Source organism: Crinia signifera, chromosome 1, assembly GCF_055691185.1.
Source record: "Crinia signifera chromosome 1, ASM5569118v1, whole genome shotgun sequence".
Classification (NCBI taxonomy): Eukaryota; Metazoa; Chordata; class Amphibia; order Anura; family Myobatrachidae; genus Crinia; species Crinia signifera.
The window spans coordinates 323856856-324001034 of NC_139217.1; the positions used below are offsets into that span (position 1 = coordinate 323856856).

The 144179-nt window shown below is 45.0% G+C and overlaps 1 protein-coding gene across 2 annotated transcripts; it reads left to right on the forward strand.

Moving 5' to 3' along the window:
* Positions 1-27397: 27397 nt before the first annotated feature.
* RABGGTA (Rab geranylgeranyltransferase subunit alpha) lies at positions 27398-97329 on the forward strand. 2 transcript variants are annotated; one of them, XM_083187812.1, is made up of 18 exons: positions 27398-27573; positions 46267-46356; positions 49779-49809; positions 50704-50814; positions 53922-54046; positions 56280-56467; positions 56550-56747; positions 57961-58044; positions 58143-58225; positions 60678-60770; positions 60979-61081; positions 61172-61223; positions 61412-61500; positions 69155-69243; positions 72201-72317; positions 72398-72511; positions 90570-90657; positions 97127-97329. In XM_083187812.1, the coding sequence occupies exons 3-18, from the start codon at positions 49807-49809 to the stop codon at positions 97273-97275; spliced, it is 1686 nt and encodes a 561-aa protein (XP_083043938.1). In that variant the 5' UTR covers positions 27398-27573; positions 46267-46356; positions 49779-49806; the 3' UTR covers positions 97276-97329. The 2 variants fall into 2 exon arrangements, with proteins under 2 accessions (XP_083043938.1, XP_083043947.1); XM_083187821.1 differs by lacking the exons at positions 27398-27573; positions 46267-46356; positions 49779-49809; positions 50704-50814 and having other exon boundaries at positions 53923-54046; positions 56285-56467.
* The last annotated feature ends 46850 nt before the right edge of the window (positions 97330-144179 follow it).

The following is a 144179-nucleotide window of genomic DNA, read 5'->3' on the forward strand; positions in this document are numbered from 1 at the left end:
TCTCCCGAGTACGGCAATGCCTCACATGTGACCAAAAAATACCATTTGGGTGCATGGCAGGACTCAGAAGGGAAGGAGTGATTTTTGGATTTTGCAGCTCAGATTCTGGTGGAATTTTGGTGGGTGCTATGTCGCATTAGCAAGACCCCCCAAGCACCAATACAGTGGAACCCCCCCACAAGTGACCCCATTTTGCAAACTACACCCCTCAGGGAATTCATCTAGGGGTATAGTGTACATTTCAAACCCCCAGGGGTTTCACCAATTTTGATACAACTGGGCAGTGAAAATGAAAAATTACATTTTTTTACACAAAAATGCAGTTCTGGCTCAAAATTTTTCATTTTCAGAAGGTATGAAGGAGAAAAAGCACCCCAAAATCTGTGCCCCAATTTCTCCCGAATACGGCAATGCCTCATGTGTGACAAAAAAGTGGCAGGACTCAGAAGGGAAGGAGTGATATTTGGATTTTGCAGCACAAATTCTGGTGGAATGTTGGTGGGTGCTATGTCGCATTAGCAAGACCCCCAAAGCACCAATACAGTGGAACCACCCCACAAGTGACCCCATTTTGCAAACTACACCCCTCAGGGAATTCATCTAGGGGTATAGTGTACATTTCAAACCCCCAGGGGTTTCACCAATTTTGATACAACTGGGCAGTGAAAATGAAAAATTACATTTTTTTACACAAAAATGCAGTTCTGGCTCAAAATTTTTCATTTTCAGAAGGTATGAAGGAGAAAAAGCACCCCAAAATCTGTGCCCCAATTTCTCCCGAGTACGGCAATGCCTCATGTGTGACCAAAAAGTGGCAGGACTCAGAAGGGAAGGAGTGATATTTGGATTTTGCAGCACAAATTCTGGTGGAATGTTGGTGGGTGCTATGTCGCATTAGCAAGACCCCCAAAGCACCAATACAGTGGAACCCCCCCACAAGTGACCCCATTTTGCAAACTACACCCCTCAGGGAATTCATCTAGGGGTATAGTGTACATTTCAAACCCCCAGGGGTTTCACCAATTGTGGTACAACTGGGCAGTGAAAATGAAAAATTACATTTTTTTACACAAAAATGCAGTTCTGGCTCAAAATTTTTCATTTTCAGAAGGTATGAAGGAGAAAAAGCACCCCAAAATCTGTGCCCCAATTTCTCCCGAGTATGGCAATGCCTCATATGTGACCAAAAAATACCAGTTGGGTGCATGGCAGGACTCAGAAGGGAAGGAGTGATTTTTGGATTTTGCAGCTCAGATTCTGGTGGAATGTTGGTGGGTGCTATGTCGCATTAGCAAGACCCCCAAAGCACCAATACAGTGGAACCCCCCCACAAGTGACCCCATTTTGCAAACTACACCCCTCAGGGAATTCATCTAGGGGTATAGTGTACATTTCAAACCCCCAGGGGTTTCACCAATTTTGATACAACTGGGCAGTGAAAATGAAAAATTACATTTTTTTACACAAAAATGCAGTTCTGGCTCAAAATTTTTCATTTTCAGAAGGTATGAAGGAGAAAAAGCACCCCAAAATCTGTGCCCCAATTTCTCCCGAGTACGGCAATGCCTCACATGTGACCAAAAAATACCATTTGGGTGCATGGCAGGACTCAGAAGGGAAGGAGTGATTTTTGGATTTTGCAGCTCAGATTCTGGTGGAATTTTGGTGGGTGCTATGTCGCATTAGCAAGACCCCCCAAGCACCAATACAGTGGAACCCCCCCACAAGTGACCCCATTTTGCAAACTACACCCCTCAGGGAATTCATCTAGGGGTATAGTGTACATTTCAAACCCCCAGGGGTTTCACCAATTTTGATACAACTGGGCTGTGCAAATGCAAAATTACATTTTTTACACAAAAATGCAGTTCTGGCTCAAAATTTTTCATTTTCACAAGGAATGAAGGAGACAAAGCACCCCAAAATCTGTGCCCCAATTTCTCCCGAGTACGGCAATGCCTCACATGTGACCAAAAAATACCATTTGGGTGCATGGCAGGACTCAGAAGGGAAGGAGTGATTTTTGGATTTTGCAGCTCAGATTCTGGTGGAATTTTGGTGGGTGCTATGTCGCATTACCAAGACCCCCCAAGCACCAATACAGTGGAACCCCCCCACAAGTGACCCCATTTTGCAAACTACACCCCTCAGGGAATTCATCTAGGGGTATAGTGTACATTTCAAACCCCCAGGGGTTTCACCAATTTTGATACAACTGGGCAGTGAAAATGAAAAATTACATTTTTTTACACAAAAATGCAGTTCTGGCTCAAAAATTTTCATTTTCAGAAGGTATGAAGGAGAAAAAGCACCCCAAAATCTGTGCCCCAATTTCTCCCGAGTACGGCAATGCCTCACATGTGACCAAAAAATACCATTTGGGTGCATGGCAGGACTCAGAAGGGAAGGAGTGATTTTTGGATTTTGCAGCTCAGATTCTGGTGGAATTTTGGTGGGTGCTATGTCGCATTAGCAAGACCCCCCAAGCACCAATACAGTGGAACCCCCCCACAAGTGACCCCATTTTGCAAACTACACCCCTCAGGGAATTCATCTAGGGGTATAGTGTACATTTCAAACCCCCAGGGGTTTCACTAATTTTGATACAACTGGGCAGTGAAAATGAAAAATTACATTTTTTTACACAAAAATGCAGTTCTGGCTCAAAATTTTTCATTTTCAGAAGGTATGAAGGAGAAAAAGCACCCCAAAATCTGTGCCCCAATTTCTCCCGAATACGGCAATGCCTCATGTGTGACAAAAAAGTGGCAGGACTCAGAAGGGAAGGAGTGATATTTGGATTTTGCAGCACAAATTCTGGTGGAATGTTGGTGGGTGCTATGTCGCATTAGCAAGACCCCCAAAGCACCAATACAGTGGAACCACCCCACAAGTGACCCCATTTTGCAAACTACACCCCTCAGGGAATTCATCTAGGGGTATAGTGTACATTTCAAACCCCCAGGGGTTTCACCAATTTTGATACAACTGGGCAGTGAAAATGAAAAATTACATTTTTTTACACAAAAATGCAGTTCTGGCTCAAAATTTTTCATTTTCAGAAGGTATGAAGGAGAAAAAGCACCCCAAAATCTGTGCCCCAATTTCTCCCGAGTACGGCAATGCCTCATGTGTGACCAAAAAGTGGCAGGACTCAGAAGGGAAGGAGTGATATTTGGATTTTGCAGCACAAATTCTGGTGGAATGTTGGTGGGTGCTATGTCGCATTAGCAAGACCCCCAAAGCACCAATACAGTGGAACCCCCCCACAAGTGACCCCATTTTGCAAACTACACCCCTCAGGGAATTCATCTAGGGGTATAGTGTACATTTCAAACCCCCAGGGGTTTCACCAATTGTGGTACAACTGGGCAGTGAAAATGAAAAATTACATTTTTTTACACAAAAATGCAGTTCTGGCTCAAAATTTTTCATTTTCAGAAGGTATGAAGGAGAAAAAGCACCCCAAAATCTGTGCCCCAATTTCTCCCGAGTATGGCAATGCCTCATATGTGACCAAAAAATACCAGTTGGGTGCATGGCAGGACTCAGAAGGGAAGGAGTGATTTTTGGATTTTGCAGCTCAGATTCTGGTGGAATGTTGGTGGGTGCTATGTGGCATTAGCAAGACCCCCGAAGCACGGTGAAATGATGAACCTAATAATCCATAGATGTGTGGTATATTTTAAAACACTCCTTTATACATAGGCCGGGTTTGTCGGGGCAAGTTTCACAGTGGAAAATAGTTTCCTTTCTTATTCCCTTTTTATAGCAAACTTTGCACCTTTTTTGTGTCCTGCCCTTTCTTGCAGTGGAGGGGATTTCGTTCGGAAAATGCTGCCCTGGTACAATACGGGGGCCAGTACTAGAAGTACTGGGGCCCTCTGCCTGCTGGTTCCCAAATATTAGGCCCTTTATGACTTCCTCTTGAAAGTGCATAAATGTCCCCCTCTGGCCGGTAGAACGGAATAGCACGTAAGCGTTATACAGTGCCATCTGGATGATATACACGGCCAGCTTCTTGTACCAGATTTTTGTTTTTCGCAGGGCACTGTACGGCTTCAGTACCTGATCTGAAAGATCCACTCCGCCCATGTACCTATTGTAATCCAGGATACAATTAGGTTTTGAGGTGTGGGTACTGGTACCTCGTACAGGGACGGAGGTGGTACTGTCTCCGTGAATTGTTGTCAGTATAAGGACATCCCTCTTGTCCTTATATTTGACCAACAACATATTTTCGGTGCATATTCCCCTGCTTTCACCCCTTCTCATTACTTGGGCAATGTGCGTTTTTGGGAGGCCTCTTTGGTTCTTGCGCACAGTACCGCAAGCTGCTGTACCTCTTGAACCAAGGGCCTTAAACAGGGGGATGCTAGTGTAAAAGTTATCCACATAGAGGTGATAACCTTTATCCAGGAAGGGGTGCACTAAATCCCAGACAATTTTTCCACTAACACCTACGAGGGAGGGGGGGCATTCTGGCGGTTCAATTCTTGAATCCTTCCCTTCATATACCCTAAACCTGTGAGTGTACCCTGAGGTGCTTTCACACAGCTTATACATTTTTATGCCATACCTTGCCCTCTTACTGGGAAGGTACTGGCGGAATTTAACCCTTCCTTTAACCCCTTCCCGACATTTGACGTACATGTACGTCATGGTCGGGAAGTACTTCCCGACATTTGACGTACATGTACGTCATGGCTTCTAACTGTCACTGCGTCTATAGACGCGGTGACAGTTAGGAGATGTCTGCTGTCCCTGACAGCAGACATCCCCCCTCGCCGCCCAGGGGGGGCAGGGGTGCCCCCCCCGGTCGGCGATCGCTGTGATTGGCTGTTCAAATCTGAACAGCCATTCACAGCGTTTCCTGTGATTGGCTGTTCAAATCTGAACAGCCATTCCAGCGTTTCCTAAGCCGCTCGGTAACACAGGGATCGGTGGTGATCGGTGCTGTTAAGTACAGCACCGATCACCACCGATGAGCAGCACCCCCCTCCCACTCACCCGGCCCGGCAGCAGGCTCACCCGGCGGCGGCAGCGTCAGGAGCGCACGCAGCGGCAGGAGCGCACGCACCCCCCTCCCCCCCCCCTGCCAGCCTCAGCAGCAGCATGAGCTGCATAAAAAGTTAAAAAAAATAATGATAATGAACTGAATTATATATATATATATATTTATATATATATATATATATGTGTGTGTATATATATATATATATGTGTGTATATATATATATATACACACATATATATATATATATATATGTGTGTATATATATATATATATATATATATATATACATACACACATATATATATATATATATATAGAATATTTGTAAGGAGGGCACTCACCAATTCGCAGTTAAAACTTCATATTTATTCAAACCTTTAAAATATTGAACATCAAGGTGTTGTCAACGTTTCGGTCCGCATTTCAGACCTTCTTCAAGACAGAACATGCAGCAAGAGATCTTACTCCAATGGAGACCTAATTGATACTGGTTCCATGGTGAACTTATATACCCACCCACTCAGGAAATGCCATATATTGACCAATATGCAGTCCTTTAACCTAATTAAGCTAAAATCTTTAGAAATAAACCTTACTCAACACAGATACCCAATACATATCCATTAGTTACTTCTCCGAAATTCACATCATTATAGCTAAGCCTTTTAAGTCATAAACTGGCGTTGTTATATCAAATAGAATGTACTGGCGTGCGTTCCAAATCAATGGAACGCACCGCCATCTTGTTTCCTTTAATCACCACACATCACGTCTAAGTATATTAGTGTCTCCATTCAGCCCCCATCCAAATAGCAAGCGTTCAACTGTAGCTACTCACTAGATCTTTCTGTTGCACGCAGCGGGCGTGCAGCGGCGGTGACGGGGCGGCGGCATTCCACAGCCGCACGTCCTCCCCGTCACAACGCCAGGCGTCCAGGTTGCCTAGCAACCGCAGACGCTCTGGCGGCCGGGCGCAGGATTAATACAGCAGCACGGCGCCTAGCAACCCGGGACGCCGGGGAGCTCAGGCAGCCGGATACTGCAGCTCCGTTGCCTAGCAACGGTGGACGCCGCCGGGGACAGCGACGGAAGCCTCCGGATTAACAGATACAGGGGAGGAAGTCCTCCTGTGATTACAGCTGCCTCTCGTTCGGCTGGGCGGGCTGGGCTGTAGTTACTCCTTTATAAGGAGGCCAGCCCAGCATACCCCTGCCGGTTATAGCACCTGTCACAGTGGTTTCCGGTCTCCCTGCTGCTCAGCATTTACTAGTCCTGTCCTGTCAGTTCCCAGTCTGGGACCCCCCTCTGGTCCGCGTGAGTACCCCTTTTTGGGGCCCTGCTTTATTCTTTGGCATTCGCTTCCCAGCCCTGGGATTATCCTTAGTTTTGGGGGCATCCTCTGTAGTTCTTAAGAGGTGCCCTGGGCCTTCGTCCCAGTTCAGTTCTCCTTATAGGTGTCGTTCTATCGTCACCCCCATTGTATCTTCCGTGTGGTGTGCCTTTTTGTGTGGTGTATTTTTTGTGTATGCGACTCGGTCGCTGGTGGTTAGCGACTAGGTCGCTGGCGCTTAGCAGCGTAGCCAGGTTGGCAAGTTGCCTTTTTGTTAAAATACCAGTTAGGTCCCGTAGCTAGATCTCCTTTTGGCTGTACCCTTAGGAGGTCCCGGTTCCTTGTACCATCATAACTCCTGGCTGCACCGGAGCCAGGGCGGGCTTAACTCGCCCTTCCAAACGTGGCGGCTACAGGCGAAGCCTAGCTCCTGCAGGAACCGGTTACCTGGCTTTGGGGGTCAACAGAGGTAGAGTAGGGTGTCGCTGTGGCTGTCCTAAACAGCAGTCACGGCTGCGGGTTAACTCCCGAAACCATAACATTATAACCGGCCCTAAAAAACATAGTCAAAGAGGGAGGGTTTAGTATTAGGGGATTGATTCTGTTAGCATTGTCCGCCTTGTGCCTCTCTGCTTTAGCTCCTTATCATGAATCCTACTCCATCCAATCCAGCCCAGGCCTTCGCCAACCAGCTACAGAACCTTACCCAGATGGTGCAGGATCTGTCCTTACGGGTAAAGTCCCAAGAAGAGCTGGCTCAGGGTCCCTCAGTTCCGGCTCCCGAGCCTAAGATGAGCCTCCCGGACCGATTTTCCGGTAACCGGAAAGATTTCTTTAATTTTAAAGAAAGCTGTAAGCTTTATTTGCGTCTCAGGCCTAGGTCATCAGGTTCCGTGCAGCAACAGGTGGGATTGATCATATCATTGCTGCAGGGGGATCCACAAACCTGGGCCTTCGGGCTTAAACCCGACGATCCGGCCCTTCGATCAGTAGATGCCTTTTTCAAATCCTTAGGGTTACTATACGACGACCCTGATAGGGAGGCCTCAGCAGAAAGTCACCTGCGGGCCTTAAAACAAGGAAGGAATCCTGCGGAGGCATATTGCACGGAATTCCGCCGATGGTCCAACGACTGCGGTTGGAACGACCCGGCCTTGCGCAGTCAGTTCAGGCAGGGATTGTCAGAGGTAATCAAGGATAGCCTGATTCAATACCCCTCTCCCGACACTCTTGATAAGCTTATGGAGCTTTCCATAAAGATTGACCGTCGCCTTCGGGAACGGAAGTCAGAGAGAAGTTCTACTCTCCGACCCACCTCTCTCGGTTACGTGCCATCCGAAGAGGAAGAAGAGCCCATGCAGATAGGGGCCTTCCGAATTACTCCAGACGAGAGAGCCCGCAGGATGTCAGCAGGACTTTGTCTCTATTGCGGCAGCAAGGGACATGTTTTGCGTACTTGCCCGAACAAACCGGGAAACGCACGGACCAAGTGAATTGTGAGAGGGTTCATCTTGGTCTCCAGCTTATTTCCTCTCGTAATGCATTATTGGTACCAGCATGCCTTAAAGTAGATAACACTGAACACCCCGTATCCATTTTTATTGATAGCGGGGCGGCTGGAAATTTTTTGGATATTTCTTTTGCTTCTAGGCTGGGAATTCCCCAGTTAGACCTGGATAGAATGCTCATTATGCGGGGTCTAGATGGCGGCCCTCTTCCTAGTGGAACCATCACAAGCCAGACTCCACCATTGCTGCTTCGTGTGGGAATTTTGCATGAGGAGACTATCTCCTTTTTCCTAACCTCTTGTTCCCTGGTCCCGGTGGTTCTAGGATACCCCTGGCTCAAGAACCACAATCCACATATTGATTGGCAAACAGGAGAGATTATACGCTGGGGCGATCAGTGTTTTGGGTCCTGCGTTAACTGCCCCATTCGGGCGGCGGCCGTTACCTTGGAGGGGATTCCCCCCAGTTATTTAGATTTTGCCGACGTATTCTCCAAAGGACAGGCAGAGGTATTACCACCTCACCGTCCATACGACTGTGCCATCGAACTTTTGCCAGAAGTACAATACCCGAAAGCCAGACTCTATTCATTGTCGGGTCCCGAGACTCGTTCCATGAACGAGTACATTCAAGAGAATCTGGATAGAGGGTTCATCAGACCATCTAAATCCCCTCTAAGCGCGGGGTTCTTCTTTGTTTCTAAAAAAGATGGGTCTTTAAGGCCCTGTATTGATTACAGGGCCCTCAATAAAATCACCGTAAAAAACACTTATCCCTTACCATTGATCTCGGTTCTCTTTGACCAGTTGCGCTCCGCCAAGATATTTTCCAAGATTGATCTTCGGGGAGCGTACAACCTCATACGTATTAGAGCCGGGGACGAGTGGAAGACAGCCTTTAGTACCCAAACAGGGCACTACGAGTATCTAGTGATGCCCTTTGGGTTATCCAATGCACCTGCTGTCTTCCAGGACTTTATCAACGATGTCCTCAGGGACTTTTTAGGAAGGTTTGCGGTCGTCTACTTGGACGATATTATGATTTATTCTAGTACGCTAGAGGAACATCGTGCCCAGGTACGTCAAGTCCTGCAAAAACTCCGCGAAAATCATCTTTTCGCTAAACTGGAGAAATGTGAATTCGAAGTGCCTGAGATATCCTTTTTAGGGTATATTATTTCTTCAGACGGTTTTCGCATGGAACCCAAAAAATTGCAGGCAGTCTTGGAATGGGTTCGTCCCTCCAACTTGAAGGCCATCCAGCGATTCTTAGGATTCGCAAATTATTACAGACGATTTATCCGGTCTTTTTCCGATGTAGTCGCTCCCATCGTGGCCCTCACAAAGAAGGGAGCGGATCCTTCCAATTGGACCCCGCAAGCGGAGCGGGCGTTTGTAGCACTAAAAGATGCTTTTGTGACAGCTCCCATCCTCAGACACCCAGATCCAGAGCAACCCTTTATCATTGAGGTTGACGCCTCGGAGGTAGGAGCAGGTGCTGTGCTATCTCAGAAGGGCTCCAATTCCTCATTCCTCTTCCCATGTGCCTACATGTCCAGAAAATTCTCATCGGCAGAGGCCAACTACGATGTGGGTAATCGGGAGTTGCTGGCCATTAAGTGGGCCTTTGAGGAGTGGAGACACTGGTTGGAGGGAGCTAGCCACCAGACATTGGTCATTACTGACCATAAAAACCTGCAATATCTGGAGTCTGCCAAGCGTGTAAATGCCCGACAAGCCCGGTGGGCATTATTTTTTACACGCTTTAATTTTCTTATCTCTTATAGGCCGGGATCAAAGAACATTCGTACGGATGCCCTTTCCCGCAGCTTTATACCCAGACAGGAATCAAGGGTTTCCCCAGTGCCTATCCTTCCACCATCTGTTATACATTCTGGTCTTACCCAGACCTTGAAGGATTCACTTCTCGGGGTTCAAGATGGGGCGCCCAGTCAGAAACCCGATGGGTGTCTGTTTGTCCCGCAGGCCTTGAGAAGAGAAGTGTTGGCAGAATTTCATGAGAGTAGAATTGCAGGACATCAGGGAGTCAAAAAGACTTCGGAACTCCTCTCTCGCAGTGTCTGGTGGCCCGGCATGGCTAGTGACACGAGGGACTTTGTTTTGTCATGCCCGGTATGTGCGAGACATAAAATTCCCAGGATAACTCCGACGGGGCAATTGGTTCCTTTGGCCATTCCGTCCAGACCATGGTCACATATTGCCATGGATTTTGTGGTTGAATTGCCCATGTCTCACGGGTTCCAGGTTATCTGGGTAGTCATTGACCGCTTCAGTAAAATGGCTCACTTTGTCCCATTGCCACAATTACCAACAGCTAGTGGTCTGGCCAAATTGTTCCTTCTCCATATCTTTAGGCTCCATGGTTTGCCTTCTGACATCGTGTCGGATCGAGGCCCTCAGTTTATTGCACGTTTTTGGAAGCACTTTTGTGCGGCACTTAAGATTAAACTGAGTCTAACCTCAGCCTACCATCCCCAATCCAATGGGGTAACGGAACGACTTAATCAGTCCTTGAAGCAGTATCTGCGCATGTTTGTTTCTAAGACTCAGAATGATTGGGCAGACTTTCTTCCCGTCGCTGAGTTTTCCTATAACAACGCGTATCATTCCTCTTCAAAGATGTCTCCGTTCTTTACTGTCTATGGGTTTCATCCCAAGGCTAATGCACTGGGCCCAGAGGGTCGTATTGTCGTTTCTTCAACCACGGCCCGGCTCAGAGAGATATGGAGGCAAGTTCACGTAGCCCTCAAAGGAGCTGCCTTTCGGGAAAAAGTCTTTTCCGATCGTTCGAGACGCCCGTGCAATTTTAAGGTGGGTGATAGGGTGTGGTTATCGACCCGTAACATTAAACTTCGACAAGTGTCCACCAAGTTTGGCCCGAAGTTTATTGGTCCGTACACCATTATAAGGAGGGTCAACCCAGTAGCCTTTCGACTTCTTATCCCCAAATCTCTTAAAATTGCCAATACCTTTCATTCCTCGTTACTCAAACCAGCCATCTGCTCCAAGAAGTTTCCTCGGAGGTTGGTGCAGGGTAGATCACCAGTGGATGTCCATGGTCACTCTGAATTTTTGGTGGAAAAAGTCTTGGACTGCAAGGTGGTACGCGGGTCTCTCCGCTTTCTAGTCCATTGGAAAGGATATGGGCCGGAAGAAAGGTCTTGGGTCTCGAACAGAGATCTGCATGCCCCAAGACTCAAAGCAGAGTTCTTTCGGGAATTTCCCGATAAAGCTGTTTATAGGGGTTTGTTAACCCCTCCTCGAGGGGGGGGTACTGTTGCACGCAGCGGGCGTGCAGCGGCGGTGACGGGGCGGCGGCATTCCACAGCCGCACGTCCTCCCCGTCACAACGCCAGGCGTCCAGGTTGCCTAGCAACCGCAGACGCTCTGGCGGCCGGGCGCAGGATTAATACAGCAGCACGGCGCCTAGCAACCCGGGACGCCGGGGAGCTCAGGCAGCCGGATACTGCAGCTCCGTTGCCTAGCAACGGTGGACGCCGCCGGGGACAGCGACGGAAGCCTCCGGATTAACAGATACAGGGGAGGAAGTCCTCCTGTGATTACAGCTGCCTCTCGTTCGGCTGGGCGGGCTGGGCTGTAGTTACTCCTTTATAAGGAGGCCAGCCCAGCATACCCCTGCCGGTTATAGCACCTGTCACAGTGGTTTCCGGTCTCCCTGCTGCTCAGCATTTACTAGTCCTGTCCTGTCAGTTCCCAGTCTGGGACCCCCCTCTGGTCCGCGTGAGTACCCCTTTTTGGGGCCCTGCTTTATTCTTTGGCATTCGCTTCCCAGCCCTGGGATTATCCTTAGTTTTGGGGGCATCCTCTGTAGTTCTTAAGAGGTGCCCTGGGCCTTCGTCCCAGTTCAGTTCTCCTTATAGGTGTCGTTCTATCGTCACCCCCATTGTATCTTCCGTGTGGTGTGCCTTTTTGTGTGGTGTATTTTTTGTGTATGCGACTCGGTCGCTGGTGGTTAGCGACTAGGTCGCTGGCGCTTAGCAGCGTAGCCAGGTTGGCAAGTTGCCTTTTTGTTAAAATACCAGTTAGGTCCCGTAGCTAGATCTCCTTTTGGCTGTACCCTTAGGAGGTCCCGGTTCCTTGTACCATCATAACTCCTGGCTGCACCGGAGCCAGGGCGGGCTTAACTCGCCCTTCCAAACGTGGCGGCTACAGGCGAAGCCTAGCTCCTGCAGGAACCGGTTACCTGGCTTTGGGGGTCAACAGAGGTAGAGTAGGGTGTCGCTGTGGCTGTCCTAAACAGCAGTCACGGCTGCGGGTTAACTCCCGAAACCATAACACTTTCACCCGCACCGATCTCGGTGTGGCGGTATCCTCTCATGTAAACTCCGATACTCGCGTCACATACCAATGACGCAAGTATATTCAAAGCCGGAAGCCGCCTGTACTTTGTGTACAGCGGTCTCCCGGCAACACAGGTCCCGATAGGCGCGTCCCGTAGTGATGACGCGAATCTACTCAAAACCGGAAGCCGCCTGTACTGTGTGTACAGCGGTCTCCCGGTGGTCTAATGGATGGTCACTGTTGTTATTCGGTAACCAGGCAACGGGCTCGTCCAGCCCTATTATATTACGTCATCAAGGGGTGGCACCAGTTACGTATCAACAGCTGATACGCTACTAAGAGGGGCTGAATGAAAACAGTAACCCCCAGTGTTGTAATGCACCAAAAAACCATAAAGAACAATTATTTTATGTATATTAATCCTTCAGAAGTTTAAAACACTATATCTATGGTAATCTAAAGAGACATGATGCTAAACCGTAATAGATCTCATATGCTATTGGTAATTTTATTATCATAGCAGATTGGTGTTATTCTATGGAAAGGGTATACAGTTCACCATGGTCCCAGCTGCATATATACAGAACAGTTCAATAAAAACACACAATATACAAACATTACAAAAGACAAAAAGAGTCACCCCATGGGTATATTTACCCAGAGAATGAAAAAAATCTATTCGTTTAAGAGAGCAAAAAAACTATGTTATTCAGCTCTCCCTGCTCCATTGTGTCCACCTACAAAAAAAGGGGGATCAATCAAGAAAAGTTATATTTTTTTGAAAAACTTTATATATTTCTATGAAAAGTCCTTCAATGTCCACCATATACGGTATGTATGTCCCAAGCCACCAAATGTGGTGACTTCATTTTTGCACTTTTAGACGCCAACCCAGTTCACAGGAATACACTGTAAGGCAAATGTTCATTGAGTCCCTTCGGTGAACATGTGTCGAGTCGCTGTATCCATTTTAGCTCTCTTTGTTTCAGGAGCTTCTCCCTATCACCCCCACGTCCTGGGGCAGGAATGTGGTCGATAATCATACTTTTCAAACTTGCCACTGAGTGACCCTTTGCTAAAAAGTGGCGGGCCACTGGCTTGTCTGAACATTTCTTCTCGAATGCCTCCCTAATTGACCTTCTGTGGTTGGCCATTCTTTCACGAAATGTCCTCGTTGTAAGACCAACGTAATAGAACCCGCATGGGCATAATAGGAAATATATAATGTATGTAGACTGGCAGGATACTCGATGTTGTATCATTATCCTCTGGTTGGTATGCGGATGTGCAAACGAGGGACCAACCATCATAGATCTGCACGTTATACAATCTGCACAGCGGAAACACCCCTTCTTGCCAGATTGAATCCAATTTTTTGTTGTTATTTCTCGAGCCGGTATCATCGTGGGTCTCATCAACATCTGCTTGAGGTTTGGACCTCTTTTGTATGAGATCATGGGTGGTACTTTACTGATAGCACCCAAAGATGGATCCCTTGTGATGATGGGCCACGATTTCTGAATTGATTTCTTTAGCCTGTGTGAGGCTGTATTATAGGTAGTAGAATATATCATTCTCCTCTCATCAAAAGGAGCTTTCTTGGTGTTCTCATGGAATCTCTCTCTGGCTTTGTTCAAGCACCGATCTACTATCTCTTGTTTATAGCCACGGGCCAAAAATCTATTGGTCATCTCCATTACTTGATCTTCTGCTGTTTCTGGATCTGAATTGTTGCGGAGTACCCGAAGGTATTGCGAAATTGGCAGCCCCTCTTTAAATTTCTCAGAGTGATGGCTAGTGGCATATAGCAGTACATTGCGGTCTGTGTCCTTACGATAGAGCTTGTATCCTAGACCATCCATTTGCTTATATATTGTGACATCGAGAAAGTTTAATTCTTTCATATCAATATGTGACGTGAATCTGATTGGGGAGTCCAGTAGGTTGAGATACTGGATCATCTCGTTTAGCTCCACCAGAGTACCCACCCACACAATAAAAACGTCATCAATATATCTCATATAGCTAGCTATCTGAGTACGGTATCGAGACAGTATAAATTCATGCTCATATCGGTGCATATACAAATTTGCATATGCCGGCGCGAGATTGGACCCCATGGCCGTCCCACGGTTCTGATAGTAGTATCCTCCTCCATAACCAAAATGGTTCTTAGTCAACACCAGTGTAGCCAGTTCTAACAGAAACTCTACCGGGGGGCGGCCAGGGGGATCCTCACTCAACGCTTCTCTTAAGGATGATAAACCCCCTTCGTGGGGGATTACGGTGTACAAAGAGGACACATCCAATGACACCAAAATTGCTTCCTCAGGTACCGGGCCTAATGCTTTAATTTTTTGAAGAAAGTCAGGGGTATCCTGTATATAGCTCCCCATCTTCCTTACACAAGGCTGTAGAAAGGTGTCTACAAACACTGCCAAAGGTTGCAGAACTGAGCCAATGGCCGATATTATAGGACGCCCCGGAGGTGCACTTAAAGATTTGTGCACCTTCGGGAGCGTGTACAATATCGGACATATTGGTGCATCCACTGTGAGGTATTTATAGGTTTTCTCATCAATCCACCTGTTGTTTAGAGCGCTATTTAGTCTACTGTCAACCAGTTTTTTAACCTCATACATCGGGTTTGTCCCTACTTTGGTGTACGTGTCAAGATCAGATAGTTGAGACATCACCTCTTTATTGTAGGCGGTCCAGTCCTGCACTACGACTGAACCGCCCTTATCCGCTTGGCGGATAACTATTTGATCATTCTTTTTGAGGTTATTTAGGGCCTCCCTCTGTACTCTAGAGAGGTTATCAAATGTTTTTTTCTTTTTTTCTTTTTTGCCACCTCCATCCTCTCGCATGTCACATTCCATCTGTCTCAGAAAGGTCTTAATACTAGGATTTTGGGAGGGGGGATCGAATTTACTTGGTCTAGAAAGTACTGGCATAATTTCCTTACTGGTCTCAGAGTCACTAAAGAATTCTCTAAGTCTGAGCTTCCTGCCAAACTTAAAGTTGTCAACAGTCCAGTCAAAATAATCAAATTTAACCGTCGGCACAAATGAAAGGCCCAGGCCTAGGACTTCCAATTCAGCTGTACTTAATATGTGACTAGATAAATTGAATACAATTTCAGGTTCTAGTATCTCCCCTTTCTCCTTGCTCCGGTGCCTCCTCCCGCCCCTCCTCGTGCGACGGCACGCACTGGTCGTGGGGGACGGTCTGCGGTACGAGCTGTACCTGCTGCTAAAAAAGATGTTGAGGTAGCACCGCCCGTACCCTGTCTATTATCTGCCTCTGACTCAGAATTGGATTGTGATGAACTGTCTAAACCCCTGTTTTGTTTAAACCTATAGGAGGCTTGTTGACGTCTATTGTGGAAATTCCTATTGTCCCCCTTCAACCATCTATATACTTGATGATTGGTGTAGTCCGCCTCGACTGTGGCCAATTTTTTGCGTTTAAAAGCAATTAGCTCTCTTTGGTAGGTCGAGATCTGATCAGATAGTTTTCCCACCCAATTGTCAGTTTTCTCTTTAGCTAGTGAATCAAGATATTTGGTATTGAATTCACAAATAGATTGTCTGACCTTGCCCAGTTCAATCCCCACCTCCTCTATAACGAGGAGGAGGAGATCGAAGGAGCACTTATTCAAAACTCCACACCAACGTGTGCAGAAATTTAGATTACCTCTTCCCAGGGTGGGGACATTCGCCACTCTAAACCCCCGCGGTATCTTTTTATTTCTGTGATAGTCTGACAGGAATTGACCGTGGAGGACCAGGTCTACCTCCCTCCTTTTGAGTTTCAAAATTCTATGATAGAGATCGAGAGAGGATTCTACAGGCAATTTCCCAAACTCAACATGATCAAAATAGATTTTATCAGCATCCTCATCCGTGAGGGAAACCAACAAATCTTGTGCTCTCCCTAGAGTAGCGTCATCCAATATCTGCAGAGGCTCCTGCGACATTCCTGATAGTGAAAAATAGCCTGATTTTGAATACACACCTATAGATCTGTCAATGCTCTAGTCAGACAAATCCCATTTGTGAAACAAGAGAATAGAGGCAAAAAAAGATCGAACAAGTAATGATGTTTTTACAAAAAAATTGAATATAGTGAATATCTAAACACACACCATAGAACCATACTCAATCGTTCCTATATGATTCAACGGTGTATGACTAACATATATAGCAAGAAATATCTCATGTATGGAGACAAGACAAATAGAGACAAGGTCAGGCAAGTATCAATGTTTTCACAGAAGAAGAGATTTAGATGCGGTATATGTCTGGACACATGTCATACAGCAAAAGGCTAATATTTGAAGGAGACAATGCTAGAATCTATCAGAGTCAAAAAAATAGCCGTGTATTGGCCCACAATAGCATTACTGATCACGAATGTATCTTGTGTATAAATATAGCTGTGTTGCAAATACACAATTATAACAAATTCATTTTTAGTTTTAACTCTTTCAAGAGAAAATATAGGACACACATATGGCACATAGTAGTATAATCTCAACCACGGGCCTGAGTACTCTGGTGGGCCCCGTTTTTAGTGATCACAAAACAAGTATCTCACACAATGGAGCAGTTTTTTTTAGATACTAGAACAAGGTAGGTAAGACTCCTTTTAAAAAATTGAACCAATCAGTAAAGTACGAGGGTCCTAGGAACAGATTCCCAGTCCTCTAGTACATTATCACTTTAAAAAACAAAAAAACAGTATACATGAAAAAAGTCAGGAATCCATAGGAGAGGTCAAATCATCGATTTCCAACCGGTGTATTTGTAGCTATAGGTGCTGGATTAAGGAAACCAATCCAAATCATATACATAGAAATCCGCACTCCAGATAATAGTTCATCCAGGTAGTGCTCACTCCAAGGCACTCGACCATCACATAGAATATTTGTAAGGAGGGCACTCACCAATTCGCAGTTAAAACTTCATATTTATTCAAACCTTTAAAATATTGAACATCAAGGTGTTGTCAACGTTTCGGTCCGCATTTCAGACCTTCTTCAAGACAGAACATGCAGCAAGAGATCTTACTCCAATGGAGACCTAATTGATACTGGTTCCATGGTGAACTTATATACCCACCCACTCAGGAAATGCCATATATTGACCAATATGCAGTCCTTTAACCTAATTAAGCTAAAATCTTTAGAAATAAACCTTACTCAACACAGATACCCAATACATATCCATTAGTTACTTCTCCGAAATTCACATCATTATAGCTAAGCCTTTTAAGTCATAAACTGGCGTTGTTATATCAAATAGAATGTACTGGCGTGCGTTCCAAATCAATGGAACGCACCGCCATCTTGTTTCGGGACCTGTGTTGCCGGGAGACCGCTGTACACAAAGTACAGGCGGCTTCCGGCTTTGAATATACTTGCGTCATTGGTATGTGACGCGAGTATCGGAGTTTACATGAGAGGATACCGCCACACCGAGATCGGTGCGGGTGAAAGATCTAGTGAGTAGCTACAGTTGAACGCTTGCTATTTGGATGGGGGCTGAATGGAGACACTAATATACTTAGACGTGATGTGTGGTGATTAAAGGAAACAAGATGGCGGTGCGTTCCATTGATTTGGAACGCACGCCAGTACATTCTATTTGATATAACAACGCCAGTTTATGACTTAAAAGGCTTAGCTATAATGATGTGAATTTCGGAGAAGTAACTAATGGATATGTATTGGGTATCTGTGTTGAGTAAGGTTTATTTCTAAAGATTTTAGCTTAATTAGGTTAAAGGACTGCATATTGGTCAATATATGGCATTTCCTGAGTGGGTGGGTATATAAGTTCACCATGGAACCAGTATCAATTAGGTCTCCATTGGAGTAAGATCTCTTGCTGCATGTTCTGTCTTGAAGAAGGTCTGAAATGCGGACCGAAACGTTGACAACACCTTGATGTTCAATATTTTAAAGGTTTGAATAAATATGAAGTTTTAACTGCGAATTGGTGAGTGCCCTCCTTACAAATATTCTATGTGATGGTCGAGTGCCTTGGAGTGAGCACTACCTGGATGAACTATTATCTGGAGTGCGGATTTCTATGTATATATATATATATATATATACACACACACATACATACATATATATATATATATAAAGATATTCCCGACATATGACGTATATATACGTCATGGTCGGGAGGTACTTCCCGACCGAAGAAGTATATATACGTCATGGTTTTAAACTGTCACCGCGTCTATAGACGCGGTGACAGTTTGGAGATGTCTGCTGTCCCTGACAGCAGACATCCCCCCTCGCGGCGATCGCTGCGATTGGCTGTTCAAATGTGAACAGCCAATTGCAGCGTTTTCTGTGTTACCGGCGGCTAAGCCGCTCGGTAACACAGTGATCGGTGGTGATCGGTGCTGTTAAGTACAGCACCGATCACCACCCCCCCCCTCCCACCCGGCAGCCCCCCGAGCCTCCCACCCACCCGGCTGCCGCAGCGCCAGCACCCCTCCCACCCCCCCGCCAGCCGCAGCGCCAGCCCCCCTCCCAAAGCTGGTGACCAAAATGGGGTCACTTGTGGGGGGGTTCCACTGTATTGGTGCTTCGGGGGTCTTGCTAATGCGACATAGCACCCACCATTCATTCCACCACCAAATATCACTCCTTCCCTTCTGAGTCCTGCCATGCACCCAACTGGTATTTTTTGGTCACATGTGAGGCATTGCCGTACTCGGGAGAAATTGGGGCACAGATTTTGGGGTGCTTTGTCTCCTTCATTCCTTGTGAAAATGAAAAATTTTGAGCCAGAACTGCATTTTTCTGTAAAAAATTACATTTTTTTACACAAAAATGCAGATCTGGCTCAAAATTTTTCATTTTCACAAGGAATGAAGGAGGCAAAGCACCCCAAAATCTGTGCCCTAATTTCTCCCGAGTACGGCAATGCCTCACATGTGACCAAAAAATACCAGTTGGGTGCATGGCAGGACTCAGAAGGGAAGGAGTGATATTTGGATTTTGCAGCACAGATTCTGGTTGAATGACCCCCGAAACACCCATACAGTGGAACCCCCCCACAAGTGACCCCATTTTGCAAACTACACCCTTCAGGGAATTCATCAAGGGGTATAGTGTACATTTCAAACCCCCAGGGGTTTCACCAATTTTGATACAACTGGGCTGTGAAAATGAAAAATTAATTTTTTTCATTTTCACTGCCCAGTTGTACCACAATTGGTGAAACCCCTGGGGGTTTGAAATGTACACTATACCCCTAGATGAATTCCCTGAAGGGTGTAGTTTGCAAAATGGGGTCACTTGTGGGGGGGTTCCTAACTTTTAGCATCTTATGGTGCCTAGAAACCTACATGGTGCCTAAAAAATAATCTCATAAAAAGGAGGCTCCAAAATCAAGTAGGTGCTCCTTCTATTATGAAGCCTGTGGTTTGGTCACCGTGCACACTAGGGCCACATATAGGATATTTATGAAAACCAAAGAATTGGGGGAATCAATTTTTAGTCACATTTCTCTAGTAAAATCTGCTGTGTTCCTTAGAAAAATGTATTAAAATTGAAAATCTGCAAAAAAAATGAAATTTTGAAATTTCACCTACACTTTGTTTTAATTCCTGTGAAACACCTAAAGGGTTAACAAACTTCCAAAATGCTGTTTTGAATACTGTGAGGGGTGCAGTTTTTGAAATGGCATCATTTATGGGGGTGTCTCACATACAAGTCCCTCAAAGTCACATCAGAACTGAACTGGTCCCTAAAAAAATCAGTGTTTGAAATTTTCTTGAAAATTTGAGAATTTGCTATTCATATTTTAAGCCTCCTACTGTCCAAAAAAATGAAAATAAGGTTGAAATAATGATGGCAACATAAAGTATACATATGGTCTATGTTAGTTATTAACTATTTTGAATGGTAAGATTATTTGTCTCACAAGCAGAAAATTTAACATTTTGCAAATCGCAAAATTTTCCATTTTTTTACGACATTTTGGTATTTTTCACAAAAAAACACAGACTGTATCGACCAAAATTTACCACTAACTTGAAGTACAATGTGTCACGAGAAAACAATCTCAAAATCACTGGGATAAGTAAAAGCAAAAAAAAGTTATACCCACTTAAGTGATACATGTCAGATTTGAAAAAAAGGGCTCTGTCAGGAACGCAAAAACTGGCTCTGTCAGGAAGGGGTTAAAATGTATAAGGGACTCGTCTATGCAAATGAATTTATCTGGGATGTACATCTCTTCAAATTTGGCACTGAAATGATCAATGACCGGCCTGACTTTGAATAGCCGGTCAAAGGTGGGATCATCTCTGGGTGGGCACTGTGCATTATCGTTGTAATGCAAAAATTTAAGGATCGTCTCAAATCGAGCCCGGGGCATGGCCATACGGTAAAATGGGGTGCTGTACAGAACATCTGTACTCCAATATTGCCTAATTTCTGGCTTTTTTACTATGCCCATATGAAACACCAGACCCCAAAACGTCATCATCTCTACTGCATCTACAGGGGTCCACCTAGCAAATGATGATGTGGGGTTTTGAGCAATAAACTGCTGGGCATATAAATTAGTTTGGTCCACCATTAAATTTATAAAATCATCAGAGAAAAATAATTTGAAAAAGTCAATTTCTCTGAGACCTGTGGAATCAAATTGGATTCCTGGCATGGCCAAAAACTCAGGAACCTGGGGCTCAAAATTGTCTGGTGGTGGGGTCCATACGAGATCAATTATTGGGGGGGGGGTCTCAGCTGCTCTACGGGGGCGTCTTTGAGGGGGTCCCTCATCACCAGAGGAGGAAGAGGAGCTTAAGACGAATCCTTCAAATTCCCCGCTTGCATCACTGGCTGTGTCAGAGTCAGAGGCAAGCATGGCATATGCCTCCTCCGCTGAATACATTCTTCTGGATGACTGGGATGACATTTGGGATGACATTTGGGATGCCATTTTTATTTTTGTGTTACTGGTAGTGAAATGTTTCAACACGTGTATAGTGTAGGGGGGGGTACAAACTTTATTTCAACCCGGGGGGTATGCAGTGTGTAGTGTGTATGTAGTGCAGAAAAAAAAAATACTTTATACAAAAAAAAAAATTGAAGGGGTTAAAAAAAAAAAAAAAAAGGTCCTGCGCCAAAAATTGAGCACAGATGTTGGTCAGTAACGTCCGTCACTGAACAGCGCTCAAAGGCAACAGGAATTTGATCAAAAAAAAAAAAAAAATAGATCAACCCTGTGCCGAAAAAGCTGATCAGTGATGTACGTCACTGATCAGCGCACAGTGGCCACAGGACACCCACAAAATCACAGTGTGTGTAAAAAAAAAATTAAAAAAAGACCCCACAGCACCCACAAAAAAAAAAAAGGTGATCATAGATGCGACACTGATTACCAGTGAGGGGCAGCAGGTGCACAACATTTGGTGCAACTGACAGTGCAACTGGCAGCAACTGACAGGTATATATAAAAAAAAAAAACCTCTGCACCCCTAAAAAGTTGCTGATCACCTCAGATATAGTGATCAGCACAAAAGGCGGGGGCAGCAGACACAAAATTTAGCACTCTCTATCACTCTCTGTCACTATCTCTCTCTATCTCTCTATCTCTCACTATCTATCACTCTATGACACTGCAGCAGCAGCACTGACAGTTATATATATATGAAAAATAACCCCTGCACCCCCAAAAAGTTGCTGGGGGTGCACAAAAGGGGGGCAGCAGACACAAAATATAGCAGTCTCTATCACTCTCTGTCACTATCTCTCTCTATCTCTCTATCTCTCACTATCTATCACTCTATGACACTGCAGCAGCAGCAGCACTGACAGGTATATATATATATATAAAAAAAACCCTGCGCCCCCAAAAAGTTGCTGATCAGTTAATTTATACTGATCAGCACAAAAGGGGGGGCAGCAGTCAGTTATATAAAAAATATATAGCACAATCTGTCACTATCTCTCTATCTCTCTCTATCTCTCTCTCTCTCTATCTCTCTATCTATAACTCTATTACACTGCAGCAGCACAAAATATAGCACTCGCTGTCACTAGGCCTCTCTATCTCTCTCTCTCTATCTCTCTATCTAATAACTCGCAGCAGCACAACACAGCACAACACAGCACAGGATTTCACAAGAAGAAGCAAGATCCAGGCAGTGATCAGGTAAGTATTTAGCAAGGTTCTGGTCAATATATGGCGGCAGCTGGGCACGGTGACCGCACTGCACGCAATTCCAGACCGGAATGGCGTCTGCAGTGCAGTCACCGTTAGTTTAAACCCCCCTCCATGGCTGTGATTGGTCCGTCGGTCCGACGAACCAATCACGGCCTTTGGGGGCAGGCGGGGTGAGGTGGGGTGACACCAGTGTCACCCTTACACCCCGCGGTGATTGGTGCTGTACTTTAAAGCACCAATCACCTCCGATCCCGTGTCACCGGCGAACGTTATTCGCCGGTGACACAGAAAACGCTGTGAATGGCTGTTCACACTGAACAGCCAATCACAGCGATCGCCGACGGGGGGGCGGCATCGCAGCCCCCCCTGGGCATGCAGGGACATGTCTGCTGTCAGGGACAGCAGACATCGTCCCTCTGTCACTGCGTCTCTAGACGCAGTGACAGTTTGAAGTCATGACGTATATATACGTCATGTGTCGGGAAGTACTTCCCGGCCATGACGTATATATACGTCAAATGTCGGGAAGGGGTTAAAAAAATTTTTTTTTTTTTCACACAGCAGCCAGCAGGGGGCGCCGGAGCCGAACCGCTCATTAGATATTCATATAGTCACTGCACCCGATCTTTATCGGGTGTAGTGAATATACCCGGTCCCCTGCTGGCACCCCCGGGGGGCAGCCTGTGCTGCCTGGCACCCGGGGAGCCCACCTCCCCCCCACATACGCTCTGGGGCAGGCAGAGAGACTTCCATCTCCCTGCCTGCCACCGTCCTAAGGCTCCCTGCGGCATCGCCGCAGGAGCACAAATTCGCCAGTCAGGGGCAGTGAGCCCCTGACTCGTTGAATACCGGAGCCGTCGAGGCTCCGGAACGTGGCGGGCAGTGGCGAATGTGCAGCGAATCCTAAACAGGATTCGCTGCACGTCGCTGGTATTCACATTGAATACCGCCCATAGACAGATTGAAATATTACAGGAATAAACACAATATGAAATGCAAGGGTGTGTCATGCAAGACAAGAAAGAATACAAAGTTCACCAGGTGTCAGAGTCTTAAGCCCTCTGCTGGAGCTCTAGGAAATAGATATTATAACTAATATCTGCTGCCACTTAGTGGCAACAGAACAGAATGCTAAATCATGTTGAATTACTTTTACATTTTATGTTTTATCTTACAACACTTCTTTAAGAAAATATTCTATTTTGAAATATGTCTGCTAGAATCGAAAAAGAAAGACACAGACGCATTAGACTCAATTCTCCTAATTAGAGACGTTTTTTTTGGAGACCTTTCAGAAAGAGAGAGACAATATTGTTGCACTCCAGGAAAATCATTTTTCTTCTAACGCCCCTCCCACCCTCCATAATTCCCTTTAGCCTACTAGCTATTTTGCGAATGGCCCGTTTAAAAAACATGAAGAGGCTATTCTTTTCCATAATTTGGTCCGTTTTGACTTAACTTAAATTTCCGAGAAAGATGGTCATTATATATATATATATATATATATATATATATATATATATATATATATATATAACGATTGTCTCTTTGTATGCTCCCCACAACTAGTCTTCTTACTGAAAATATTTGAAATTATACATAAGGTCCGGAAGGGTAATTATTGGTGAATTTAATATAGTTCCAAATGTAAATTTAATAAAACATCATCACCCAAAGATGGTCCCAGAATATTTACGGTCTGTACCAGATGCAATAATCCCAATTCATGAAGCGTTGTCTTCATACTTGGTAACAAACTCCCCTGCTGACACTTCCATCCCGAACCACTGGTGTGCTTTAAAGTCTGTCCTACAAGGCACTGTTATACAAATAGGAGCTAGACTGCGCAGACAATCACTTAAATAGTTGTCAGAATTAGAAGAGAGGCTGATCCAAGTAGAATCCCTAAATACATCCCGCCCTTCGAGACTTCTTAAATGAGAATTAGTGTTTATTAAAAATCAACTCCATAAACTTTCTAAACTGAATGAAATATGCATACTTTAAATTGCAAAAAAAGATTGGTACTTGTGTAATATCTGGGCGCCTGATTTTTTCATTGGGTCCGGAAAATCGGGTCAATTGCATCGTATGCGACCAAATCGCATGCGATGCGAACGACACGATTTTTCCATTGGATCCAATCTTAAATGGTCCCTGACACCCGATTTTACATTGGGTCCAATGTTAAATGCCCCTAGACCCCATTTTTCATTGTATAAGCACCCTGATAGTTAATTATGTGAAATGCCCCAACATTGTTAACACCACGCTGCGATCAACGCCAACCCGAAGCGTGGGTTCTTGTGCCCACATATTACACAAGTACCAAAAGATTTAATTCCTTATAATATAAATCAGGCAAATTTCTTTACTAGTAGACTCTGATTACAACAAACTAGGGATAGGATTAAAGCCATAAAATCACCGGCAGTGAAATGACTACATAACCCAGCAGATATCGCTGAGGCCTTTGCCCAGTACTATGAAAAACTCTACAACCATTCAGTTTGAACCTCTACTTCAACCTAATTTCTCAATAAACTTCTCCTCTCCAAAAGATATACACCTCCCTAGCTTGTCATCTAGGGATTTAGTGTCATCTGAGGAGATAACAACTTATACACCAGGATAAAGTCGGCTTTGTCAGAGGTAGACAAGCCTCTGATCGTACGAGAATGTTTCTATTAGCGGACTATCTGGCAAAGGTGGGGACGGAGGCCATCTTTCTCTCCCTAGATGCTGAGAAGTCATTTGATCGCCTCCATTGGGGCTTTCTTAAGGAGGTGCTCCTGAAAGCCGGTTTACGAGGTGGAATCCTATCTTCGATACTAGCCTTGTAAATCTCACCGTCTGCTTCAGTGTTTAGCAATGGCTTTCAGTCCCCTCTGAATAGGATGGTTTCTATTCTCCCGCTGCTCTGCGTTCCCCACGGCGAGCGGGAGAATAGAAACCATCCTATTCAAAAGACTGGGTGGCCGCTGATTGGCTGAGTTCCCATCCAATCAGCGGCCGCCCAGTCTTTTGAATAGGATTTCTTTCTATTCTCCTGCCGTGCCCCCGGTCTCTCTGCTCTGCGCTGCGGTCCCCGCTCCCTGCCTGCAGCTACATCTCGCGCCACTCCCCCGGACCGGTCCACACTCCCAGCCAGCTCCTGCCCCCCTCGGACCGGTCCCCGCTCCCACGGACCGCCAGCTCCCCTGCTGCTCCCCGGATTTTTACATGTGATAAATCGCATCCGATTTATCACATGTAAAAAATGGCACATCAAGTGCCAAATCTTATCAAGCTCCCCCGGGGAAGCTCAGGGTAAATCGGGGCTGACTTGACCTTAGGACAAGTCGCCCTAGTGTATGGGGGCCTTTAATGCTGAAAATTGCACCTGATTTAGCCCGATCTCACACCCTTCATTGGGCCAAATTCGCTTAAAATTGCTCGCACCCCTATGAAGGTGCGATCGCATTTAAGCGAATTCAGCCTGCCGTAAAGTGCACCCGGAGCTATGATGATTCGCACTTGCGAATCACCCGCACCCAATCGGATTGATCCCTTTGCCTTTTAAAATATTTAAATTGTAAATAGAGCCCCCCAAATAGGTACTCCCCACTCTCCCCCAAAATCACATGGACTGTGTAATGGTTAGCATTACTGCCTCACAGCGCTGAAGTAATGGGTTCGATCCCCACCATGGCCCTAACAGTGCGGAGTTCGTATATTCTACCCATGCTTGCGTGGGTTTACTCCGGTTTCCTCCCACAATCCCAAAATATACAGGTAGGTTAATTGGCTTCCGACAAATATTAACCCTAGAATGTCTGTGTGCGCTTATACATGTGGTAGGGAATATAGATTGTAAGCTCCACTGGGGCAGGGACTGATGTGAATGTTCAAATATTCTCTGTAAAGCGCTGCGGAATATGTATGCGCTATATAAGAAACAGTTAATAATGATAATAATAATCCTACATATAAACAATACATAATATTAAAAAAATACAAGAATAAACTGAACAATACACAGTGAAATACAGGTACCAAGCAGCGAATTAAGACTATTGGGGCAGATGTATCATAGCAGCGCTTATCGCGCCGCTATGATACTTCCTGCTTCGCCTCAATAGCGAGGCGAAGCAGGAAGGGACATCGACAAGATGTATTAACATCTTGTCTGCCGAAGCGGGGGAGCGTTAACTCCCCCCTTCGGCGATGTCCCCTTCTGGAGATAGCGCATCAGTTAATACTGATGCGCTATCTCCTGTCCCCCGGCCGGCCGCACTGGGCATGCGCGGGATCTCGCAAAAACCGCGAGATCTCCAGCGCAGCCCAAGCCAGACGCAGGGCTAGCGTTGTCCCCATAGTGGGGGATAGGACAACGCTAGCCCTGAGCTGGCGAAGCGGCCGGGGCGAATTAACGCCTTGAAGGCTGTTAATACATCGCCCCAGCCGTTAATCCCTGGGGGGGATTGCAGGGACAGCCCCGCCGAGCGTAACTCGGCGGGCTGTCACTAGCGCACGTTAGGTGCACTAGTAATACATTAGGGACAGACGTAATCCCCCCGTTAACCAGCGTTAAGTTCATTTTTGCACTTAACGCTGGTTAATACATCTGCCCCATTGCTGGCTGAGCACAATTCTACGCTAAATAAATGTGCATTATGCACAAGTATAGCTCAATGTAATGCAACAAATAATACTATGCTTTAAAACGCGTCATTGCTGAATATATTTGCCCCTCATCTATGCAGCATGAGCTGCCTGCTCGCTATCAGGTAACACGGCAGCATGATAGTACACAACCGAACCGACCAACCCTCCCCTTGAGGGAATGCTTGCTGACTGACTGACTGTATATGTATATCCACCTCACTATCATTCCCCCCACCCATTTCTCCCCGGCTCCGTCAGCTACCGCCAGCACGTGACACTCACTAGCTACCGAGCCAGTCAGCTGCAGTGTCATCATCACTACGCCATATACTGTACACAGCTGTTCAATTACTCCCAGGCTCCTGGGAAATATCACCCCCTGACTCCCAATCACACAGCTCTTCTCACAGACCCCGCTGTAGCACACACAGCTAAGAGCTGCAATACCATTGGTAGGCTTGACCTCGTGAGAGGCGGTGTTGCTGCGCTGCTTCCGGTAAAACCAGGTCCTGGCTGAGGCTGCTGAGCCGGCAGTAAGTGGCAGGTACGCGGCTCACCCACTGTCCCTGTCTGTGTGTACCTGATGCTAAATTGCACTGCGCCCTGGTGTGTGCCAGCGGCATCGTCGCGGCTGCTATGCGTAAACCTTAATTCCTAACATGTCATTTGTGTAATGTGAGATGCTGTTCATGTGTAACCGTCACATGGGACAAATGAAACCTGAATGATGGGGTATGGGTAAAACCCGGACCAGGACAAAACCCCCGGACTGCCGGACCAGACGTCAAACTCTGCAGTATGGAGCTTGTAGCGTCCGGTCCGGGGGGTGTCGTGCCCGGGGGGGGCTGCCTGTCACACCTGTCACCAGGTAGAGGAGGACGGGTAGAATAAAGTCTCCCTGTATGGTTCGGGCATGTAGCAAAAACCGGACGGTCCGGACCACACGGGGAGGCTGTAATCTCCCCTCCCCCATGTCCCTGGTGATAGCTATCACAGGGACCCCTGGACAAGACACCCCCCGAACAGGACACCCCCCGACCAGACCCTACAAGCTCCGGACTGCAGATTTTGATGTCTTGTCCGGGTCCGGTTTTTACATAGTCCCTGAATGATGGGTTTACTATTTCCTTCCAGACGTGTATATGTGTGTGTGTGTGTGTGTATATGTATGTATGTATGTATGTATATATATATATATATATATATATATATATATATATATATATATGTGTGTAACGGGGCTTGTAACGATTACACAAATTCCTAGTGTTTCCAATAATGTTTCAGATTACCAATTTGAAGCCATTCAATAACCCACAGGTTCTCAAAGTTGGTCCTCGGGACCCCACGCAGTGCATGTTTTGCAGGTCACCTTATGGAATCAAGTGAAATAATTAGCTTCGTCTGTGGATCTTTTAAAATGTGTCAGTGGGTAATGAGTACACCTGTCGGGTGACCTGGAAAACGTGAACTGTGTTGGTTTCTGACGACCGACTTTGAGAACCACTGCAATAGACAAACATTATTGGATGCTCCATGTATAACAATCGTACTAGGGATGGCCATCGGTGCAGATGCCATCAATGGTTGCCATCGATGGCAATTCTGCACCCAGCAATCGATAGTGGTAAACTATTTGATGGTTAACCATTGATAGTCATACATTATATTTGAATGAATGGCCCATGGGCCAATCAGAACTTGGGTGCGGTACTTCTGGGTGCCAGGGGGCAGAGCTATGCTTCATCTCCCGGCACTTTGAAAAACAAAAAACCCATTGGTTCTTCTTTGCCATCAATGTGGGGAAACCATCTGGTTCTCCCACATCGATAGCAAAAGTATTCAGCCATAAACCATTGATGATTTCAAATAGTCGATGGCCATCACTAAATTGTACTGGGATACTCATAGTGCTTCAATTTTAGTGCTCATTAACAAAGACTTTAGTCATGTTATCCCTCCCTACTCTCTTTTGTGCAAACACTCCCGGGCTGTTGGGTGGCAGCTAAAATTTCTCCTTGTTGACCATTGTGAAATTGGGATGCAGTTAAAATCCCGGCATTCAGAATCCCGACGCCGGATTCCCGACCGCCGAAATCCCGACACATTCTTCCTCCGGGGGTGTCCACGACACCCCCGGAGGGAGAATAAATTAGTGTGCCGAGCGTAGCGAGGCACCGGGCCCGCTGCGTGGCGAGCGCAGCGATCCACGTCCCCCCCCCTTGTCGGGATTTTGGCTGTCGGGATTCTGAACGCCGGGATTCAGTACTGAATCCGTGAAATTGTCCCATGGAATAATACTGCAAACCCTCAGGAGAGTGTCTAGCATCCCTACACCAGCACCTTCTTCAACTTGAATTTAATGTAAGAATTTTAACTGTTCTATGTCATTGTGTGATATTATTGTGCTATAAAACTCCATAAGGGTACATGCTATGAGAGTTTCTGCCTTCTATCCACATGACCATTCTTAATGGGTGACCTGAGATGGCTTTGATCAGAGACCGCAGACGACATGCAAAGATTGACGTGACTGGGACCACTGATCTCCCAAGCAAATATGAGACCCCCTTTATGATGAGCCTGAATCTCCGAAGAAAGAGGACACTCACTATTTATCACGTAGCTTAAAATGTAGTCAATTTATTTGCCATCTTACATATTCTGTTGGTGTTTTGGTTTGAGTCCCAGGCTCAAGACATCAAGAGACCAGGTGGAGCTCTCTGATGGAGCAGGATCACTTTGAACTTCCCTTAATGTCTTGAAGTTCTGGGATTCAGACCAAAACAACTGAATATGTGGGATGCCAAATTTACTACCTTTCTAAGTTAGGTGAACAATGGTGAGTGCCCTCTTTCTTGTTGGTTTATCTATGGACGTCATGGTACCATTGAGTTGAGCACCGCCTGGATGTGTGTATGAACTCAGAGTGCGGATTCTCCCCCCCCCTTTTTTTTTTTAAATCCGACTAGGCTTAAAATTAAGTTACATCTTTAAGCTGCAATATCACCTAATAAAATATATTGCTAAGTTTCCCGTCCCACATAGGCATAGACCCAGAGGTTCTGGCCACTAGATCTACCAACTGTTTACTTTTTTCCAGACCACCTCCTAGCTCAGGGCTTGACAAATTTCTTTCAAATCTAGGAGCCAGGATGAAAATGTAGGAGCCAGATATACTAATAACAGGGACAGTGCGCACCGCAGCCCTGCACCAAAAATTTGCACATGCCATAATGTCCATTACATTATATGTACACATGCCATAATGGCCATTACATATACCACACGTCGTAATGTCTATTACACAATATGCCACACACTGCAATGCTTATTATGTATAATACCACATGCCGTAATTACATATTATGCCACATAAGTTCCGCTTACCTACATGGTCGTTGATATGGGTTTCATGCTTGATGTCAGGGGTTAACCTGCTCTGCCAGGGGTAAATTCTTGTTGCTATGGGTGCCACTGTAGGAGCTCTCCAGCCTTGCCATCCCCGGGGCAGGCCTCAGTAGTGTCAGATATAATGCCCCCAGTAATGCCATGCTGCCAGCAGTGATATAGACAAAATGCCCCCAGCAGTACCATGGATATAATGCCCCCAGCAGTGCCATGCATATAATGCCTAAATAATACTCATTGCCCTGGCAGGCCTCTTCTGCTACTGCCTCCTTACTTATCTGAGGGGAGAAGCAGAGATCAAGCTTCTTCCTCCAATGGATGACCCCGGCTGCCATTTCAAATATGGGGGCAGATTTATTAAGCTTGGAGAAGAGATAAACTGGAGATAAAGCGGAGAAAAGGTAAAAGGAGATAAAGCACCGGCCAATCAGCTGTGTTTGAAAAAGACAGTTAGGAGTTGATTGGCTGGTGCTTTATCTCCTTTTACCTTTTCTCCAGTTTATCTCTTCTCCAAGCTTAATAAATCTGCCCCATGGTGCCAACTCATCAAGCCAGCTGTGCGTCCCCCGCGCCCCAGACTGCTCGGACGGGGCACCCTATGGCCAGCCAGAGCCAATGCCTGTCCAGCCCCTATTAAGCCACTCTCAGCAGAGGTGATCAGAGGCATCAGGGGGCACCTTAAAAAGAGCTGACAGTCGCTGACACACCACTGTTCCCCCTCTCCCTCTGCTGAGAGTGGCTGTCAGCAATTCCTCAGTTGCACTGAAACATCAGTGACATCAGCAGCGTGTCAGCGGCCCAGGGAGGGCACATTAGTAACTTAAAAACTAGCAAACGTTTTATTTCAGCACTTTATTTTATTAGGGTCCTTGTACACTAACGTTACTTCTCTAGAGGAGAAGTCGCATACAATTTTCTTGAAGCACACAGCAGCTTTCCTGGTGGCAGGATCACACATGATCTAACATATGCGGTCTTTTTGCATATGATATGTCACATGCGATAACAGCAAGGGCTGCAGATCCTATAGTGCAGCTCTTGCGCGGTCTGAAGCACATGAGATCGCGCATCAGGTCGGAAACAGAGCTAAAACGCATTCAATGTGACACTTCGGATTTCTTTCAGAATTGGAGGAAAAGTGCACTAGTTTCTATAGATTTCTTGGAGTTGAAATCTACTTAGGGCTGGACAGTCATAGGGTCAACATCTAGGTTGCCCATCGGGACCAGCGGTTGTTATTGTTAATTATATCGGCCATGCCCCGTCCTTTAGTGTGTATGGGGCATTTCAACTCCAGTATCTGTCTGAAACAGTGAGGAACATTTTCACCAGAATTTGTGGGTACCTATACCAGTAGGCAGACACCGTAAATTGACTTTCTACAATTGAATAGCTAAAAGATCTTGAACAGATGTTGTGCCAGTCTTTGGGATCTAAGGAGATCCATAGATTCTGTTCCCACACTCTATCAAATATAGGGGATCTGGAAATAAATGCTCAATAAGCAATTGTCAGCACTGAGAGAGCAGGATCACAGAGCCTCAAAAGGGGTCACTGGTCTACTGTAGGCCAATCATATCAAGGCTTTGGAGAAATTGTTTGGGTTGAAGATAATGCCAGAATTTAGAATACAGTAGTGCTCATTGAGCTAAACAAGATCACGGCCTCAATGTCCATCAGCTGCTTGACCCATAAGACTCCCCTCTCTACCCATGCACTAAAGAGAGCAGAAATTTAAATTTTAGTTCCCTCTATCCCACCTATTGTGGACAGTCTTTTTGTTTGTTTTCACGTACAACTTCATGCAACAAACTTTTCATGTTCTTAGTTGGTAAGATGATGAAAATGTGATATATATTACTTCACCTAATACCCACATAACCCTCGGATCAGATATATGTGTGCTAATCTGGCTCTGATACTAAAATGTGTTTCCCCAGCCATTGTTTCAATTTCCCATCCTTAGAACATGGTGGTAAATACAAATGTAATACATTCATGTTGCATTTAAGGCTTTATTTGTAAAGCATTATTCTGGTTCACTCTCAGAGGCAAATTCCTTCTCAAATGGACAAAACCAGGTGCACTGCAGGTGGGGCAGATGTAATATGTGCAGAGAGAATTAGATTTGGGTGGGGTTTTACTTCAAAGTGAGATCTATATTGCAGTGTAAAAATAAAGCAGCCAGTATTTACCCTGCACCGAAACAAAATCAGTCAACAAATCTAATTATCTCTGCACATGTTACATCTGCCCCACCTGCAGTGCACATGGATTTGTCCATTTGAGAAGGAATTTGCCTCTGAGAGTGAACCAGAATAAGGCCCTATATTCCATAGTGCTGTAGAAGAAGCATTAGTAAGGAAAATTAACTGATTTACTAAAACTGATCTATGCATTCAGTGTCAGACTAAGGCATGAAGGGCTACCTGGGTAATGCAGGAATAGGGGGCCCATACTTAGGGGTGTGGCCAGCCTCCACAAAAGCTTGACTAACCATTAGCATGTGAATGGCATGGGCCTCTTTATAAATTTACAGCGCATATATATAAAATACTTCTAGAGCATGCATAATAATGTATTAAATTAATACCCGGAACACACTGGAGAAAATACAAAGTCTCGTGCAATATAATGTAACATGTATAATATATAATTGAAGTGCACAGTCTGGACACTGATCTCTAGAGGAGGTGGGACCCTCAGGCAGTGGGGCCCACTGGGGTTTCTCTATACCTATGTAGGCCAATCTGGCCCTGTATGCATTTAACAATATTGCAAATTTCTTCTACGATCCCCATGGCAGCCATAACATTGGGATGTATCCCTTTCCCCATAGATTAGACAGGAGTTTTTTCTCTAGGACCGCCCACCTTGGGTATAACAGCCTCCTCCTCCTTAGCCTCAGTGTCTTTTTTTCCTGTCTCCGTTAGAGAGGACAGAGTAGGAGTCAGTTATTTTACTTTCTACAGGGCTACCTCTATACCATGTGGGAAGGAGAGCTTGCGAGGGGGACCAGATTTATCTATACCCCTATGCACAACACTCGTTTACATGCCCAGCCAAATACCTGTCAGACACCAGTCTGGGTGCAGGCGCTGTGGATAAGATACGTTTTCCAGCTGGACACTGCGGCAGCAGGGCGGAGACGATACAGGCTGAAGGCGCAGTTGGAAACAGCGTGGTGAGCAAGCGGCAGTCCCATCTGTAAGCCGCGACTGCACGCTGCGGAGATAGGCACGGTAGGGCGGAAGTACGCGCGGCGTCTACTTCCGCCCAGAGCAGCTCTAGTGCGCACAACAAAGGTGTCCCCGGAAACAAGGCGGGAAACGTCTGTTCCGCTCGGCCATCCTGAAAACTGCTGGCGCAGTAATGAATGAGTTAAGGTGCCATATTTAAACACAGCAGATAGCGCTGTGCAGTGCACATGCTGGGCTGCAGAAACGATGGCTGAGATGGAAGTGCCTTCTTCCCCTAAGCTGGACAGTGCCCCTATGAGGTAAGCCCTTAGTGTTTTTGGGGCATTAGATTTCGGTACTCTTTACCTAGAACGGCGCCCGCGATTAGAATCGCGGGCGTCGCGGGTAAATCGCGGGTACATAAAAATCGTGTACCCGCGATCACCGCGATTTTCCCATAGGGAACAATGTTAAAAAGCCTGATTGACCGCGATTTTGCATTCAATGCCTCAATGCCCGCGATTTTCACATAGGAATCAATGTTAAATGGGCTACAGAGCCCAAATAGGCAGAATTAACCCTTAAATGTCCCCCCAATTTTTGTACGCCACCCCACGATCCACGCCAACCCGAAGCGTGGCGAGCGCAGCGGTACGCGTCCTCCGACCTTTTCATGCCCTACTATCCACGTCGGCGTGGAGTTGAGAATAGAATAGTGTGGCGAGCGTAGCGAGCCACCGAGCCCGAAGCGTGGCGAGCGCAGCGAATACCTTCACAGTTATACGCGTCCCCTCGCGGGCTTCACAGGTATCCGTGGCGAAAAGCGGACACCTGTGAAGCCCGCGAGGGGACGCGTTTACCTGTGAAGGTATCCGCGTCCCCTCGCGGGGCTCGCTGCGCTCGCCACGCTTCGGGCTCGGAGGCTCGCTACGCTCGCCACACTATTCTATTCTCAACTCCACGCCGACGTGGATAGTAGGGCATGAAAAGGTCGGAGGACGCGTACCGCCGCCCCTCGCGGGCTCGCTGCGCTCGCCACGCTTCGGGTTGGCGTGGATCGTGGGGTGGCGTACAAAAATTGGGGGGACATTTAAGGGTTAATTCTGCCTATTTGGGCTCTGTAGCCCATTTAACATTGATTCCTATGTGAAAATCGCGGGCATTGAGGCATTGAATGCAAAATCGCGGTCAATCAGGCTTTTTAACATTGTTCCCTATGGGAAAATCGCGGTGATCGCGGGCATCGCGTCGCGGCCGTTTATGTACTGCCCGCGATGTCGCGATCACCGCGATGGGCGCCGTTCTAGGTAAAGAGTACCTAGATTTCTTTTATTTCTAGCTACTTAGTATATCCATTGTCTCTTATAGTGTGCCTACAGAAGTTATCCCTGTGCCAAAGAAAAGGCTTTCTAAAAAGAAATACATTGAATCTAACTGCATGTCATGTGATAAGGTGTTCTCTGCGTGTCAAAACAAGTCACTATGTGAAGAATGTGAGACAAGACATAAGGAGCCCATAAGAGAAGTGCCAAAAAAATCAGAGCATACGGAGATACTAAAGGAACTGATGGCTTGGATGAAACAGAACTTTGTGTCTAAGCATGAATTTGTCCAGTCACAGACAGCTAAGAGGTCTAGGTCTCAAGCGGGGCTGAGCCAAGAGGAGGGTTCATCCGGCATGGAGGAACCAGATAAGAATTCCACTGATGAGTCAGGAGAAATAGAGGAGGATAGAACCTTTAACCTTGATATAGTGGAGAACGTTCTAAAGAACATATACAAGGCAATGAACTACCAAGAGGCTACAGGTACCGCTACGGAAAAGGACCCGCTATTTGAGGATAGATCAAAGAAGGGGAGGTCCTTCCCAGTTAATAAGGTAGTGAGGGAAATAATTGCGAAGGAGTGGGTAAATGTTGACAAGAAACTCACCCTTAGTAATAGAGTGGATAAAATGTATCCATACAAGGATGAAGAATTCATGGCGTGGTGCAAGATCCCTAAGGTAGACGCGGCGGTGGCGGAGCTCACGTCAAGGTCTACAATACCGGTGGAAGACGCTGCGGCCTTCAAGGATTCCATGGATAAGAAGGTGGAAACCGCCTTAAGAAAGGTACACACGGCATCTTCAGGGGCACTCAGGTCATCAGTCGCTATTGCTTCAGTATCCCGTGCTCTGAGGCTCTGGGCAGCAAACCTACATACGGATGTAGAAGATAAAATATCTAAAACATATATCTTACGCAGTTTAGAGATTATGCAAAAATCTATTGACTACCTGTGTGAAGCGTCACTGGACTCGGTGGCATTCGCATCAAAATCCATGGCAGCCGGAATAACTGCAAGACGAGCGCTGTGGCTAAAGCCTTGGAGTGCCGACGCAAATTCCAAAAACAAACTGACAGCATTACCCTTCGAGGGAAATTATTTATTTGGGTCTAAACTTGACGCCATGATACAGAAACTGTCTGGCGGAAAATCTGTCCGGCTGCCGCAGGATAGAAGGAATAGGTTTCCCTATCCAGGAACACCTAAACCGTCCTTTAAGGACGCAAGAAGCTACAGGCCTGGAAAGCCATACTATAGAAGAGGGAACCCTAATCTTTCCCGTCAGTCCTTTCGCCAGCCTTACCGAGGAAAATTTCAGTCGGACAGAGGTGGAAGGCTATGACTATCCACTAAACATCAAGATAGGTGCAAGACTATTGAATTTCCCAGAGGTCTGGAAAAGGACGATTGGGGACAGATGGGTCCTGAATATAATTCAGAGGGGTTATTCAATAGAGTTTGCATGTCACCCGAGACAAGACCGGTTTTTAAAATCCAGAACACCAATAGCGAAGGAAGAAAGAAGAGAGTTGGAAATAAAGATAGAGCAACTCTTAGAAATAAACGCCATAGAGGAAATTCCCAGGCTACAACACAAGAGAGGCTTTTACTCGAACTTATTTCTAGTGAAGAAACCCAATGGAGAATACAGGACAATCCTGGATCTGAGGGATCTCAACCTGAATATAAAAAAGATAAAATTCAGGATGGAAAGCCTGTCATCCATTCTAACTGGGATAAGGAAGGGAGCGTTCCTAGCGTCAATAGACCTAAAGGACGCCTACTATCACATCCCAGTAAACAGATACCACAGAAGGTTCCTCAGGTTCGAAGTGTCAAACAGGCATTTCCAGTTTACTTGCCTGCCCTTTGGGCTAAGAACATCTCCGAGGGTCTTCACGAAGGTTCTGGTAACCTTGATTGCAGAGCTAAGGAAACAGGGAGTCCTGATTTGGCCATACCTGGACGATCTGCTAATCGTAGGGGATTCGGAAGTAGAAGTCCTACAAGGTCTAGAGTTGACACTATCAACACTAAGGAGACACGGCTGGGTAGTAAACGAAACCAAGAGCCACCTTCTACCAAGTCAGATTATTCAGTTCCTGGGGGTCCTGATAGACACTGTGAATTTCAACATTGCGCTACCACCAGAGAGATGTATAAGAATCCAAGAGATGATAGAAAAGGTCCTGTATTCGAAGAAAGTGACCTTTCTGATGGCCGTACAATTGCTGGGCATGATGACGTCCTGCATAAAGATTATACCTTGGGCCCAGGCAAATATGAGAGGTCTACAAGGGTACCTGTTACCTCTGATCCGAAGAGGGTACAGGGACCATCAGCTTATCACACTGAACGAATCAGTAAGAAGATCCATACTGTGGTGGACAAGGGATCTGGAGAGAAGAAGGTCCAGTCTAGAGAGTCCAAGATATGCGGTAGTAACTACAGATGCCAGTCTAACCGGCTGGGGAGCGCATATGAAGAATGCATCAGTGCAAGGAATATGGTCCCTAGAAGAAACAATGAATTCCTCGAACGTAAGAGAACTTCAAGCAGTCTGGGAAGCAGTAAGGCTACTGAAGAATTACATAGTGGGGAATCATGTCAGAATAATGTCGGACAACGTCACGGTGGTCTCACATATAAATCATCAGGGAGGCACCAGAAGCAGAAAACTGATGAGAATATCACAGGATATTATGGTATGGGCGGAGAAATACCTTCTCTCGATCTCGGCTATATACATACCAGGAAGGAGGAACGTAGTAGCAGATTTCCTGAGTCGAAAGCTACTAGATCCGGGAGAATGGGAACTGAACGAAGAGGTGTTCAGGGAGATCGTGCAGAGATTCGGAGTCCCGGAAGTGGACCTGATGGCTACTTATGCCAACAAGAAGGTGAGGACATTCTGCTCAAGATACTATCATGCCCAAGCAGCAACATTGGATGCCTTCACAATCAGATGGCAATTCAAACTAGGGTACATATTCCCACCTTTTCCCCTGATAAACAAGGTGATAAAGAAGATACAAGAGGACAAGGCAGACCTAGTGGCAATCCTACCATACTGGCCACGGAGGGGCTGGTTCGCAAACGCCATGAGGTTATCAGTGCAGAAACCATGGGAGCTACCCAACAGACCGGACCTACTGACACAAGGCCCAGTACTACACTCAGAACCCGCGACATTATGTCTAAGGGCGTGGAGATTGAGCGGCAAATACTAAGGAAGCATAATCTCTCTTCACAAGTCACAGACATGATGTTGAAAGCCAGAAAAGATGTTTCTTCTCTAGCATACTACAGAACATGGATGAAATTCATCGAATGGGGGCAGTTCTCAGGTGACTATGGTAAGATTTCCACTGGTGAGTTGTTACAGTTCCTCTTTGATGGATTTCGCTTAGGGCTGGCAACGGCCACCATTAAAGCTCAGGTATCAGCGTTAAGCGTTCTGTTAGACAGACCATTGGCAGAAGAAAAGGTGGTAAAGAGATTCAGCAGAGCCATGAAGAGAGTTAGACCCCCAATCAAGTCAATAGTAGCCCCTTGGGACTTGAACTTACTTCTTACAGTATTAGCCAAGCATCCATTCGAACCACTCATGGACATTCCGCTCAAACTGCTTAACTGGAAAGTGGTTTTTCTCGTAGCAGTCACCTCTGCGAGGAGAGTGAGTGAACTACAGGCGCTGTGGATCGAGGAACCCTATCTTGTCGTGTTCCCGGACAGGGTGGTGCTGAGGACACACCCGCAGTTCTTACCTAAGGTAATCTCTAGATTTCACCTTAATCAGGAGATAACCCTTCCCGAGTTTTATCCAAATCCTCAGAGTGATGAGGAGGAAATGTGGCATAACTTGGACCTGGTGAGGGCCATATCCATATACTTGGAAAGAACCAAGACATTTAGAACCTCCAAACACTTATTTGTAATTCCTGAAGGAATAAAGAAAGGAGGAGCACCTGTGAAGCAAACGATCTCTAGGTGGATAAGAGAAATTATCTTATTTGCCTACAAGAAAGAGAACAAGGTGGCACCTCCGATCGTACAGGCACACTCGACTCGGGCAGTCTCCACATCATGGGCAAATAAGGCGAAGGCGTCAGTTACAGAGATCTGTAAAGCGGCTACCTGGTCGTCAGTCCATACATTTTCTAACCATTATGCACTCAACGTATCTACTGCCCACTTTGGGAACCACGTGTTGCAAGGAGCTATGTCAGCGGGACTGACATCGCCATAAGTAAATATAATACAGCTATCCCTCCCGTGTGGTGTACTTGGGTATGTCCCAATGTTATGGCTGCCATGGGGATCGTAGAAGAAAGAGCCGAATTATACTCACCGATAATTCCTTTTTCTTCCTAGAGATCCCATGGCAGCCACTTGTTACCCTCCCGTGTTATTATTGTGTTTCCTCTACCTCCGCCATGGCAGCCATCATGTATGGGTTTCTCTCTGCTGGGTAGTGCTTTTGGAAAGAAAAAAAAAAAGACCTCTGGATCCTATAAGAAGACTCCTCCTCCATACACCAGTGTCTTTTTTTCCTTTCCGGGTAGTGCATGTGTGTGGACACCAGCTCACCTCACGCTGCAGACTGTCGCTCCCTGCAGCTGCTGTGGCTTCATGCAGGAGAGAAGGTGAGCAGGAGCGCTCATTATGCCAAATGCGGGCCCCATGGGGTAGCTGAGCGGCGGCGTCCAGGGGAGCGTTACTTACTAAATAAACCTGCACGCGCTCTCCTGCCCTAACTCTGTGCGAAGGGCGGACGCCGGGTAGTGCGCGTGACGTAGCCTCAGAGCGAGGGCGCGACTTCCGGCGCGTCATTAGTTGTGTTTGCCGGCGTGTGTTCAGTGTCACGCTGATCTGAGGTCTGGGTGATCGGAAGCGGGACTCGGTCTGTGGAGCGGTACAGAGTTGTACGCTAGCGTTCTTGGTGGCCTGGACTTGGAGACACTCAGCGTTGTGCGGCAGCGGGGTGAGTTGTATCTATCTATGGTTCATGTAAAAAAAGTTTTTTCTTGGTACTGGCAGTACTTATTCTTAGACGTGACTGTGTTTTAGGGAGCGCACTACCAATTATGGAGGAAGACAGGCAGTCTGGCGGAAAAGCTGGGTGAGCAGCGTGAGGGTGTAAGGGTGTCCACGTGGTGTTTAAAGTTGATTTGGTTTTATAGTGACTAGTTGGTGGTTGTCATTTTAGGTCTGAGTCTAGCAAGGATAAGGGGAAAAGCAAGCAGAAGAAATCTGCACTGAGCAAATGTGCAACATGTGACAAGACGCTACCAGATAAGCACGTGGGGACTGTGTGTGAGGGCTGTAAGGCATCTCAGTTGTTTCCCCTGGCTCAAATGGCGAGCCTGGTACAGATGTTGAAAACAGCTCTGGCAGATACGTTTGCACCTAAGGAGGATCCGGGTAAAACGCCTATTAAACGGAAGAGTTATGTGCTAAATGAGGATATGGATGATACAGCGGGTCAGTCGACCAGTGCCAATATGCTTGGTGGTGACTTAGATGATGGAGAGGAGGATGATCCAGGGCAGGATAGGTCGGATGCGGACTTTAATGCCGACATGGTTGACAACCTTCTGGTTCGTATCTACAAAGCATTAAATATTGAGGACAAGCAAGAGGATATAAGCTTGCAGGAAATGCTTTTTAAAGATAGAAAACAGAAAAGTAAAACGTTTCCTTTATCACAAACGCTGAAGGATATAATAACCGAAGATTGGAAACAGCCAGACAAAAGAGTGGCTATTCCAGGGAAGGTTAACAAAATGTACCCCTTTGACAAGACGCAAGTGCTATCATGGGAGGAAGCACCTAAAGTGGATGCGGCAGTGGCGAGGTTGTCAAAGAAGACCACATTGCCACTAGAAGAGGCCAACGCCTTTAAAGATCCTATGGATCAGAAAATCGAGCTGGGCCTAAGGAAGCAACACTTAATCTCAGGGGCTTCCCTGAAAGCAGCGTCAGCAATGGCAGTAACATCCAGAATAATAAGAGGCTGGTGTCAGCAATTAGAAGGGGATATTCTGGATGACCTCGCAAGTTCGGAGCTGTTAAAAATTGTACAAGATGTACAGCTTGCAGTGGAGTTTGTTTGCGAAGCATCAATGGATGCGGTGAGGCTGGCGGCCAGAGCAGGGGCAGCAACAGCCGCGACAAGGAGGGCCCTATGGTTAAAACCATGGGCAGCGGACGTACAGTCCAAGAATAAACTCCTGTCCATGCCGTTCCAAGGAGACTACTTGTTCGGTAAACAGTTAGACGAACTAGTGGCTAAGATCTCAGGAGGGAAGTCTGTTTGGCTCCCTCAGGATAAGGGAGGCAGAAGGGTACCTCCAGCCAAGTTCGGAAGATTTCAGCCCCAAGACTACAGAGAGTCACGGGCATATAGACCAGGAAGGCCCTACAGAAGGGGATCCTGGACCTCAAGGGGCAATTTTCGTGCCCAAAGAAGTAGGGAGAATAAATTCTCCTCCAAGAAGGAGGCACAGTAATGTCAGGTCACAGACAGTGGGGGCCAGACTACTGAAATTTGCAAGCATCTGGTCCAGGACCACTGGAGACAAGTGGGTCCAAGAGGTAGTATCCTCCGGGTACAAAGTGGAGTTCAACAAGGTGCCCGGAGAGTTTTTTGTTCAGTCTCCGGTTCCCAAAAACAGGGTGGAGAGAAAAGCCTTATTTGCAAGCTTACAAGAAATGCTGGAACAAGAAGTAGTCAGCATTGTTCCAGAGGATCAAGAATTTCGGGGATACTTTTCCCGCTTCTTTTTAGTAAAAAAAGCGACAGGGGGATTTCGGACCATACTAGATCTGAGACGACTCAATCAGTTCATAGAGGTGAAATCCTTCAAAATGGAGAGTATCAAATCGGTGATACTAGATCTAAGTCAAAAAGACTTCATGACGTCGATAGATCTCAAAGACGCCTATTTGCACGTCCCAATCTGCATAAGCCATCAAAGATATCTGAGGTTCAGGCTGATGGGCACAAGCTATCAGTTCAACGCCCTACCATTCGGTCTGGCTACATCACCGAGAACATTCTCCAAGGTGCTGGTCGTGCTGATAGCAGCACTAAGGCAGAGCGGGATAAGGGTGTTCCCGTATCTCGACGATATTTTAATAGTCGCAGATTCCAAGGAGAAGGCGCAAGAGCACACAGACAGGGTGGTACAGTGTCTCTTGGAACACGGTTGGTTAATAAATTACAAAAAGAGCCAGCTAATTCCTGCTCAGGAGCGGACATACCTGGGGGTAGTAGTCAATACAAAAGAACTAAATATTTCCTTGACAGAAGTCAGAAGAAAAAAAAAACTAGTGCGGCAAGTAGAAAGTCTACAAAGAAGACGCATTGTGTCCTCAAGAGACTGCATGGAGGTACTAGGCCTTATGGCAGCAGCTATAGAAGTAGTCCCGTGGGCAAGATTCCATACAAGGAAACTACAAAGCTGTTTTCATCTTCAATGGAACAAAAACTCAAAAGACTTGTCCCAAAGGATAGTCCTGTCCACAAAGGCCAGACAAGACTTGGAATGGTGGGCGGCAGAAGACAGATTGGTGGCAGGAAGATACTTTGGCATGAAGCAGCAGGTTACACTGACCACAGACGCCAGCGAAACAGGCTGGGGAGCAACCTTCAATCATCAAGTGGCTCAAGGAAAATGGCAGCAAGATTGGAGGGAGGCCCACTCCAACTTAAGGGAAATGGAGGCAGTGGTCAGAGCCTGCAGGTGGTTTCAGGATCAACTACAAGGGAGAGAAATAATCATCAGGTCCGACAATCAGGCAGTAGTGGCCTATGTGAATCGGCAAGGGGGTACACGAAGCAGAGCGTTGATGGAGGTGGCCGCAAAATTGTTCGAGTGGGCGGAAGGTCGGGTTATGAACATCACAGCAGTATATCTGGCAGGGAAAGAAAATGTAGTGGCCGACCAATTAAGCAGAAGAGAATGCCTGCCAGGAGAATGGGGTCTCAACCAGACAGTATTCGAAGACCTGGAGAAAAGATGGGGACGTCCACAAGTAGACCTTATGGCAACGGCAGGAAACACAAAAGTACCCAGGTTTTTTGCCAGGTTCTGGGAGCCACTGGCGGAACAAGTAGACGCACTGTCAGTGCCTTGGAACATGGAGAGAGCTTACGTTTTTCCCCCAATACCGATGATTCAGAGGCTACTGAGGAAACTACAGAGAGAAGAAATCGAAGTAATAACGATCCTGCCATACTGGCCTCGCAGAGCCTGGTTCAATACGGTACAGAAGTTGGCAGTGGACGATCCGTGGAGACTACCGTCGACCAAGGATCTACTAGTACAAGGAGAAGTATTCAAAGCGCAGCCGGTGTCGTGGAAACTGACGGCCTGGTTGCTGAGAGCAGAAGCTTGAAAGCAAAGGGATTCAGTGAAGGAGTAGTAGATACTTTGCTTAAAGCGAGGAAGCCGGTAACCATGAAAGTATATTATAGAGTGTGGAAAAAGTATGCTTTTTGGGCGAAAGAAAATAGTAAGAATCCTCGGAGTGTGGTCACCATACTGTCATTTTTACAGGAAGGTCTTCGGATGAACCTATCCCCAAGTACTTTGAAAGTACAAGTCTCCGCTATATCATGCATCTTGGATTGGGACATAGCCAAGAACAGATATGTACGAAGGTTCATGCAGGCAGTAAAAAGAATTAAGCCAAGGGTGAGGAGTCCGATACCATCATGGGACTTGAACCTGGTGCTGGGGGTTCTAACAGAATCACCCTTTGAGCCACTACAAGAGGTGGCCTTGAAATTCTTGTCATGGAAAGTGTTGTTCTTAGTGGCGATGACCTCAGCTCGTAGAGTATCGGAACTCCAAGCACTATGGATAAAGGAGCCATACTTCAAGATATATACAGATAAAGTAGTTTTGAGGACAAATCCAATGTTTGTACCGAAGGTGGCGTCAGAATTCCATATCAATCAGGAAATCATATTACCGACGTTTTGTACAAACCCTACAAACAGTAAAGAAAGCAGGTTGCATTGTCTGGACTTGGTCAGAGCCCTGTCCATTTACAGACAAAGGACGGCAGAGTTTCGTAAAGTCGACAACCTGTTTATAATATCAGAAGGAGAAAGAAAGGGGCAAAGGGCCTCTAAGCAAACCCTATCAAGATGGATCAAAAGCTGTGTTCGACAAGCATATATCATAAGGCAGCAGGAACCGCCTGAAGGGTTTAAGGCGCATTCAACGCGATCAATGGCGTCGTCGTGGGCAGAGAAGGAATCTGCGTCACTAACAGAGATTTGCAAGGCTGCAGGATGGTCCTCAGCCCACACATTTACAAAGCATTATAGAGTGGACGTCTGGTCCTCTGCAGATGCCAAGTTTGGGAGGAAGATCCTGAGCGCGGCAGTAAACTAAGACGTGAAGGAACGTTCTTCTTTAAGTTGAGAATTAAGTGGCCGGTGGCCTGTTCTTGTGTTATACGTGAGTATACCCTCCCCATGAAATACGGTACTGCTTGGGTATGACCCATACATGATGGCTGCCATGGCGGAGGTAGAGGAAATACCGGGTTATTACCTGGTAACGGGTTTTCCTCTACTCCGCCATGGCAGCGGTATTTCCCACCCCAAATAATGGTATGTTACGTGGAATAATGATGTTCGTTTGTTTTAAAGCTGAAGAAATATAAAGACACTGGTGTATGGAGGAGGAGTCTTCTTATAGGATCCAGAGGTCTTTTTTTCCTTTCCAAAAGCACTACCCAGCAGGGAGAAACCCATACATGATGGCTGCCATGGCGGAGTAGAGGAAAACCCGTTACCAGGTAATAACCCGGTATTTTTTCTCCAGGTTACGGAGACACTCAAAAGACACTGAGGCTAAGGAGGAGGAGGCTGTTATACCCAAGGTGGGCGGTCCTAGAGAAAAAACTCCTGTCTAATCTATGGGGAAAGGGATACATCCCAATGTTATGGCTGCCATGGGATCTCTAGGAAGAAAAAGGAATTATCGGTGAGTATAATTCGGCTCTTTCTTCTTTATACAGACCCCACTAACTGTAAGTTACTCATTTGCAGTATTCCTATACCCCTTTCACATTGCGCAAATAACCCGGATCCGACCTGAGTTGGTGTCATGTGGCACTGGGTCGAGGTACAGTGTGAACACAACACGCTGCTTAACCCGGGTTATACCTGCATCGCATCTCTGTATAATATAGTAACATAGTAATTAAGGCTGAAAAAAGACATTAGGCCATCAAGTTCAACCTATCTAACTTGTTACTACTGACTTGAGTAAGTCATATTTATAGGATTCCCTTAGTGGCCAAAAATGCATCCAGTTTTGATTTAAATTCATGAACAGTAGCTGCTGTAATCACCCCCGCCGGCAATGCGTTCCAGAATTTTACTGCTCTAATGGTGAAGAATCCTCTTCTTAATTCAGTACGGTATTTCTTTTCCTCGAGCCTCAGTACATGCCCCCGTGTCCTAAGTACAGGCCTGTTAGTGAACAAATCATCTCCCAGATCCATATGATTCCCAATCCTGTATTTGAACATACTAATCATATCACCTCTCAACCTCTGTTTCTCCAGTGAAAACATATTCAGCCTGGTTAACCTATCTTTGTATTCTAGTGATTCGAGGCCTTCTACTAGCTTAGATTCCCTTCTCTGTACCTGTTCCAATTCATTTATGTCCTTTTTAAGTTGCGGGTATTACCAGCAGATGAGCAGCGTCCGGCAGTGATGATGCGGGACTGCGCAGCAGTGCTCACCGCCCATCGCTGCCCTGTACACACTGGGCGTCTTTCATGCTGAAAGCCACACATAGGAGAAAATTGAGCGGCTTTCACATGAAAGTCACCCAGTGTGTATGGGCCTTTATTTATACCACCCACCATTTGACTTTTTAGTGTATTTAATTTTCTCTGATACATGAATGTTTCTCTACTGTTTTCATTTTTCTATATTATATTTCTGTGTTAATTGTACCGTCTGGTAAATAAAGTCTTTAAAAAAAGATGATTTTCTGTAAGGGTGTTTTAAGTTGTAAAATTCTTTACCTCATGAAGTGCTAATGGCTGAATTTGCAAATTGAATTGGATGCTTAAGAATGTATCCTGGTGTCATCGATCCCAAGTAACCGCTTGCAATTTGTGAGTTCATGGTCATTGTGTCACACCCCTTTATTCCTTTTGATGGACACCGTTATAATAGATGACATTCTGTAACCTGATGGATTTTGTTTTACGTTGCGTTACGGGTATGTGCAAATAGTCTATATAGTACTTGGTGCTGATCTCTCCTATCTCCATCAGTTGCAGTAATAGCAAAGGCCTGACCCTCTTTCAAGGACAGAGGCGACGCAGACCACCAGGAGGAGAAGGACTAGTTCACTGGCAACGGGTGTAAGTATAACAAGAGGGAGCAGGGTGGTGCCCAGTCCATATAATCAGTAACTACTGCAATATGGTAGCATGTTCTAAAAAAAATAATAATAATAATAATATATAGATAGATATAGTTTGGAAGTACAGTAAATGAGAGAGCTGCATATACAGATAGGGAAACCTTCACTTGATTTTGCCATTTTCTTATGACTTACTGAACAATGAATCTCTTCCCATTTGTGTCCAAATTACTTAAGCAGATTGTCTATAATGCTTCACAAGCTTTCTCTAAAGCTAAGGCAGTACTAAGCAATTTTTATTAAGGTACCGATTTTCTGCCACACCACACAGACTTTGTATATGTTGGCCACAAAGAAAAATTGGGTACTTGTTTCCTAGCATGGCGCCCATCGCATCGTATACCATAAGCCTTACAATGGTATGCGATGGCACCCTATGTTATACAATGTAAAATCGTATACCATCGCATTGTATGCCATATACAATGGTATACGATTTTAAATTGTATAAGCACCCTAATGGGTGTTTTTAATGTTAAATGGCCCCCCTATAAGATTATTAATTGTATAAGCACCGTAATGTGTGCTTACAATGTTTAAAGCACCCCCACGCCACCCCCAGTATCAACGCCAACCCGAAGCATGGCGAGGGGAGGCGGTACGAGTCCTCCGACCTTTTCATACCCCCACTATCCACGTCGGCGTGGAGTTGAGTTTAGATAGTGTGGCGAGCCACCGAGCTCGAAGTGTGGCGAGTGGATGCGGAATATATGTAAAGTAATACGCGAGCGCTCGCCACACTATCTAAAATCAACTCCACACCGACGTGGATAGTGGGGGTATGAAAAGGTCGGAGGACGCATACCGCTGCACTCGCCATGCTTCTGGTTGACGTCTTTAGGGGGGGTGGGGTGGCGTGGGGGTGCAATTAACATTATAAGCACCCATTAGGGTGCTTATACAATTAAAAATCGTATAGGGGGGCCAAAATCGCATCGCATGCGGCTATATGGCATACGATGCGATACAATGCATAAGATGCCATACGATTGAAAATCGTGGGCGCCGTGCTAGGAAACAAGTACCAAAAATTGTTATGGGCAGATTATCAGGAACACACACACATGCAGGACCTTTTGGTTGATTTCTTCTGCCCGATTTAATATTCAAAGGAGAGTGTTTGTTTGTTTCTGTTTTATTTAATTTTTTTACAGTTCTATCGCTGAGACAATCATGCCTACACCCTCTACACAATACAAAACCATAGATCACCCAAATATTACTCTTAATATTACGCTTAACTCCTTCCTCCAAATGCTAGAGTTTGGCTTCAATTCACCTCACTTCATCAATAATGTACTCTCTAAAATTAAAAATGATTTTCTGTATGCCAAGCGTCATGTCTGTTTGCTCAGCAGCCTGCAACTCACTGCCAGCTTTCTAAACCAGGGATCGATCCCCTTTTCCTGTACAATTGCCAATCATGGCACCATTGTGCCTGTCCTATTGCTGTGATTGCCTAATTCAGATTCATTTGCAAAGCACATTTGGTTTGCTAATCGACAAAACCATGTGCACTGCAGGTGGGGCAGATGTAACCTGTGCAGAGAGAGTTAGATTTGGGTGAGTTGTGTTCTTCAAACTGATATCAATATTGCAGGGTAAGAATAACTCACCAAAATCTAACTGTCTATGAACATGTTACATCTGCCCCACCTGCAGTGCACATGATTTTGTCCATTAGCAAACCTAATGTGCTTTGCGAATGAACCTGAATTTCTTTGTATACACCTTTAATCATGGTGGGCTGATCAAATCCATTCTTCGGTGACATCTCTAATATTATAATGCTTAAATCTAAAACTCCCCTTTTCTTGAGCATCCAAATATCTCTCTGCTATATAGTACTTTATATTTCTTTTTGAAGTGTACATTATTCATTGTTGGTTATTCAATATGAACATTATGATAGCTTAATATGAACATATTTTGGGTACTTGTTTCCTAGCACGGCCACACCGATGTTGATCGGATCGATCGCATCGCATGCGACGCGACCGACGTGATGGTCCCGATTTTTACATTGATTGAAATGTGAATAGGGTCCCTGGGACCCTATTTTACATTGGATTCAATGTAAAAGTCTCCCCAGAACCCAATTTTAACCCCCTCAACGGCACCCCACGATTGACGCCAACCCGAAGCATAGCGAGCCCGCGAGGGGCGGCGGTACGCGTCCTCCGACCTTTTCATACCCCTACTATCCACGTCGGCGTGGAGTCGAGAATATAAAGTGTGGCGAGCGCAGCCAGCCACCGAGCCCAAAGCGTGGCGAGCGCACACGTATAACTTCACAGGTATACGCGTCCCCTCGCGGGGCGCGCTGCGCTCACCATGCTTCGGGCTCGCTGTGCTCGCCATACTTTATATTCTCAACTCCACGCCGACGTGGATAGTAGGGGTATGAAAAGGTCGGAGGACGCGTACCGCCACCCCTAGCGGGCTCGCTACGCTCGCCACGCTTCGGGTTGGCGTCAATCGTGGGGTGACGTTCACAATAGGGGGGGGGGCATCTACAATGAGAAATGGGCCATATTGGCCCATTTCCCATTGTTAGCTATGTAAAATGTGCATAATCGCGTCCATCGCATCTTGTGCCATTATAATGCACAAGACCGACGCGATTACAATGTTAAAAATATTTTAACATTGAACCCTATGGGAAAATCGGGTGCATCGCGTTGGTCGCGTCGCGTGCCATGTTAATGCACCCGACCGACGCAATGGACCCGATTTTGCCTTTGCCGGCAAAATGGACCTGATTTCAAAGGAAATCGGGTCTATCGGGGTAATCGTGTACCTTAATTTAAGGTACACGATTACCCCCGATGGTGGCCGTGCTAGGAAACAAGTACCGCATTTTGCATAGTTAAAGTAAATCTAAGCAGCGTTCTTCCTTTCCCAATAACTTGCCAAACCCAGCTCCCGCACATATAAAGCCCTCTGTGTTGTCACAGTGGAAATTTCATTTTTTTATTTTTTTTCCACCACAATGTAACACAGAGAATTAAGCCAGCTTGTAAAAACCACGCTCAGAGTATATTAGGCAGTAGCAAAATCTGTCTCCATTTATACTAAAAGGTTTCTACTGTGTAACATAAATATATTTCTTTACTCATAATCATTGCCTAGTCCTGAATTCTAATTATTTCTGTTTACATTTCTTTCCTCAAATGAATAGATATTTATGTATTTATATTTAAGAGAGGGTTCACCCAAGTAGAATTTACCTCACCATTTTGGAAAAATGTAAGACTAACTGTATATTATCGCACAGACCTGCCAACAAAATGATTTTTCTGCAAAATGATTTGGAAATTCTGTTCCCCTGACTCCCAGAAATGTCTTTATCTATTGCAGGTCTCCTGTCCTTCATTTCTGAAACACAATGGTATGTCCAAGTTGATTTTATGTATGTATATCTTATTGCAAGTCGCATGCACCCCTTCTGTGTCATTCCAGTCTGTCTGTCCCTCCCCTTTAGAATGTTAGCGCTCACGAGCAGGGCCCTCTCTCCTCATATGCCTTTCTTAGAATATATAAACCTCTGCCACCCTGATAATTGCTTCAGTGTCCTGTCCCCTGATGTAACTATCCTTATTTACCATGTACTTGTCCTAAATTGCATTGTAGTATAATTCGTTAATTTCTTGTTTTTTGCTCATTTGTGTTTTGTCAGGCGATGCGCAACCCTTGTGGCACCATATAAATAAAAGATAATAATAATAATAAATGCTTGTCATGCCTCTGTTTACTGACCGTAGATGGCGGGCATCAGCAACCAGCGCAGCTTCCCACTAATACGTGACCATTCACCCAGTGCTTCTGCACCACCTGCTTCCTCCTGATCAACTGAGTAACTCCCAATGAGACCCTATAGTCTGTTATATCACCACGAATTGTGTTTTATTTTATCAAACAGCCACCACTGCAGTATATTGTGTGTGTGTATACATATTATACATCTGGTGCACCACAATGTACAGCATAACCCTTAACCCTTTGAGTGCCACCATTGCTGTGAGAGATGTGGAGAATATCCGATAAAAATGCCAGGGTATAAGTCGGGGAATATGAATCACTTTAGTTATTGCCGGCAAATGATCTGAAGTTAATGAATTGAAGTTTTGTTCGCTGTGAGGATATTTTGCACATTGGCACTCAAAGGGTTAAGCTCCTGCAAGTTTCAATGGTGTGTTCATTGGTGGTATCTATAGACGCACAAAGCATGATTGCTAAAGGAGTGTAAACTGGTCATGAAAGCTAACTGATCTTTTACCTTCAGCATGGTCGGGTTAAAGTAAAGACTACTTTGGAGCAACAGGAGGTAAAACGCAAGGAGAGAGAGAAAAAGCTACAACTGTATGTGAGTGTCACTCAGGCTGTGTTGCAGAAGGTAAGCACAATTTTAAATTCAGTCTTGTTTCGCAGATACTTTTCTTGCTAATGACAGTCTTCTTTACAAGTAACTTTGCACTGCTCCCTTTACATCTGCCCTCTAAGTTGCTTTTTTTACACTGTACGATTCTGGCTCATGGCCAATTTTGACTATCCACTTACAATTTTGACTGTGCCATTTGGCTTATGGCCAAATACACTGTAAACATAAACATAGTAAAAATTGTCTTGCCTGCACAGTCTATGCTCATGATACTGACCTCCTGGGGCCTACACATGGTGCTAGGTGTGATTTGAGTCATACAATGTGTGCTAGGCGATTTGGATTGTGCACACTTTGTGATTTAAACCACATGCGATTTAAAATACACCCAATTTTGACTACATTTCAGTAGTATCTAATTCAACAATACCTGCATGCACATACTATTTTGCCTTGCGATATTGACTACGCAAAAGTGCAAATCGGCTTCACAATTCAAATACACACAGTGTGATTTGAACTAAAAAGTTAAAATTGCACGTTATAATGGCATGTGTAGGCCCCATTACTGTGTGACAACCTTTCTTTCTCTCATTCCCTAGCCTTCTTTGCAGTCTTGTCCACCTTCCTACTGGGGCATTTCTACATAAGAACCATATCTTCTACTTTGCTAGTCCTGTTCTATATTCATTTGATTGCCCTATTTTTGTGCTACCAGTCTTGGCAATACATACAGTCATGCATCGTTCTTTGTAGCTCGCATTCTAATCAGGACATATCTTTGTCTATATACCGCTCTAGCTATGTGGAGTTCTCTATAATTCCCTGCTCTTCCAAGGTTACCCCACAATTAAACCTGCCCATTTTCGGACTGGGTCTTGAAGGGCCCACAGGGTATGGGTCAGTGGTATGGGTCCATGTTTAGGTGTGTGACCAGCCTCCAGAGGGAGTGTTCTCAACCAACACAAAGACTTGGCTTTCCATTATAGAGTCCATGGTCCAGGCTCCTTGAATAATATATAGTAAATACCACTAGTCCATGCATGATAATGTACCAGATAAATATCAGCAATGCATTGTAGAAAATACACAACAGTCCTGTGCAGTATAAGGTAGTTTGTGTATATATAAATATATATATTACATATAATTCAAGTGCACAGCCTGAAACATGATTCATAAAAGAGTGGGTGGCCTCTCAAGCAGTGCTTAAAATCCACTAAAAGTTTAAATGTATTAGGTATGCATATAACTGATAATCAACCAGTAAAGGACTCCATCAGTGCCTGCGGCACATGCCCTGCTTCCAACCGTTCTAGACCAGGCCTGGCCAACCTGTTGATTTCCAGCTGTTGTAAACTACACTTCCCAACATACACTGCCAGTTTTAGCATTGCCTAATAATAAAACTATAGCAGGGTATCCTGGGATTTGTAGGTTTCAATAGCTGAAAGGGTCATCATGCTTCAATGTACACTGAAGATTGTGACAATCTGTTTTATTTTGAATGGTTCTTTAAATGCAAACTGTTGCCTGAAGAGAGCACACACTGGCTTCTTACAGCTGCATTATTACCTATAGCGATGGACATTTTACTGTTAGTGGAAGGACCAATGAGAGGATGTGTCCTTTTATTGCAAAATCTCCTTGGTGCTCATGGAGCATTGGTGAAAATTAGCTAGCCAGAGGATTCTCCTGGAATCTGGAAAGGAGGCAGTGTGCTCTGCTGCCTCATATTCAGAATCCATTAGCAAGTCACAATCGGCTATAGCTGGTTGCAAATCCATTCGCATCTCATTCACCATTCAATGATTTTTTTCAGTGTGCGGTCTGTGCGTAAACCAGGAGCTACTCAGCCTGTACGATAGAAACAGGCTGATCGAGGCCGGAGCTGATGTCACACACACACTCCCTGGTGATGCCTGCATTTTCTTAGATAATGGCAGTTACCACCCACAAATGCCGGCTTCCTGTAAATCAACTTGCTAGCTAATGATCAAAAAAGACTGGATTTTTTTGCTGAATGACCTCACGCATGTGTGTTACGATCCATATGCATGTGCAGTTGATGGATGTTTTCAGGCCAGGAGTCAGGTCTGATCTCCTGCTCTTACTACCTGATAGCCAAGTTATAAACGTGAGTAAAATGTATGTTACAGCTGGTAGTGCAGCTTTAAGCTGTACCAATATTTAGTATGTGACTTTAACACTTCAAGATATATTGGAGGGAATCAATTAGGTGTGACGTAGCCAATTCTGCTGTGTTTCATTGCGGACAACGGCAGAGCGATTTACCCCATTCGCATGGCTGCCTGAAAGCCGTATTTGGTAAGAAATGTTGCTGCCTATGGGGCATCAAGTACATATTAGCAAGATCCCTGCAACCGTGAAGTGTCTGACGAATCCACTTATTTCTTCTTTGAATTCCCCCCCATTGTGTGATACTTAAATGCTAACAAAACCATTCCTAGCACATGTAACAGTCTCTCAGGTGATCTGCCTTTTGATCATTCAGGGCCAGATGTATCAACTTTAAAATAGAGAGTGATAAACAGCCAGCCAATCAGCTCCTAAATGCCATGTTACAGGCTGGGATTGGAAAATGACAGGTAGGAGCTGGTTGTTTATCACTCTCCACTTTATCACATTTTGAAGCTTGATACATCTGACCTTAAGACCTTGAGGTTGTGAAAGGCTCTTCACTGTTTGCTGTAAATATCTTGATCACCGCCATAGTGTTTTTTTCCACATACTTCACTTGCTGCTCACCCACATGTAGGAAACTTGAATGTAAATTAATCATATATAGCCTAGTTTCCCAAACGCGGTCCTCAAGGCACCCCAACGGTCCAGGTTTGAGGTATGTCCGTGGCTCAGCACAGATGGTTAAATCAGACTGACTGAGTTACTAATTAAGTCACCTGTGGCCAAGCATGGATATACTTAATACCTGGACCGTTGGGGTGCCTTGAGGACCGCGTTTGGGTATCTGATATATAGATTACACTATTTTTCAGCAAACTTCTCTAACCCTTGTTATAAATGTTGTCTCTATTATTTCTTCATGAGGGGGGTTATTACACATTCTCTTCATTGAATATTTATTTTCATGTTTACTTCAGCGTGAAATCGGGGAACTGGATAAAGATGCACTGGAATTAACAACACAGATATTGTCATTAAACCCAGATTTTGCTTCCTTATGGAACATAAGACGGGAAGTTTTCCTTGCACTTGGGGCTGACAGGTGAATATTTTTGATCAAATACATTATTCTTGTTCTAACTTTAGATTTACTTTAAATTTGATAAAGAAATCATACACCAAGGCAGGTTTAGACAATATATTAAGTACATTAATGTTGTATATGCAGTGTTCATTTTACCTCAGTTTCAGTTCTGATATGCTTATACTGTTATAGACAGACCTTGACCAAGATTATGCAATGATAGATTTTATCTGTATAGTATTTGAAATGTTTGTGTTAATGTATGCTATGTTATTGTAATCTGCATCAATACTGGTTTATTTATTTACAGTTTCTTATATAGTGCAGCAGATTCCGTTGCGCTTTACAATAGTAGAGAGTGATAAAACAAACTGGGTAACAACAGACAGACTTGGAGGTAGGAGAGACCTGCTACAGGCTTACAATCTATAGGGATATAGGAGGGAAACACAAGGACAGGCACCAGTAATAGCATAGCAGTCCCACCAAGCTACAAGTCCGGAAGGGTTTATTTATAAAAATCTACTTTGTAAAAAAAAAAATACATTATTCTCATGCCTAGAAAAATGTTTATTTCAAATGAATGAAAAGTACAATATGGTTATCAGTTTAGAGAAAATAATTCTACAATTGAAATGACTTATTCTTATGAAGCATTCACTTATTAGGTGCCACATATCTCTGCAGCATAGTTGGTATAACAAATCACACATCAAAACAGAACAATGGTATAAGTGATTTATAGCCCTTTTACACCCAAAAAATTGTGGGTCTAACCCATGTTACAGCTCTTCATAACACTTTCATACTGCTCCTTGGATCCTTCCTGGGTTGACCCCTTTCACACTGAACCCATGTCTGCCATGCTGTCTGATCTGAAGCTTGAAGATCACATGATCTGCAGGTGCCACCGACCAGCCAACCAGCTTCTTTTAGCTTTAACTGGGTTAAATAACCTGGGTTGCGCTGTTCACATTGTAGCCTACCCTGGTCAGGCATGACAAAAACTCTGGTTGTCACACAGGTAGCAGAGCATGCTCCAGGACTCGGCTGGTGCTGTATGGAGGCCCGACAGTTGGGATTCCGACGGTAAAGGTGTGTACACACGGTCAGATGTGCCTTAAGATGCGATCCACGATCAGATCGGATCGCAAGGCACATCCGATTTGCATACAATCTTGACTATATAGTGCAGATCTGCACTATATAGTCAAGGCAGCCAAGACTTTCTGGCTTGCGATACGTGAACGCGCATCGGGATCGCAAGGGTTAAAACCCTTGCGCTCTGCATCCGATTCTGATCCGATGCCGATCCGATGTTGACTATATCGTCAACATCGCAAAGGAAATCGGACCGTGTGTACACACTATAAGTCTACCGACATCGGAATCCCAACCGCTGGTACTCAAACAGGGGGGGCGAGTGCTATCAATCATCTTGTGCTTGCCACACTGCAGGCTCGGTAGCTCATTGCACTAGTCACAGGTTCTATTCTCTGTTTATGGGGGTCGGGCATTTAAACTTTCGGGATTCCGATGTCGTAGTACTGACCGCCGGAATCCCGACTGTCTGGCACCCGGTGTTGGTTATTCGTTCAGTGTGAATGGGGTATTTCAGAGAAGGTGCAGGCATAGAACAGAAGGTAGAGAGGCACATGTGTTGGCCTAAAATATATTATGTGCTAGAGCGGTGATGGCTAACCTTGACACTCCAGCTGTTGTTGAACTACACATCCCAGCATGCTGACGTGTAGTTTAACAGCTGAAGTGTCAAGGTTAGCCATCACTGTGCTGGAGCATACCTTGTATCGAATAGGTACAAAGAAATTGACTTGTTACTAGAGGTTCTCTATCAATACGTGAGAATATGACTTTGCCACATGCTGAAATGCCAATAAAAGCACACAAGTTAAGGCCCCCATACACTATCATTATCATTATTTGGGCCAATTTTTACCCATTCCAGACGGAACAGGACAAGAAATCAGCCCAAAATGGGTTAGTGTAATGGTCCCATGCGCATCAGTCCTGAGTCGGAGGTCAAACCGTTATGCTGGTCCGGACCCTTCTATTGGCGGCAGGGAACAGGGGTTGCATGCGATCCATCACAAGTGAAAGGACCACATGTGCTGTATCGCACACAACCCTGCCTGGCGGCTCGCAGGGGATTGGCTGGCCATACACTGCTGCAAGAGAACACAGTAGTGTATGGCCAGCTTTTGACTTGTTTCTTTTTTCTTTTCTATTTGAGGTCAGATGAGGAGATGCGTTCTCTATATTTGGCAGAGCTCTCTTTCCTAGAGAGCTGCTTACGTGTCAATCCAAAGTCCTATGGGACCTGGTATCACCGTTGTTGGATCATGAAGCACATGCCGGAACCAGATTGGTCTAGGGAACTGACACTATGTAATCGCTTTTTGGAGGTTGATGAAAGGAACTGTAAGTAATAATTGACAGAGCTTTTTAAAGTAACACTGATATTCTGCAGCGCATTCACCATATCTATTTTTATCTCCATTAGTTCACTGCTGGGATTACCGAAGATTTGTAACTCAGTCATCACATGTACAGCTCTCTGATGAGCTTGAATTTACCACCAGTCTTATCACCAAAAACTTCTCCAACTACTCTTCCTGGCATTATCGCAGCAAACTTCTCCCGAAAATCCATCCTGACCCACAGCGACTTGGCAGAGTGACTGAAAATGTCCTATTATCTGGTGAGAAATAGTATTCACAGTTTATGTAGCAAAACAAAGTGGTCATCAAGATTTTGGGGGTTATTCAGTCCGGATCACTGTTGTGTGAATTTGCAAGTCAATCAATTATCGAATGACTGCACATGTGTCTGAGCCGCCACATGATGCCAAACATCGGCAACAATCAGCTAATTCTATTTTCCCAAACCGACTGCAGTTTGATTTACAGGTCTCTGTGGATGGTAACAATCTGTTTTCGGGGAATATCAGGAAAAATGCAGATGTGTGACATTGGCTCTGGCCTCAATCAGCCTGTATCTGTCGCAGACTTGTTGAAGGGTCAGAAGGTGCCCATACACGGTACAATTGCTGGGTGCGATGAGATGCGTAATCCCTTCACACATCTCATCGCACAGCTCAAAAAGTATGTCCTGCACATATTTTTTGTACTAGATCTCATCTCATTGCATTGCAAAACCTATGCGGTTCAATCTAGTCCAAATTGTATTCAATAATTGTACCGTGTATGGGCACACTTGCACAGACCGGTAAAATCATTTGGTGTGAGTTGCGAGTGGATTTGCAGAACAGCGATCGATTCACAAGCCCATTAGCAGACTTGCACAAGGAGGGGTTTCACTCTGTCAGGGCGGCGGCCATCTGAACGCAGACCTCAGCAAATTCACACAGCAGCAATTAGGTCTGAGTCAGGCCCTTTGTTCAATTGAAATTAAGGTAAGTTTATAAGACAAATCTATCTATAGAGATAACTATTCGTTACTATATTGAGAAACAGTGGTACTTTGTGTTGGTATTCCTACATGTACCAGAATACCTAGTAACACTCTAATGCACAAGTTCTCAAAGTCCACAGGACCCCACACGGTGCATGTTTTGCAGAGACGTCTTCACAGAATTAAGTGAAATAATAAGCTCCACCTGTGGATCTTTTCAAATGTGTCAGTGGGTAATGAGTGCACCTGTTGGGTGACCTGGAAAACGAGCTATGCGAGGTCCTGATGGCCGAGTTTGAGAACCGCTGCTCTAGTGTATATACCCTTGCACAAAGGTTATTGTTTGCATGAATGAAAGATTGCAGGGTTGCTTCTGTGATCATTACATTAATTGTATCAGTTTGTCATACAGTTACAGGACATAACTCATAGAACACCGAGCTCCTTGATACTTGCTCTTATTGCTTTTGTATGCTGATTATCTCTGCCTTGTATGCTAGAAATGGAGCTTGTACAGAATGCATTCTTCACTGACCCCAATGACCAGAGTGCCTGGTTTTATTATCGTTGGCTTCTCGGAAGAGGTAAACAGCTTGGAATTACTTAATTTCTGTCCAACTTGTTTCTATTCCTTTTTAAGACCTACAGTATCCCCTAAAATGCTTATTGCTTTCATTTTCAGCGGATCACCCTCTTTCCATTCGATCTCTCATAGTTGATCTGGATGGACCATCGATATCGGTAACTGTTTCACATCCTGTTTTGGTAAGCTACTAAAATTTAAATTTAGACGTCAATTTTTAAAATAAATGTGAATGTAATTTTATCAGATGAGCGTGCAGCATTGTAGTGTATAAAGGAAGGTCGGGCTTGGTTTTCCTGTGCACTTTACATATACATTGAAAAACACATGACAAAACACTAATAAGAGGAAACCCCTTAGAAGTGGAATAATTTTACAGGATTTGTATTGGAATCAAGGTTATAAGAATCCTGACAGTTAGCATGCCGACATTGTGAACAAGGAAGGCCATAGGAATAAATGTTCATTTTCCTTTTTAAGGTTAAGGGCCAGATGTATCAAGCTTTAAAAAGTGATAAAATGGAGAGTGATATACAACCAGCCGACCAGCTCCTATATGTTATTTTTCACACCCAGCCTTTGATATGACAGTTGGGAGCTGATTGGCTGGTGGTTTATCACTCTCCATTTTATCACTTTTTGACGCTTGATACATCTGGCCATGTGTCTGTTATTCCAAAACCAGAAAAAAGTGTAGTTCAGGGAGCTTGAGTAACATATCAACAACGACAAAAAATCCCATCAAACTCTGCCCACTCTATATCATCAGGGAGCTCCGTATTTGTCTAAGAAAGCCCAAAAAAGACAGTTCTGGAGTACAAAATGAAATGAAGATGAAGAATAATAGAAGCATAACCATGGCACATGAAGGAATGCCTTTCGTTGTCCTTCAATGGCCAGAGTGAAGTACAAAATTATATTTTCTTTAGCATCCTTTTGGTAGAAACTGGATTTCCATGGAGACATCCTTAAGAGAGAATATAATGGAAAGCTTTGGTGCTAAGACCTTACGTCAACCTGGCATCTTTGGATGGAAGTATTGAATCTTATTGAAGTGGTGGAATGTACACTCACATTTTGTAGGAACATGCAGGCCTGCACCAAGGAAAACTTCTGAGATATTCCACCTGCCAATTGTCTGTGTGCATACTGGCCTACTTTTCTTGAGGACTGCCGAAGGAACCAACCTTTCTTGGGGACAGTAGAAAGAACCAATTGATCACCTTGGCAAACTGCTGAGGTATTCCACTTGGCACAGGTCTGTGTGCATGCTGGCCTATATTTCTTATGGACAGCAGATAGAACCAACTGGTCATCCGTTGTGAGTCCCAGTAACATAGGTCCTAAATTTCCAGACCTTATCAGACAATGAAGAGAGACCTCATATGTCATAATGGCAATGTCCTGTTTCAGATGGAGTAAAGAAGGGTACCTTCAACTGAAAGGAAAGTTTGTTCCCAAGCACAGCCCTGTCTTCTTAGAAAATGAGGAAAGGGGACCTACAAGACAAAACTCATAGCTCTGTCCAGATTGATAACCCATGGAACTATTAAGGCATATTTTGAGGGTTGAGATTTTTAAAGATCACCCAGATAGTGTCAAGAAACAGCAGCAAATTGTAAATTTATATTGTACTTTGAGATGTGTGAGATTAATGCTATTGTTCAAGGGTTCATGGAGACTGCAAATTTTATATGCATATTCAATATTCTGTCTGCAGATTTGTTAAAGAACACCAGGTAGCATTATAAAAAAGGCAGTACGGTGTAGTCCCTAAAATAGGCACATACAATGTCTGATCATTTATACCGTGTGTGTATATGTATATATATGTGTGTGTGTGTGTGTGTGTGTGTGTATATATATATAGATAGATATAGATGTCTATCTATATCGCTATATCTAGTGTCAATGTGTCTTCGAAACTCCGCCATCTGCTGGTAGAGAGTAAAACTACATCTCTTTATCACACATGCACAAACACAGAAAGTAGCAGACTAGCTTCAAGTGGGCTTACTAGTATAGTATATGAAGTTGATGCAAATTTGAACAATACTTTCCAAAGAGCATTCCATTTAAACATGAACTTGTTTAGCTGAGCATTTCCTTTATTGGAGCCTGGGAATTGCATTGCAGGGCTCTAACATCGCTGTGTGGTACCAGTAATAGTGAGTATTGAACGCACCGTCTATGGCAGGCATGTCCAACGTTGGCCCTCCAGATGTTTTGAAACTACACATCCCAGCATGCTTTGCAATAGTTTTAGCATTCTCTAATAGCAAAACTGTGGCAAAGCATGCTGGGATGTGTAGTTTCACAACATCTGGAGGGCCAACGTTGGACATGCCTGGTCTATGGGGTAAGCCAGCAATGGACAAAAGTGGAACCGCACGTAACAAACATTTCCCTAAAATGGAGGCGCCCTAGTATAACATGCCTGACCGTGGAATGCATAGGCATACGCTTGGATGAAGGAGCAGCCCTACTGACATTTTATATTAACCTCTCAGTGCTCCTTTAACATGTTAAGGTTTTGTAATGATGTTTATACCATAAGCTTGTGGTTGAATCGATTTTCAGTTGAACTAGATTTCTGCATAAACATTTGAACTCTTTGTGTTCTGTATGTTTTAGGTGGAAGACAATTTGATATTGTATATTAATGAAAAACCAGTTATGGTCACCTGGAGAACTCCTGACGGAAAAGAAAAGCCTAGTTTACTCTGGGTACTATAAATACGCTTCTTGTGTCGCATACCTGTTAATGTACTGCTTTGCCATTTGTTGTGTGTACTATGATTTGCTACCCTGTTATGTGTGACTAGTATTTTTGTTTTCTTTTTACGTATTTATTTTTTCTTTCTTATTATTTTTCAATTTGTACAGTATTCCTTTTTGTCAACGTGTGATGTATGTCGGTCTTTATCTTTGGCAGATCTGTGATATCACTAAAGAACGTGTAAGTGATCATTGTCAGCATAAATTCAAGGTTATCTGGATGGATGGAGAAGCACAGATGGAATGTGTCTTATATCCAGGTGAGTGGTATTTGTTGTTCACCATATACTGGAAAACCAATAAATGTAATCCTCCTCTGTAATGGAAATTTGTTTTTCTTCTCTATGCAGGAAGACGAAAAAGTTATTTCCGAGAGTCTGCATTAGCAGATCACATCTTCAGGTAGTTATTACATGCACTTTCTTCTTTTGCCGGTGGGTGTTGTGGACAAATACAGGGACTAGGCCGGTGTGAAAGGGGCCAACCCGGGAATGTCCCTGCTGGAGCCCTGGACTATATTCCTGGGTAAGTCCCTGCATTTTGTGGTATGAAAGGGGTATAGGTGTACAAACCGTGTGTTTGTTTTTTAGCTTGGAGCTATCAGAGGGAAAGAGCAGTGTATTACAGCGAGAGCTACAATCTTGCAAGGAACTGCAGGAGCTGGAGCCTGAGAATAAGTGTAAGTTTGCGTACTGACATACTTGCTAGGCAATAGATTTCTGGTTATATATTCTCTGTGTTTCCCAACTCCTGTCCTGCAACACCTCCGTCATCCCATGTTCTTAGGATTTCTGTCTGTGGGAAGGGTTGTAATGAGGGACTTTTCCACCTAGAGGATGCACCTGTCCTTCATTAAGGATTTAACCCTAGCTTAAATATTAGCAAACATAATGAAAACATGAGAATGATAGCACGTTTGCACAAACGGCAAGTTTCCCAATAGTTTCTCTATGCCAGCCCACACAAAGTAGATACTGGACAGTATTGAAAATGATTGGAAGCAATCTATCAACTGTGAATAAACGGTAAGGTCACCAGCCAATTATCCATCCATGATTTCCAACCATTACTTTCACGGCCCAGGAATTAACACATACACTAGTGAGATTTGGTCCGATTTGACACGATTCTGTTTGATCAGGCCGATAAATCGGACCAAAGCTCATGTTTTCACATCCGACCCGATACGTGGTCCCGTGCACATAAATCTTATGTGCAGCCCAGAGCCAGGCAGTGGGACACTGGGAGCCAGCAGGGGGATGAGGAGTGGCAGGTGGGGAACTTACAGAAGCGGTGAGCGGATGCTGGCGGAGGGGGGTTCTCAGAGAGCCAGGCAGGGGAGCCGGGAGAGAAAGTTCTTATCTCACTTGCGTGTGTGTGTATATAAATATATTGTATTGTATTACCAACATCTGCCTGCTCCCTTTAATGTAAACAGCCCAGGAATTTATGATTTTATGTAATCTAACATGTAAACCTTAAGTTTCCAGGATACTGGGACATAAAGTTGCAGTTGTCTTTTGCCTGTGTGTCTGAAAGGTTTTGTGCTACAGTACGTGACACAAGTCCGTGTTGCATGAGCACCCTTCACCTTATTGCAGAACGATTATAAGAATACTTCACATAGTTCCCTAAGGTGCTCTATATACTCTTCTCTCTAGCCCAGTGTTAGGATTTTTCAGCCAGGTACTGTTTAAACTGGTTCCTGGCCTTTAAAGGACTGTATTATATCTCCAGGTCTTTCTCCTTTGCTACTGAGCCTGTTTAACACTTTTGGGGCTTGTCATATGCCAACATCCGTGATCCTTTTTGCAGTAGCCACAAATTAGTATTCAGTTTCTTACTTCTTTTCGCAAGGCTGGACCAATCTACCAAAAATTGGCAAAAGTGCGTGTCTTTTTGTTTTTTAATGTAAATTGCAATACAAGATATGGTCCTTGCTTTGGCATCATTTTATTTTCAAATCGGCAACATTCTAGATGAGGATTTTTTTTTATTTTTTTAAATATGGGTTGGGTGCAGGATCCAAGTGATTAGAATGCTGGCAGTCACACGGCTAACATTCACAGCACCTGCTGGGTATGTTTACTGGGTATGGGTTATCAGGTCGACCACTGAAGGTCACCATGGCTTAGGTCGACACATGAAATAGGTTGACATGGCTTCGGTCGACAGGGTTGGAAGTCGACAGAAGCATTAGGTTGAATATGGCAAGGTCTACAGTCAAAATGTCGACATGACTTTTTGTGTTCCGAATGTCGACATGGACATCAAAGTGTACTGTGTTCCCTCACATGGCTTGTTGTGCTCGCAGTGCTTTGGGCTCGGTGCTTGGCTGCACGTGGCACACTATTCTATTCTCCCTCCACCTCCTAGTGGGTGGTAGGGCATGAAATACCGCCTGTTGGCTCAAAACAAAAATGTGAAAAACTCATGTCAACCTTTTGACTGTTGACCTTGCCATTGTCGACCTAACCCTCCAAACCTGTCGACGTATTTCATGTGTCAAACTAAGCCGTGTCGACCTTAAGTGGTCGAGCCAATGCATGCTGACCTAATGACTGTATACCAGTCTTTTTCTCTCTAACCTTTCCTCTAACCCCCTTTCCCTTCCTGCAGCCTAACGCTAACCCTCCCCGGCATACTTTCATTCTGGATGTTGACTGTTGGCATTTCTGGTCCGTTCCCCAGACCACCAGCATGCTAAGCATCAAGATGCCAACTGCATCCTGAAAATGTGAATGCTTTTTTTAATGTGATTGAGTGTGAACACGTACAATGTGTAGTTAAAATATGAATCAGAATCAGAATCAGAATCAACTTTATTGGCCATGTATGCTTGCGCACACTAGGAATTTTTTGTGGATTTACAGTGCAGCATCAAGCAGGGATGAAGGTGGGGGGGTGAAGGCATTACATATATTACATTAAGACATTACATGTGGGGAACACATACCCGCCGAGCTGCACAGCGCCTAGGCAGCCATCAGCGGCGCCACTGGTCGCTGCAACAGCCAGGAAGGTAACATTAAGTACAGTTATCACATAGGGAGCACATACCCACCGAGCTGAACAGCGCCTAGGCAGCCATCAGCGGCGCCACTGGTCACAGAAACAGCCAGGTAGGTAACAATACAAGCAGAGAGACAGTACAGTTATCACACATGGAACATATTTGGCCAAGCTGCACAGCGCCTAGGCAGCCATCAGCGGCGCCACTGGTCGCTGCAACAGCCAGGAAGGTAACATTAAGTACAGTTATCACATAGGGAGCACATACCCACCGAGCTGCACAGCGCCTAGGCAGCCATCAGCGGCGCCACTGGTCGCTGCAACAGCCAGGAAGGTAACATTAAGTACAGTTATCACATAGGGAGCACATACCCACCGAGCTGCACAGCGCCTAGGCAGCCATCAGCGGCGCCACTGGTCGCTGCAACAGCCAGGAAGGTAACATTAAGTACAGTTATCACATAGGGAGCACATACCCACCGAGCTGAACAGCGCCTAGGCAGCCATCAGCGGCGCCACTGGTCACAGAAACAGCCAGGTAGGTAACAATACAAGCAGAGAGACAGTACAGTTATCACACATGGAACATATTTGGCTGAGCTGCACAGCTCCTAGGCAGCCATCAGCGGCGCCATCTTGATCATGCTGCTCAAAGGCAGCAGTAATAATATTATTTTCATGGCAACTGAAGCATGAGTTCGACTGGTTGTAGCACTTTTCTTCCAAAGCTGGCACACCCTGCCAGCTTGTTGTTCAACGGGTGTGCAACTAGTGATGGTACAGCATACAGGCTTTGCAAACAGTGGTTACGGAGGTACATGGTACAAATCATTGTAAAGAGACAGTAAACAAAGAAAATACATAGCTTTCATCGGCTTAGAGGCTGAGAGAGATAGTAATTGGTGAAAAATAAAATGATGCCATGTGCGGGTGTAAGTCCAAATCCAGTCCAAACTCCAGTCAAACTCATGCTTCTGTTGTCATGCTTACGATATGGTAACTCGACAAGGCATAACATTTTGAAAAATAGACAGCCTACCAATCCAATGAGAGGCTCACTGTTTTGACTGAGGCTAGGATGTGAAAAAAATGGAGTTTTAACATATAGGCCAGGGTGTGCTGATTTTAGTGGCTGGGGGAAAAGTTGCTAAAAAATGGTCATATTTTTATTTTTTTACCGTTAAATGGATCTTATGCGCATTGCTATGCTAATCAGAAGCATAAGCAGCTTCTGTGATTTTAAATGATATACAGCATGCCTATATTCTGTATGTAAGTGTGACTGTATCTGCATAAAAATGTTAGTGTTTCCCAGCCCACTATAACACTATTTGTTGTGCATATACAGTGGTGATTACATACAGAATATTGGCATGCTGTATATCATTTTAATCAGCAGAAACCACTTGGGTGTCTAAAAATGACATATACAGTACAGATGGAGCCCCTTCCATTCATTGCCGGCGCTCGCCAGAACGTCCCCGCTGGTGGAGAGGGACTCCATTAGACTGGGACACGGGAGTGTCTCACTCACACGGTCGTCCCAGTCAGTGGGCGGCGGGACCCTGGCCGTCTCCGCTTCAGGGGGACGGGCAGGGTTAGGGGGGATTCGGGGAGGCGGCAAATGGCAGCGAGGAGCTCCATCAGAACAGGGCGCACAAGCATCTTGTCCGCGCCCCCTTCTGGGGGCTGGCGATTCTATCGCCAGCTCCTGCAAGCATGAGAGGGGCTACATCTGTATATGAGCTATTTTTGCTGTTCAAAGTATAAGGTTAGACTGCTCCCATTACGGCCGAGCTATATGTTGAACATGGTGAAAACCTCTAAATCCGACTTTTTAGTGACAGCTCTTATTTGGTGCTGAAAGCTTCCAACTTTTAATGATCTCGGATGCTATTACATTAGTCAACTTTGTAAAAATCAGTCATTCCACAAAATCGGACCAAAATTGTTTTTCATTACCTCTCAGTGGTGTCATTGTCTGCTCATTACCAGTAAATAACTTTTGTTATTTGTAAGCATATTGTATTGTCTAGGAGTATTCTATTAAGGGTGAGATATATCAAACATTGGCTAGCCATAAAGTACCAATCCGCTCCTAACTGTACTTTTACACAACACAACCTGTAAAATATCAGAAGATGATTGGTTAGTACTTTAGCGCCCTACAACGTTTGATACAACTCACTCTAAGGGAGCGATTCAGACCCACTCGGTGCGGGACAAACTTGCTTCCCTGCCCGATGTTAGGGGTTTGCGCATTTGCGACTATGCGGATGTGCAAACACCTAGAGTGAATGCCTTTGGCGAGATTCACACTTGCCAGGGCATTTGCTCCAGGGTGGGAGTGCAGGGGGTGGACGTAGGGGACTACCCAGCGTTTAATGGGTGTGCCCACAAAAATGGTGTGCATGCCCGTAGAAACGCTGGGTTGTACCCCTGTGAACGCTGACGTGTCAATACCTGCTTTAGGCAGACGACTGACGTCACATTAAGCTGACGCCCACGCCCACCCCGAATTTGGCCATCTACGGCCAAAATAAGAGTCAGTCTAGGCTGACTTTATTTAGTGAAGGGGAAAATAATTTCTCTCCAGTACAACCGCATGCGGCTGTACATGTATGTGAACTCATCCGATCACATGCTAGCGAGCAGATTCAGGCGACTGGGGCGGCGTTTACCTGCTTGCTATGCTACATATATACGCAGCATAGCGAACAGGTCTGAATCAGGCCCAAAGTGCTAGATCTTCTTGTCTTTCTGCAGTGCAGGTTGATATTGTCTGCTGAGGTGATGATTGTAGGGCTGAGACATCAACCAGACACTATCCAGAAAAAGAATTTGCTTTTTTTGAGGCATGGCAAACTGGGAAACGTGATGGGCTCATTTTTGTTTCGGTACTTGTTTCCTAGCACGACGCCAGTCATGGGTCATCGCATACCTTAAGTTAAGGTATGCGACGACCCGATTTTAGGGCTATTTTTAGCCTTTTCCCCGACAATTAAAAAATCGCATGCCTTAACTTAAGGTATGCGACGCGACCGACGCGATTTAACATTGAATGCATTGTATTCAATGTTAAATTCCTATGTAAAATCGGGTCCATATTAATGGCATACAATGCGACCGATGCGATGGACCCGATTTTACATAGGGAACAATGTTAAATGGCCCAATGGACCCGATTTTTGATTGTATACCCACCCTGATGGGTAAATTTTATGTAAAATGCCCCCCCCATCTTTAACGCCACCCCACGATGAACGCCAACCCGAAGCGTGGCGAGCGGCGGCGGTACGCGTCCTCCGACCTTTTCATACCCCACTATCCACGTCGGCGTGGAGTTGATTTTATATAGTGTAGCGAGCCTCCGAGCCCAAAGCGTGGAGAGCGGACGCGTAATACCTGTGAAGTTTTGTGGGTCCAATCGACGGGCTCAGTGTATAAAATCAACTCCACGCCGACGTAGATAGTGGGGGTATGAAAAGGTCGGAGGACGTTGGGGTGGCGTTAACAATGGGGGGGGGGCATTTGACCCATTAGGGTGGGGATACAATGAAAATTGGGGTCTGGGGGGCATTTAACATTGGGGCCAATGTAAAATCGGGTCTCAGGGACCATTTTACATTGGTTCCAATGTAAAAATTGCGTCGATCACATAGCATGCGATTTGGTTGTATGCGATGCGATCTACGCGATTTTTTAGGTCCCGATGGACACAATTTTTATCGCTGGCGCCGTGCTAGGAAACAAGTACCTTTGTTTCTTTAGTCATTAAAGGGTTAAATAGAATACACACAAATACCTTTTGTATTTCTGCCTTTATTGCAAAACAAACAGACTTTATTATACTTTCCTGTTTTGGTAGTACAGTGTTATAACCTGCAGATGTCACCATCAAGAAAGAAGTACAGTCACTTGTCTCTAATATAATTATGGTTGGGCTGAAAATCCTTTCCTAAGCTGAGTACTCAAAGGGGCGATTTCTTCCAGGTGATTTTGACTGCATCATCAGGCAGGTGTGTGACAGCGGGTGATGGCGATGCGCAGCCCCACAGCTTCACTATCACCCGGCCGAATAGGCAGTGCAGCAAGAATATTTTCATTAGATGCCTCCTGCACAGTGTATTTGGCCACGGCTGGGGAAGGCAGGATGTAGATGGCCATCTAATCTCTAACTGCTAACTACATCTTGATTACACACGGGGCTCAGTCCAAATCACTGGGACGGCGTCCTGTATGTACACCCTTAAGTACCAACAATATTAACAACAAGTAACTTTAGACTGCAGTAGCATTGAAACAACAGAATGTGTACATATATTTTACAATGAAACCAATGCTGTCCCAAACTTATCTCTAGCACCTGATTACAGAGTACATAAACAAGGAAGCAAAACAAGAAACAGTGAAGGTGCCCCATACACTTGTCCAATTTGGGCTGATCCAGACAGATTGCGCCTAGAAATCGGCCCAAATCGGATGTGTTTGACTTCCCCCCCGACCCGGTGTGCGGTCCCATGCGCATTGTGTTGCAGTGGGGAGGTCGGACCGACTGCACATTAAATCTATCCATCAGTGCTTTTTAGCGCCACTGGCACACACCTATGTGCAGCAGTGGGGTCCGGTCTGTGTGGGGTGGGCTGTCGTGTCCGTGAGGCGGGTAGCTGGAAGCTAGTAGTGATATTTGTCGGGCGGCAGGGCGGGAAGCACTGCTGAATTTGAAAAAATATTTTAAAAGATTGGCTGATTGGCTAAGAGCCCAACCAATCAGCGTCCGGCAATCCGGTCTTTTCAAAATATGTTTTAAAATCCAGCAGCGCTTCTTGCCCCGCCGACCAGCAAATACCGCTACAAGCTCCCCGCCGCTGCTGCCTGGCCCACGTCACTTCTGCAGCTCCCCGGGTATATTACATGCACTAAATCACATGTGATTTTATTGCATGTAAAAATGGCACAAGTCCTAAATCATGAGTGAGCTGCTGGGGGCTCTCAAGGGCAAACTGGTACAACTTGTCTTTAGGACAAGTCAGACTAGTGTATGGGGGCCTTGACTTATAGATGAATACAATAGAGGACATGTACAGGGTACATAAACATAGCTGCAGCAGCAGACGGCACTGAAATCATTTTCAGGGTGACAGAAAACCACAGGATTTGGTGCCATCAAAGGTAATTTAATTACCAGAAGGAAAAGTACATGAGGAAAGAAGGCCCTGCTCATGAGAGTTTACATTATAAAGGCTTATAGAGGTCTGCTGTCTTGATTTGCTGAGTATCTCTCATTACCATTAATTTCCCCAAACGTTTCTCTGTTCCAGGGTGCCTACTGACGATAATTCTTCTAATGCGAGCTCTGGATCCACTGCTCTATGAGAAAGAGTCTCTCTGCTATTTTGATATGCTGAAGGTATGTCCTGTACAGCAGGGGCATTTCCTATTCCACCAGAATTTGTTTTTATTTGAAAAGGAAAAGGAAGGGAAAAATATTGTAACCACTTTGTATTTAAATCCAAAAAGGCATCGCACCTGCCATATAGGTACATTGTTCTGTGTTTCCATGACATTCCACCACAGGCAGCTACTATTCCTTTAGGACAGTATTTTGATGGAATAGCCTGCCGGTCACAAAGCTGAGGTGGGGAGAATGCATCAAACCATCTAAGAGGGACAAGTGGAAGAGATGGCCATAACAACCAATTATCTTGTTTCATTTTAGAGAACATATCAGATATATACTATTTAGAGTATAGAGAATGTTTCATATATCTTTCCCAGAGTACCACCACTAATCCTTTGTATGAAACATCTAATACAGACAAATTGCTCAGTGCTGTAACTCTATATGCAGGGATAATAATAATAATTTTATTTATATAGCGCTCTTTCTCCAATAGGACTCAAGGCGCTTAACAGATAGAATGAATGTAATACAGTACAGAAAAGCTTTTCATAAACAATACTTAAGGGACTGAAGGAAACGCTTGAGTAAATAGGAAGGTCTTGAGTCTGTTTTTGAAGCATTCTAGAGTGGGGGTCTCTTGAACTGTGCTGGGAAGTGAGTTCCATAAAGTCGGAGCTGAATGGCTAAAAGCTCGACCTCCAGACTAATTACGGGAGATCCTAGGTACTGCTAAAAGTCCTTCATTTACAGACCGCAGTAATCGGGTGGGACAATGTGGAATCAGAAGCTGCTTCAGGTACCTTGGGCCTTGGTCATGTAGGGCTTTGAAACTCAGTAGATTGATCTTGAAAATTATTCGCCATTTTATTGGCAGCCAGTGAAGGGAGTAGAGAATGGGAGTGATGTGGCTAGAGCGGGGCTGTTTAGTTAACAGCCTGGCAGCTGTGTTTTGTACCAGCTGTAATCGGTGTAGTTCTTTTGCTGGTAGACCAAGGTAAAGGGCATTGCAGTAATCCAAACGAGATTATACAAATGCATGTAAGACTTTTGGCAGGTCTTCAGATGGGATTAAGTGTTTGATTCTGGCTATGTTCCTCAGATGAAAGAATGAGGATTTGATTGTGGCTGATATCTGATGTTTAAGTGTCAATCCACCATCTAGTACCACGCCAAGACTCCGCACATGATCAGAGTTTTGTAATTCTGAACCCCCAAGTGTCAGTTCAGTTGGGTGGCTGTGCTGCAGTCTTGTCCTTTGATGTTGAGGTCCAAACATAAGGACCTCTGTTTTATCATGATTCAGTCTCAGCCAATTGGCACTCATCCATTCCTGGAGCTCAGCTAGACAGCCATTTAGGGTTGCTATTGGGTTCTCAGTGCCCGGAGCAAAGGACAAGTACAGCTGTGTGTCATCTGCATAGCAGTGGTAGACCAGGCCATGGCGCCTAATTATTTCACCCAGTGGCAGCATGTACACTGCAAATGATGATGCGAAAGTATGCAAAAGCTGTGGGAGGTTGCCTTGTGTTTAAGTATACCCACTGCAGGCTCTGTGATGCGCTGCTGCATTGAAGGATACTCCATTGGCAGCATTGGATCAACTGCAGGACCATTGGACATCAGAGTCACCTTCAGGTTACTCATTATGTCCAGTGTAATCCTGCTGCAAAAGACAGTCATTCTGCCTTGAAAGACATGCACACTGGCCTTGGAACACTCCTGTGTTGTTCATCACTCCCCACCTCACAAGTGGCTTCAGCCTGTGGTGTCCAAATCGGATGCAGTTAATATCCCGGCGGTCGGAATCCCGGCGTTCAGAATCCCGACGCCGGAATCCCGACCGCTGAAATGCCGACACATTCTCCCTCCTCGGGTGTCCACGACACCCCTGGAGGGAGAATAAATTAGTGTGCCGAGCGCAGCGAGGCACCGGTCCCGCTTCGTGGCGAGCGCAGCGAGCCCGCAAGGGGGGGCGATCCACGTCCCCCCCTTGTCGGCATTTCGGCTGTCGGGATCCCGGCGTCGGGATTCTGAACGCCGGGATCCCGACCGCCGGGATTCAATACTGAATCCTCCAAATCACTGTTGCATTGGGCCTTATTCTAGTTCACTCTTTCTGACAAAAATCTTTCTTAGATGGACAAAACCTTGTGCACTGCAGGGGGCAGATGTAAAATGTGCAGATAGAATTAGATTTGGGTGAGTTATTTTGTTTCTGTGCAGGGTAAATACTGGCTGCTTTATTTTTACACTGCAATATAGATCTCACTTTGAAGTAAAACCCCACCCAAATCTAATTCTCTCTGCACAAGTAACATCTGCCCCCCTGCAGTGCACATGGTTTTGTCCATCTAAGAAGGATTTTGTCAGAAAGCGTGAACTAGAATAAGGCCCATTGTCACAGAACGAGATGTGCACAACCTCAGGTCTGTAACCATCAATGTGTGATAACAGCGAGTTAACATATATCTCTGTATCGGGACTTAAACTCCATCATCTGAAGACGGAAACCACCTGCAGAGGTTTGGGAGAGAATGGTGCCCCTATTCACTATTATTAACACTGCAGTTATTTCATATATATCATGAAACTCATCATTGCACAACCATTTATGTATATTAATATGAAATATGAAAAACTGTCCTTTTTAGTTTGTCAATCATATAACTATATATTCCTATGGTATTCTTATGGTAGATATTAATAAGCTGGGCTCCATTCTGATGGCTTATAGTAATAAGCACGCAGAGTAAGCACACAAGCTACAGTTCATAGAGGCCAGTGCAATGTACAGTGGGTGTTGCAGTTGGCTAATGAGGAGACCAGAAACCAGAGTCTTCGCAATACAGTGTAAGGATCGGTGGATAATGAAATAACAAGACCAAATAATACCACTTACTGCACTTTTAGAGGGAAGCATCGCAAAGTGCATGGCCAAATGGTGATTCTCATTCTCTTTACAGCTGGTGGACCAGATGCGTTCTGGTTACTATGATGACTTGCGCAGCAAGTTCCAGATAGAAAATGGCATATTGAAGATGGAATATGCGGATATAAATGTAGTCAATCTTTCAAATAAGGTAAGCTGTGGAAACACCCTTCTATACGCATGGATGGATTATTTATTGTCGGTATCTAAACTATCTCATTCTGCTCTCAGGGGCTGACGCGACTATACCACCTCGACCATCTGGTCATGGTTAGTCATATGTGTCTCTCAAATAATCAGCTCCGCTCCCTTCCGAGTGACTTGTCCATGTTGCGGTATATTGAGGTACGTTGAGTATATTCAGGTATGGAGTAGTATATATTATGATGCCAAAGGAAGCTATCTTGACAGGAGCATGTTGAGGAAGGTTTGTCAAGTGTGTGTGTGTGTGTGGTTGTGGGGTGGTTATGGGGGGAAGTGGAATAAAGATCATCCTCAAGGCTTGTGCTAAGTTCTAAGGCAGCAATATAACAACAAGGTAAATCACTAAAGGAAAAAATGTAATAAGCTTTAACAATAAATGATTCCCTCTTTCAGTTGTTTTCATATGTGTGGTACGAACACATATGTAATTATTAGAAGAGAGAAAGCCTTCATTTTCTGGGGGTATCCTAATATGCATTGGGAGCCTAAAACGACCATTTGACTGGTGGTGGGGTTTTTTTTAATATATTTTATCCCGCTTCACAATGTGTGTTTTTTCTAAGCCACAGCCGTGTTTTCGCTGAAATGCAGGCAAAGCAACTCTCAATAAGCCGTGGCTCATGCTGGTTTATCAGGGCTAATTAGACTTTTACCCACAATCAGAGATCGCGGGTAATAGGATATCATCCGTAGTCACATTTTCACGTTTTATTTCTCACAAAACCCAAGCCAGAACCCAAAAGTACTGACTTGAAACAAAAGTAATATGGAGACATTCCACACCAGATGCCCATATATTACCTTATTTTTTAGATATCGAATTGTGGGGCGCTGTGGCCATATATGTCAGGAAGAAAAATACTGGTATACCCTTCTAATTAGACGGTAGAACCATGCCACTATGTATCTTTATTAGCATCTGCACCCCAAAAAATATATACAGTAGCATGTGGCCTTGAACAAACATAGCTTCATGAAATTTGACCGAAAATTAAAAATACAACAGAAGTTGTTTGAATAAATATAACCCCCCCCCCCCCCCCCCCCCATAAAAAGTGATATTAGCATATTGCATTAGATTTCTGTGAACTCTCCTACAGAATTCTAATTAGCACTACAGATTGCAGTCTCCGTTATTATCAGTGGGGACTATAATCCGACCCCTATGTACTGAACTGCTTTAAGCCTATGGAGGCATGGTAGCAGGAAAGAGATCTTTTGATTCCCCTCCTGCATCTTCTGTCTGGCACTTGCTCTGATTCTGGAAATTGCACATGTGCAGTTTCGGATTCTCCAGAGGATTTTTCTACAAATGGGGTAGAATGGGGGAATTAAAATATCTCTTTCCTTCAACCATGCCTCTATAGGCTTTAAAGCAGTTTAGTACATAGGGGTCGGATTATAGTCCCCATAGGCCTGATTCAGAAAAAGCAAGCAAATAGACAATATAATGTTGCACTGCAGGTGGGGCAGATGTAATATGTGCAAAAAGCGTTAGAGATGGGTGAGGTCATGTGTTCAAACTGAAATCTAAATCACAGTGTAAATATAGAGCTGTACAGCTAGAGCGTGCTCCATCTTTGCAGGGGCTGGCAGAAGTATCGCTGGCCCCACCGTGACTTCACGTGCATACAAAGCAACCCCAAAAAATGACATTTTGTTTAATATACCAGTCTTATGTAAAGATAAAAGAATGGCAATGTGCGGTTATAAAAAATCTCAATATTTTTTTTAAGATACTCATGGCCATCCATATTAATGTGCATCTGTCATTTTATATACAGTAGCAGCCTTGCTACAGCCAGTTATCGAACAGGTTTATTAATGCTTCATCTGGCTCTCCCGAAATATAGAAGTAAGTTATCCAAGAGTTCCTGCCTGTAGATGCAATGGAAACAGACTTCTCTCCAGGTCAATTTTAGTTCCCATTAGTCCATGGATGCGTTGATGTCACCAGTGTGATTTAATTGTGTATTTTATGTTTAATTCACAATTAGGCCAACATTTACTACGATGGGAGTTCTATTTCACATGGGATGTTGCTATGGGCAACCAATCAGAATCTACTTCTTTATTTAGTACATTCTAGAATATAGGTAGTATCTGATTGGTTGCCCATAGCAACATCCTATGAGAAATAGAACTCTCATCTTCGTAAATTTTCCCCTTCGTAGAATATCTCTTCCATATACCGTGTGGACGTTGAATGTCCCTCCCTCACTGCCAGGTCCCAGTGTCCGCTGATATCGAAACGATATCGGCAGCCGCCACATTGAACCATGTGTACACTCCTTTAGTTTGCAAACAGACTCCTTCAGTAGCAATGACAAAGAAAAACCACACATCCTTCCAGTTGTCTCACTCCATGCTAAACAGAATATAGGAAAGTTATTATTATTAGTATTATTATTAACAATTGCACAGCAAATGGAAAAGGTGAATAAGATTTGCTAAATATTTTATCCAACTTTTAAAATTTTATTTTTTTATATCCCCCCCCCCCCCCCCCCCCCCCCAAAAAAATGTATTAAATGCCTCTGAGACTTGTAATACATTTGTCATGTGGGCTAGAACAGATAAATTGCTAGTATGTAGGTGTGATAGTTATTTTTAATTATTATATATTGAAGATAAAATGTAGTTTAACAACCTGGGTGTTGTTCAATTAGTAAAACTAAAAAGCAAAATCTTGTTTACCTTGTTTACCCCCCGGATGTCGGGGTAGGTTGTGCCCAGTCTTGTTAAGACTGATTGTTCACCATATTTATGTCATCTTCATCCCTTGCGGCTCATTTAGAATTTTGTTTTTCTGCACAAAGGGCCTCATTTACGAAGCAGCGACTTCTGTAAAATGGCACTGAGATCCCGGTGTGTTTTACATTGACTGCAGGATCACTGTTACGTAAATGAAGCCTTAAATCTTGTATTGGTCTCAATATAAGGAGCATCACTGTGACTACTGTAGTTCACATTCATGGTTACATGTTTCCTAGAACGGCGCCCATCATATGCCATCTCATACCACTAATTAAGGTATGCGATGGGACCCGATTTCCGGGTCCTAAGACCCGAACTGTACAATTTTAATGTCGCATCGCATGCCATTACAATGGCATGCAATGCGATTTTTAGTTGTACAGGCACCCTGATGGGTGATTTACTATGCCAACGTGGATAGTGGGGGTATGAAAAGGTCGGAGGATGCGTACCACCGCCCCTCGCAGGCTCGCTGCGTTAGCCACGCTTCGGGTTGGCGTTCATAGTGGGGGTGGCGTTAACAATGGGGGTGCATTTAACATACTAATCACCCATCAGTGTGCCTGTACAATTCAAAAATCGGGTCTGATCGCATCGCATGCCATGCGATCAAAACGATGGCATAAGATGAAAATCGTGGGTGCCGTGCTAGAAAACAAGTACCTATTCATGAAAAAGTACTGCTCTCCCAGCTGTTCTCATTATCACCTAATCTTTCACCCTCATGGTTGCTGTAACACAGCTGCAATAATACCGTAACCATTGGCCTCTTAATGTATTTGAGGATTAAAAAAAAAAAACAACTATAAGCTCTAATTGAAAAGAGAACAAATGATTTAAATCAAGGAAAAACGGTACTTGTTTCCTAGCACGGCCACAAATCTTGGCCATCGGGGGTAAATTTAGTGGCCTGCGACGCGACCGACGCGATGCCCCCGATTTTTCCATTGAAATGCATTGTAAACAGTGAAAAATCGGGTCGGTCGCGTCGTGTGCGCCTAAAAATGCTTAAATGGTCCACCCGCGATGGCCGCGATTTCCCCATAGGGAACAATGTTAAATGCCTCAATTTACCCGCGATGCCCCCGATTTCCCATAGGAAACAATGTTAAATGGGTCAATTTACCCAAATCATCATAGGTAAAAATGGTAAATGGGCCAGAAAGCCCAAAAAACCCCCCTGACCAGTGAAATGTCCCCCCAAAAGTAGTTCACGCCACCCCGCGATGAACGTGAACCCGAAGCGTGGCGAGCGCAGCGAGTCCGCGAGGGGCGGCGGTACGCGTCCTCCGACCTTTTCATACCCCCACTATCCACTAGGGCGTGGAGTGAGAATAGAATAGTGTGGCAAGCGCAGCGAGCCACCGAGCCCGAAGCGTGGGACGCGTTTACCTGTGAAGGTATCCGCGTCCCCTCGCGGGGCTCGCCACGCTTCGGGCTCGGTGGCTTGCTGCGCTCGCCACACTAGTCTATTCTCACTCCACGCCCTAGTGGATAGTAGGGGTATGAAAAGGTCGGAGGACGCGTAGCGCCGCCGCTCGCCACGCTTCGGGTTCACGTTGATCACGTGGTGGCGTAAACTACTTTTGGGGGGACATTTCAATGTTCAGGGGTGTTTTTGGCCCATTTACCATTGTTCCTATGATAATTTGGGTAAATTGAGCCATTACCCATTGTTTCCTATGGGAAATCGTGGTCATCGCGGGTAAATTAAGGCATTTAACATTGTTCTCTATGGGGAAATCGCGTCTGGCCCATCGCACCCGATTTTTTTGCGCATGCGATGCCCGCGATGGCCCCGATTTTACCCCCGATGACCGCGATTATGATCATTGTGGCCGTGCTAGGAAACAAGTACCGGAAAAACCTATAATTGCAGTTGGCAAGCAATAAAATAATGTTATCATCATAACATTTACACAAGTACATTTTACTTGTTTGTTTTTTTCTGAACTGACCGCCAGCTATCAGGTCTATAAAATCCGATAGTATGTCTTGATCTAGCTGCCAAGTAGCCAGGAATAACTGCAGATTAGCTTCTGCATTTGTAGTAGTCTTCTATGGGAGTACAGCACAGCATTGTTTAGCATGGGAGAGTTAGCTTTAGAAAATATGTTCTACAACCTCATCACAGAACTCACCCTGTAAAGTATGCATGACAAAAGTTTGAAAAGCCTGTCACTTTCTGGAGCAAAGTTCTTAGTATGAACAAACCAACCTTTATATTTGGCTTTACTCATACCAAACATTTACAGAGAAAGCTGGCTGTAAGTTTGCAGAAACAAATAGCCTCCGAATGAAGTTTGCACAACCAGATGGAAATAACTCACAAATGGAGCCCCAGATAGAGCCCCAATGAAAATGGTTCTCACTGCACCATGACATTATTTAAAAATGTTTTATTGAACCAGCAGACCCTGGCATGCATGTAGCAGCCTCCAGGTCTGTAGCTACTGCAGGGGCCCATTATCAGCAGTAATAAAGTCAAATTGTGTGGTTAAAGGAAGCATGGGTTAAAGACATTTGTATTAAAGAGTATGTATTATGGGGCATACACACGGTGCGATATGAACTACCGATTTGAGGGTCAATCCTATTGGTGCGGAAGGGTGCGAGGTGCCGTTTAAACGCTGAAAACCGCACCCAAATTAAGCCAATCTTGCACCCTTCGCTGGCCGGAATTTGCTTAAAATTGCTTTTAAGCAAATTCAGTCCGCTGTAAAGTGCGCAGTGACGTAGTGATTTGCGAGTTTCATATCATCTGCACCTAATAGGATTGACCCCTTGGACTGTATAGTCCAAATCAGAACAAACAAAGCTTGGGCTATTCGCACAGGATCCTCATCTATGAGAGGCAAAAAGGTGGACCCCCAGTTGGTACAATGACTGGAAAGATGTCAATAGTTATTGGAGGTGTGCTACCACTGGACATAAGGTATAGGAACACGTATAGAAAGAAAAGAGTATGTCCATGTGTGATGCACCTATTGAAACTCACACGAATAAAAAGTAACTTTTATTTGTCAATTTTAAGAAAGCGAAATATATAAAAAACGAGCTGATGAGCTGAGTGGCCGTCTCAGAGAGAGAGGCTACAGCAATAGGGCCATTAAATCTGCATTTAATACCACCCAAAAAGTGACAAGAGAATCACTACTGACATCTTCTAAGAAAAACACTCAACAAGATCAAAAAGTCAGATTTATTGGGACCTATTGCCAGGAGTGGCAAGACATACAGAAAATTCTAAACCAACACCTTGATATACTCAAAACGGACCCAGATCTGTCCTCCATCCTGGGTAATAGAATTGACATCAGCTGGCGCAGAAGTAAGAACCTGCGTGACATTTTAGTCCACAGCCACCTGGACAAAATCAAGGGACCAGACAAAACCACTACTGGGTCACGTAAATGTGGGACCTGTAAGGCCTGTACTTTTATGATTGCCAAAAACTCTTATCTTGATAAATTCCACTCCACCTGGAAAATCAAGGACCAGATCACCTGCAACACAGCAGGGGTTGTATACCATTTACAGTGTCCTTGTGACAAAATTTACATAGGTAAGACTATTAGACCCTTAAAAAAGCGAATTATGGAGCATGTGAACAGCATCAAAAATGCCCCAAGAGACAAGGCAGCCATGAGAACCCTAACACCAGTGGCTCGCCATTTTTACCGATATCATAATCAAGACCCCTCAGGACTCAAAGCATTCGGCATGCTAAAAGTTAACCTTGGCATTAGGAGAGGAGACCTGGACAGTGAATTGCTCAGACAAGAAACCAGACTCATATTCTTGCTAGATGCCATGTTTCCTCACGGTTTAAATGAGGAGAATAAATATACAGCATATCTTTAATTTTATCTTTCATCCATATTCTCTTATCTTACAAATTCCACTCTCATGTATAGTACCATTGCCTATGTTGCCTTACACTTATTATTATATTATAATATTTTTGCGTCTTTATTTTTTGTCCATCTACCAACAGATAGCGGACATGATAGTCTCTCCAATATCATTAATACTAATATTAGGTCATTTTCTTCATCTCAACACGTTTTGGTTTCCACACTCAGTTTGTTTTTATTTGTCACACTCACCTTTACTATTATTTCTTCACTGACCAATATCCCCACAGTGGATTATCTTTTGGATCTCACTTGAGCACCCATGATAGATGAATTGCTCTCTCTCCTTTTTTTTTTTTTTTTCTTCTGTAGTCCTTCTTTGCGATTGCAGTCAGATACACACCAAAAATATATAAAAAATATATATATATGTATATTTCTCACTTATATTCCTCTAATTATCACATCAGTCTTCCACAAAGTGGACAGACCGTTTATGATTTCACCCTGTACACCAATACCCCTCTCTCTCGTGTCACTGTCACATTTTTTGACACTTTTTGTCATATTTTATTTAATACATCTAAAGAATTCTTCCTTTCTTGACACATTATAGTGTCTCCATTTTTATTGACATATGACTATCGCAGATGAGATACGATATCACTATTAAATATATCTTTTTCTCTTTCTCATGTCCCTTTACGCTTCTTACTGATAATGATAATGGAATTATTATACAAATTTCAGTATTTTTAGTTTTTCGATGTTGTCAACAGATAATGGGAAAGATGGATACTTTATAATAAGGTGTCTCCATGAGAAACATTATTGCATTAACATGGTAACACTCTGGCACAAACATGGCAACTTTGAGAATACCATGCCCCGTCAGGCACCTGTGACTTAATCCTTTTGCCCTCTAACTGTACTTTGCGATTATTGGTACTTTCCTCCTCCCCTCCCTCTCCCTGCCGATTTGCTGATTTACTTACCCTTTAGCATTGTATGAACTATTCTGCTCCTGCCCGATGGCTGTCACAATCTGGGACATTAACTCCCACGAAGGAATCTCTGATTAGACGGGCACCACACAAAAACAGCGTGTAGCTGAACAATACAGCGACATTGATCCGCAGCATAACATTACGCATACGTTACCTGGATATGATCTGCGGCTATTTCAGCAATATTCTGGGAGACAGCAGAGGATAAGATTTGACAATAGTCAATCACTCCCGGAGGCTGCCACGCCCCATAGCCAATCAGATCTGTCCCACTATGACAGACTCAAACTCATAGGACGCAGCAACCTTCAATCACATTACGCCCACCCCAGGGAGGGTATTTAACAGCCTCAGTTTGGCCAGACGGGTTGGCCTTGAAAAAGCTGTTTGCGAAGCGTGCGCCGGCTAGCGGTGTCGCTCTCTGATCTTAAAATTTACTAGGATGCATTTTGATTGATGTACTTTTCTTACAGGAACCCCTATTAGAGGCGCACTGACAGACAGTGTGAGGACAGCCTCACGCGTGTTATAGAACAGTGGCAGCAACCTCTTTGAATTATCAGACACTAGCTCACAGAGAAGATAGTGTGGGAATTGCCTTCCACCCCTCTGACATTTATTACTTGTCCTTGGGGCATTATAACACTTCCATTACCCGCACTTAGGGTTTTTTGGAATACTTCCTCCACACAGTTTGGAGACAGTGTTATCTGTATGCGAGCAACCCCGTATAGTGTACCTGCTAATTGAGGTGGTTTGTACTATCTGCCACGTTAGTTTCATATATGGTGCACATGTGACATTTATCTATTTATTTTTACCACCAAAAACCGACCCTGTACCGATTACAGTACTTTCACAGTACGCAGGATAAAACGTATTTGATGTGTATGTGAAATTTAACTGTATTTGTCTACTAATAAACTACTGACACAAAGTGTCGACATCACACCTACTGTGTCCACAAACACCTGATCACTGGACTAACCATACTTTACTGAGATAAAATTTGACTCATCTCTATGAGTGGTCACCATAACACTATTATCACTGGTCTCCACACTATTCCCGTTTTTTCGGGTAATTTAAGAGACTGAGAAAGTTATGTTAATTTTCTATGACCACCGCATGTGTTCTGAGTTAATCACTATCAGTGACTGGTTACACCCTAGGCTGTCAGTCCAAAACCAGGCTTACCAGTGACAGACACATACTGATTTAGCACGCTGTGATAATCATCCACCTGTCTGTTGTTGCTTGGAAGTCGACAACCCTGAAAGTGACGACCTTTTCTGTCGACATTTTAATATTACTAAAAACCGACCCTGTACCGATTTGACTACCCTCACGGGAGGCAGGATAACACGTGTTTTTTGTTTTTTTGTATATGTCAATTATTTGTCTGCAACTAAACTACAGACACTAAGTGTCGACATTACACCAACTGTGTCCACAAGATCTGATCACTAGACCAATTACACTCCGCAGAGATGAAATTTGACTCATCTGTATGAGCGGTCGCCATAACATTAATACCAGTCTCCACACTATTCCCTTTTCTTGGGTAATGGAGAGACTTAGTAATTTCTGTTAACTTTCTGTGGCCACCAAAGGTGTCTTGAGTTAATTTGCATTATCGACAATTTACACCTCAAACTGTCATTCCAAACTAGGCCTTATGATGACAGGCGCACACTGATTCAGCGCACTGTGATAATCACTAGCCTGATTATATTTGTTTGGAAGTCGACATCCAAAAAACTCGACACAGTTATCACCAGGCTGTCACCCCCAACTAGGCCTATAGGTGACAAGCACCCGCATATTTATTGCGCAGGATTAAATCACCAGCCTATATATTTGTTGGAGAAGGGACATACCCTAGGTGATGACATTTGCGTCGACGCATACTAGGACCAGGAATTGTGGTACACAGTTATTTCCCCCAACTAGGCGTATACATGACAGGCGCTCATTGACACAGTGCACTGTGATAATTGCCAGCCTATATTTGTGTTTGGGAGGAGAAATCCTATAACGACGACACCTGTGTCGATAGACGTCAGGAATACATATTGTGTTCAACAGCAGCCCAGGTAGACCTTCATGCACCATTTATTCACACTGCCTGTCCAACAATACGTTCTATTTTGATCTTGTATCGTCATTTAGTGCGCCTCTATTTAGGGATTGTGGCCAACCATTCAGTGATACAACACTGTGATATTACATTACACTATAAAAATATTATGGCCCTCCATTTCTGTATTTGAATTTAAGGTAGATTTATACCGCCCATAGGATCAGAGAGCCACCGTTTTTTAACACAGAGTGTATTTGTTGTATGTGTTTTTTTATATATTTCGCTTTCTTAAAATTGACAAATAAAAGTTACTTTTTATTCGTGTGAGTTTCAATAGGTGCATCACACATGGACATACTCTTTTCTTTCTATACGTGTTCCTATACCTTATGTCCAGTGGTAGCACACCTCCAATAACTATTGACATCTTTCCAGTCATTGTACCAACTGGGGGTCCACCTTTTTGCCTCTCATAGATGAGGATCCTGTGCGAATAGCCCAAGCTTTGTTTGTTCCAATTTGTTTGTGAAGTTACTTCACTTTCCTCACTATTCAGCACGGATATTATATTCATACGAGTTCATTACTATAAACTTCTAGATTTGTTTCATCCTTAACAACCCGTGTTTTCCAAACTGAGGTTCCCTATATTGGGATACCATACTTTAATCATGCTTAACCCAGAGATACCCATGAATGCTGCTCCCCAATTTAGCCTGAGTAATGAACTGGACCTCAGACAAGCCACGTTCAGACAGAATCGAGAAACTATGCTAGAAAGAGATCTGTCCCACTTTAACACACGACAAGAGGACTGGATGAATGATCTCCAACAGCTCAAAATGATCTTAATGAAACAAACTAAGACATTTTGGAATAAAATGACCTTTGAGAGCTACATAAAACAAAAAGTGACACCCAGAGGCCTGAGACCCAGGGTTTTCCCTTCATTTGAGCTGGCCACACCAGCCCTTAAAAATGAATGGGAAAGAGCCCTGACCAACTGTTCCTTCGAACTCATTAATATCCTGGTCAAACATGATGAGACAGTTTTGAATCAATATACCACCGATATAGCAACTCTCAGCAACAAATTAAAACCCTTTGAAGGCCTAGAAAAATTTCAAAAAACATTCATGAAATTTAAAAGTGAGATTGACAATCTAGAGAAAGAGGTCATTAGTAGAAAGAAAGGGAAAATGCAGAGAGATGTTCATGACTTTCAACATGATCAGGTATACAAATGGAATTATAATAGGAACAGACCTACATCTACCAACTCAGCCCAATATAGTAGCTCGGAACTTGAGTCCTCAGGTAATGAATCAGGACAGGATGGGCCTATCCCCAGCACCTCACAGAGGAATTTTTTAGGGGCCAGCCCAGGTTTCATCAGAGAAACCCTTGGAAGAGACATGGCAGGACAAGGAGGGGGCAGAAGAAAAAAGCGAGAAGTGAGGGATTGGAGGGAGGATCACAGGGAACGGCGGAGGTACCGCAAGTAGAAGAGTCACTTAAAATCATTAATCTCACTACCCACATTCTTACCCAACCACAATTAACAGTATTACAAAAAGGCTTATCCTTTTCTCCATCAGAATCTTTTGATAGATTCACCTATGAAAAAGATGTACATTTGTTTGCACGTAAACTACTACTAAAAAAGTTTTATTGCAAAAAGGATAGGGATGGAGAATTTGGAACCACCACAGCCTCTCTTGGGGCACATGATCCCACCAATCTGGGACCCATTTTCAATCTGTGGTACACTGAGGAGGAAAGACAGGCTGTACTAGCATTGGAAGAACTCCAGCATGACAACGGGAGTGATAGTATTGAGGAAGAAACATCTGGGGAAACTAGCACTCTGTTTTCCCAACCCAAGAAAAAGTCAACCTTTTACCCAGACTTCTCCATATGTCCTGTAGTAAAAACATTTGTTGATGTTGTAAGTAAAGATTTAGACCAACTACAGAGGGACAAGTGCCAGTACCAATTTAAGAGCAACCTCAGCCGAGATGAGCTGAAGGCTATACAAGAAATTAAAAACTGGAAGGACACCATTGTCAAACCCTCTGACAAAGGGGGGAATGTGGTACTTTGGTCGAGGGACCTCTATGTGAGAGAACTGGAAAAACAACTTCAGGATGGTACCTGTTACAAAAGATTGACTTTTAACCCCACAGAGGACTTCCTCAATTCATACTCCAAAATGCTAGATACAGCATACAAAAATGGTGTGATCACCAAAAATCAATACCAATTTCTTTTGGTTAAAACGGTACGCATCCCTACCTTGTACCTCCTCCCCAAGGTACATAAAAACGAACATACCCCACCTGGAAGACCCATTGTCTCTGGCATAGGAGGTCTGACTGAGAAGGCAAGCGAGTTTGTCGACTTTCACCTACGACAATATGTAGTCACTTTGCCCTCCTATGTCAGAGACACTATGGATGTCCTCAAAAAGATACAAGATGTAGTTTTGGATTCCAATGCTTGGCTTATAACGTGCGACGTAGAAAGCCTCTACACTAGTATCCCTCACCAACAGGGCATCCATGCAGCACGATATTTTCTTAGCATGGACAGAGAAAATGATTTACATGAGATTATCATCTCACTTCTACGATTCGTGCTGGAACGAAATTATTTCGTTTGTAATGAGGCCTTCTACCTCCAGGTGCGGGGGACCGCTATGGGGAGTACGTGTGCTCCCACATACGCGAACCTGTACCTGGGGTGGTGGGAACGGGAGGTGGTGTTTCAGGAGTCCCATGAACTATATACCAACCACATATTATTGTGGTTGAGATATATAGACGACCTACTTATCATCTGGGAAGGGGATGCGGACCTGTTTGTTACCTTTATTGATATTCTCAACACCAATAATTTCAACCTCCGCCTCACCTACGAAATGAGCCAGGAAGGGGTAAACTACTTGGATTTACGCCTGAACATAGAGGAAGATGGGACCATCTCCTCCGATATGTACAGGAAAAAGACGGCCACCAATTCCTTATTACATTTTGGAAGTGCACACTTTCCTCCTGTAATTAAAGGGCTGCCGAAAGGGGAGTTCTTACGAACCAAACGTAACTGTTCACAGGCCCATACCTTCGCCAAACGAGCTGATGAGCTGAGTGGCCGTCTCAGAGAGAGAGGCTACAGCAATAGGGCCATTAAATCTGCATTTAATACCACCCAAAAAGTGACAAGAGAATCACTACTGACATCTTCTAAGAAAAACACTCAACAAGATCAAAAAGTCAGATTTATTGGGACCTATTGCCAGGAGTGGCAAGACATACAGAAAATTCTAAACCAACACCTTGATATACTCAAAACGGACCCAGATCTGTCCTCCATCCTGGGTAATAGAATTGACATCAGCTGGCGCAGAAGTAAGAACCTGCGTGACATTTTAGTCCACAGCCACCTGGACAAAATCAAGGGACCAGACAAAACCACTACTGGGTCACGTAAATGTGGGACCTGTAAGGCCTGTACTTTTATGATTGCCAAAAACTCTTATCTTGATAAATTCCACTCCACCTGGAAAATCAAGGACCAGATCACCTGCAACACAGCAGGGGTTGTATACCATTTACAGTGTCCTTGTGACAAAATTTACATAGGTAAGACTATTAGACCCTTAAAAAAGCGAATTATGGAGCATGTGAACAGCATCAAAAATGCCCCAAGAGACAAGGCAGCCATGAGAACCCTAACACCAGTGGCTCGCCATTTTTACCGATATCATAATCAAGACCCCTCAGGACTCAAAGCATTCGGCATGCTAAAAGTTAACCTTGGCATTAGGAGAGGAGACCTGGACAGTGAATTGCTCAGACAAGAAACCAGACTCATATTCTTGCTAGATGCCATGTTTCCTCACGGTTTAAATGAGGAGAATAAATATACAGCATATCTTTAATTTTATCTTTCATCCATATTCTCTTATCTTACAAATTCCACTCTCATGTATAGTACCATTGCCTATGTTGCCTTACACTTATTATTATATTATAATATTTTTGCGTCTTTATTTTTTGTCCATCTACCAACAGATAGCGGACATGATAGTCTCTCCAATATCATTAATACTAATATTAGGTCATTTTCTTCATCTCAACACGTTTTGGTTTCCACACTCAGTTTGTTTTTATTTGTCACACTCACCTTTACTATTATTTCTTCACTGACCAATATCCCCACAGTGGATTATCTTTTGGATCTCACTTGAGCACCCATGATAGATGAATTGCTCTCTCTCCTTTTTTTTTTTTTTTTCTTCTGTAGTCCTTCTTTGCGATTGCAGTCAGATACACACCAAAAATATATAAAAAATATATATATATGTATATTTCTCACTTATATTCCTCTAATTATCACATCAGTCTTCCACAAAGTGGACAGACCGTTTATGATTTCACCCTGTACACCAATACCCCTCTCTCTCGTGTCACTGTCACATTTTTTGACACTTTTTGTCATATTTTATTTAATACATCTAAAGAATTCTTCCTTTCTTGACACATTATAGTGTCTCCATTTTTATTGACATATGACTATCGCAGATGAGATACGATATCACTATTAAATATATCTTTTTCTCTTTCTCATGTCCCTTTACGCTTCTTACTGATAATGATAATGGAATTATTATACAAATTTCAGTATTTTTAGTTTTTCGATGTTGTCAACAGATAATGGGAAAGATGGATACTTTATAATAAGGTGTCTCCATGAGAAACATTATTGCATTAACATGGTAACACTCTGGCACAAACATGGCAACTTTGAGAATACCATGCCCCGTCAGGCACCTGTGACTTAATCCTTTTGCCCTCTAACTGTACTTTGCGATTATTGGTACTTTCCTCCTCCCCTCCCTCTCCCTGCCGATTTGCTGATTTACTTACCCTTTAGCATTGTATGAACTATTCTGCTCCTGCCCGATGGCTGTCACAATCTGGGACATTAACTCCCACGAAGGAATCTCTGATTAGACGGGCACCACACAAAAACAGCGTGTAGCTGAACAATACAGCGACATTGATCCGCAGCATAACATTACGCATACGTTACCTGGATATGATCTGCGGCTATTTCAGCAATATTCTGGGAGACAGCAGAGGATAAGATTTGACAATAGTCAATCACTCCCGGAGGCTGCCACGCCCCATAGCCAATCAGATCTGTCCCACTATGACAGACTCAAACTCATAGGACGCAGCAACCTTCAATCACATTACGCCCACCCCAGGGAGGGTATTTAACAGCCTCAGTTTGGCCAGACGGGTTGGCCTTGAAAAAGCTGTTTGCGAAGCGTGCGCCGGCTAGCGGTGTCGCTCTCTGATCTTAAAATTTACTAGGATGCATTTTGATTGATGTACTTTTCTTACAGGAACCCCTATTAGAGGCGCACTGACAGACAGTGTGAGGACAGCCTCACGCGTGTTATAGAACAGTGGCAGCAACCTCTTTGAATTATCAGACACTAGCTCACAGAGAAGATAGTGTGGGAATTGCCTTCCACCCCTCTGACATTTATTACTTGTCCTTGGGGCATTATAACACTTCCATTACCCGCACTTAGGGTTTTTTGGAATACTTCCTCCACACAGTTTGGAGACAGTGTTATCTGTATGCGAGCAACCCCGTATAGTGTACCTGCTAATTGAGGTGGTTTGTACTATCTGCCACGTTAGTTTCATATATGGTGCACATGTGACATTTATCTATTTATTTTTACCACCAAAAACCGACCCTGTACCGATTACAGTACTTTCACAGTACGCAGGATAAAACGTATTTGATGTGTATGTGAAATTTAACTGTATTTGTCTACTAATAAACTACTGACACAAAGTGTCGACATCACACCTACTGTGTCCACAAACACCTGATCACTGGACTAACCATACTTTACTGAGATAAAATTTGACTCATCTCTATGAGTGGTCACCATAACACTATTATCACTGGTCTCCACACTATTCCCGTTTTTTCGGGTAATTTAAGAGACTGAGAAAGTTATGTTAATTTTCTATGACCACCGCATGTGTTCTGAGTTAATCACTATCAGTGACTGGTTACACCCTAGGCTGTCAGTCCAAAACCAGGCTTACCAGTGACAGACACATACTGATTTAGCACGCTGTGATAATCATCCACCTGTCTGTTGTTGCTTGGAAGTCGACAACCCTGAAAGTGACGACCTTTTCTGTCGACATTTTAATATTACTAAAAACCGACCCTGTACCGATTTGACTACCCTCACGGGAGGCAGGATAACACGTGTTTTTTGTTTTTTTGTATATGTCAATTATTTGTCTGCAACTAAACTACAGACACTAAGTGTCGACATTACACCAACTGTGTCCACAAGATCTGATCACTAGACCAATTACACTCCGCAGAGATGAAATTTGACTCATCTGTATGAGCGGTCGCCATAACATTAATACCAGTCTCCACACTATTCCCTTTTCTTGGGTAATGGAGAGACTTAGTAATTTCTGTTAACTTTCTGTGGCCACCAAAGGTGTCTTGAGTTAATTTGCATTATCGACAATTTACACCTCAAACTGTCATTCCAAACTAGGCCTTATGATGACAGGCGCACACTGATTCAGCGCACTGTGATAATCACTAGCCTGATTATATTTGTTTGGAAGTCGACATCCAAAAAACTCGACACAGTTATCACCAGGCTGTCACCCCCAACTAGGCCTATAGGTGACAAGCACCCGCATATTTATTGCGCAGGATTAAATCACCAGCCTATATATTTGTTGGAGAAGGGACATACCCTAGGTGATGACATTTGCGTCGACGCATACTAGGACCAGGAATTGTGGTACACAGTTATTTCCCCCAACTAGGCGTATACATGACAGGCGCTCATTGACACAGTGCACTGTGATAATTGCCAGCCTATATTTGTGTTTGGGAGGAGAAATCCTATAACGACGACACCTGTGTCGATAGACGTCAGGAATACATATTGTGTTCAACAGCAGCCCAGGTAGACCTTCATGCACCATTTATTCACACTGCCTGTCCAACAATACGTTCTATTTTGATCTTGTATCGTCATTTAGTGCGCCTCTATTTAGGGATTGTGGCCAACCATTCAGTGATACAACACTGTGATATTACATTACACTATAAAAATATTATGGCCCTCCATTTCTGTATTTGAATTTAAGGTAGATTTATACCGCCCATAGGATCAGAGAGCCACCGTTTTTTAACACAGAGTGTATTTGTTGTATGTGTTTTTTTATATATTTCGCTTTCTTAAAATTGACAAATAAAAGTTACTTTTTATTCGTGTGAGTTTCAATAGGTGCATCACATATAGTCCAAATCAGTAGAATACATAGTACATACTGACTGTGTGAATGCAGCTTGCAATGCTGATGTGCTTCCTTATGGGGTCGGTATCCCAATAAAAAATAGACTCTGCAGGCAGCACGATTTTAAATAAAAAGTGTACAACAGCCAATATTGTACATAGCCAATACCGTACATAGGGCCTCATACAGACTAATCAGGCTGCTAATATTTGGAGCCCTGTGATCCAGGTAATCACCTCCAAGCCAGAGTGAAATCATGACCCTTGCAAGCCTGCGATATGTTTAACAGGGCTTGCAAAGTTAGCTGGATCAGCGAATAGCTGCAAATCCAAGGCGCTCACCATGGAATGATTTTTACAGTGTATGCGTAGCCCAGAACTTACTCGGCAGCTGCGAGAGAAACAAGCTGATCGGAGCCGGAACTGACATCACACGCCGTTCCCTAAAATGCCTGGGCATGCCTACGTTTTTTCTGCCACTCCCAGAAAACAGCTGGTTATCACCTTCAAACACTGGCTTACTGCCAATCAACTTGCGTATGGCCAGCGATAAAAAAAACTTAGCAGGATGACCTCGCACATGCGTACTATGGGCCGTACTCATGCACAGTTTAGCCATAATAGATTGGCCTGCAAATTCGCAGCTGTGCGATCAGGTCTGAATTGTGCCCATAGTCAAAATTGCAGTGTGTATAGTCAATGTTATGGGCTCCAAAGAGTTCAAAGGAAATAGTACATAGTCAGAATCAGCCTAAGCCAAAAGTGCACCGTGCATATGCAGCTTGAAGCCTGGTGCATACTACACAATCTGTGTACCCAGCAATATTGGTACAGGCAAGGCTGATGGAGGGCATCATTGACCACCCGCAGGAGCGGACGTGCATGCCGATATTTAGAATACACACCAAGCAATATCTTAAACAATATCACTCATAAGGTGGGAAGTGAGCGATATTGTTTAAATATAATTTAGTGTGTATGGCTCTTGTTCCATGTCAATGTAGTACACTGAGACTGGAGTATGATGAGCTATGAAATGGGGCTGTGTAGGAGTAAGGAGACATTCAGTAGGCAATAGCAATATTGTAATGTTTAGCATTATTGTTTCTACATGATTTTTTTTTAGGTACTTGAAGTGGATAATAACAACATTTCACATCTGAGTGGCCTATGGAACTTACCACGGCTTGAGGAGTTATCTCTACAGTGTAATAGTATCCTTTTATGTTTACCATCTGTGTCATATGCAAACGGGATACGGTCATTAGGTCTACACCAACTAGCTTGACAGGTCATTAGGCAACACAAGCATTAGGTTGACATGGGCTAGGTCGACAGTCAAAAGGTCGACATGGGGCTTTTCACTGTTTTTTGAGCCGACATGCCCTACCATCCACTAGGGAGGGTGGGAGAATAACATAGTGTGCCGAGCACAGCAAGTGATGCGAGGGGATGTGGTGCACCTCAAACTGTGTCCATGTCAACTGTGTCGACATTCGAAAAAAAACTGAAAAACCCCATGTCGCCCTTTTGACTGTCGATCGAATGCTTTTGTCGACCTAATGTCCTGTCGACCTAGACCCATGTCGACCATGCTGCCTGTCTACCTAGTGGTGGCGACCAAATGCTTGTCGACCTAGTTGGTGTAGACCTAACAACCCACGCAAACCATGCACATTTCTTACCATGAAAATGAAGCCGCACTCTCTAGTCCCGATGCTGTAAATTAGTTAAGCATTTGTTCTAATGTTCTAAGAAACTCTTGCGATTTAACTAAAGGGTTTCTAGACTTAAACGTTAAAACGAATACAGCTCCCATATTTCAACCGAACTTGACATGTTAGCCTATTACGGCTTTATTTAGATTTACTGTGTATCTGCCATTAATGCTGCTTTCAGACCGCATAACTGGCTTTGACCCTGTATTTGAAAACATTTCCAAAAACAGGTCTGCCAGGTAAAACCCCTTTCACACCGCATCTCTTAAACGGTATATTACCGTTTAAGTGCCGTTTTTTGACACTGGCAACGGTTAAAAATCTGCAAAATACCGGTTTTTAAGTGTGGTCTGAAAGGGGGCATACGAGTCACTTTAGGCAAGAGAGGCTAAGGGGGGTATTCAATCTCATTTTTTTCACCTCGTGTAGTCGAGTTTTTTATGGTTACGTTTTGCTCGACAGAAATATTTTTTCCTGCAAGCCGTGATCTCGCCAATTCAAAGTGTCAATCCTCGAAGTCTCCTCCTGTCGACGTTTGGAATGCCCATAACTCGCAACATTGTATAAACTTGCCTTTGCGCCATGTCTGCGCCTATAAATAGGCTTATAACTTGTGTTCCCTCGTAGTACTTGCTGGTCTCCTGCTCCAAGGCTCTGGCCATCCGTGCTGCACAAACTCAGCAGCTCCTGCCGATTCAGCCGGGTACATACAGTCAACAATTGTAATCGACCCATTCACAGATGATTCATAGAAGGAGTAGTATAGAAGTATAGTGAATTCACTAATCATATAAAAAAACAAGCAGAAAAAACACATGTACTTCAACATGCAAACACAGCCGTTCTCATAACGATAACAGCATTTGATGCATGTGCTGTGTATAGTGCAGGAACAGTAGACACCTTCTATAAAAAAAAAAGCTAATGCAATACAATATTCGGTACTTGTGTATTTTGGCGGCGCGCATCGCATACCATAACACATACGATGGTATGCGATGCGACGCGATATCGTACGATAGTGCACGATGGCATACAATTTTGAAATTGTATGCCATTGTACATGGCATACGATGCCATACGATGCGATGCGATTAAACATTGTATAAGCACCCTAATGGGTGCTTATACAATGTTAAGCACCCAAATGGGTGCTTACAATGTTAAAGGCACCCCCACGCCACCCCCCACTATAAACGTGAACCCGAAGCGTGGCGAGCGCAGCGAGCCCGCGAGGGGCGGCAGTACGCGTCCTACGACCTTTTCATACCCCCACTATCCACGTCGGCGTGGAGTTGAGAATAGAATAGTGTGGCGAGCGCAGCGAGCCACCGAGCCCGAAGCGTGGCGAGGGGACGCGGATACCTTCACAGGTAAACGCGTCCCCTCGCGGGCTTCACAGGTAAACGCGTCGCCACGGACACCTGTGAAGCCCGCGAGGGGACGCGTATAACTGTGAAGGTATCCGCGTCCCCTCGCGGGGCTCGCCACGCTTCGGGCTCGGTGGCTCGCTGCGCTCGCCACACTATTCTATTCTCAACTCCACGCCGACGTGGATAGTGGGGGTATGAAAAGGTCGTAGGACGCGTACCGCTGCGCTCGCCACGCTTCGGGTTCACGTTTATAGTGGGGGGTGGCGTGGGGGTGCATTTAACATTGTAAGCACCCATTTGGGTGCTCAAAAGCACCCTTTAGGGTGCTTATACGATTTTTGGTCGTATAGGGGGTCAAAATCGCGTCGCATCGCATCGCATGCCATCGGGTGCATGGCATGCGATGCGATGCGATCTGTTCGTCGTACGACGGACATCGGGGGCGCCGCCAAAATACACAAGTACCCAATATTCTTCTTGAAAAGTGTGCTTCTGCACCATATTTGTTGCTAGAAAATATGCACGCAGCATTTGCAATAGACATGCTGACAACACCGCTGCTGTTATGTCCTTCGCAAAACAAGTTATAATAATGGCCATAGTAGCAAAATATGTATGAGGAGTAACAGATGGAAACCTCAAACAATTTCACAATAAAATACAAACATCACGCCTCAAGATGGAGGCGCGCAAAACACCCAGAATAATTGCCTAAAGTGTGTCGAGAAATACATACATACCTGATCATTGAATAGGGTGCGTGTCAAATCGAGTAAAAAAAAGGGTCCAAAGAGCTCGGCTACTCGAGATCACATAATCTCGACAGGCGAGCAAAACGAAATAAAAAATAAAAAAACCAGCGCAGAAAAAAACCCAAGGATTGAATATCCGAGATGCAAAAAAACCCTAAATTCTCAGGTGAACTCCATGAAACGCTCGACGGAGACCGAGCTCGACAGACATTGAATACCCCCTAAAGCTGGCCAATTTGTTTGAGTTTGTCTACTTTCCCCCAATTTTGATGGATAGGGCCAAAAAATAAGGGGGAAAGTGGGCAAATCTGATGTGTTCGACATCTGATCCGATCTTATCCTATGAAACAGGCAGCCACACGGGGAATGGGATCACATGCAATTATATTGCATGCAAAAATGACTGTGTGTATTATGTATATGTATATATGTAAGGGGCGAAACGTGTTGGGTATCTTCTGCTGTTTCCAAGTGTCTGAGATGTCTCAATTAAATTTATAAAGATCTGGAATAACTGCTACCACTGTGTGGAAAAATACTTTTTAATAAACATTTCAAATTATATGGACTTTTTACTGTATGCTAGAGTGAAATTACCTAAGGCTTGATTGATCTAATTGTGGTGATCAAAAATAGGGGCGCCAACTCACAATTGCTTGACCTGAAGAAAAGACCGCACAGGTCTTGAAACGTTGTCGCTGCACTGATTAATATGCTGTAAATATTGCTTAATACACCAGCACCTTATTGCAAACCCGTTGGGAGTGCCGCCTGTTTCTTATCCATTGCTTTAATAAGGTTCTGGGTGAGAGTCTGCTATATATCTACCTCCGTTGGAAGGCACCGCGGTTCATTATCCTCATTATCCTGAGTGCCAATCTCCGTCTCACTGTATATATATATATATATATATATATATATATATATATATATATATATATATATATATATATATATATATACAAACACAGGGAGCCCAGCACTCACTACAACAAACTGACTCACCTTAACATTCAAATAATCAATAAATAAATAATGGGGTTTTAGTTCATGAATTGATCAATGCATTTAAGCTTGCAGCCCATCGCCAAGGGACCCCATTTCACTGCAAGTCCTACACTAACAACTGTTTTTCTTGAGAACCTGGCACCTGCTTACACATCATAGCTAAAATGAACATGTGTTTTTTTTTTTTTTTTTTTTTTTCATTTTAGCTATGATGTGTAAGCAGGTGCCAGGTTCTCAAGAAAAACAGTTGTTAGTGTAGGACTTGCAGTGAAATGGGGTCCCTTGGCGATGGGCTGCAAGCTTAAATGCATTGATCAATTCATGAACTAAAACCCCATTATTTATTTATTGATTATTTGAATGTTAAGGTGAGTCAGTTTGTTGTAGTGAGTGCTGGGCTCCCTGTGTTTGTATTTACTAGAGTGTGTGGTCACAGGCCACCGCACCCCACCCTGGGATGTGGGTGCTGTTTGCACCCCATTCCTAGGAATGGCGAGTGTGTTGGTACTTTTGTATCTATATATATATATATATATATATATATATATATATATATATATATATATATATATATATATATATATATATATATATATATATATATATATATATATATATATTACTTGTGAATTATCCGGGCTGCCGATTTTGTCCTTAAGTTTAGTTAACTTAAGGACACCCGACCGACGCGATGCCCGCGATTTACCCCCAAATTGGGGGCATTGCGTCGGTCGTGGCCGTTATAAGGGGCTGCGACGCGATGCCCGCGATTTCCCATAGACAGTAATGTTAAAAGACACGATAGACCCAAATTCCCATAGACAGCAATGTTAAAATAAAATGACAATGTGAAATTGGCCAATATGGCCATTTCACATTGGATATGTTTTAAAAAAAAATGTTTCATGGCCCCCCACCACCGTTAACGCCACCCCGCTATTGACGCCAACCCGAAGCGTGGCGAGCCCGCGAGGGGCGGCGGTACGCGTCCTCCGACCTTTTCATACCCCTACTATCCACGTCGGCATGGAGTTGAGAATAGAAAGTGTGGCGAGCGCAGCGAGCCACCGAGCCCGAAGTGTGGCGAGGGGACGCGGATACCTTCACAGGTATCCGCGTCCCCTTGCGGGCTTCACAGGTGTCCGCGTCCCCTCGCTGCGCTCGCCACGCTTCGGGCTCGGTGGCTCACTGCGCTCGCCACACTTTCTATTCTCAACTCCACGCCGACGTGGATAGTAGGGGTATGAAAAGGTCGGAGGACGCGTACCGCCGCCCCTCGCGGGCTCGCTGCGCTCGCCACGCTTCGGGTTGGCGTCAATAGCGGGGTAGCGTTAACGGGGCCATGAAACATTTTTTTAAAAAACATATCATATTGGCCCATTTCACATTGTCATTTTATTTTGCACATCATTTAACATTACTGTAATAATTTTAACATTGCTGTCTATGGGAAATCGGGTCCATCGCGTCTTTTAACATTACTGTCTATGGGAAATCGTGGGCATCGCGTCGGTCGTGTCGCGGCCCCTTATAATGGCCGTGACCGACGCGATGCCCACGATTTTTCGGGCACGATGAAAAAATCGGCAGCCCGGATAACTCACAAGTACCATATATATATATATATATCTATATCTATCATCATGCAAACCTGCTGCCCAGGAAGGTCACGGGCGGTTCACGGAAGTTGTTATGTAACTTTAAAATGAATTAAGTGTATGGGGGCCATAATCGATCTGAGCGCATTTTCCAGAAGGACTTACTTAGACACCAATGGGAAGTGGAATGGGGAGTCAGACTCCCCATTCCATTCCCCATTGGTGTTTATGTATATTATGATGTTATATTATGAATTAATATAGCGTGGCGAGCGGACGCGGATACCTGTGAAGCCCGCGAGGGGACGCGTATAGCTGTGAAGGTATCTGCGTCCCCTTGCGGGGCTCGCCACGCTTCGGGCTCGGTGGCTCGCTGCGCACGCCACACTAATCTATTCTCAACTCCACGCCGACGTGGATAGTGGGGGTATGAAAAGGTCGTAGGACGCGTACCGCCGCCCCTCGCGGGCTCGCTGCGCTCGCCACGCTGCGCTCGCCACGCTTCGGGTTGACGTTGATAGTGGGGGTGGTGCACTATGAAAAATGGCATTTGGGGGCATTTCACTAGTTTAATACACATTTCAATGCATTTTGATGCATTTCAGTGCTAAATCGGGTGCCATCGCATCGGATGCCATCGTATGGCATCCGATGCGATCGCATACGATTTTTGAGCAAAAATCGGTAAAAATCGTATCGCATCGTATGCCACTACATATGGCATACGATGCCATACGATGGGAGCCGTGATACTCCACAAGTACCGGACTAATATATCCTCTTACATGTAAATTGAGATACTTTCAGTATATATGGCAAGGATGAATCTTTATATAGATTAATAGATGTAAAACAATCATTGTATTTAATACCTTAGATCAGTGGTTCTCAACCGCTGTCCTCAAGACCCCCACACAGTTCACGTTTTCCAGGTCACCAGGCATGTGCACAGATGCACTCATTACTCACTAACACATTTTAAAAGATCCACAGTTGGGGCTAATTATTTCACTTGTGAGTCTGTGTGGAGACATGGACCTGGGGATCCTGAGGACCGAGGTTAAGAACCACTGCCTTAGATCCTCACACGGTGCACTAAGGAAAATAGTTGCTAATTTCTGTTCCTCGCTAATAATTGAATCTCCTCCTTGTATAACATAAATGTGCTCTATATATCATTTGTGCAATAAATATTTTATTCAACCACTTATTTTTCCTTAGCCAAATGTCTTAGAAATAGAGAAAGTATCGGACCTCCAGCCACTTTCCAACTGCCCTCGTCTTTCGTTGTTGCGTTTACAAGGTAACCCCGTGTGTGAAGGGGCAGACGCTCAAGATCAAGTAAAAGCTCTTCTCCCACATGTGGGCACTATTGAGATGTGACTTATTTATTTTGTCCTTTGTCTTGTCACATATGAATAAACATAATATCTTATATTTGTGGTCTTCATTGTGTGATGCTGCTTTGTGTGGGTAGACAACATAGTAATTTAACATATCAGGATAGATCGGAGGAATGCCAAAGTGAAATTATGGTAGGACAATAGTACAGCAGGACTAGAACAACCAGTTCTATCATTAATCAACTTTTTCTACCTTGATATGGCTACAGCTGTAGATGTTGACCCATACATAAGTCTTACGGATTATCATAAAAGGCACTGTAACATTACATAACTTTTTTCTCTCAATGTAATCAGTATATCTTTTATTCAGCCCTGGCACCCTCCTCTCTGGTATTATCCTATGTGTTACAAATTACTTTTAACTCTCTCTAGGTATCACTGAGTGTCCTTGGCACTATGAACCTGTTAGGGAGTGGATCTTTCAGTGTTATTTACTGGCATTTTTCCAGAATGTACTGAGGGTAGGGCTTGGGCCTATAAATGTTTATTGGGAGTAGCCGAGACTAGCTATAACCGATCATTAAGAGGTAATTATGCTGTCCATGGACTCACCTGAGAATGAAGAGGGTGGTGCCATTCTCCCATCTCACTCCGGCACTTGTTACACCTGTTTGGAGCAGGAGACTGGACACACCCAGGAAAGACTTCCTTGTGAATCAGCACTTACTCACAAGTGCTTGTCTGCTAATACATCATAAAGCTGTATGACGATGAGTTGGTACCCAATATATACTGCATGTATAGCAGCAGAAGTTTTATTCCCACAATAACTTGTTAACAAGCAAACATTGAAAAAAATGTTTAGATCTGCTAATCTCTAATTTCACAGCTATGAATAGCTATGGAATAATGTACCACTACTGTAGTGATGAAATACTGACTTCAAAAGGCGCCAAATACAAGCAAAAACTCAGCATTTAGGATTGTATACTTTTATTTCGCACCACTATTGTATTAATAATGAAGAATCCCCAACACTTGTATGTTTAGTGATGTCCTAAATACATCCTGCAATTATTGTACAAATAATTGTACCTACAGTATGTAATGGACCTCAGCTGCTCATATCCGAAATTATAATGTATTAAAAATAAAGCAGAAGTTCAGTACACCTGTAGGTGCCCCTCATAGGAGAGTGCAGTGAGCCGTGGCCAAGTACTGGTCATATGTGAAGTCCTCTGTCATGTGACCAGTGCCAGGAACATGACTTGCTACTTGAGTGATTCCATAATATATTACTGTTTTAAGTGGCAAACTTTCTTTTAAGAACTACTAACCACGCATGAATTCTGGTTTTGGAACCCGTATAGACAAGGTCCTAAATATAGAAACCTACATTTATGGAGAAGGATAATCAAATTTAATGCATGTATAAGAAATCTACCCTATTCTCGTATTTTTATTAAATGTTTTAGAATAAAATCTTTTTAGGATATGATTTGGTTCATATTTAAATATCATAATTGCAAATAGCAAAATTCTGTGTCCGTATTCTAGATAAACTATACAGTGATTTGCGCTTTTTAGAAGTATAAATAATATGACCAATCTCTCCACCACTGCTGCTACTATAATTATACTAGCAGTATTGTACCATGAGGAATGTAGCTGTAAAGATGCTGGGCCATTCTATTCATCCTATTGATATTGCAAATATTCAAATATTGCACGGCATGGATTCCTGATCTACTATTGAACACTTATTATAAAGCAGATGACCTCATTTTATATAGACTGTTAAGCTGCTATAACTACAAAATCTAAACCTGGTCAGGATGTTAAATGAAAGTGTCATCAGTTCTAAAATTACAACCTTAAAGCTTTCAGTGTTGAAACAAATTTTTGACCTTGAAGACAAAAGGACAGATCCCAACAATATTAGACATTTGAATGAGCAGGATCCTCCAAAGCACAATATAGGGGATATGTAATAAGATGAAGCAACTGTCGTGATTTTGGTGAGTTTTGCCAATAAATGTAAATGTTTTTACCTTATACTGATTGCTACTTGACACTGTGACCCTATTTAAAAAAAAAAAATCTGTGTGTGTATCATCCCCTTCTCACCTCAAGATACTCAGGTAACCGGTATGTAGGCTACTATCTCCCACAAGATTAAAAAAGGGTACTCTTTACCTAGAACGGCGCCCATCGCGACCATCGAATGCACTAAAAAACGGGTGCGATGCCCGCGATTTCCCATAGGGATCAATGTTAATAGTGAGATTGGACGCGATTTTAGTGTTCAATGCCTCAATGCCCGCGATTTTTACATAGGAAACAATGTTAAATGGGCCACAGAGCCCAAATAGTCACCGTGAAGTCTGAAATGGCCCCCACAATTGTTAACGCCACCCCACGATCAACGTCAACCCGAAGCGTGGCGAGGGGAGGCGGTACGCGTCCTCCGACCTTTTCATACCCCCACTATCCACGTCGGCGTGGAGTTGAGAATAGAATAGTGTGGCGAGCGCAGCGAGCCACCGAGCCCGAAGCGTGGCGAGCGGACGCGGATACCTTCACAGTTATACGCGTCCCCTCGCGGGCTTCCCAGGTGTCCATGGCGACGCGGACACCTGTGAAGCCCGCGAAGGGACGCGTTTACCTGTGAAGGTATCCGCGTCCCCTCGCTGCGCTCGCCACACTATTATATTCTCAACTCCACGCCGACGTGGATAGTGGGGGTATGAAAAGGTCGGAGGACGTGTACCGCCGCCGCTCGCCACGCTTCGGGTTGACGTTAATCGTGGGGTGGCGTTAACAATTGTGGGGGCCATTTCAGAGTTCAAGGGCACTATTAGGGCTCTGTGGCCCATTTAACATTGTTTCCTATGGCCAAATCGCGGGCATTGAGGCATTTAACAGTAAAATCGCGTCCAATCACAGTTTTAACATTGATCCCTATGGGAAAATCGCGGGCATCGCGTCGCATACGTTTTTTATGTGCCCGCGATTTTTTACCCCCGCATGCCGTTCTAGGTAAAGAGTACCTAAAGAAGTCTTCTGAAGACGTGTGCTACTGTTGGCATACTCATCTGATTGGGGACATTACAGTCGGTCCCAGCTTATTTCACAACAGGACTTTACAACAGATGAAGTAAGGATCCTAGAGCACGTAGGCAGTATCAGAAATGCCAAACAGGATAAATCAAGGTTCAAAACCTTAACACCTATAGCCAACCACTTTCTACAAATCCACAACAGTGACCCCAAAAATCTTAGAGCTTTCGGTATGAAGCATATTCAAATGAGTATACGCGGGGGAGATACCGACAGGGCACTACTCCAATACGAAACAAAGATGATATTCCTGATGAATAGCATGCAACCAATGGGACTAAACGAAAACAACAGCTTCTCATCATACCTATGATGAAGAGGAACATTCCAAAATCCTTAATGAATGATCTCAACACCTTCAAATATTCTCTCTTAATAATTTACTTATCTCATCAATATTTTCTTATTAACACGGGTACACTTATATCACAATACCCCCTACTGTACCCTACTCACCTGTCCAAGTATCGATTTACATATTCACAAACTATCACCTCCAAGTACCGATTTACAGAGAAGTCCCACATCACTATTTCACGGGACCACAATAATTACTCACCACACCAACAGAATACTCCGTACTTACACAACTTTGATAAATCTATTTCTTCATTACATTAATTGAACCATTTTCACTTGTTTTTGTGTGGTTTTAATTCTTACTCACCTATGTTATTTTGCCGTGACACCTTCACCCCTTCCATTCCACATGGTCCTGAAAAAAGAGAAAGAGAGAAAAAAGAAGGAAGAAGAAAAAAGAGAGAAAAAGAAAAAGAAGAAAATATTAATATCTAGAATACACTTCTCTTTTTAATTAGAGATAATCAACTACCCATATTTTACATACACATTTAGGATTTCATTAGATACCATATATATACGCCATGCCGCATATTCAGGAATTCTCAATATTGATACATAATTAGATCGCAGGAAATACCAGGAGATGCCCTAAGTCTAGAATACATGGACCTTAATCAGCACATCACGGAGAACATCAGTCAAATGACGCACATACATCAGATGACCACAGCACCGTATCTGATTGGCTCAACCATCTGATTTATACCCACCGGCAATGCTGTTCGGGTCCAGCCTTGAAAAAGCCGTTTGTGAAGCGCGCGTTGGCCTGATGCACGCGCTGCTCAAATTGTGTGATAAATTATGCATTGTCTATGAATGAGATATGTTAGCCATATGATTAGCTTATAACCAGTAGATATATTTAACCGCTAATACCATTTAGCGGCACTTGGTGTATATAGAATTGCTTAAAATTATCTTAATCCGCCAGCCACGAGAAATGACTGACGGAATGGAGTAGCTAATAATACCAAACCAACCGCTGTCTCAAATTAAAATAGACCGGGGAACTGCTATATGTACTATACGCATACCCAACCGGGGTCTAAAAATTAATAGATCACGTATATTAGCAATAAATAAGTGCACTGATATATCCCACTATCCTTATGCAAATTGGGTCTGAAACCAAACAGACCACAGGAACTGTAAGCGGGATCGTGCACTATTATATTCAGCTATCTCCTGAAAATTAATCAAACCATGACAAATGTATGGTAAAACCTTGCAGACTATGAACACCATCTATAGCTAATCTCAACAAACACTTATTGGAAAGATTGGAAGATTGCAATACATTTTGGGAATACATCTGACGGTGTACACATTACCAGATTACCAGATTACCCAGACAATCTCCCCACAGGATATTATAACAGTGACATTGGGATTAGCCGGTGCAGACATTGGTTCTTGTGCCTGTATTTATTTTATATACTACTGGTGCGATCACATATTCATATGAGCACAAATTCTACTGTGCATGATACAAATTTCACTATGCATAAACCACCCACGAATACAACAAATCTCTCTGTGCATGGCACAAATTTTATTGTGCATACACCATTGATAAATAAAACCAATCTCCCTGTGCATGACATAAATTTTACTATGCATGAACCGCAGATGTATAATAACAGTGCTCGATAGGAGGGACATTTGTGAAAAATCAGGAAATCTGACAGCGTACATGCCATCAGATTACCCCCACAAGTATCACACGATAGTCAATTGAGGTAATTTGACAGCATACACACTGTCGGATTGTCCATACAATTCTCCACAAAGGACGCTATTATAGCAAGTGTGACCATACCCTCTGGTGTGGAACGTGTGTACAAATAGAAGCACAAATTTGATTGTGCAGAGTACAGATTCATCTGTCTCACAAGCCGCTGCTGAATGGGAGCGCAACTGTTATAACAATAGTGTAACCATACCGCCTAAATGTGTAACGTGTGTATCTAAAATAAGCACAAATTTGTTCGTGCAGGATACTAACCCGTCTGCTTTGCAAGCCGTTGCCGAATTAAAAATAACCGGCATAAGCACGCATTAAAATATCAATATCGCTGCGTGGTTATCATAAAAACAGTATAACCATACCCCTGGGTGTGGGACGTGTAAATTTAACACCATTTATGAGGTGAAAATATATCTAAATCACCAATCCTGACGGCATACACACCATCAGATTATACATGCGATCTCCCCTTGAAGTACAACATATGACAATTTAAGTATTTCTAGACGTGTGTATCTAAAATAAGCACAAATTTGTTCGTGCAGGATATTAACCCGTCTACCTTGCAAGCTGCTCCAATTGAGGGAATTTGACAGCATACAAACTGTCGGATTGCCCATTTAACTCTTTACAGCAAGTGTGACCATACCCTTCGGTGTGGAACGTGTGTACAAATAGAAGCACAAATTCGATTGTGCAGAGTACAGATTCACCTGCCTTATAAGCTACCGCTGAATGAGAGCGCAATTGTTGTAACAATAGTGTAACCGTACTGCCTAATGTGAAACGTGTGTATCCAAAACAAGCACAAATTTGTTTGTGCAGGATACTAACCCGTCTGCTTTGCAAGCCGTTGCCGAATTAAAAATAACCGGCATAAGCACGCATTAAAATATCAATATCGCTGCGTGGTTATCATAAAAACAGTATAACCATACCCCTGGGTGTGGAACGTGTAAATTTATTACCATTTATGAGGTGAAAATATATCTAAATCACCAATCCTGACGGCATACACACCATCAGATTATACATGCGATCTCCCCTTGAAGTACAACATATGACAATTTAAGTATTTCTAGAGGGGAACTACTTTAAGGGAGTCTGAAAGCATTCACACCATCAGATTACCCTAATAAATCTCCTTCAAAAGGGATATTAATCTGTTTGCGCACCAATAATTGCTAAGGATACGATCCAAGATTGCAACATCGACCGCTTATACACACACTAAGCAAACACACACAAAAGTGATGTATGGATGGATACGTCTGCTTGAAGACACAAATTGAGCAAAATTAGATAGCAGACTAAACTGACCCGTACTCAGCATAGAGTCGTAATAAAATAGAGGAATCTGACATAATAACCTGTCAGACTACCCATACGACTCGTGTCATAGCACCCTGGGGAATTATATTATAAATTACGGGTGATACTGCACATAGATACCACAAAACAGTGGAGATTGCACGGTACAATTTGTGCAACATAAGTGACACACACACAGCGCGTGCATCATTTTAGTAATTGTTCAATGTTTTTTTGTAAGTCATGTATGTAGCTTATATTTCACCGTAACGGTTCTTTTATTGACAGAATTAAAAGTTAAATTTTATTATATCCTCTCCCTTTAGTGCGCCGGCAACAAAGACAATCCTTTTCTTTTCCTGCTCTTCTTTACAACAGATGAGCAGATAATAAAGATTAAATAGAGTAAATATTGCATTAAAGGAAATAATATCCAATTTTAAAAATGATTGTACACGAATGCACACATTACATCATATAAATGCTTTATGTGGAAAATGTAACGGAATGGTAAATTTACAGTATATTGGATTATTTCCTTCAGCTGCAATGCAAGTGAGCACTGATGTTAATAACAGCCATGATTGCTGAGGTCATTTGGCAGGGGATGTAGTCAGGATCATAGCAGTCAGTGAGTATTAGTGTTAGGCACTAGGGGTTGGGTTCAGGTTGGGCAGGGGCAGGATTAGGTTGCGGAAGGGGACAGATAGGGTTAAAATGGATTGGCACATGCACCTCAGTGCCACCAACTTTGCATATTCCCTGTCATACCACTGTGATGCACAGGAAATGTGTGATGTTGGCCTACTGTGATTCTCAGGAATTTGCACTGTGGCTGCACATTGCCAGTAATTGCATCCAATGAGTCATAATCTTGTCAAACAATGCCCTTTCGGGAACTTTACTGGAGTTCTTTAAGTCATAGGGCGGTATTCAATGACCTGAATCGTTGGTCACAGCGATTCAGATTTTACATTCGCCAGCCATTCACCGGTTTTTTACGTCGATTCGCCAAGCGTCGGGAGTCGCCGGGACTAGCTGTGTCACCCTATTCAACGTGGCTGAGAATCGCCGCCCCCAACGGCGATTCTCAGCCAATCCGGCGTTTCCCTAAACAGCTTCAGTACTGTAAGAAATTGCAGTGAAATGCAAGAAAAATGCAAATTACCCTGAAAAAACGATTCCAATACAGCAGACTGCAAAAGCTGTGTAATCTCCTCAAAGGCCAAACGAAGGAGTGAGGTGGGGAGGAGAATCATGGGTAAGTGAGGTGCACCATGGGTAAGAACAGTGCGTTGTGGGAGAAAAAAAAAATACCAGAAAAAATTAAATATATATTTGTATAGCACTTCTACGACCATCACATCACACAAGGGCAGCAAATAATAATACATTACACTTGCAGAGTTAAATTGAACACTTAAAACCAATTATTTCACAGGTTCCTATAAAAGTTCACCACAAAAAGATGACGAGGGACACTCGGTGAGGAACGGCGATATGAAACAAGAAATAAGAATCGCCAACTTCTCATTGAATACACTTTTGGCGATTCATGGTGATTCCCGTCGACTACCGGCGAATCCCCATGAAAATTCCTATAGACAAAAACCGGCGATTTGTAGAGAATAACATTTGGCGATTGGGGCTTCATTCACCGGTCGTCATCGGCGAATAGAGGTCATTGAATAGGGTGATTCGCTTTTTCAGCTCCAAAAATCGCCGGCACACACGAAAAAAACACAGAATCTCCATAAAACTTGGCGATTCTGCCTCATTGAATACCGCCCATAGGCTACTGTTTTAATAATAAGTTTGTTGGCTTTATTGTTTGGAGAGGGTGTTTATGGTTTTTTGCACCATCAGGGTCCTTTTACATTTTATTAATGTTTGGAAATACTAAGAACTTCAGGGGATTATAATACCTATGGCATCATTGGTAAATACATCTTTATTGTGTAAACTGTTTATACAGTATTGGTGTATTTACTAAAGATAGCCATACATCAGACCAACTTTACTCCAACCATCCAACTTGTCTATCCAACTAAAACTGTGCCCCACACTAACTTTTCTATCAGACCAGCCTACTAGCCAACTTTACTTTAACTTGTAATGTTGCAGAAGTAGGCACAACATTTATAACACTGCGTACGCTGTCTGGAAAACTGAATTGTTACTTTTCACGATTTGCCACATTGTTTTGCTGCGATATAAAGCTTTGGTAAGTAGCAATTCATGTATACTTACCTTTAGATTCAGGGCTCTGGCGATGCAGCCTTCAGTTGCGGTCCTCTGCGAAGTGTGCAGCCAGATTCCATTCTGCGCATGCACATGAGGTCTCAGGTGGCTGTCTGGGATAACAAAGGGGCTAAGCACATGCAGGGTGCCAGAGATAGGGCATTTCCTGCTGTTCCGCACTGTAGTAGTCCTGAGATGGATACACTGGAGAAGCGGAAAGTAGGGCTTTCTATTCTTCCATGAATGGTACTCACCTTACTAAAGTATGATGATGTGATTCAGCCACAGAGAGTGCATCGTTCGAGAAATAAAAAATGTCTCCGTGGTAGCCTGCTTGTGAATAGCACAAAGCTGAGAAAAGACCTGTTAAATGCAAAACAGCTTTTTATGCCTCATGAATAGACCACATTGTAAGGGAGAACTATAGAGTGGTGTATGGTGACCATGTCAGGGAGAACTGTAGGACATTGGGTTATTCAGGTCACTTTTGTGTGATTCGCAGTCCTATCAATGATCGAAGGACTGCACATGCGTATGGATCATTACATACATGCGTGAGCCAAAATAGCAGCAGAAATTGCAGAAATATTTAATCGCAATTTGACAAACAGGAAATTGCTGTTTAGGAGTGTAAATCGGCCATTTTCTGGGAGTGACAGGAAAAATGCAGGCGTACCCTGGCATTTTCAGTGAGGGTGTATGACTGCATCGCCGGCCCCGATCATCCAGATTATTTTGCAGAGTTGTGGAAGGTGAGACTTTCTCACATTTGCACAGACTAGGAAAACCATTCATGGTGAGTGAATTGCATACGGATGTGCGACAGGATAGTGGATTGTGACATTTTCACAATTCACGTGGAGATTTGCACAGGGCGGGTTTTCACTCTGTCTGGGTGGCGGCTAACCACTCGCAGTCATCTACAAATTTGTAGATGAGCCATCAGGTCTAAATCAGGCCCATTGTGTGGTGACCATGTGAAGGAGAACTACAGGATGGTGTGTTAGCCTGGATCAGATGTGGTTGGAGTTGCTATAAATGCTACTTCCTTAGGTAGCTCTGTATAGTAATGTAGAAGGAAACCTCTATTATATATAATATATATATTACAAGAAGACACCTTGTCTGATCACTACTGCAACCATTGCATGACTTGCATGCTAGCGGCACCCATAGCATTGTGCAAGCTGACCATTGCACTGGTCAAGAACTCTCCACACAACCACAGAGTTTCCTGGCCTCTTCTCTCACACTATATGGCAGTGACATGCCTCCATTTGGAGGCCATTGCCTCTCCCCACCACTAAACAACAGCCAGTCAATGATGCCAGACTGTGTGTTACGTGGTATGACCCATTACTGTAGAATGGGTACTGAGCATGCACAAATTACAGACAATCTATAGACCTACAGGATGGTCTGTAATGACTGCAGTAGAACTACACTACATAGAGGGATAAAGTGTCGGGATTCCGGCATCAGGATTTTGAATGCCGGGATTATAACTGCATCCCCACTGTCCATGTGGACCTTTGTCAGCATAGAAACCCAAAAAAGTGAAAAACTTATGTTGACCTTTTTGCTTGTGTCGACCATTTGACCATGTCAACCTTTTTATGTGTCATCTTTTGACTGTCAACCTTTTGACTGCCTACCTAACAACCCATACCCGTAATTGCATATGTTATTAGTATCACAAAGGACAGCTCTCCCGATAAGAGCTGTCCTTTGCGATGCCAGGATTTCTGGGTTCTGGCATGGGAAGTCTCACTGTGCATGCGCAGAGTGATACGGACCACTAGGAGGAATCCCTCTCTTGGTAAAGTGCAGGAAGCAGCCCATATGGTAATGAGAGGCATTACTACTGCATTTAAGTCCTGTTGACTTACTACATATGGGAAATATGGCCAAAGTCCGTAAATGGTAGTTTTTAGGGTGTTGGACAAATTTTCCCTACTGTGGTGACAGTACGCTGTACCCATCAGGCAAAACCATCTATAGATGGAATAATAGAAGCCAATGGGCTTCTTACCACATAGTTTCCAGAGAGGGATCCCATAGGATACCTCCCAGTGTCTCCCACATCTCAAAAACGTGCATGCCGACAACCATGTTTGTGAAGGACTCCCGGGTAAGCCATCATATTGCATAGGACAGGTGTTCAATGCATGTGATAAGTAGAGAGATGTATCCTATCCAAAAAGCGATGTTTGATATATCTTGACCAGTGTCTTGGAGTAATAGAGGGCACATGAAATAGGGGAGTGGGGATATATGTGGAAACATTGGAATCAAGAGGGGAAGCAGAGTAGGGCTGATATATGGACCGAGCTGGCAATACCAGGACAAAGAGATCTGCATTCTCTGCCACAACTGCACCAACCTAAGGAAATTTATTGTCCAGCCTGATATATAACAGGATGAATCTGATTTGGTCAAAGGGACAGGGAGCTGGGGTATTCCCTCTGCAGTACCGGTTGCAGCATATCTGTAACCTTGTGGTGTTATCCAAAACTGGTGATACAAGGGAATATATATATATATAGATATAGATGACCGGCGGTGAGGGGGTCAGAATAGGGACATTGGCATCCCGAAGAGTGGAATCACGACAGTGGTCAGGTAAAAATACTTACCTGCCCTCTTAACCCTAACCCCCCCCCCTATATGCAGCCTAACTTAACCTTCACCCCCACACAGTCTGACCCTAAACATCCCCACTAGTGCCTAACCCTATCCCTCTTACACCGCTGCCTAAACCTTTCTCCACGCAGCAAAACTCTAGCCCCTACTCCTTCCAGGTGCCTAACCCTCCCTCCCCACAGCCTAACCCAAAGTCCCCCCTAGTGCCTAAACCAAACTCATCCCCGGGTAGTGATTATCCGCCCCAGTAATACCCCTTTTACACCAAAACGCCGGGTCGCACCCGGCTTTTTTAGACCCAGGTTCAAGCCGGGTGCGACCCGGCGTTTAGTGCCATTTACACCGGGCGGACAGCCCGACCCGCGCCCGCCCCCCCCCCCCGGAGCTTGGAGATGACAGCGCGATGTCATCTCCAAGCGCCAATCACCGCCGCGTGCCGCCGCCGGACCGGAACGCTGCTGGGGGCAGCCCAGCACTAAGGTAAGCTGCTAGGCTGCCCCCAGTCCCCGCGCACACTCCCCCCACCGTCGCACAGGAGGTGAATGGATGCCGCACACAGGCATCCGTTCACCTCCCTCCCCCGCCGCCGCTGCTGCTGCTGTCTGCAGGGTATAGCAGACAGCAGCGCCGGCTGTCAGTGACTGTCAGGCTGACAACCCGTCCAACCTGCGGACGCTGCGGTCCGCAGGTTAGACGTTCCCCATTCATGTAAATGGGAGCCGGGTCATCCGACCCGGCGTTCCCATTTACACCGCCCTCTACCCAGGTCCTAGCCGTGTTCTACCCAGGTCAGGACCTGGGTAGAAGTCCCGTGTAAAGGGACACGGCGTTAGGCATTGACACAGCCGAAGATCCGGGTCTGACCCGCCGCTGACCCGGATTTTTCGGCGGTATAAAAGGGGTATTAGTCACCATTCAGCATCTCGGCAGTCAGGGGCGTAACTAACTATTTAGCGCCCACCCCCCCCTCCCCGCCGCACCTAACCTGCCCCCCCTTCTTACCCGCGGTCTGCTTCTCGTCCGGCTCTCTGTCGGGACCTTCCTGACGTCACGGTCCCGGCCGGTTCCTGCTGCTACAATGAAAACAGACTCTTAGAAAATGGCTGCCCCCATACTGCAGACAGAAAACTGTCTGCAGTATGGGGGCAGCCATTTTCTAATTGTCAGTTTTCATTGCAGCAGGAGCCGGCCGGGACCGTGACGTCAGGAAGGTCCCGACAGAGAGCCGGGCGAGACGCAGACTGCGGGTAACTATAGCCCCGCAGCCCCCCCGGCGGCGCCCCCAATTTCTCTGCGCCCCCCCGCCACCGCGGGGGCTGCGGAGCTATAGTTACGCCACTGTCGGCAGTCAGGATTCTGATGCTGGTCTCCCAGCAGTATTCAGAATGACATTGCCAGTGAACTTACCGCTGGGATGCTGAACGCATCCTGAAACAAGTCTTAAACATCCTGCTGCATTGTTGGCTATAATGGTTACAGTACATAGGGCTACATCCTGCCCTTCCCCAACATATGCAGCAAGTAATAAACAGCTTAATATTGTAGCATTAGCAGCCATCTCCATGCTACTCCCACTGTCTGGAAGCATTAGCAGCAAGTTAGTAGGCTGTACAGCATCCCGCACACTGAGTGACCTGGTGACAGCTTCAATAGACAGTGGTATGCACTTAGAGGTGGCAGGTCCTAATGACGTGCAGAAGCTATTAGCTATTTGGCTGGTTGGAATAATTTGGGGGTTATTCAAAGTTGAAAGAAAAAGAAGAAAACTGCACTTTGCGGAAAAAATTACCACTCAGCGTGTACTAAATTGTAACAATTTTTTTTTGCATATTCTACCACATTTTGCAGAAGTCCTGCGCTTAATTGCAAATGGATGTACAACCCTTGGAGTGGTGATGACTTGGTGATGTCCTTTTGCTGGAAAAAGATTGCTGCACATTAACGTATGTCCATAGAGTCCTAGTTGGAATAAACAATCCGCAAGAAGAATTGGAAAAGAGTTGGGGTGTCTGTGTGGACCCGTTTTGCTGTGGGGGAGTTCGGGGAGGCGGTGGGGACCGGCAACGGCGAGGTGGCTGATTGCATTCTATCGCCAGCCCTTGCAAAGCTGATGCCGGCTCCATCTTCACCTAACTGCAATCCATTCACAATTTGACGGACAGGAAGTCGCTGTGTGTGGGTGGACACCTGGAAGTGTCCGAAATACACAGGTGTACCCAGGCATTATAAGGTAGGGTGTGTGACGTCGGCACCAGCTTTGATAAGCCTGTCTCAGTCGCAGAGATGTGGAAGGGTCAGATTTACATTTGTACAGACTGGGACATTTATGTGATAGTGAATTGCGTATGGTTGTGTGACAGGATAGCGGACTTTCTTAATTCACTTGCAGATCTGCACAGAGAAAATCTGGGCGGTGGCTAACTATTCACAGTCATCTTCAAATTTGCAGGTGAGCGATCAGGTCTCAATTAGGCATATGGGGGCTGATTCAGACCTGTCCGAACAGGTCCAAATTCAGCTGCCATGTGATTATGTTTGGCTTTGCCTCACACTCGCGAGATCCTGAATTACGAATGATTTCTTTCTTCATTAGACTTTCTTCATTGAACTTTATTAGAATGTTTTCTTCTGTGGTCCATACAGTTCAAATCCGCAGCGTAGCTAGGGTTACCACCTAGTCCCTTTAATTCCGGACACATATTAATTACACAGGTTCTGTGGCTGGCTGACTTCAAGACTCCACTTCACCTGATTTTATACTGCCACAGAACCTGTGTAATTAACATGTGTCCGGAATTAAAGGGACTAGGTGGTAACCCTAAGCGTAGCCCAGGCCTAACTCAGTGGCCATGTTGAAAACTGGTACATCGGCCTGTCATACTCCCTCCCCTAGCAGACTTAGGGGGTTATTCACATTTGTTCGGTCCTGCATGCATTCGCACGCAGTACTGATGTTGCCTCTCTGCGCATGTGCAGGTGGGTTTCTGCGCATGTACAGATGTATGGTGCGTGCACCCATGGCGAACTTTCGGGTCGCCGGGTGCACGCACCCATGGCAGCGAGGGGGGGGGGGGAGATGGGCTACCCCATTACCATATGGGAACGCCCAGTGTTCCAAGGCTGTTCCCATGAGAATGCTGGGCATTCTCATGGAAATGAGGCAGTGACGCGGGTGTGGGGGGCGGGTAGCTGACATCGCCGGATGTCAGCTGCCCGGCCATATCCGCGCCAGCCTGCATGCATATGTAAGTAACTTAAAAGTCACTTATATATGCGTGCACGCAACACATCATTCGATGGTCGGAGACCATTAAAAGATGTGGGCGGTTACCCGAGGCATGCGAATAGATGTTTATGCAAAACATCCATTCGCAGCCTGTGTGGGCGAACCCGCACTTCGAGGGGGCGGCAGGTGGGCGTCCATTCGCCGGCCGAGTTTGGTGGACTCGCAAGGTTGCGATCAACCAGAATAACCCCCTTAAGCACACCAGCATTTTCCCTGACACTCCCAGCGTTTTGCATGCCTACCGTTTTTGTTGGCACTCCCACGTAACAGCTGAGATCCACCCCACGCACCCACTCCCTGTCAATCACCATGCATTCAGCTTACAAATATTTGCAGAAGCTGTTCGCAGTTGGTCAATGCGCATGTGCACTTTTTCAATAATCGGCCGCCATGCAAATTTGGATCTGTGTGAACAGGTCAGAATGGGCCACATAGTCTTGATATATGGCCAGCTCAAAACTTGGTTTGTTAAAGCAGCCAATAATTTGACTAGTGGATTTAAAGAAGTAACTCTAATAAATGCTAATCCATCCTTGTTTACCATTGATTCCGGTAGTCTTGTTGACATTTTAAAATGATCAAAAGCCAGGTTGGCATTGCCTTTTTAAATGGTTGCCCCATTAGCAGACTCTAGGGATATTCACTGATGCCGGCATTACACAGGTGTGGTGAAAAAGCCCACAGCCTTGGATTTTTCCAGCAGCTGCAATAGTTTTTACTATTCAATTGAAGGAAAGAAAATGAGCTGCAGAGCCACCATATACCCATGACTATTGTTTTCTCACCAGGGCCATCTTAACAGCAGTGTGGGCCCCAGGGCAAAGCAATGCACTGGGGCCCTTACCCATTCTCCCCTCCTAGGGGTGTGGGGTGCTATCAGCAGCAGCTTTGATGTCCCATGGGTGTCAGGGGGTGCTCTATCTTCCACTCAACATGTAGGACCTGGAGCAGTAACTTCTGCTAATTACTTCTTTACTGCACAGGTGGTGGGAGGGAGAACACTAACGTGTGGAAGGGGGCACTGAGCTGAATGAAGGGTCCCTTGTAAATGACTTCCAGGGAGGTAGGGGGTGTTTTATATGCAGGGGAGGGTTGGATAATGGAGTGGGCTTAATATTCGTCATTTTCCGGTGGAAGGGCAGCTATTGCCATTATCTGGAAATAGATTTCTTAAGGGGCCCATACACGGTCCGTTAAACGGATCCGTTTGGGACTTAATTAGCACACATCGGATCGGATCGCATCCCTTGTGCATGCAATGCGATCCGATGCGAAGTTTAGCTAGTACAAAAAGTATGTGCAGCACATACTTTTTGTACCGTACTATGTGATGCGCGGGAGCGCGCATCGCATAGTACAAAACGGACGGTCCGGGAACGGACCGTCTATGGGCACCTTTAGCCTTCAATAGTATAAAAACCTAGAGTCCCAACTTTCAGGAGGTGCTGGGAACTTGGGGATCAGAGATCAGGAGCCAGAGCAATCCATTGACAAAAATATAAAACTGTACACCAGATGTTTGGAGCTGGAGCAGGGACCGTCTGCTGGAAGACTGATATCTCTGGTTCTGAGCATGATAGAGACAAGCTGCTAGTGTCGACAGAAAGGGGAGAGTCCCAGCTTTTGGAATATACTCTAAGTCAGAGAGAACCTGAGAAATATGACTGGGAATTGCAATTAACTTCTGCTTTGAAGTTGGATATCTCCAGTTCCCCAGGGCCAATTTTCAAAATTCTGGTATCCCTGGAAAAAGGGGATCCTCAGCTATCAGCATAGCACCCTTATACACATGGGGCCCCTGGGCAAGTGCCCATTAAGCCCATAAGAAAAGATGGCCCGTTTCTCACAGCCCCAGAGAAAGTCTGATTATTATTTTTTTTTTATATTTTTAGGAAATATTGTTGGGATTGCTTTGGATCATATGGGCTGCCCCCTAATGATTAATGAAGCAATTGGAAGTTTGCAATTAACTTAATTAGTCCTTAATTACTCACCTTCTGAAACACTGTCCTCATCTGTCTCTTCCCCAGATTTGTAGAATGCTTCCATGAACCAGTCAGGCACATGACAAGTGCTACCTCTAACTCTGCTCCCCCCCTAACCCTGCACCAGCTCCCTGTAAACTACCTACACTACACTAGCCTAAACCCTGAACCCGCGTCCTGCACACACTACCTACATTACACTCATAGCTGCCTACCCTCCTGCATTCTGCAGGAGACTCCCTGAAATAGCAGCAATCTCCCTCTCTCCCTCATTAGTCTAGCAATCTCCCTCATTTCACCTAGCCCACATTACACTGTTACATTTTTGGGGAAAAGGAATGAGACAGATACATTTACATTGACTCATCAGCACCATTTCCTAGCACTTTAGCAAGTATAGTAGCTCTGTCTAACTGTTTCGGGGGTCATCTACATTTGGATACAAATCATTTTATCTCAAATATAGCGGTACACACCCATGCTTCTAGGTGCCACGTTCACAATCTCTTTTCACAATCTCTGCATATATGGAACTAGACACGCCCTTTGGGTGGAGCATGACACACCCCCTCAATGGGGCGCTGTGCAAAATTCTATTTACAACTATAATCTCCCTGAAACTAGTTTTCAAAAGTAGGCAAGCATGATTACACTACACCTAACCCTGCACACACTACCAACACCAGGCATGTTCAAACTGTGGCCCTCCGGCTGTTGTGAAACTACACATCCCAGCATGCCTTGCCATAGTTTTAGCATTCCCTAATAGCAAAACGGTGGCAAGTCATGATGGGAATTGTAGTTTCTCAACAGCTGGAGGGCCGTAGTTTGGACATGCCTGACTTACACCATATAGGAGGAGGGTACTTTATAATGAGCAATATTCTCTGTTATGCAACTGTAACTGAGGTGAACTGACACACTGGTATTTTTTTGCTATGCAGAAATTAATGAGGGAAAAAATGGTTAACAATATGACAGTTTTCAGTATATATCTTTTTCTGTCAAAACTAGATTTAAAGATTTCTTTGTTCTGCAGATTTAATTGCCGTCAGCGTAGGTGCAACAGTTCTGCCCTTTGTGTATGTGGACATTGCAGCTTGTCTAACAAGAAGTGAGAGTGTTTTACTTGTTTGAATAATACGTGATCCACCAGTTTCTAACTTAATGCTAAAGCAGGATTCTGTCTCCAAATATGGAAATTGTTTTGTTTACACCCTCCTCTGGACCAGCCTGTCTGACATACTGTTGCATGTGCCATACTGCTGAGTTATTGCTGACAAATAGTTACCCATAGAAGCAACCTGTGAAGTGAAACTTGAATATCCAGTAGCTTACATCAATTCTGTTCCGGTACTTCACCTATAATTGTTATTTACACTGATCATGATTCAACGTAGTACGCAAATTGGCCACATCCCATGCTTGAAGAGAGATGTGGATTTCTGCCTGTGTTCAAAGTCAGCCCAACTGCCTTGTAAGATCAGCCAGCATAATTATCAGCACGCATGTATACTTGCCCTGTCCTGGGTACAGAATAAATCTCTGAATTGACCATAATTATGTCTATGCACCCATGCCACTCTTACTTTCTAACACTCCATTGCCACCTGTTTAGCTGCAAGTGGACTTCCGTCTGGCTTATGTACTACTCTGAGCCTGAGATACAGGTACAGTTTAAAAAAAATGATAGAAGCGGCTGCATTGAGTGCTTCCTTTATAGAACATAGGTATTTATAGGGAAAACGTCAATGCAGAACTGGATTTACATTGTTTGTCTTTAGTTGAAAAGAATCTGGAAAGCGGGAAAGCTTAAACACTATATAATACAATAAATGCATGAACTTGCATAACAAAAAATGGAATTACATATATATATATATATATATATATATATGAGATAGAAGGGAGTTCAGAGTGCGCCTCAAATTACAATCACAAATAATACTTCAATGAGTTACAATAAAATGTTTTTAAAAAAACAACTTTTATTCAAAAGTGTCTTCTGCAAGATGTCGGTAGCCCAACGCGTTTCGTCAAAAACTTGACTTCCTCAGGGGCATTATAGCAGATTTGTACAGACAGATTTCACACTGTGAATCATAATAAAATCAGTGTGATTTTACACATACATAAAATTAATACAATACAAAAATGTTTATATATATAAAACGAGAAGAGCATGATGAAGGGAAGGAGAAAAAAATCAAGGACGAGGAGGATGAAGGAGAGGTCATTAAATAAGAATAATTTTTCTTAGGAGAGGTCTAATCAATATGACCACCAATACATAAACTGTAGTGCATAGAAAAAGGACCTTATTCAGGAAAAAAGGTGATTAAAACCAGTAGTGTTGCCATTCAATAATTAATGGAGGAAAAAGAAAGAATAAGATATATATATATATATTCAGGTGTCACAGAATATTACTGTATAATATAACTATATAATATATAATGTATAATATAACTAGTTCAAGACAAGTATGGATCCAAAGTTCAGATAAATGTAGTTATGTGAGCAATGTAATAGGAAATTGCTTGCCTCACCTGTATACGGTATTGCTTGTTGGAGAAGGCAGAAGAAAGTACAGGAGACAGAGCCCAGTGCACAGCTCAAGCCAGACAAAGGTTAAGCATCTGCAGATAAAGGTGACAGACAAGGTCAATATACAGGCAGGGGCGTATTAACGCATGGCTGGGCCCCTTGGCTTTCAGATATTTTGGGGCCCCTTACAGCACTTCAATCTCTCACCCCTCTTCAGCTGACATGTGAGAAGCAGAGTCTATGCCATCATTTACACTTACAGTCATCACATGGACGCCGAAACATAGTTAAAATAAAAAAGGGTTATTCAGACCTGATAGCTGGACTGCTAATTTGCTGATCCCTGCAATCAGGTGATGGCTGCCCAGCCAAAGCGAAATCCTGCCAAGCCACAGCGAATTGCTGTGCAGGGCTTGCAAAAAATGACGCCAGTCGGCGATTAGCAGCACATCCATACGCAAGCCACTCACCATGGAATGATTTTTCCTGTGTGTGAGCATAGCCCAGGACTTACTTCACTGGTGCAACAGAAACAGGCTGATCGGGGCCAGAGCTGACTTCCCTTAAAATGCCTGGTCACGGGTCGTTTTCTGTGATACTTCCACAAAATGGCCAGATACCACCCACAAATGCCAGCTTCATGTCAATCAACAAACATACGGCCACTGAGAAGAAAAAATAGCAGGATTTCATTATAGGATGTCCTTGTGCATGTGTACTACAAGTCATAAGCATGTGCAATCATTTGATTATCGTCCGACCTGCACATTCGCAGACGTGTGATCAGGTCTGAATGACCCCCAAAGTCTGATGACTTTCTTCTCCCAGAACATTTGTTTTTCCTTTTCTTTTGGGATGGCGATAGCGCAATTGTGCCCATTGAGCACCCCTCCCCTTATTGTCTCATAACAAACCTCAGCTGCCTACGAGGGAGCCTTGCTATGGCGCAGGAGTATTCAGGAGTCCCTGATATATAGAAATGTAAAATATGCTTAACATACACAATAACAGGCTCTTAGCAGGACAGTCCCTTCTCCAAAATGGGTATATACACCTATTTTTTACAAATTTCCTTTAGTAATTTTCCCCTATATGTCAAAAAAGTCTGGTAATGATGCACATAATATTTCGCTCTCACTTTCCCATCCTCCTGACCCCTGGCCAATATTGCTGGGTCATTGTATCATACAGCCTACCAAGAACCAAGAACCTTTGCAAACTGGGTCACCATAATGCAACAGATAACACTTAGGGGGGATAGATAGGAGAAAATAGGGTTGTACACTGATGACACTGGATTCTGTACTTGTCAGAGATGTTGCCTTCTTTGCCAGCACTCCTTAATTTAATGTCATATTTTGGCCGCTTTTCTGGGATATGTGTTTACTGGGATAAATCCGTGGTGTTTCCACTGCTTTCTACTACTGCGCGACCCCCCGCATAAGATTTCCCCTTACCTTGGTGTAATCAATTTAAATATTTGGGCATTCAAGTTTCTCATTCTGCCAGAGATTTTATGACCCTTAACCTAACCCAACAGATTGATAATTTGCGACAAAAGGCTTGTGTCTTGCAGGCACTTCCCTTGTTGGTCACGGGTTGGGTGAACCTTATTAAAATTATTATCTAATCGAAGCTCTTGTATATCCTCCAGGACTCCCCGGTCTATATACCAGCACCCCGATTTACTCTAATTACTTGACACATAGTCTCTTTTATCTGGTGCTGTAAATGTGAACGTTTTGCTGCTAAAACGTTGTGTAGATCACGATATGATGGTGGCTTGACATTACCCGACATGAACCTGTATTATTTTGCTGCTCAGATAGCTCAATTAAGTGAATGGGATAACCCTGGGGACTATAGGACCCTGCCAGTTGCCCTTTCGGACAAGGTGGGTCTTCCCTTTCTGCCACTACAATTTTTATTGGCCTGCACCACCCTAGTTTCTCTTCCCCCTCTTCTGCAACAGGCTGATAGAATATGGGTAGCGGCAGGGGTCTTCCTAAGGGAAAACACTGAATGCCAGACCGGAAGCGAGTCTCAGTTCTGTACTCCTCTCCTTCTCTGGGACTGCAGGTTTATGTTCATTGTGCACTAAATGGGAGGCTGACTTAAGGACTCTTGAAGATGGGGACTGGATCCATATCATAGGTACTCCCAGAGGTACGATGGTGTATGCCAGATTCCAGCAAATCTGTACATTCTTCATAGGGTCTATTGGACCCCCAGTAAATTGCTCTGGATTGGCGGTTCTGCATCGGATGCATGCCCCAAATGTTCGGAGGCTAGTGCTGGTTTCTGGCATCTGCAGTGGCAATGTCCTCAGGTGGTTTCCTTTTGGGAAGCTGTTACATCCGGTATTTGAGATACGGGTGTTCGGATACCTCTTCTGACCCCTAATATTTGTGTTTTTGGTATGGAGTTGGAGGAGGCCCTTCCTACACACCCTAAGTTATACGTTACAAATCTCCTTATTCTGGCCTGAGTTTGTATTGCCCGTACCTGGATGGGCCCTGATCCACCATCTCCTGCTGCGCGGATTGCACTTAGAACATAGAAACATAGAATTTGACGGCAGATAAGAACTACTTGGCCCATCTAGTCTGCCCCTTTTTTTAAACATGTTACCTCAAATAATATTTGATCCTTATTTTTTTGTAAGGATATCAATATGCCTATCCCAAGCATGTTTAAATTGTACTACTGTATTTGCCTCTACCACCTCTAATGGGAGGCTATTCCACTTATCTACTACTCTTTCTGTGAAGTAATTCTTCCTCAGATTTCCCCTAAATCTTCCTCCCTCTAGTTTCAGTGCATGTCCCCGTGTTCTGTTTCTCCTCTTCCTGTGAAGAATGTCTCCCACCTGTACCTTGTTTCAAAAAATATTTTTTTTTAAGCATTGGTACAATGTAACATCATGACCATCGCAACTTCACTTTTTTTGCACATGCTACTTTCTGTAGTCTCAGGGGTGTAAAGGAATGTAAGAGGCTGCTTTTACACATTCCCAGGGCCGGCCTTACGCATAGGCAAACTAGGCAATTGCCTAGGACATTTGGAATGCTTCTGCTGATTAAAATGATATGCAGCATGCCTACATTCTGTGTGTGAATGAGGCTGTATCTGCATATGAAATAGTGTATTCATGGAAATCACTGTAACATAGCATTCCGTATGCAGGTACAGCCACAGTCGCTCACAGAATATAGGCATGCCGCATATCATTTTAATCATCGGAAGCTCCTTATGTGTGCTGGTCATAACAATGCAAATAAGACGAATTTTCAGCAAAAAAGGCACCCAACATTAGCAGAACTGGCCAGGAGCTGCATGGCCTATTGAGGCAAGATATATGAGGAAACATCTGTAGCCAAGCAGAGGCAGAGGTCACAGTGTTAGCGGCTGTGCGAGTGCTGTCTGCGGGTGGGTTGGTTGTGCAATAGTGTTCGGTATATGTGTAAAGGGCATTATGTGTGTCATGTATAAATGCATTAATAATGTGCGACATATGTGTACCAGGCATTATGTGTGTCATGTGTATAAGGGCATTAATAATGTGCAACATATGTGTAATGGGCATTATGTGTGTCATGTGTATAAGGGCATTAATAATGTGCAACATAACTGTAAGGGGCATTATGTGTGTCATTATGTGTATGAAGGGCATTAATGAAGGTTGGCATAATCTGTAAGGGGCATTATGGTTATAAGGACATTAATAATGTGTGTCATGTGTAAGGGGCATTACTGTGTGGAATTATCAGGGGTGCCAAGAGAAAGGGGTAGGGGGTACAAATTACCCAGGCCAAAAGTCTGATGGGAGGGCCCAGTGGGGGCCCCGGGCCCCCTCCCCTTAAGTGACAGCAGCAGCTGCAGCTCTTCTCCTCTGCACAGCACACACTGCTTTGTGCTGGGTTGCAGTGTGGCCATGGAGGTGCTTAAAATACAATATTTTCTCAGGATTTTTTTCTAAGGGTATAATGTGAATAATGTGAGGAGTAATGTACATAAGGTAAAGTGGTACTACAGTGTGATGTAACATGAATAAGGGACACCTTCTCATGATATAATGTGAATAAAGTTGCACTACTGTGTGGCATAATTTGAATTGTGTCACACCAGGGGGCTTAGTCGACAAGACTGAGACCTCTGGTGGGGACCTGGACCGGTACCTGAACCGGGGAGGTTGGAGAGGACCCTTGCGCATGGACTGCGAGACAGTGCACCCAGAGCCAATAAGCAGTCAGAGGTAAAAGTACAACCAGATTTATTATGCAGAAGGTTGTAACGGTACAGGCAGTAAAGTATGCAGGAGTAATGACAGTTCATGCAGATTGCAATACTTTACAGATGTGATGGATATGGTATCGATGGTGGAACATCGGATGGATATCGGATATGGAGACTGTGGGTCCGGAATGACGGACGGAAGGTAGGAGCTTGACTGTGGGTCCGGAATGACGGACGGAAGCTTGACTTGGGAATCCGGAATATCGGACTATCGATGAAACATCGGAGGCGGATGATGCTGGAGCATCGGAGGACCAGAGTCCCGGAGCTAGGCTTGGTCGCTGGGCTGACGAGGCAGGCTCACAGGTGATGGAATAACCTGGACTTCAACAGGAGATGGAATAACCTGGAATACACTGCAGCATGGAAGACAACACCAGCAGAGAAATACACTTGCACGGAGACAAGGACAGCTGACCATACACAGGAGACAACTGAAGCACTAGCAATGGTTCTGAGAGCTCCCTGCATACTTATACCCACTGGGTGGCCAGGATTGGCCGGGCAGGTATGACAGGGAGATCAGAACCAACGGGATTGGACAGTACAGACATGTGACTGGGAAGAACATGGCAGCCCCCATGTCTGCTAAGGCGGGAAAGTGTGTTTGTGCACACCATGCTGGATGCTGGGAGCAATGGCGGCGGACAGGTGGATTGCCGTGCACTGGGTACTGTCACTGGGAGACAGGAGAGCGGTGCGCCGCGCAGCCGCGGACTCAGCAGCGCTGAGAGGACTGGAGGATGGCAGCGGTGATGGCGCACGGCAGACAGGACGCCGGCAGGGATGACGTCTGGACCGCAAGCTGAACCTGCGGAGGCACTTAGCCGGTAGGAAAGTCTGTCTGACAGCTCGGATCGTGACAAATTGGGGGTAAAATTGTGTGGCCATGCCCCTTCCCAGCAAGAACACACCCCTGTTTGTGCTGCGCACTGAATGTGTGCACTATTTCTATTTAAAATATTGCAGGTAGAGGCACCAAAAAGAACCACGAATGCTGAATAAGCACTGAGTGAGCATAAACCCCTGATGGTTCCCCAGGTTACGCTGGAAGGTCAGCTGATATGCTGATAGGATGGGCACAAGGCCTATCAGAGTGGTGGGAGGAGTATAGACAGGGAAGAAAAGGATCATACTCACAGGAAGTCTTCCTCTGTCTGAAAAAGCGTTCTGCAGGATCAGGCAAGGCTGCTCTGCAGCAAAAAAGATTTCTGTTTGTCTTCAAGCTTTTCTTATCTCTCTAATTACACTCTGTCTTCTCCCCCTTTTCTTCTCTTATAGATCTGTCCCCTCTTTTCTCCACCTGTCCTCTGTTCTGAAATGGCCTACAGGCCGCGCAGATCGGTCCGCCCGCCCGCCCGTCTTGCTGACGCTGGGGTGGATTGGGAGGCGGCGGGGCCTAGTGGCGCGGTCCCTGGTGGTTCCAGTGGGGACCGGAGGGGATCGCGGCGCGGTCCTGCGGCTCCTGTGCCGCCTGCGCGTCTGGACGCGATGGTCGCGGCGCCGGCTGATGACGCGGCCGGGCGCCGGACCTCGCGTAGTCCAGGCAGAGGCCGCGGCGGGCGCGGCAGCGCTCGCGGCAGCCAGGGGGGATCGGGCAGGGGTAGCGCCCGTCCGGCAAGTAACAGTGCGAGCGGGCTAGGCCCCCGCACGCCGGCCAGGCCTGGATCGCGGCCTTCCGCCCGATCCAGCGCCCAAAACATGGCGACACAGGCCGCGCAGCGGGAGATACAGCAGCCAACGGGCGCCCATAGGCGCAGACATACCCGCTCCAGGGGCACTGTGGCACAGGCCACTCAGGCAAAGGGCGGCCATAGGCGCTGTCAGAACACCCGCACTAGAGGCGCTGCGTTACAGGCCACTCAGGCCACCCCTTTACATGTACAGGGCGCCAATAGGCGCAGTCAGGGCTCTCGCCCTTCATCCATTCCCATCCTGGCATCTAGGTTGCCACAGAGGGGTCTCCCATCGGGAGAAAACACCCCAACCCCCAGCAGGTCGGGTAGGGGCCGCGGGAGGGCCCGAGGTGGGGGCCAGGGGCCGGCTAGGGCCCAGTTAGTGCCACCACCCCCTTTGGAGACACCCAGGGTGACAAGGCCGCTAGGGATGAGGTCCTCACTGCATATAGCGAGGCATCAGATCCTTAGAAGGGCCAGATTGCTTCCACTGCGCAGTGCTCAGGCCTCTGCGCCTGCTGCACCAGTTATCACAGCAACTCCCACCCCACCTGCGGCCGCGGAGGGGGGGGTTCAGCAATTTCTGTCCCTACTTTCTGACTTTATGAGGCAGTCACCTGCTCCGGGGGGGGTTGCTCCGGCCCACAGTCAGGAACCTGGGGCACCCTCAGGGATCCCTTCCCCGGCTCCGGCAGCTAGGGCTTCATCAGCGGCGATGGCAAGACCTACGGCTCCCCTCACCGCGAGGGATATCGTCGCTTCGGGAACCCCTCCAGTGGGTTTGGTGGTGGATACCCCACAGATGAGCCTTGTACCAGTGGAGGGTACTTCAGGTGGGTCAGCTCCCAAGCGCAAGCGGCGCAAGCGTAGGGCGGCGCATACCTCCTCCTCCTCCGGCGGATCTGACTCAGGGTCGTCGGAGGGAGAGGGGGGTAGAAAGTCGCGCAGGCACAGGCGCAGAAGGCACTCTAGCTCCAGTGGCAGCTCGGGGTCACCATTGTTCCCCAGGGGTCAAGTTGTCCAGTGCGAGAACACAGCAGTGCTCAGAGGTCTCAGGCGCAGCGTCCAGGAACGCATTAATGACGGAAAATACGTCAGCTTCTTCACCATGACGGCTCAGGCGGAGAAAGAATATCGCGCAGCAAAGAGGCGAGGGGGTATTGGGGAAGAGGCCTACTGCACCTATCACCGGTGGCAGGCGGGCATGTTCATGTTCGCGGCTTGTTACCTAGAAACAAGACCGCAGGAACACATGAACATGGTGCGTTACATGCACATGATCCATCAGATGTTCCTGTCAGAGGCCGACTCCTCATGGCGCTCATATGATGAGAATTTTCGCCGCAAGCAGTCAGGGCTGGCCATTATGGCCTTAGGGTGCAAAGACGTGGAGATCTGGATGGGGCCAAAGCCGGCGGCTGCTCCGGCAGTTGCTGCGGCGGCCACGCCAGCCTCCAGCCCCGCCCCTCGAAAACAACAACAACCCTTTCGCGGTAGGGCGGGGGGGGCCCCCGCCGGGCGTTGCTTCGCATTCAACGGAGCTGGCTGCTCCCTGGGAGCCTCGTGCAAGTTTAAGCACGCATGCTCAAAATGCTGGGGCAATCACCCTTTTAGAGACTGCAGGAAGGGCAAGCAAGGAGGCGCCTCCCAGGCTTCCACAGCTGGGGGCACACCTCAGTAAGGCCCCCTCTCCTGTGCGGGTCGACCGCTTGGCCGGATGGCTGGGACGGTACCCGTATAGGGAGGAGGCAGAATTCCTAGAGCAAGGTTTCCTCCTGGGCTTCCGTCTACCAATCCAGGGGGAGGTGGTAGCACGCCCTCCCCGAAATTTAAAATCCGCAATACAGATGCCCGGGATAGTGTTAGAAAAGGTAGACAAGGAGGTGAGCTTGGGGAGAATGGTGGGTCCTTTTCCATACCCCCCTATAGAGAACCTGGTTCTCTCCCCGGTGGGGGTAGTCCCTAAAAAAGCTAGCGGCAAGTTTAGGCTTATCCAACATTTGTCCCACCCACCGGGTGGCTCTGTTAATGACGCCATCCCTGAGCATTTGTGTCGCGTGCAATACCAGTCATTTGAGCAGGCACTTGATATAGTGCGTAGCCACGGACACGGGGCCCTGCTGGCCAAGGTGGACATTGAGTCCGCCTTTCGCCTGCTCCCTCTGCATCCGGAATCATTCCGGTTCATGGGTTTTCGCCTGCCCACGGGCTTTTACGTGGACAGGTGCTTACCGATGGGCTGCTCGATTTCCTGCGCTTACTTCGAGAGATTTAGCAGTTTCTTGCATTGGTGCGTAGAAACGGGTTCAGGCGAGACTAGTGTGGCCCACTACTTGGATGACTTCCTATGTGTGGGCCCCGCCGATTCTCAACGGTGCAAGCGTCTGTTGACTTACTTGCAGAATCTGTTCCGGGAGTTTGGGGTCCCCATTGCGGAGGACAAGACCGAGGGCCCAGTGCAGCGACTATCCTTCTTGGGGATAGAAATAGACACAATAGCGGCCTGTTGCCGCCTCCCTCAGGACAAGCTTTCGCGGCTACGCGGAGCCATTAGCCTGGCTCTGGCCACAGGCAAGCTGCAGTTGCGCCAGCTTCAGTCCCTCCTGGGTCTACTCCATTTTGCTTGCAGGGTCATACCTATGGGCAGGGTTTTTTGCAGAAAGTTGGAAAGATCCTTGTCAGGCGTCAGGCACGCACTTCACTTTGTACGTCTCTCTGCAGAGATAAAGAGGGATTTGCGCACTTGGCTCTCCTTCCTGGAGCAGTTCAACGGTGTCCTGATTTGGCCTGCCAGCCCTCGCACCAATGCGCAGTTACAATTGTATACTGACGCAGCAGGCGGGGTGGGTTTTGGAGCCTTCCTGCACGGGTCTTGGTGCGCCGCGCCATGGCCGGTGGAATGGGTGGCTGAAGGACTTACAAAAAACTTACTGCTGTTGGAGCTGTTCCCTATTGTAGTGGCGCTGGAGCTATGGGCAGACAGGCTACGCGACTCCAGCATCATATTTTGGTGCGTTAACTTGGGAGTGGTGCACTCTATTAACAGGCAGGGCTCAGCTTCCATGCCTGTGGTTCGCCTGCTGGCGCGGTTGGTGCTGCGATGCCTGCTGTTCAACATACAGTTTGTGGCACAACATGTTCCCGGAGTAGAGAACTCTGTGGCAGATGCATTGTCCAGGGCCGACTGGGAGAAGTTTCGAGCCCTGGCTCCCGAGGCATCGATTGTTGGTGAATGCTGTCCCTCTTATATTTGGCAGATGATCAGGCCGGAATGGATGGGCTAGCCATGCGGGCTATCGCACCACGTACGCTCCACTGCTATCAGGCGGGATGGCAGGAGTGGGAGCAGTTCAGACTGGCTGCTCCTCAAGCAGGTAAGACGCCTGAGGAAGCCATGGTGGCTTTTGTTTGGAGTGCATACTCCAATGGTCGCTCTGTTGCCTCTGTGCGCAGAGTCCTGGCAGGGGTGTCTTTTTTCTCCGCATTACAGGGTAGGGCGGACCCGTCCCGATCATTCCTGGTGTCTAGGGCGCTGCGGGGTTGGCGGCGGGATACACCTGCCCCCACGGACTGTAGGCGCCCCATTGATATGTCATTGCTTCCAGCATTGCTGGACGCTCTGGGGGACATCTGCTGGCCTCACTATGAGGTGCTCTTGTTCCGCACAGCGTACGTGATGGCGTACCACGGGGCCTTCAGGATTGGGGAACTGGTGGCACCGTCAAAACGAGCGCCCTCGCCTCTGACTGTGGACGACCTGGTGGTCCAAGCTGACTCGGTGCTATGTCACCTGCGACGATCCAAGACGGACCAGGCTGGGAGGGGGCGGTGGCTGTCCTTGCTGCCGTGCACGTTGGAAAAGGCGTGCCCTGTGACGTTGGTCTCGGCCTTCGCCCAGGCGCGCCCGGACCTTCCAGGTGCATGGTTGATGCACGAGGATGGGTTACCTCTCACAAAATACCAGTTCTGTCACGTCTTGGGACGGGCGCTGGAGGCCACGGGTCTCGATCCTAGGGAATTTGGGTCTCATTCCTTTAGGATCGGGGCTGCTACCTCGGCGGCTGCGGAGGGCCGCTCCGACGCAGAGATTCAGGCTCTGGGTCGATGGCGCTCTGCAGCTTTCCGGAGGTACATTCGGCCAGCTTTATCTGTCACTTTCAACCTTGGTCAACTGGACGCATAAGCGCTCGCCAACTTCCAGTGGGGGCCTTGAGGTGTGTTTTCACATCCGTCTGGGGGCACAATTCGGCTTTAATTACAATCTGGCATGGCGTACCTGTTAGTTTACTCCAGACGGTGTGTTTTGTGCCTCAAGAGCTGGTCGGCCTCGGCTTCTTCTCATTCCTCTCTCTAACAAGTGTGGTGAATGCTTGGTATGCAAGCTTGTCGACAGCCTTCTAACCTCTTTATAATATTTCAGGTCGACAGGACGTTAAGTCCATTTGGATGATTGGACATTCCTTTGTCTATTGGGCTTCCAGGGCAAACATAGCATCTGATGTACGCGTGTTTGGTCGAGCTGGGGAGGTTAGGTGGCTGGGTGAGAGAGGTATGCTGTGGAAGGGGCTGCAGGCCGGGCTGATTCGAGCCCTGAGAAAATTTGGGGTCCCGAGGGTCATTATTTTCCACCTGGGTGGTAATGACTTAGGGCGAACGACTGCTCTCGAGCTACGCTCGGTGATTGTGCGGGACCTCTATTTTATTTCTCTGTATTTGCCTGCATGTAAGTTGGTGTGGTCCTCCATTACATCTAGGATTGTATGGAGAAATGCGGTATCCTGCCCCCGCCTGGAGCGTTCACGGAAGACGGTGAACGCTGCAGTTGAGAAGTATCTGCTGACCAATGGCGGGGGTGTTATTCGCCATGACGCCATCAGCTTTCAGCGGAGTGCGCTGTATAGGAGCGATGGTGTTCATCTGAGCCCGGAGGGCGTGGCTCTGTTTTTGGGCGATGTCTTTAGTTGGTTAGATACACAGTGCTGAGCGTTTCCTACTTGGTGGCGGTGCTGCGGCTTAGGGCCTAGCTTTGGCGGTAAAGAACGGTCATCCTTGTAAGATCTTGATGTGTGTGTGTAGATAGTGGGGTGTCGCTCTCTCCTGACATCGATGGTCATCGGCCATGCTCCCGCCCGGGGTGGTGGTCACCACTAGCAACGAGTGGATGACCGGGGAGAGCGATCACCAGCGATGGTGTGTATGGTAACATCTTTACCCCACTTTCCTATAATGACCGTTCTTTGGTGCCGCCACCATTATATATATAGTTAGTTTAATTGTCAAAATAAATTGACATTCATTTTGAAACGCCAGCACTTGTGTCTGTGTCTTTTTTATTAGATAAGTATAGTGTTAAGGTGTAGGTTAAGTTTATGGTGAGATGGAAAGGTACGGACCTGAGGGGTACCTGATGGGGAGTTTAAGAACCACGAATGCTGAATAAGCACTGAGTGAGCATAAACCCCTGATGGTTCCCCAGGTTACGCTGGAAGGTCAGCTGATATGCTGATAGGATGGGCACAAGGCCTATCAGAGTGGTGGGAGGAGTATAGACAGGGAAGAAAAGGATCATACTCACAGGAAGTCTTCCTCTGTCTGAAAAAGCCCCGCCCACCCTTCCCTATTTCTTTTCCTCTCCGGCGGCGGTAAAGAACGGTCATCCTTGTAAGATCTTGATGTGTGTGTGTAGATAGTGGGGTGTCGCTCTCTCCTGACATCGATGGTCATCGGCCATGCTCCCGCCCGGGGTGGTGGTCACCACTAGCAACGAGTGGATGACCGGGGAGAGCGATCACCAGCGATGGTGTGTATGGTAACATCTTTACCCCACTTTCCTATAATGACCGTTCTTTGGTGCCGCCACCATTATATATATAGTTAGTTTAATTGTCAAAATAAATTGACATTCATTTTGAAACGCCAGCACTTGTGTCTGTGTCTTTTTTATTAGATAAGTATAGTGTTAAGGTGTAGGTTAAGTTTATGGTGAGATGGAAAGGTACGGACCTGAGGGGTACCTGATGGGGAGTTTATGATGACTGCTATGATGAGGGTTGATGGTGCTGGGAAAGGGGAGCAGGGTCAGAGGCGGAACTAGTGACGGTGCTAGGGGCACCAGCCAAAATCTTGCCTAGGGCGTCATTTAGGCTAGGGCCGGCTCTGCACATTCCCCAGGCTGCTAATGCCTGAAGCAGCTGGGTGGGGGTGCTGCTGGACTGACCAATAATCAGTGATCGGAAGGCACTGGAGGCAAGAGGGAACAAGAAAGCGGTAGCTGCAGCTGCACAGTGGGCTTTCTGACAGGTCATTGGACCCCCAGCCTGGTTTGGTTGCATCTGATGCCAGGCAAGTGGTTAAAGCCAGCAAGTATAGATAAACGTCGATAGAACAGCATTGGCGTAAATATTATATAGGCCTGAATGTGCACATACATAGACAGCTCAAATACTGCAAAGTAAATTCCCTGCACCACTTATGTTGCTGACCAACATACAGTATATTCTAAAAACGCCTAAGCAATTGCTGTCTGATGCTGCAGGTTCTGTTGCATGAACAGCTTGTATGACTCTCAGCCTTACAGCAGTATACAGTAACAGTGTGTACTCTATCACTTTACAATGCCACAGATTGCTTCATAAGTATTTCTACTATTTGTTTTTTTCTGAGGAATGTTCTACGTAGTTGTATCTGCTCTTCAGCCACTCCCTTCTTCCGAACAGAACAGCTATGTATATATTACTCCATACCTTACTGTAATCTGTGACAATGTTGGATGTTGCAACTGATACCCACCCTATATTTCTATGAAACCTGGAAACCTGTATGATTATTTATATGGCAACATCTCTTTGAATCCCTTAAAGAAAAACTCTTGTTACCCCTATAGAAGGTCAGAAAACAGAACTGAGAATTATTTATAATATAGGTGCAGGCAGGGGCGGATCTTGGAGAAAATAACAGGGTGGGAGGGGATGGGATAGGATGGCAGGGGGGGGGGGGTGTTAGTGCCAGTGAGCCCGCTCAGAGAGCGGAGAGAGAGTGGCAATGGGATTATAAATAGGCTCTGGCATTTAAAATAAACAGGCCCACCTTGGTGTCAAAAGTGAAGGATGTAGTTGTGCGCGCACCTTCGGCGTGTGCTCTCTGGAAAAGGGGGTGTGACCACTCAAAAGGGGGCATGTCCTTGAGTGTAGTGCACCACAAAATATACTACTTCTACACATTATGCAACAAAATAGTAGATCCCATTATACTTGCCCCTTACACATGATGCCAAATGGAATGAGCCAAAATTCACATAATGCCACACGTATTGAGCCAAAATTCACATAATGCCACACAGATTGAGCCAAAATTCACATAATGCTACACGGATTGAGCCAAAATTCACAATAAATTCCATAAACAGGGACATTGCGTGCCGCAATGCTCATTACAAGTTAAGCCACACACCATAATGTCCATTACGTCTTATGCCAAACACTGTAATGCCTATTACAAATTGTGCTACATAAGTGCTGCTTACCTACATGATCGTTGCCAGGGGTTCATTGCCAGGTGTTCCATGTTCACTGCCATGTGGGATTACATGTCCGTTGCCATGTGGGATTACATGCGCGTTGCCAGGGATTCTATGCTTATTGCCATGTGGGATTACATGGTCATTACAATGTGGGAATTCATGCTTGTTGCCATGGGGGTTACATTGTCGTTGCCATGTTGGAATACATGCTCATTGCCAAGGGGCAATACATGCTTGTTGCCATGTGGGATTACATGCTCATTGCCATGGGGGTATCTTGTTAATTGCCATTTGGGAATACATGCTCATTGCCAAGGGAGAATACATGCTCATTACCAAGGGGGGGTGCATGCTCGTTGCCATGTGGGATAACATGTTCGTTGCCATGTGGGATTACATAGTCGTTGCCCTGTGGGAATACATGCTTATTGCCGAGGGGGAATATATGCTCCCAGTAATGGGGGGACAGCCGCCGCCGGGCAGAAGTGACAGCCATTGACCCCCCTGTCATTTCTGACATTTTTTTTAACCCCGGAGACCACCGCCAGCCCTGTAGGGCTGCTCCTGGTAACGGGGGACAGCCGCCACTAGGTAGAACTATAAGCATTGACAGCCGGGCAGAGAACTGGGAGCTGCCCGACTGTATTCAGAGTGCTGCACGTAGACTCCTAATTAGTGTAGCGCGTACCCTCTCATAGTTCATTTCACTCACCATGCTTCGGGCCTGGTGCCTGCTCGCCATGCTTCGGGTCTGATGCTTTGCTCTGCTACTGCTGTGCTCAGCACACTTTACTGTTCCCATGGATTGTAACGCTTGAAAAAGTTCAAAAAATGTAAAACAAAATTGTGAATAAATCGCCAACCTTTTCATGTATCTACCATTGTCATGTGGAACTTTTATTTGTGTTAACATTTTGTCAATGTCGATCTAGTTTATGTTGACCTTTTGTCAATGTTGAGTTAGGTCGACCTTTTGGTGCCAGCCTATTAACTGTCAACCTATCATTCTGGATACCCTCAATCCAACCTCTCAATACACAACTACAATTAGACCTTAAGTCAGATTCAGTTATTATTACCCCCAAAAAATTATATGTAGTACAAATATGCACCATGAACTAAATTAGCCAGGTTTCTGGCACAAACATTCATAAGGTGGGGATGAGTACGCTGTTACCATGACTACTGATGTGTGACATTCTCCAGCCAGCACTTTGGTGAAAAGAACAAGCCTGGAATGTAGAAAACCTCAGAAATGTACCTTTACGTGTCTGTTGGATTCAGGAATGGAAATCACATATGGCTGGCAAATACTAGTGTGTGTCCCCTACTGTATGGAGTAAATTAAGTGTAGAACATACTTTCCCCTACTGCAGGGGCCCCCTGGGAGTGTCGCAGCAGTCCCTGACACCAGGGCCGGCTCTACCATTAGGCAGCTTTATGCAGCTGCCTAGGGTGTCGTGATCTGGAGGGGCGCCACCAAGTCTGATTATCAAAAATCAAGGATGTCTATAAGGATCCTTGTTGTACTTAATGCAGGTGGCCACTATGGAACTTCTAAGACATCACCTCCATAATTCGCTGCCCATCCTCCTTGTACTCTGTTATGGGTGCACAGGAAGACCTCCAGGGAAAGCAGAGGACTTGCCCACCTCCCCGGGGGGCTGGGAGGACCACCTGATATTTGAAAGCCTCCCTGCCATTCCGGAATTTTAGGCAAGTATGCCATAAGGGATTGCAAAGTGGATATTGGTGGCAGTATGGGGGGGGAGCAGTAGGTTGAAGTTTTACCTAGGGTGCTGCCTTTCACCGGCCCTGCCTGACACCCGCATCACTCCTGAAATGGTCAAGCGGTATTCTAGGGCACATGCACCAGACTTAAAAGTGCTGGGAGGGGAATATAAAAAATAACATACATAGTGAAACATGGGGATGGAGGGGAGGGGACGACAAAACAGTGGGGGCTCTATTAACACTGGGTTCTATAACGATAAATTATGTTGGGGATCTTTTTTTTTTTTGCATGTTAAATTTTTATTTGAGTTAGAATACAAATGAATGGTTACAACAGTGGGAACATTTTCTTTTCGTTTTTGAAAGGCTCATACTTAAACAATCTCATCTGTCACAAAAAAGAAAGTATTGTAATCAGGTATAAATCAGGAATGTGACATGAAGGGTAGCATTACGTTTGAGTATAATTCGTTGGGGATCTTTTGACACTGATGGGAAGTAATGTTACAATGGGTGCCTGTACGTGGTTATGGTGGGTGTAAAACACACACTACGGGAGTCACACATGGCAATTGATGCCGCAACGTTGAACATAAGTACATCTGCTGATTCACACCTGATCTCACGGCTGGGAATTTGCAGCCCGCATGTGTACGGCCTGTAATACACTTGCGCGAGGCCTCCCTGCCATGAAAGCATGCTACTTCGCTAGGCATTTGCAAGGTGATTGGCAGGGAGTGTCAGGGAAAATGCAGACGTGCCCAAGTGTTTTCAGGGAGGCTGTGTGACGTCTGCTCCAGCCTCGACCAGCCTAATTCTATAGAAAATCCTGGGCTACGTGATTACTGCACACAATGGAACAATCATTAGATGGTGAGAGGCTTTTGAATTAATCACCATTCCAACTACTTTTCGAGAGCTCTGCGAAACATTCTGCAGGCTTGCACAGGGGAAGGTTTTCACTTTGGCATGGCGGCAGCTATCTGCTCGCAGGGTTTCATAGATTAGCAGCCCAGCTATCATTCCTGAATCAGGCCCGCAGACACTAGTCTCAGTCTAGAGTAAGTATGCTGCCTCTGTACATGCTTAAGTCTTGATCCAAGCTGGATAGTGACAACATGAAAAAAAGTTTTTGGGAGATTTTTGCAAATTTATTAAAAATAAAAAACTAAGAAATCATATGTACATAAGTATTCACAGCCTTTGCTCAATGCTTTTGTTGATGCACTTTGGCAGCAGTTACAACCTCAAGTGTTTTTGAATATGATGCCACAAGCTTGGCACGCCTATCTTTGTGCAGTTTCGCCCATTTCCCTTTGCAGCACCTCTCATGCTCCATCAGACAGGAAGCGTCGGTCCTGGGGGTTCCGAACTTCTTCCATTTAAGGAGGATGTAGGCCACTGATCCATAAATGTGCTCACTGGGACCTTCAAAGAAGCAGATATTGTTCTTTACCGTTCCCCAGATTTGTGCCTCGAGACAATCCTGTCTCGGAGGTCTACAGACAATTCTTTTGACTTCATGCTTGTTTTGTGCTCTGTCAAGTGTGTGCCTTTCCAAATCATGTCCAATAAACTGAATTTACCACAGGTGGACTTCAATTGAGCTGTAGGAATATCCCAAGGATGATCAGTGGAAACAGGATGCACCTGAACTCAATTTTGAGATGCTGTGAATACTTATGTATGTGATTTCCTAGTGTTTTATTTTTAATAAATTAGCAAAAATCTCCCCAAAACTTTTTTTCCCCCCACTATGTAATTATGGAATCGGGACATCTGTCAGAATGAACTTAGGTCTACAGTCATTAGGTCGACCCCACTAGGTCGACTGGCAGGAAGGTCGACCTGACTTAAGGTCGACATGGGCCAAGGTCGACATGACTTCAGGTCGAATTTGCATAAAGGTCGACATGGGGAAGGTCGACTGGTCATAAGGTCGACATGGGTTTTCACTGTTTTTTTATCTGAATGTCGACACAGTCGACATGGACACAGTTGGCAATGAGAATCGGACCCTCGCATCGCTTGCTTCGCTCGCAATGCTTCGGGCACGGTGCCTCGCTGCGCTTGGCACACTATTTTATTCTCCCACCACGCCCTAGTGGATGGTAGGGCATGAAATACCGCCTGTTGGCACATGTCGGCTCAAAAAACAGTGAAAAACCCCATGTCGACCTTATGACCAGTCGACCTTCCTCATGTCGACCTTTATGCAAATTTGACCTTAAGTCATGTCGACCTTGGCCCATGTCGACCTTAAGTCAGGTCGACCTTCCTGCCAGTCGACCTAGTGGGGTCGACCTAATGACTGTAGACCTAAGTTCATTCTAATAGATGACCGCATCCCGTAATTATGGGGTATTGTGTGTCGAATTTTGAGGGAAAATTTATATTAATCCATTTTGGAATAAGGCTGTAACATAATAAAATGTGGAGAAAGTGAAGTGCTGTGAATACTTTCTGGATGTACTGGATATATTTTATATATACTGAGGGAAATTCCAGTGACGCCAAGTCCCTGCATGTGGGGGAAGTTTGCTGGATCTTGTAGCTCCAAAGAACAACCCAATGTTATTTTTTTTTTTTTTTTTTTTACACTTACCATCAGCCCAGCACTCACAGTCCAGGGTTGGCAGGGACAGCCATGGGCTTCAGCCCTGGATAGGGGAAGCCTGGTGGGGACCACTTTATTGGGGGGTCCCAATAAAGGAGCCCCGTGAGTGCATATTGATTCTAATGATACTAATGTACTGTATATAAATTATTTGTGTTTGTTTCCATTATGTAATTGATATTTGCAATTAATCTGCCCCAGGAAAAAGATTCATGTTTGAGTTTTAAAGCGGATGACAATATATTTGGACTTTACTAGTACTTTTATTTTGTATTTGCATCTGTATTCAATTGTATTTTACAGGATAAAAATTACTTTAGAATGTAAAAACACAATCCAGAAACAAAAATAATGATGGTATATATTTTTGTATATAACACTTCAGGAAAGTATAGGAGTATATAGATAATGTATGATAATATTTCAGCTTTGGCGTGTCCTAAAAACAATTAACTATCTGGCATATCTGAAAGATCATTAGGTTGGGTTCTTCTAGTTTGATTATAATTTTTCATCACTTCATGTTTGCCTAGACCTGCTACATTATTCATATGCATTATGGCTGCTCTCAGGTTTTCCTGTTTCCTGTTAGATCTGCTGACTGATATGGCACCATACAGTGCATACATATTTTACATACAAACATTGTCATTTCTAAGCACTACTGCGAATAAAGGGGCAGATGTATTAAGCCTTAACAAGAGATAAATGCAAGGGTGATAAGGAGAGATAAACGTCCAGCCAATCACTTGCCAACTGCCATGTAACAGGCTGTGTTTGAATAAAGTCAGTAAGGAGCTGATTGGCTGGAAGTTTATCTCTCTTTATCACCCTTGCATATATCTCTTGTTAAAGCTTAATACATCTGCCCCATTTTTACTAAAGTGTGAATTTTTAAAAGTGAGAGATGTAGCCCAACCAATCAAATTCTACTTACGATTTATCTAGCACCATCTAGAATAGCAAGAATCTGATTGGTTGCTATGGGAAACATCTCTCACTTAACTGTAACACCCCCACCACCCCCATCATATATGCTGCATGCGTCGCCATCGTCTGAAGAGATCATGACTTCATGTAGTCAAGATCTAATCAGATCACCAGTGTTCTAACCATTGCACGTGTCTGTAGACGATCTAGTAACACGAGTGCTGAGCGATCTGACTAGATTTTTTTGTTAGCGCAAGGATTGGAGCTATCGCACTAGGTTTTATTGGCTTAGTATAGATTTAGAAAGATACAGGGAACCCCTCCTGTATATTTATTTGGCATCGATTAATGCTCTTATTGAGGGGGTGCAGCCCCAGATATTTATAGGTACTGGATATACAAAGAAAGAAAACAAGAATTCTGAATTTTTTATATTTTGCTGAAGTATACAAAAAGTATTTTATTTAAAATGTAATAATTTTATATAATTGTTTACTTAGTGCGCCACAAACAGACATTCTTGTTTTCTTTCTTCGTATATCCGTGCTCTGACTACATCGCTCAGCACACAAGGATCATACACATGGCCCTGTGGGTATATAAAGAAAATATACAGCTATTGCAAACATTGGTACAGGATATCTGGTAATCCATTCCTAATCCACCTTTATGAGTGAATTGTAATTTGGGTATAGCAACTTTAGGATAACCCCCTGTCCACACAATACAAAATTAATACAAACTGTAATACAATATTTCACATCAGTTACATATAAACTAATAGGTAACATTTGAATAGGTACAATAATTTAGGAAAAAACAAATTTTTCATGACAACCACCTGACCAGGAGAGACAAAGGCAGGAGGTTCCCAATATCCAACAAATTGGCCATCTGAGAAATAACTGGCGAAAAATTAAGACAATCATTTCAAAGGAATAAGAGTAATATAATGGTGTCTGCAAATAATATTTCCTGGATTATTCGACTGAAGCTCTCAGGGGGTGGTAAGGCTCTGTGGTATTTCTCAAATTGAAACAAAGTATCAGAGGAATGAACAGGATCTTGTTGAAGATATGAAATCATGAAGATCATCCGGGGGGGGGGGGGGGGTTATGTGATGGGTAAATACTGGCAGCATTATTTTTACACTGCAATTTAGATTTCAGTTTCAACACACTTCATCCAAAAATAACTTTCTCTGCACATGTTAGATCTGTTACATTTGATGTCCAGCAGTGTGTTCATGCGGGCAGCGGGCGTCATTAGTTGGCTCGCAAAGCAGCACAATTTGCTGCTTTGCGAGTCAACCAAAATGGCCTCCTATATGAACAAGTGGCACTACTACTGCAGGCATAGTGTTTATCAGCGGCACTACTACTGTGGGCTTTATGTGTATAAGGTACATTACTACTGGGGGCATGTTTATGTTTATAAGCAGTGCTACTGTTGTGGGCATATTGTGTGTAAGTGGTGCTACTATTGTGGGCTTTATGTGTATAAGGGATAATACTACTGAGGGGGTTATTATGTGTATAAGCTGTACTATTACCACAGGCATTATTATGCATATAAGGGGCTCTACTACTTGGGTCATTATGTGCGTAAGTGGGGCTACTACTGTGGCACTGACGTATCTATAATGGGTGCAAGATGTGTGCTGCTCATGGGCCCCTGGGTCCAGGGAGAACCACACAAAGCAAACCCTGCACCTGGCCACGCATTGGCAAAAATTACTTGGAAAATGGCCATTTTCTAGTGATTTGCGGAGTCTACTGTACCGCCGAAGAGGAGGGGGCCTAATTGGAGTCTGCACACTGGCCGACTCATGTCTTAAAGTGCTGAAGTCATTATGTGTATAAGCGGCAATCCTACTGTGAGCTTTATGTGTTAAGGTCACCATCCACTAGTGCGATATGGCCATTTTTATGTGATTCAGATACATTGTTGCAATGGCTTGCATGAAAACTGGTACATAGCAGGTGCTTTTGCTGTGATTGCGCTCCCGTGCGCCTCGCATTTCAATCACAGGTCTGACAGGCTGCCATGAATATGTCTTACAATTGCGCACGAATAGCTGCACATCGCATGGCATTTGTATACCTGCAATGCGATCACATGCAATTACTTGGAGGATAGGTTACATATGGTAATAGCCCACCCAACTTGATGAATCACATTTGTACATCGCAGAAAAAAAATGCCCTTTATTTATCACATTAGATGGATGACAGTAGGATAGATTGCATGTGATAAATGTAATGTAAAATAACCACGAAAGTAGCAAATCGCAATCGAAACCCTCCTGGGAAGGTTACGCCCAAATTGCAAGGAAAACACATCCAAGTTATTGCTGAGAAAGATCTTCCTAGTGGATGAGGGCCTTTGGGTGCACTAATTTGTAGCATAATCAGGGCCTGTGCCAGGTTCCTCAGCACCCTAGGCAAATCTATCTCCTGCCCCTCCCCCCCCCTCCACCTCAGCAAAACCGCGGGAGACCTCCCCCCCAGAGGCTGCTGGAGCCCTCTCTCTCCCTCCTTACACCCCCCAGCGCTCAGAGTGTCTGTGGGAGCTCTCTTCCCCCCCCCCCTGGCTCACATAATCACAGCCAAACCGCAGGAGCTCTCTCTCCCCTCCACCCCTGGTGCTCGCAGGGCCGGCGCCACCACTAGGCAGGTCTAGGCATTTGCCACTGGAGGGCGGTAGTGAGCTGGAAAGCTCTATGACCGCATCAGCAGCAGCAGAGGAGCAGGATAGAGAGCCGGAGGAAGGAGCAGGTGTTCGGTGAGTGAACACTCCCTCCCTCTCCCCCCCCAGCAGCACAGGGGCCACATCGCGCACTCCACCCACCCCCCCCCCCCCCCCCGGTGGCCGGGTAGCCACATTGCGGACACCCCCCCCCCACGGCCGCGCAGACTGCAGACACACCGCGCGCACCCCCTGCCTTTCCCTCCGGGCACCCCCCCACACACATCGAGGACACCCCTGCCCCCCCACGGCCGGGCAGACACATCGCGCACCCCCCCCCGGCGGCTGGTCGGACATGTCGTGCACCCCCCCAGCAGTTGAGTGCCGGGGCACCCCTCCCGCCTGGGGCGCTCCGGTGCCTAGCACCGGCCCTGGGTGCTCGGTGTGGCTGCTGGAGCCCACTTTTTCTCTCCCTTCAGTTCACGTTTTCTAGGTTACCTGACAGGTGCACAGGGGTGCTCATTACTCATTGAAACATTTTAAAAGATCCACAGATGGAGCGAATTATTTCACTTGTGATTCTGTGTGGAGACCTGGAAAACATGCACTGTTAGGGGTACTTGAGGACCGAGGTTGAGAACTACTGATCTACTGTGTATGCAGCATAGCACTGTAACAGGGACAGCAGTTTAGTTGCACGTACGGTCCATCACTGTTTAGTCATTGTCATCTACAAAAGCCCTGTGCTGATTCTAGAAAAATTGAAAATATGTGTGGTGCGCAAATCAACAGCGGCTGGCATATGGCGGTCAAGCCCAAGGATACAATAGTAAAAACAAAAGAATAGTGCCTGCGCTGGCTGTACCAAATAATTGTACCAGACGGTTCTCAAAAAATAACAATTTTAATACATATAAAAACAAAATATAATATATAAAATATCACACTATGCGTGCAGGTTCCTAGACATATAGTCCAAGGGGATAGGTATTATATCACTGGGATATTGATATAAACAGTAGGTGGCTGAGATGATATGGGGGTGCTGACAAAGAATTATATTACCATCCTGGTCGGTCTGGTGAATGTTGTTTGTCCAGACAATGGAATGACAGTCCAGAAGGTGCCCTATGTTTGCAAGGGCTCAGGCTCTCCACTTGATGTATGCGTCCTCTTGGGAACTGGGAAATTAGGGATCAGGCAGATATCCCAGAAGATGGAACTCCAGATTTCTCCAGGAAGGGCGTCTGTAAGTAGGAATGGACTGTATGCCGTAGTTTTGGAAACATTTCTTGGACCAGTTTAAGATGGATCACACTTATCGGTGAATAGTGTCAGTCGCCAAATATCAGCAGCACAAGTATCAAGATACTTGCTCCTGAAGAAGCCGGAGGTTTAGATCCGGGGAAACGCGTTGAGCTTCTCAAATACCCTTGATACTTGTGCTGCTGAGATTTGGCGACTGACACTATTCACCGATAAGTGTGATCCATCTTAAACTGGTCCAAGAAATTTTTCCAAAACTACGGCATACAGTCCATTCCCACTTACAGACGCCCTTCCTGGAGAAATCTGGAGTTCCATCTTCTGGGATATCTGCCTGATCCCGAATTTCCCAGTTCCCAAGAGGACGCATACATCAAGTGGAGAGCCTGAGCCCTTGCAAACATAGGGCACCTTCTGGACTGTCATTCCATTGTCTGGACAAACAACATTCACCAGACCGACCAGGATGGTAATATAATTCTTTGTCAGCACCCCCATATCATCTCAGCCACCTACTGTTTATATCAATATCCCAGTGATATAATACCTATCCCCTTGGACTATATGTCTAGGAACCTGCACGCATAGTGTGATATTTTATATATTATATTTAGTTTTTATATGTATTAAAATTGTTATTTTTTGAGAAACGTCTGGTACAATTATTTGGTACAGCCAGCGCAGGCACTATTCTTTTGTTTTTATTGTGCTGATTCTAACCTGTACACTCTTGTAACAATAGATGCAGTAATAGCTGATTAAAGTAAAAACCTTATACTGTTATTAGTACTCTTATGTGCTATAAGCTGTCTAACGCACTTCAAGCAATCTGTCCTATAAGTAGCAGTCTCATACTGGAGCAGTCTGGTGTAGTGCAGGAAGTGTAATGCTGTAGATCCCCCTCCCCTGTTATTCTGAACTTTAAACCACCTCTGTCTATATATCCTCCCTACCCTAAATTCATGCCTCTAATCAGCCTGCGCCTGTAACCCCTGGTATCCCGTACTCAGGGGTGCCGAGAGAGGGGGGGAGCAGGTACAATTTACCCGGGCCCGGGCCTGTCAGGGGGGCCCTGGTCTGGACACACAGGTTTTTTTTTATTTGGTGGCAAGTACCCCCAACATGACCCATTCCATTAGGTACAAAATGCTCTGTTCCTGGACTTCCCTGCCAGTGGTAGTTACAGAGGTTGGACTCCAGCACAGTCCAAAATTCAAAGAGGGGCAGTCACATCAACTGCCAGTGAGTCCAGGACAGTGATGCTTGGGGTGGCATTATATATGACCCCCCCCTTTTTGAATATTGGACTGTGCTGCAGGCTCACATCTGTAACTGCCACTGGCAGGGAAGTCCAGGAACAGAGCATTTTGTAACTAATGGAACGGGCCATGTTGGAGGGTATGTGTAAATCCTTTGCAAAGAGCATATAACCCCTGGCAGAGCATGTAAATCAGAGCAGACAGTTTAATCCCTGGCAGAGAATGCTAACCCCTGGCAGAGCATGTTAACCCCTTAATATGCAATGAGCATTACGATGTTTGGCATAACGTGTAATGAGCATTATGGCATGTGGTATAATATGTAATTGGTGTGTGACATGTGTAATAGGCATTACAGTATAAATTGTTGTACGTGTATCCACCTTGGAAGCAGTGGCGTAACAACGGGTCTGTAGAGTGTGCGGGAGCTCCGTCCGTGAGGGCCCCAGGAAGTTGTTGTACCGGGGCCCAGGATTTCTCTTGGCGGCCCTGCCCGTACTGACCTGCATGATACACAAACCAAAGAAAGAAATGAAAGAGTATGTTTTGCAAAATATGTAACCACATCTTCATACCCTCCAACATGACCCATTGCATTCGGTACACAATGCTCTGTTCCAGGACGTCCCTGGTAATGTATGATTGTCATCACCTGTGTTGAAACAACCTTCTTGTCAATTACCTAGTTCCACACAGGTGCTGGCAATCCTACATTACCAGGGAAGTCCAGGAGCAGAGCATTGAGTACCGAATGCAATGGGTCATGTTGGAGGGTATGCATCTTCCCTAAGGGGGCAAACACATGAAGCAATTTTTCCTTATTTTCTAATCTGTCTAGATTGTTTAGAAAGTAAGTACACGTAGCCCAGTGTGTATGCCCACAGCAATTGCATAGTTACATAAAGGTTGAACTTGATGGTCCAAGGTTGAACTCAATAGACGCATGTCTTTATTCTGATTAAAATCCTATTATGTAACTATGGACCATATTCTAGTTTATGCGCAATGGTGAGCTAAGTTTCCTCACTGCATATGCACATGTGCCTGGTGCGAGCACCCACCACTGCAGGCGGGGGGGCGGTGGTGGATATTCGCGCCCATGGGAACGCCCATGGGTGTTCTTATGAAAACACTGGGTGTTCCCATGGTAATGACCCAGTGACGCGGGTGCTGGGGTCGGGCAGCTGATATCACCGGATGTCAGCTGCCCGCCATGTTCCCCTGCAGAACACAAAAAAAGCTGAACACCTAAGAGTGTCTTCATTTTGCGTGTACCTTCCGCATCATTCGATGGTCGGCGACCATCGAATGATGTGGGTTTGGCCCTTTAGGCTGCGAATGGACTGAGTACAATGGAGTTCTTGCTGGTTTTTTTTGCTGTTTACACAAGCAAATGAGAGCCTGATGCAGCTGATGACACTGTGCTTATTGCCACAGTCTTATGCCAGGAGGAGAAGGGTGCAATTTCTGGCAGTGAGGGCTAATACTCAATGCCAGTATTTTCTGCATCAAGGAGAGCATTGATTTTGGGAAGTATTATGTCCATATTGCAATTTACCAGCAGGACAAATCTGGTTCACTTCTTCTGGCAAATTCTTTCTTGGATGGACAAAACCATTCGATTTGGGTGAGTTATTTTGTTTCTGTGCAGGGTAAATACTGACTGCTTTATTTTTACACTGCAATATAGATCTCACTTTAAAGTAAAACCCCACCCAAATCTAACTCTCTCTGCACAAGTAACATCTACCCCACCTGCAGTAAACACGGTTTTGTCCATCTAAGAAGGAATTTGCCAGAAGGAGTGAACCAGAATAACCCCCATAGTGCTGGGATTGAAGCAAAATTGGGGTGGGTGCTGAAGTCATGCGCAACATACACCACTGGATGCATAATGTTCCACTAATTCAGCGGCAGATGGATATACAGATGGAGCCACGCCATTCGCAGAGAATGGGACACGCATGCACGTGAGATGCACGTGCCTTCCATTGTTGTGAATGGGGTGCACGCGCGTCTCATTCCCGTTAAATGGCACTGTGGCTTCATCTGTGCAGTACAAGCTCTGGCAAATGGACCGTGACAATTTTAATGCACAGTGGTCAGATGTAGAGTGTGAAAAAAAAAATTACTGTAAATTTTATTAAGAAATAAAATGAGTGTATTCAGATGCAAATTAATCGGTTTAAAGCAACAGTCTGTTGACGGTAGGCTTGTGTATGCATCCGGATTCTCTAGTCCCTTGATGGCTTACCTTGACACTCCAGCTGTTGTTGAACTACACATCCCAGCATGCTCTGCATCAGATTTAGCATGGTCAAATAGCAAAACTAAAGCAGGGCATGCTGGGATGTGTAGTTCAACAACAGCTGGAGTGTCAAGGTTAGCCATCAAGGTTCTAGACAAATAATTTTCAAAATTAGTGTACTGTATATACTGTAAATGCAAAGCAATGTGTTGCAGCAATCTTACCATAGCCAATATGGCATAGGCATAACTGATGGCAAGGGATCACTCCTAATGTTGACTCTTGAGCATGGGTCGCTATCACCTGGTGTTGTAGGCTAGTGGATAAGTGTGCCGCCATCGTCACCTGGGTTAAATTAAATTAAAGTTCGTTTTTTTAGGGGGGGGGGGGGGTGTTACGAAACATTTACAAAACGTATATTTAATATAACTATGCATGCAACTAAACATATATTTAATATAACTATGCATACAAAAAAAACTGTTTCCTTAATTAACTTTCTGAGCATCTCAATACGCACAATCCACAGCATACTGTAGAACTGAACTCTTTAACGTACAGTACTTGTACTTTCTCTAGAGTGCCCTGCCCCAGCCAAAACAACTGAAGTGCTGTATCAGCCCTTCATTTACATTCACACCAGCCTCCTTTTCTGTGAAAAGAGCAGTCTCCCAGGGTGTGGTACAGGGTACCGACAGTCGGGATCCTGACAGTCATTAGCCCGATGCTGTACACAGTACGCTGGAGTAATGGCTGCTGTGTGGGAGCACCCCGACAATGTAACTGAACTTAAAATCTTGGTTTGCTGGCGAGTCCAACTGCTCGCCAGCAACCAGGACAAAGTTAATGCATATAGCAGTGCGAGCAGGGCTATCCGGCAACGGCTGGGGAGGACAAGGACTGTCCGCTCGCTCCAGAGAAGGTGGAGTGATCTCATACAGCAGTGCCCTTCCACAAGTAGTGGTAGATGTGGGCCCCATGAAGCCCTGGCTGAAACCCTGTAGCCATTTTGTTAACCCACTGGCTGGCCTGCTCATACTGTATGTCATTCATACTGTAGTGTAATTCTGTGTTTAACTAGTGTAGCATACGTACGTACGTACAGCACTGTCCTAACAAGTATAAACTATGGCGTCCATAGCTCTATAGATATGTGCTACCATGACGCCCGGTAGCCATTGTGTTAACCTGCTCGGTGCTCGTGTCTAGCCTGCTCATACTGGGCCAGATTCTCTAAGATTTAAAAGTGATAAAATGGAGAGTGATAAACAGCCAGCCAATCAGCTCCTTCCTGCCATGTCACAGACTGTGTTTGAAAAATGTCAGGCAGGAGCTGATTGGCTGGCTGTTTATCACTCCCCATTTTATCACTTTTGAAGCATAGAGAATCTGGCCCACTGTATGTTATTCATACTGTTGCGCAATTCTTTGTTGAATTAGTGTAGTGTAATGAGATGCATGTAGA

Excerpts from the sequence above, each read along its gene's own strand:
- RABGGTA (XM_083187812.1), top strand. Across the intron at positions 58,226-60,677 it reads CTGTTTCACATCCTGTTTTG|GTGGAAGACAATTTGATATT; the intron begins GTAAGCTACTAA and ends TGTATGTTTTAG. Across the intron at positions 61,501-69,154 it reads GCTGGAGCCTGAGAATAAGT|GGTGCCTACTGACGATAATT; the intron begins GTAAGTTTGCGT and ends TCTCTGTTCCAG.